Source organism: Haematobia irritans, chromosome 5 (assembly GCF_050003625.1).
Source record: "Haematobia irritans isolate KBUSLIRL chromosome 5, ASM5000362v1, whole genome shotgun sequence".
NCBI lineage: Eukaryota > Metazoa > Arthropoda > Insecta > Diptera > Muscidae > Haematobia > Haematobia irritans.
Window position 1 is genome coordinate 134,787,740 of NC_134401.1, and position 120,447 is coordinate 134,908,186.

Below are 120,447 nucleotides of genomic sequence, written 5' to 3' on the forward strand. Positions count from 1 at the left end.
ATTTAAGGAGATATGGACAATTTAAGTTTTTCATATGAAAACTTTGATTTTTCGAGGATTTTCATCAAAATTTTGATTTTTGGTGGTGGTCACGAATTAACCTTCTTTTCGCTCTAGGAAGCATATTTAGGGAGATATGGCCAATTTAAGTTTTTCATATAAAAAATTTGATTTTTTGAGGATTTTCATCAAAATTTTGATTTTTTGGGGGTGGTCACGAATTAACCTTCTTTTCACTCTAGGACGCATATTTAAGGAGATATGGCCAATTTAAGTTTTTCATATGAAAAATTTGATTTTTTTGAGGATTTTCATCAAAATTTTGATTTTTTTGGGGGTGTTCACGAATTAAAGTCCTTTTCACTCTAGGATGTATATTTAAGGAGATATGTCCAATTTAAGTTTTTCATATGAAAAATTTGATTTTTTGAGGATTTTTATCAAAAGTTTGATTTGTGGGGGGTGGTCACGAAGTAACCTTCTTTTCGCTCTAGGACGCATATTTAAGGAGATATGGCCAATTTAGGTTTTTCATATATTTTGTTTTTTGAGGATTTTCTTTGAAATTTTGATTTTTTGGGTTTGGTGACTAATTAAGATTTTTTGGCTGCTCTTCTATATTAATTGAAAACAACGTTTCTTCTTATGAGTATTTATTTAATTTGAGTAGTTTTTGTAACAATTATTTTTTTTTTTTTATATATACAAAACAAATGTATTAACAATTTTCAAAAAAGGTACTTTTTAAGATTAGATTGGCAGTGTTTAGGATTACGAATGTAAGGCAGTGTTCAATTTTCAAATTTGAATAATTTTAGTAGAATTTTCAGCAATAATAAATGACCAAAAACCATCCATGCATTGCTATGCCAAACCATTGAGCCGGACCTTGTCCTTGAGGGCTTGGCTGGGAAGAAAAAGAAACGTCTTTCTTCTTTCAAAGGTGGCAACTCATCACACTGAGCATGGAACCAATTTCCAGTTTCCCCCATGCTATCCTTGGAAATTATACAAATTTCCCTATACAAGTTAAAATTATCCTTAAATAAAGAGACAGGGATATCGGCGGTACGGATATTGTAAGGATAATCCTCTCGATAGAGAATATTATTTTCACGATCACGTATGAACAAAATGAACTCGGCAACATCTCGGGTGGTAACGACAAACCAAATAACGCTAATGTTGCCTTTTTGTCTGCAAGAAAGAGAAGAATTTTATATAAATTCAAATTAATAATTTCCCATTTCCCATCACTTACACAACGATATCACGAAATCGTACATCAGACAATTTTCCATATTCCACAGCTTTATACATTTCCAGTTCATCTTCGGCCGTGCATTGTAAGGCCTCATCCTCCACTTGACTAAGATATTTATCACGATTTAGCATAGGACTTTCACATAGGACATTTTTCAAATCTTCCGATAAATCCGTCTGTTGCAATATATAATGTTTCAAAGGTCTTGCTGCACAATTGCAATGCAATGGATTACCTTGGAAACGAACATCGGTACCATTACGCATATTCCATACCAAGGATAGGGGAAATTCTGTTAGGCTATTATTGCTCAAATCGATGGAGGAGAATTTCTCCTCCTTTAGGAATTTCACAAAAGGCAATTTGTAAATTTGATTATTTTGTAAATAAATCTCTGTCAAATTCTTGGGCAAATCAAACAGATGTGGCTCCGATTGAAGATTACTCAATTCGTTGTACGATAAATCCAAATATCTTAAACGTGTAAAATTTCCCAAAACTCCACGTCGTAGCTCATTGATACTGTTATGGGATAAATTTATTTTTAATAGTTTTTTGGTTCCAAATGTTATGTCATAGGTAAGTACAGGCATTTGATTGTACGATAAATCCAAATATTTGAGATTGTATGGTATATAGGGATTTTCGGGGAAAGTTTTCTTGGTAACAAAACTGATTTTATTGTGACTCAAATTCAACTACAAAAAAGACAAATAATTATATTAAATAAGACTAGTTAATATAAAAGGACATATTCGTCTTCTTCTTACCTCTTCCAAGCTGAGTAAATCATCTAGAACCCCATTAGTTTTATTATCCAGTTTACTAATTTTGTTGTACGATAAATCCAATTTTCTTAATGAAGGCAATCCAAAAAATACCTCATTGGGTATAGTTTTTAAGGCATTTGATGATAAATTTAAATTCAACAATTGCAGTAGACCATCGAAGGAACGTTTTCTAAATTATGAGAATCAAAAAATTTAATAAAGTAAATTTTTCACTAAATTTAATTTAGATACACTCAAAATATCAAACCAATCAATTCCACAGAAAAATTCCTGATCAGAGAATGAAGCTGCCGAGTCGCGCCGCCGATTTTAGCCGTCGCCGACCCGTTTTTAGCAGTCGACGCCGCCGCCGAATATGTCGACTCATCTCGACTCAAATTTAGCAGCCAATTAATCTAAAATATTGATTTATATCAGAAAAATTTAATAATATTTGTTATAGTTTTTGCCAAAATTTTGAACTTTCCACTTTCAATCTATTAGTATCAAGTTGCTATAATAGTTTTACAAAAATTTAGCTCAAAAAATTTGAATGAAATGTAAATTTGATTGTAAGATTGGTTGTACAACTAATCTCATTACAATTCGGAAAACTTCAAATTGATTTTATAATAGATAATTTTGCTCCGCCGAACAGACAATTTTTTATCGGCTTAGCCGTCAATCCGCCGCCGCCGGAGGCAAAAATTTATGTTATAAACAAATGTTTGCCTCCGGCGAAGACGGCTTGACGGCTAAGCCGGTATACATTTGTCCATTCAGCGGCGGACAATTATCCATTATAAAATCAGTTTGAAGTAATTCGAATGGTAATGAGATTAGTTGTACAACCAACATTACAATCAAATTTACATTTCGTTAAAATTTTCTGAGTTAATTTTTTTGCAAAACTATTATAGTAGCTTGATATTCATTGATTGTGGGTGAAAGGTTCGAAATTTTGGCAAGAACTATGATAATTATTATACATTTTCCGATTTAAATAGATTTTTTTTTTTGATTAATTGGGGGCTGAATTTGAGTTGAGATGAGTCGACATATTCGGCGGCGCACATTGGGGTTTTTTATACCAAAAATGGGAATTAATTGAAAAATGAAATTTAGGAGAACCGAAAAAATTTTTATAGTCGGTAAAAGTACACAAAATTCCACATCACTAGCGCAAACATTGTGTGTTTGAAAAGTACCGTTGTGTCACTATATATGTTTGAAGTTGGAGTTATTTTACGTTTTCCTTGCGTGCGATATAAATGTAAATTATTGGTGTCTTAAAAATTAGTTTTGAGTGTTTTCTAAAGCGATAATTAAAAAAATAATAATGGAACCTTCATCCTCAGGTTAATAAGATTATTTTTGTGTTTTTTATTTTTATATTTGACTTGTGTTATTATATGAAATTTAGTTTCGCTCGTAAGTCTTTAAATTAGAGGATTTCGAGAAATATGTCGACAAATAGTTGTGAATAAAGCCTAATTAAGTAAAAAAGTTTATTTTTTCTAAAACAATAAACTCTTTTGAAAGCATAGATGAAAAAGTTGTCTGCACTTTTTTGCACATTTTGAAATTAAATGGAAATACATTTTTCAACCCCTGGTACTATATGTCCCCAACTATGCACAAATATTTATTACTTGGAGCAGAAATAATTAACCACGCTTTACTTCCAATTGGACAGTTGTCGGAAGAAGCGCAAGAAGCTAGAAACATAGATTTTAAAAATTTTAGAGAGCATTTGTTGGGAAAATGTTCTATGGAAAAGTCAAATGAAGAGATATTTAAAAGACTGTTAATTAACATACTTCGGATCCAGTTATATCAGAAATGAGAAATTAAAGCAATTCAAATGTTGATATTTAAGTCAAATCTTGATGGTGATCAAAATGCCAGTGTTGATGATAATGATACATATAGTAATTTTACTGACGATGATGATAATATTTGTTAAGAATCAGATCAAAAAGTAGATATTCATTCTCTTTTTTTTGTTGCAAATTAACTAATGGAAAACAAATAAAATGTGGACTAAAAAATATTTAAAATTTGATTGGTTTTATGTCTTTTAGTGAATTTGGCCGAAAAAAGTTAAAACTATAAACAGGGAAAGCTACTTCGAATTAATTCCCACTTTTGACATCAAAAACCCCACTGTGCGGCGGCGGCGGCGTCGACTGGCAAGATCTTGTCGCCGGCGACTGAAATCAGCGGTGCGACTCGGCGACTTCATTCTCTGCCGCCGAGTAGAGCTCAAAGAATGAAGCGCCGGGTGATTCGAGTTTTTCAGCGGCATATGTATGTACACCGCCGACGCAAATGTATGTACTCGGCGCCGATAAATCAGAGAATGAAGCCGCCTACGTCTTTTGGCAAGGCGATGACGCCATCGATTAAGTCACGACTAATTCAGTACTACAATTTTATATTAATTTAACCAAAAATTATGCATAACAGACAAAATTGTTATTTGATTTTAAGATAAATTGTACGATTTATCTCATAGCGGTTTGAATACTTTATGTTTGATAAAATTTATTGGATAATTAACCACACCGGCGACAAAAATGGGTCGACTGCATTCTCTGCGCTAACTATCTATTAAAAATCGAAACCCCATGGGTTTAATTGTACAATTAAGCTAAAATTAAATTTAAAATAATTTCAGCGGAAATTCCATGTTGTTTGCTAAAAATGGAAAATTTTGATTTTTTTCAGATTTAGGGCCAGTTTCTCAAAGTCTTGTTATTATTTATCGTGTTGATAAAGCAGCTGATCCCATACAAAAATTTTACTAACCGGAGGTCTATCGACCGGTTAAAATTAATCGGAGGATGAGAAACTGGCCATTAACATAATAAAAAAATTGATTACTTAGCGGCTACATTTCAGTCGATATGAGCCGCCATAAACGGTGGCGGGGTCGACTAGCCAAAATAGCTGGAGCCACCGTGGTGCAATGGTTAGCATGCCCGCCTTGCATACACAAGGTCGTAGGTTCGATTCCTGCTTCGACCGAACACCAAAAAGTTTTTCAGCGGTGGATTATACCACCTCAGTAATGCTGGTGACATTTCTGAGGGTTTCAAAGCTTCTCTAAGTGGTTTCACTGCAAGGTGGAACGCCGTTCGGACTCGGCTATAAAAAGGAGGTCCCTTGTCATTGAGCTTAACATGGAATCGGGCAGCCCTCAGTGATAAGAGAGAAGTTCACCAAGGTGGTATCACAATGGACTGAATAGTCTAAGTGAGCCTGAGCTGGTAATGCTGCCAAACTAATTAGTTGTACAATTAATCTTACAATCAAATTTACAGTTTTATTTATTTATATCTTCTGAGCAGAGAATGAAGCCTATCCATTTTTTCGGCGGAGGCTAATACAAAATTTTTGACTCCAGTGGCAGCCAGAGAATGAAGCTGACCAGTTTTTGTCGCCGGCGGCTGACACGAAATTTTTGCCTTCGGCGGATTAACGGCTAAGCCGATATAAATTTGCCTATTCGGCAACGGAAAATTATCCATTATAAAATCAATCTGAAATTATCCGAATGGTAATGAGATTAGTTGTGTAACCAATCTTACAATCAAATCTCCATTTCATTAAAATTGTCTGAGCTAAAATTTTTGCAAAATTATTATCTCAACTTTATATTGCGTCGTCGGCTGGCAAAACATGGTTGGCGGCGCGACTCGGGGGCTTCATTCTCCGATGGTAGCTTTAAGGTTGAGTTACATATCATGCGTTGATGGTAGGGTTGATATTTTTCAGTTTGAAGCACTTTAACAAACTACTATTGCTTTCAAAGAGAAAATCAACTCTTCAATCAACGGACGCATTAGCGCATGGTATGTAACTCAACCTTTAAGGTTGAATTACACACCATGCGTCAATCCGTGCGTAGATGGAAGGGTTGATTTTTTTCTGTTTGCGGCAGACTATTCGAGCTTTTGATTTCAATCATAGGACGCATTGTACGCATTGAAAGCATGGTATGTAATTCTACCTTTATACTACGTTCGCACTAGGCACGAAATCTCTCTATTTAGAACTCAAATCTCTTTACAAATCTCAAGTGTTCGGACTGGCCAAATAACGAGATTTCGTAGATTTAGGGCTTTAACAGCTGTTTGTAAATATATCAATACAAACACAAACCCGTATGTGTACACGCACACACACATTCATCTACAAGGAAAATTGGGGCAGGGTTGCAAAAAGCGCGTTTTTAGTACTAAAACCACAGTTGTACAAGGCAGTATAGGGTATTTTGAAAGAGATTTTGTTGAAATCCTCTATGAGCCAGCTGATATTTGCCTATTGCAAATCTACTGAGATTTAGGAGGATTTCGGCCAAAATCCTCGTTTACGAGGATTTCGTGTCTAGTGCGAACGTAGTATTACGGTTAATGCGCTTTACAAACTATCAGTTATTCCGGACGACAGTGCTCGTGTCGAACATATCCCATATATTGTGCACATTATAAGTTAAGTCCGAAGGCATAATCGATACTGCTGCATGTTTATGGGATCGATAACACATTTACCGATTATTTAGTCATCGTCGACAAGTCGTATCGATCCGACACACTGTAACATTCTTTACAAACACCGACATTCCGTCCGGAATAACTGATAGTCTGTAAAGCGCATAAGCCAATATAAATTTGTCTATTCGGCGACGAACAATTATTCATAATAAAAACAATTTGAAATTGTGATGAGAATAGTTGTACAACCAATCTTACAATCAAATTTTCTGATCTAAATTTTTGCAAAATTTTATAGCAACTTGATACTGATTGAGTGTGTGTAGAAGGTTGTAATAATCAGTGTGAACTAAAAACATGTTACACAGTTTACTTTTTCTGTTTGTGAACAAAAATCAGTTTCTAAATCCACAAAATTTGAGACGAAATCTCTCTAGTCTGAACGTAGTATGAAGTGCATGTTTAATGTGTTCAAGTCTTAAGATTTGTCGCCGATAAGATAAAACTCGATAAATGCGTCATTGATCACATAAATTAAGTGATGTAATGCCGTTGAACATAAATTATGGGGTGTTCAATATGTGGGATTTTCCTCGAAATGTTGGATTGCAAGAATAAAATTATGTTATAGTGTGAACGACAATTATGATACATATGCATATCCTCTTAATTTCATTTTGCAGCTATTGACTTTAGAAGAAGTAAAATAATAGAACTTACGTTAAATTCGTTACACCATTTCCATGTAAATTCAATTCAAACAATACAGGTAACTTGCCAAATGCACTCTTCTCCAAAACAGTAATATTGTTATTCTAGAAAAATAGAAATAAAGCAAATTATAAAAAATAAAACAAAAAATTCATGGAAACTCTACTACGACTACTACGACTTACCTGCAAATATAAATACTGCAGTGTTGACATACCAGCCAAACATTCTGCCGGTGGCCTAGTTATACCATTCTCTTCAAGATGTAATTTCTGCAATACCAATAATCCCCGAAAACTATTCTCATCCAATGAATCACCCAATTGATTACGACTCAAATCCAAATACAATAGAGAATTCATAACGGGCCATGTACCAGCTGGTATAGAACTCAAACGATTATCATTTAAATATAATTCATTCAATGATATTGGAATTTGAAATAATTTCTCCAATAGATTATGTGATAAATTCAAAAATCTACAACTGGATAATTTTGCCAAAGCACCACGAACTATATTAACCAATTGATTGTGACTTAGATTTAATTCCAGCAGTGTGGGTAGTGTACCAAACATAGATGATTTTATTTCACCTAAACTGTTGTATGACAAATCCACAAAGCGTAATGAAAATAGAACTTGAAAAACACCATTGAATATTGTCGATATGTTGTTGTGCGATAAATCTATGGTATGTAATTCATACAGTTTGGGAAAGGTATTTTTCGGTATTATATTGATGTTATTGTGTGAAACATTGAGAATTTTCAAGGCTGACATATTTTGCAGGGGAACCTGGAAATAATGAGATTATTACAATTTCAAAAACTAAAGGTTTTCACTAATGTACAACAAAAAATATTACCAAATCACAAAAATTCATTACATCAATTAATTTTTTTTTTATTGACTTTGGTGATTGATACTATAATTTTGTGATTGAAGACATTTCAATTAAAAATTAATTGGATCTATTAATATCGTGATTGAAGACAAAAAAAAAAAACTTTTAAAAACAAGAATAGAGAATCAAGTCGCCGCCCGGCGCCTGACGTACGATGAACTTATATTTCTTCTAAAATGTTGCACGAGCAGAGAATGAAGACGACCCATTATTGGCGGCGGAGACTTATACGCCGTGCAGACTTTAAGTTTATCCGGACGACAGTGGCCGTGTCGAACATATCCCATATATTGGCCACATTATAACTTAAGTCCGAAGGCATAATCGATACTGCTGCCTATTTCTGGGGTCGACAACACATTTACCGATTATTTAGTCATCGTCAACAATTCGTATCGATTGGACACACTGTAAGATTCTTTACAAACACAGACATTCCGTCCGGAAAAACTTGTAGGATGCATGAAGACTAAGCTGATATAAACTGGCCTATGCGACGGCAGACATAATCGATACCGCTGCCTATTTCTGGGGTCGACAACACATTTACCGATTATTTAGTCATCGTCGACAATTCGTATCGATTGGACACACTGTAAGATTCTTTACAAACACAGACATTCCGTCCGGAAAAACTTGTAGGATGCATTACATTAATTGTTTGCCTCTGGCGGCGCGGCATGAAGACTAAGCTGATATAAACTGGCCTATGCGACGGCAGTCAATTATAAAATCAAAGTGAAGTTATAAAATCAAAGTGAAGTTATAAAATCAAATTGAGGTTGTCCGAATATTAATGAAATTAGTTGTACAACTAATTTTTCAACTAACTTTACATTTCATTCATATCTTCTGAACAGAGAATGAAGCCGACCCATTTTTGTCGGCGGCGGCTAACACTAAATTTTTGCCTCCGGCGGCGGCGGCTTGACGGCTTAGCCGATAAAAAATTGTCTGTTCGGCGGCGCAAAATTATCTATTATAAAATCAATTTGAAGTTTTCCCAATTGTAATGTGATTAGTTGTACAACCAATCTTACAATCAAATTTACATTTCATTCAAATTTTTTGAGCTAAATTTTTGTAAAACTATTATAGCAACTTGATACTAATTGATTAAAAGTGGAAAGTTCAAAATTTTGGCAAAAACTATAACAAATATTATTAAATTTTTCTGATATAAATCAATATTTTAGATTAATTGGCGGCTAAATTTGAGTCGAGATGAGTCGACATATTCGGCGGCGGCGTCGACTGCTAAAATCGGCGGCGCGACTCGGCGGCTTCATTCTCTGCTTCTGAATTAGATTTGATTGATGGCGTGTAGAAGATTAAAATATTTTGACAGAAAATACAAGAATTATAAATAAAATTTTTCTGATTTAAATAAATATTTTTGATTAATTAGCGGCTAAATTTGAGTCAAGATGAGTCGACATAAATGCAGTTTCATTCTCTGGTATAAATCAGAGAATGAAGCCGCGGTGGCTTGAAATTAAAATTTTCCCATCGGCGGCGGTGACTTGAAGGCTAAACCGATATAAATTTGTATATTCGGCAGCGGTCAATTATCCATTAATTAATCAGTTTGAAGCAGAGAATGAAGACGGCGGCAGCTAAAATTAGCGGTGCGAGTCGGCGGCTTCATTCTCTGGTTTGAAGTTATCCGAATGGTAACAAGATTAGTTGTACAACCAATCTTACAATCAAATTGAAGTTCCATTAAATTTTTTTGAGCTAAATTTTTGCAAAATTATTATAGCAGCTTGATATTGATTCAAGCTGCAAAAAGGTGGTCGGCGACGGGGCTCGGCGGCTCCATTCTCTTATATGGATCGCTCAAAGTAATTCAGATGACAAGATATGCTGTACAACTAATCTTACAACTGTTCGTAATTGTTCGTCATGGAGTAGCCATACCAGAGACTGAAGCCGCCGAGTCGCGCCGCCGATTTCAGTCGCCGCCGACCATTTTGTGCCCGTCGACGTCGCCGCTGTATATGTCGACACCTCTCGACTCGAATTTAGCCGCCAATTAATCAAAAATATCCGTTTAAATCATATAAATAATAATTCACATTGTCGTAGTTTTTGCAAAAATTTTGAACCTTTCACCCACAATCAATCAATTTCATGTTGCTATAATAATTTTGCAAAATAATAATTTTGTAAGATTGATTGTACAACTAATCTCCTTACCATTCCGACAACTTTAAATTAATTTTATAATGTCCGCCGCCGAAGAGACATGTTTATATCGGCTTTGCAGTTAAGCAGCCGCCGCCAGAGACAAAAGACAAAAATGAGCCATACTTATGACGACTCGAGCCTCACAAAAATGAGTCGACTTGATTTAGTTGCATAAATAATTTAAGGTTTTTTTTCCAGTGTGACGAAAACCACCAAACCAGTCATATTCTATAAATATGTAAAAAATTGTCTTTAAAATTAAAACTAATGGTAAACTTACATCCGCCAAATTGCTTAGGAAATTATAGCTCAATTGAAATTCGGTTGCAAATGTATTCTCATCGAAAACACCTTTTGAGAAATTCTTCAGCTTATTATGGCTCAAATCCAACACGGTGATATTAACACAATTTTCAAAAGATTTCGGTTGTATTGTCTCCAAAGCATTGTGAGAGATATTTATGACAGATTGGTAAATATCTTTAAAAGAGTTTTTCTCTATCAAAGTTATATTATTTTCAGCCAAATTTAAAATCTGAAAAACAAATACATTCGATTATTAAAAATATCAAACATTTATGCATCTTAGATTACTTACTTCAATATAATTGAGTTGGGTAAACATTTGAAATTCGACTTTCTTTAAAGCATTGCGGGCCAAATCTATCGTACCAATACGAGCCACAGAGCCAAATGTTCCTCTACCTATATCCGATATGCGATTGTCGCTCAAATAAAGACGTCTATATGAGAAAAATAAGAGAAAATTAAATTAATGTTTTTTTTTACAATTAAAACGAATTTCGGAATTTTAATATTTCCTCTGTAATAGTTTTCTCTTGGGGAAAGTAGAAATCTGTTGCACAATTGTTAAGAGAGTTTTACTCGTATTTCAATTCTCTTAGATATCAATATCTTAATCGAAGATGATTTGAGTTTTGTAATAGTTTTCTCTTTGGAGAGAACAGAAATCTCCAAAGAGGAAAACTGTTAAAAATTTATTAAGAGAATTTTATCACAATTCTCTTAAATGTCAAAATCGTAATCAATATAGAATCGGGTTTGGAAACTCTCCAAAGAGAAAACTAAACAGAGAAAATTAGTTAAATTTTAAAAAAAGTACGGATTTGCAATATTTTTCTATTACAATTTTCTCTTTGGAAAGAGCAAAACTCTCCAAAGAGAAAAACTAACAGCCTGTTTCTGTATAGAAACAGCTGATTTCTGGTTATAAATTCAGCTGTTTGTTTCGATTTCAGACGATCGATTGAGCTCGTTCGACATACAGAAACAGGCTGTAATACAAATCATCATAAAAGAGTCCCCTTATAAAGGGTGGTTAAATTGTAAGGGCCGATGTTGAATGTAAACCACACCTAAACGCCAAGTTTTTTTTTCCGAATTTTATTTGACATTTCTCTATTTCAGACTTACTCAATTTGAACCATGGAGAGATACACAATCCAACAACGTGTTAAATGGTTCCAAGAAATGGCAACAATGGATGATCAATTTTCGAAGAAAATCATCTTCAGTGATGAGCACATTTTCACCTCAGTGGATTCGTCAATAAACAGAATTGCCGCATTTGGGCGAATGAGAATCCAAGAGTGATTGTCGAAAAACCAATGCACCTACAAAGAGTGACTGTTTGGTGCGGTTTATGGGCTGGCGGCATCATCGGGCCGTATTTTTTCCAAAATGAGGCCGGTCAGGCAGTTACTGTGAATGGTGTTCGCTATCGTGAGATGATAACGAACTTTTTATGGCCCGAATTGGAAGATATGGATGTGGACGATATGTGGTTTCAGCAGGACGGTGCCACTTTGCCACTCAGCTAACGAAACAATGGCTCTTTTGCGCAACAAATTCAATGGCCGTGTTATCTCACGTAATGGCGATGTCAATTGGCCGCCAAGATCATGTGATTTGACACCGTTGGACTTTTTTCTTTGGGGTTATCTGAAAGAAAAGGTGTACGTCGATAAGCCAGAAACAACTCAAGAACTAAAGGATGAGATAATTCGGCACGTTAACGGCATAGAACCTCCATTATGCCTCAGCGTCATCGAAAATTTGGACCATCGGATGAAGGTGTGCCACCGAGGTCGCGGCGCCCATTTGGCCGATATTTTGTTCCATACATAATTGAGTAATACCAATATATCATAATAAAATAAAATTACAATAATTTCCTAAATAGTTTGTGTTTTATTCAAAATCAACATCGGCCCTTGAAATTTTAACCACCCTTTATTTACACTCTCATTCGATGTAAATCTGATTTACTTACCTCAAAAATCGCATTCCTCTAAAACTATTACCATCCAATTTTTGAATTTTATTATGTGACAAATGCAATACTTTCAACACTGCATTACGGGCAAAGGTTCCTCGGGCTAATTCAGTTAGAGCATTGTGCGAGACATTACACCAACCCAATTTTGTGAGATCTGCAATGTGTTGACCTTCCAATTTCTTGATCTTATTAAAACTTATATCCAATACCTCCAATTCTCGTAGATTTTTAAACTGATTGCGTTTCAAGTTTTCCAATTGATTACCATGTAAATCTAAGGTTTTTAGTTTTCGCAAAGGCTGAAGTAAAATGTAAAAGATTAATTTATAATAGAGGGCGAAGAGGGAATGGAAATTGTCGGTTTTCAAAAAATATGAAGAGTCGAGAGAGTTTTCTATAGAAAATTTTTTCAAAATTTAATTTCTATCGAAAATTTTATCAAAATTTTATTTCCATAAAAATTCTGTCAAAATTTTATTTCTATAGAAAATTTTGTCAAAACTTTATTTTTATTTAATTTAATATGAAGAGTCGAGAGAGTTTTCTATAGAAAATTTTGTCAAAATTTTATTTCTATAGAAAATTTTGTCAAAACTTTATATCTATAGAAAATATTGTCAAAATTTTATTTCTTTAAACAATTTTTTCAAAATTTTATTTCCATAAAAATTCTGTCAAAATTTTATCTCTGTAGAAAATTTTGTCAAAACATTATTTCTATAGAAATTTTTGTGAAAAGTTTTATTTCTATAGCTCTTAAAAACCCACCCTTTATAAACTTTATTGATATTTACCTGAAATGTTTCAATGGGTACATCATTTAAAGGTCCATTTATAATTCGTATAACATTAACACTGTTCGATATGAGTTGATCGGCGAATAAATTTTTAGACAAACTGGTGAAATTGTGACCGTCGATCTCCAGATGGGTGAGTTTTCCTAGGACCTGCGGAACAAAAAAAAAAAACAAAGAAATTAGAATACCATATAAAAAGGGGAACTAAAGCCGATTTAACTTTGTTTTAGTTCATGGACATTCTTTTATTTCAGTAAAAATTTCCCCAATATGAAAAAAATTCCTTCACTTTAATATTTTTTTATACTTCAAATATATGAAATAAAACACGAGAAAAACGTTATACACAAATGAAGCATTTAATTTTATATAATTGAATTTTGCACAAGGTAAAATTTAGAATGTTTAAATTTTACAAAAAATTCATATATCTTGAATTTCGTTTTTTTAGTGGTACAAATTATTTTAATTATAATTTTCGATGGTACTAGGAATATCTGTCATTAAAAATATGGCGAATTAAAATATGAAAACATTTTTGAATTTCGAAGCGGGAAATGAAAGCTCTAGGCCCGATACCAATTTTATATAAAAGCATTCCTAAAACTTCATCCAAATTGATTCTCGTTACTACGATATGTCGTAAGTCATCACCACTTTTGATAGTCACCAAATCAAATTTCTATAGAAAATTTCGTAAAAATTTTATTTCTATAGAACATTTTTTCAATATCTTATTTCTATAGAAAATTTTATCACAATTTTATTACTAAAGAAAATTTTGTCAAAATTTTAGTTCTATAAAAAATTTTGTCAAAATTGTATTTCTATAGAAAATTTCGTTTTGTTTGTTATTGTTGGCTTCTCTTCAATCGTTATTGTTGTTTTTGATCTCAGCTTAAAGCCATGCATTGACTAAACTACAAGTGTAGCTTAACCAACAGAGGAAAAGTATGCTTGTCAAATTTATTTGGGCAAAGCCCTATAGACTGCAAGATGGTTGGATGTACAGCTGTTTCGGAATTACCACATTCCTTATCAGCATCCTCTACTTGCAGCAAAACTATCAACCAATTATCAGAATAAATTCGGGTAATTCACTCAACCCAAAGTGAACTACACTTGAACCTCCCGAAAAATTTCGTCAAAATTTTATTTCTGTGATATAGAAAATTTTGTTAAAATTTTATTTCTATAGAAATTTTTTTGTAAAATTTTATTTCTATAGAAATTTTTTTGTAAAATTTTGTCAAAATTTTATTTCTATAGAAAATTTTGTCAGAATTTTATTTCTAAAGAAAATTTTGTCAAAATTTTATTTCTATAGAAAATCTTGTCAAAATATTATTTCTATAGAAAATGTTGTCAAAATTTTATTTCTGTGGTATAGACAATTTTGTTAAAATTTTATTTCTATAGAAAATTTTGCCAAAATTTTATTTCTATAGAAAATTTTTGGAAAATTTTATTTCTATAGAAAATTTTGTCATTATTTTATTCCTATAGAAAATAAAAAAATCAAAAACTAAAGCAAATCAATTAATACGTTGGCTTGGTATGTCGTGTTTTCTTTGGCAATACACCTAGAAAAAAGTGGACCCACCATGACCAAACAAAATTTTAGTTTGTATTAGAAAATTTTAACTAAATTATTTTAGTCATTGCAACAAATAAGTTAATAATTTTTGTCAAATTGAAAAAAATATTAAAAATAATATATTTTCTGTTACATAATATTTTCATATTTTGAAAGAAAAACTTGGAATTAAAAATTTTTCAAATGTCTTTAGCGCTATATGAAGTTCTAACCAGATACAATTTAAGTAAAATTTAGTATTCATTTGAGAAACTTATGAACTCAATTTCAGCAGATTTCATCCATTTTAGGAAAATATGAACTATTTTCATATTTAGTATAAAATTTTTGTATAAAATTTTTATACCCTCCACCATAGGATGGGGGTATATAAACTTTGTCATTCCGTTTGTAACACATCGAAATATTGCTCTAAGACCCCATAAAGTATATATATTCTGGGTCGTGGTGAAATTCTGAGTCGATCTAAGCATGTCCGTCTGTCCGGCTGTCCGTCCGTCTGTGGAAATCACGCTAACTTCTGAACGAAACAAGCTATCGACTTGAAACTTGGCACAAGTAGTTGTTATTGATGTAGGTCGGATGGCATTTAAAATGGGCCATATCGGCCCACGTTTACGTATAGCCCCCATATAAACCGATCCCCAAATTTGGCTTGCGGAGCCTTCCGGAGCAGCAAAATTCATCAAATCCGGTTGAAATTTGGTACGTGGTCTAAGTATACGGTCTCTAACAACCATGCAAAAATTGGTCCATATCGGTCCATAATTATATATAGCCCCCATATAAACCGATCCCCAGATTTGACCTCCGGAGCCTCTTGGAGGGACAAAATTCATCCGATCCGGTTGAAATTTGGTACCTGATGTTAGTATACGGTCTCTAACAACCATGCAAAAATTGGTCCATATCGGTCCATAAATATATATAGCTCCCATATAAACCGATCCCCAGATTTGACCTCCGGAGCCTCTTGGAGGAGCAAACTTCATCCTACCCGATTGAAATTTGGTACGTGGTGTTAGTATATGGTCTCTAACAACCATGCAAAAATTGGTCCATATCGGTCCATAATTATATATAGCTCCCATATAAATCGATCCCCAGATTTGACCTCCGGAGCCTCTTGGAGGAGCAAAAGTCATCCGATGCGGTTGAAATTTGGTACATTTCGTTAGTATATGGCCTCTAACAGCCATGTAAAAATTGTCAAATTTTATGTAAAAGTTTTGTAAAAAGTTTATTTTTATAGCAATATTTGTCAACATTTTATTTCCATAGAAAATTTTGTCAAAATTTTATTTCTATAGAAAATTTTGTAAAAAATTTATTTCTGTAGAAAATTTTGTCAACACTTTATTTCTATAGACAATTTTGTCAACATTTTATTTCTATAGAACATTTTGTCAACATTTTATTTCTATAGAAAATTTTGTCAACATTTTATTTCTATAGAAAATTTTGTCAAAATTTTATTGCTATTGCTATTTTGTCAACATTTTACTTCCATAGAAAATTTTGTCAACATTTTATTTCTATAGAAAATTTTGTCAAGTTTTTATTTCTATAGAAAATTTTGTCAAAATTTTATTTCTATAGAAAATTTTGTCAAACTGAATTATATACGTATTTAATCGGCCTTTTTTTTTTTGTTTAATATATACCCCTTATGGACTAACTTACAATTTAGAAGACAGTGTTAAAAAGTTTTACGATACCTTGCCATCGGCAATTGTTATCGCAACCCAAGTAATTCGATTGTGGATGACAGCCTTTAGTAGAAGTTCCTACGCAATCCATGGTGGAGGGTACATAAGATTCGGCCTGGCCGAACTTACGGCCATATATACTTGTTTCTCATTATACCCACCACCATAGAATGGTGACAGGGGTATAATAAGTTTGCCATTCCGTTTGTAACACATCGAAATATCGCTTTCCGACTATATAAAGTATATATATTCTTGATCAGGGAGAAATTCTAAGACGATGTAACCATGTCCGTCTGACTGTCTGTCTGTCTATTGTAATCACGCTACAGTCTTCCATAATAAAGCAATCGTGCTGAAATTTCGCACAAACTCGCCTTTTGTCTGCAGGCAGGTCAAGTTCGATAGTCCCCATATAAACCGACCTACCGATTTGGGGTCTTAGGCTTATAAAAACCTTAGTTTCTATCCAATTTGCCTGAAATTGGAAATCTAGAGGTATTTTATGACCACAAAGAGGTGTGCCAAAAATGGTGAGTATCGGTCCATGTTTTGGTATAGCCCCCATATAGACCGATCTCCCGATTATATTTCTAGGGCTTCTAGAATCGATAGTTTCTATCCAATTCGCCTGAAATTGGAAATCTAGAGGTATTTTAGCACCATAAAGAGGTGTGCTAAAATGGTGAGCATCGGTTCAGGTTTTGGTATATCATCCATATAGACCGATCTCCCGATTTGGGGTCTTGGGTTTATAGAATCCGTAGTTTTTATCCAATTTGCCTGAAATTGGAAATCTAGAGGTGTTTTAGAACAATAAAGAGATGTGCCGAAAATGGTGAGTATCGGTCCATGTTTTGGTATAGCCCCCATATAGACCGATCTACAGTTTTTACTTCTTGGGCGTCTAAAATTTTATCCAATTTGCCTGAAATTAGAAATCTAGAGGTATTTTAAAACCCTAAAGAGGTGTGCTGAAAATGATGAGTATCGGAACATGTTTTTATATAGCCCCCATATAGACCGATCTCCAGATTTTATTCTTGGGCTTATAGAAACTGTAGTTTTTATCCAACTTGCCTCAAATTGGAAATCTGGAGGTATTTTAGGACCATAGAAAGGTATGCCGAAAATGGTGAGTATAGGTCCATGTTTTGATATAGCCATCAGATAGACCGATCTCCCGATATTACTTTTTGGGCTTCTAGAAACCGTAATTGTTGTCCACTTTGCCTGAAATCGAAAGTCTGGAGGTTTTTGGGAATACAAATAGGTGTGCAAGAAATGATTTTATTTTTTAGGCTTCTAGAATCCATAGTTTTTATCCAATTTGCCTGAAATGAGAAATCTACAGGTATTTTAGGACCTTAAATATGAGAGCCGAAAATGGCGTGTATTGGTCCATGTTTTGGTTTATCTCCCAAATAGACCGATCTCCCGATTTTACTTCTTGGGCTTTTAGAAACCATAGTTTTGGTTTATCTCCCAAATAGACCGATCTCCCGATTTTACTTCTTGGGCTTTTAGAAACCATAGTTTTTATCAAATTTGCATGAAATTTTAAATCTAGAAGTATTTTAGGAACATAAAGAGGTGTGCCGAAAATGGCGAATATCGGTCCATGTGCACCGATAATGAAAATTGCTTGAAACTGAATTATAGTTTCCAGATTTTACTTCTGGTAATCATTTAAATAATGGGGGTAAAAATCTACAGATGTTAGATTTTAAATCAAGGCGTTTTTTCATTTTCATTTCATTTTTTGCACACTTGCACACGATGTTTATGATTCCTCTAAAACTCAAACAAATATGGTTCTTATAAATCCAGAATCTGATCTAGTCTTTATTGGTAAAATCTTTGAATTTATCTTCGGGAAGTGTACTGGTTGAACTGATCTGCTTGTCACCAAATCCCCCTGAAATTTTCACAGGGAACTATAATATTTGATTCATGGTGGTGGGTATTTAAGATTCGGCCCGTCCGAACTTACTGCTTTATACACTTGTTTTTAGTTCATTTGATTAAAGTAAACAAAAAATAATTAAAATAAGACAAATTTTCTCACATGAACTCTATTCATGAATTCATAATTTTAGTAGTAATAAGTTCTTTTTTATGTCAGTTTTTTTTTCTATCCATTATTTATTAGTAATTGTTCTCACTTTTTTCTAAATCACTATTTTAGTGATTTTTCATTTTTTCATTTTTCATTTCTCATTTTTTTCTAATTTTTGAAAAGCATGTATCTTTCCTTATTCTTTGTTTTTCTTTATATAATAATTTATTATTGCTAGTTTTTTTTTTCTAATTTGTATTTTGGTCAAATATTTATATATTTAAATATATTTTTGTAGTTTTTTTTTTGTAACCATTTTATATTGATCTAAAGGCTTGTTTATTTTTACAATAAATATATAAAATCAAAAAAATAAAAAAATCTCTTACCCCAAATGATAAAGGTGATATATTCGATAAACTTGTATTGTATATATACAATTCTTCCATGGTCTTATTAATGCCAAAAAATACATAATCATCTAAAGACGACAGTGGTGTATCCATTATGGTTAATTTTCGGACTTGAGTTTTGGAGAAAAGGGGTCCATATAAACGTTCTATTAAATAAACAAAAAAAAAATAGAATTACAATTATATTAAATTTCTTTAAAACGAAAAATAAAAACAACTTACGAAAATGTCCTTTATTTATAGTCAATTCCTCTATTGGCAATTCTAGTGCGGCCAAATTTTGCATGGCCACAGATAATGTGGCCAAATTTGTATTATCACAGCGAACATAGATACCTATATCGGTATTGTTGTAACACTCACAAGGGTATATAAGTTTAGGCCTAAAATAAAAAAAATTAAAAAAAAAACAATATGATATAATATTTTTTTTTTATAATTCGGTTTTTTTAGTTTTTATTTTCGTTAAAATTTTCTTATTTCCTTGTTTCATAGTACTTTAATTTAATCATGTTTTTAAGTTTTACTTATTTATTTATTTGTATTCATTTTTTATATTTCCTCTATATTTATGGATTGAAAAAATATCTGTCGAAATTCTATTTTTTATAACATTTAAGTGTATACATTTGTAATCTGATTAGTAAACAATGTGTTCACTTTTATATATTCCTTCCTTTTTCATTTATTGTTTTTTTTTTACTTTTTTAATATAATCAACATTTCCAACATTATTTTTAATTAAAATTAAAACACATAATTTTCTTTTATAAACATTCCCCACACACTCACACAGGCACGATTCACTTCAACACTTACCTGCTTGGACATTTGTATTTTGGTTCACCATAAACATATTCGGAATTCCCTCTATGCGTAATTGATAACAAGATCAACGCAAGTGGTATAACCAGCAGCAAGACCTTCGTAAAAATGTCTACTGCCATGACACTGCAGATGGTGGCTACGAAGTTTAATTTTATTACAATATGTAGTAAGAAACGTTTGATATCTGCACAAAATGCAGATTACTTACATAGCAAAATCCGTATTCGATATCAAATGGCAAAGACAAAGAAAGGGTGTTAAAGTGGTATTGATCTGTTCTTTATTGACTCATTGTAAGAATTAGCAACAGGTTTGTTGCTTAAGTCTTTTGTTTTGCAAACGGTTTATAACGGCTTAGATGACAATTCTAATAGGAAACAACGTTTTGATCGCACTGTGCTATGACACGACAACAATAACAAAAATGCTTTCACTTTTAAAATAGTCTTACTGGCTACTGAAATAAACGAAATTCAATATAATTCTTTAACTAAATTATTTGTTACTATTTGAAATAAATTTTTATTATAAAAAACAACACAACTTATTAACCACTACACAATAATATTTGGATGTTTTTAATACAATCGTTTTAACATGATGAAGTGTCAAAGAAACTAAACTGCTAAGAGATGTCCGTCAGCGAACCACAATCCATAGAGATGATAAACCGTATCCATTAGTACAAAATTTAGTACATAAGAGGAGAGGGAAAATATATAATAATAGGCATGTTTTCTTTCAGCAATGGATATATTTTATTTTTTTATATGAGCATAGGAAGAAGCAGATAATGAGGCCTCCGAGTCGCGCCGCCGGTTTTAGCCGCCGACCAGTTCATGCCAGTCGAAGCCGCCGCCGAATATGTCGACTCATCTCGACTCAAGTTGCTATATTAATTTTCCAAAAAAATAGCTCAGAAAATTTGAATGCATTGTAAATGTTATTGTAAGATTAGTTGTACAACTAATCTCATTACCATTCGGATAACTACAAATTGATTTTATAATGGATAATTTTCCGCCGCCGAATAGACAAATTTATATCGGCTTAGCCGTCAAGCCGCCGCCGCCGCCGCCGGACGCAAAATATTAGTGTCAGCCGCCGCCGACAAAAATGGGTCGGCTTCATTCTCTGGGAAGAAGATCTCATGAGAATAAAAATCGTCGACATTGCCAAGTTGAATTTTTAATACACGGTATTAGTTGACTATGAAGAATTTGTAGAATGAAATAAAAAATATAATTGGAATTATTTTAAAATAAATTGACATGGCATTGTCAATCGAGGCATTTTAACACAGAAAAAATAATTTTTTGTCTTCAATCACAAAATTAATTGATCCAATTAAGTTTTAATTGAAATTTCTTCAATCACAGAAATGATAGTATCAATCACCAACTTGAATTAGAAAATTAATTGATCCAATTAAAAATTCAATTGACACTATTAGTGATTGATATTTGTTTCAATTAAAAATACATTTTTAAATTTTTTTTAGAAATCAATGAAAATTTTAATTGGAAACATTTTGGTGATATTTTTTGAGGGAAAGATTTCACTTGTTTAATAATTGTCTCAAAAAAACCTAATGTCGGTGTTGAACATTGTTGTATTACTCTTCCAGCATTTCAAAGTTGGATTTTATCGCCCTTAACTGACGCCATAGCACCATCCGATGAGATATGGATGTTGTATACTATTTCTAAGAAATACACCCAAATTAATAAAATGTTGTCAGTGTCGGCGTCGGCCACTTATCAGAGAATGAAGCCGACCCATTTTTGTCGGCCGCTTAATGGCCGATATAAATTTGTCTATTCGGCGGAGGATTATCCACTATAAAATCAAACTGTGGTTCAGATAATGAAGTCGCCAATTTTAGTCGCCGCCGTCCAGTTTTTGCGAGTCGACGCCACCGCTGAATATTTCGACTCATCTCGATTGCAATTTAGCCGCCAATTAATCAAAAATATCGGTTTAAATCAGAAAAATATATTAATAATTGTCGTATTTTTGCCAAAATTTTTAACCTTTCACCCACAATCAATCAAATTCACGCTGCTATAATAATTGTGCAAAAATTTGAATGAAATATAAATTCGATTGTAAGTTTGGTTGTACAATTAATCTCATTACTATTGGATACAAATTGTATGAAATGCTAAAATAGTAATAAATATTTACTGCTCTGATTGTTTATGACACTGTTCCACTTTGAATTTCATGTTAAGGCCGGTACTCTGTTCGGTATTCGCGTTGAAACTCCATACAAAACCAAAAAATGCGAAAAATTTGCGAAATTTTTTCCATTTGTGATACTTTGTTTTTTCGTGTTGAAAAACTGACGTTTATAGCACGGCGCCATTTGCAATGTGAATTAAGAAATAATTTATTTATTAAAAACTATTTGTGCGGGTTTATAAATCAAACACGGACCATATTTTTGTTCCGAAACTATACCAAGGATCAAAGGAATAGCAGATCAATTGCCCAAGGAAAAATAAAATGTTATTTTGTAAAAACAAGCAACACCACCAACTTAATCCAATATCGCTCCCTGTAAAATAGCGCTCCAAGCTACCTAAAAAAACGCCGCTTTCTATGTGCGAAATAATGGTTTCCATAAAAATTTTTCGCAAGAATGAACATAGTACCGGCCTTTATTCGACGAATTAAGTTGCTATTGTGGATAGAAAAAAGTCACTTTATCAAATTGCAATCTGGCAACACCGATGCGCAGAGAATGAAGCCGACCCATTTTCGTCGGCGACGGCTAACACTGAATTTTTGCCTCCGGCGGCGGCGGCTTATCGTCTAAAGGCCGGTACTCTGTTCGGTTTTCGCGTTGAAACTCCATACAAAACCAAAAAATGCGAAAAATTTGCGAAATTTTTTCCATTTGTGATACTTTGTTTTTTCGTGTTGAAAAACTGACGTTTATAGCACGGCGCCATTTGCAATGTGAATTAAGAAATAATTTATTTATTAAAAACTATTTGTGCGGGTTTATAAATCAAACACGGACCATATTTTTGTTCCGAAACTATACAAAGGATCAAAGGAATAGCAGATCAATTGCCCAAGGAAAAATAAAATGTTATTTTGTAAAAACAAGCAACAACCACCAACTTAATCCAATATCGCTCCCTGTAAAATAGCGCTCCAAGCTACCTAAAAAAACGCCGCTTTCTATGTGCGAAATAATGGTTTCCATAAAAATTTTTCGCACGAATGAACATAGATAGTACCGGCCTTAAGCCAATACAAATGTGTCTATTGAATTGTCTAAATTTTTGCAGAATTGTTCCAGCAACTTAATATGATTGATTGTGTGTGGAATTTCCAACATTTTGGCAAAAAATACAAAAAATATTAATACATTTTTATGATATAAATCAATATTTTGGATTAAATGGCGGCTAAATTTGAGTCGACATATTCGGCGGCGGCTAAAATCAGCGGAGCAACTTTGCGGCTTCATTCTCTGCCGATGCAACTTGCACTGATGAGATGTTCAGGATAGTTCATAGAAATGTTGCATCTAGTACTAAAACAGACGGAAACAAATTAGTGTCAGTCCCCGTTGACAAAAATGGGACGGCTACAATCTCTGTTTCCAAGGATAATTGCCTATCTTTAGCTAAACTAAATTCTAACGACTTAAGGTGGGTATTAAGTTCGAATTAAGCCGGTAAAATAGCTAAAGTGAAAACTAAATCATTAAAAAAAGGCATAAAATTATACATATTTGTTGCAAATTTTATTATAACTTGATGGGGAATAGCCCAAAGCAAATTTTCACAAAGTTTGTATTCCTTAAAGTGGATTAATTAAGAAAAGTAATGTGGAAAAAATGGTGACTTTAGTGGCTAACCTCGAACTTAGTTAATACCCACCTTTAAGATGGGTATTAAGTACGAGTTTAGCAGCTAAAATCGCCATATTTTCACGATTACATTTCATTTTCATGAACATAAACTTTATGAAATGTTGCTTTGGGCAATTCCCCATCAAGTTATAATAAAATTTTCATCAAAGAGGTCTAATTTTACATCTTTTTACTGATTTATTTTGGTTGTAGCGGCTAACTCGAACTTATGCGCCGTCCAATTTATAAGTTTATCTGGACGGAATGTCTGTGTTTGAAAAGAATCTTGAAGTGTGGCCAATCGATACTAATTGTAGGCGGTGACTAAATATTCAAAATAAGTTAAAATCCCTTGGTTTGAGACCCTGAACTTAGTACTAAGCATCAGACAAAAATCGACCAGCTTCATTCCCTTTTCATGTGAACAAAGATAGTTGCCATATTACTAAACTTGCTCATTGCAAAATTTGTGAAAAAGATCTCGTTCGTTTAAATACTTTTTTAATGCAAACATGAAAATGTTCTATTACCATTCTGTATAAATAATATAAATTTGAAACAATTCCTAATTCATTTCTTTTTTAAAATACATTTACACTTCGAGATTTGCACATTGCGTTTCGTACTAGATGTTGTTATGTCGAATACCAAAAACGTCGTCCAAATAAAAATATAAAATGAACGGCACATTATTGATATAACCAGCGTCGCCATGTGTTTTATATAAATCCCCCAAAATTCGTCCAAATAAATCTACATTGTGAATGCCGCAATCTACCTTGGAATATAAATCTTGATTTTTGTAGATATGGCACTACCTGATTATTTAACATGCCTGTAAATACAAAAACTCATCATAAGAACTTCACATAATAAAACAACAATTATTTACCACTCTTGCTGTTACTAGTAGAAAATTTACTAGCTATTCATACAGAAATTTTCCATTGCAACTGCAAACAATATGTGTACACATACATATGCATTGGGGTTATGCCGCGTACACAATTGATGATTGTTATACAATGCGATGCCACATGCTTTTATTGTCAATACACACACGGTAATGCACTTAGGTTCCACTGAAAACACCACCAAATACCTCATGTAAAATCAACTCTGTCATACGAATGCTTGTTCTTCCTTTTCTTCTGGAAACAACAGCAAAGCGGGAGAAATATTCTCTGCTCCCGATTCATTCCGCCATTGCTTAATCGACCAATCACAAACAATTTTTCGCACACAACCATACATCTACGTGTACATATAGGCCAGATTGTGTTGTAGTGTTGGTTGACGGGGAGAATAAGAATTCAATATTCGCCCAATACAAGAAAAAATTATATTCATTCCTAGTTGCGCCGCCATTCGACAAATTTCAAGCAGTGAAGGTTTCCAAACGCCCGCCAGTTACTGGTACAAAAAATCAAATTAAATTTGACCAAGTCAACAACAAAAACTTGTGAAAACAAATAGAAAAAGTGAAAATTCATTAAATACAACAACAAAACCATGAGTTATCAAGCTGATGTCTTAAATGCTGCTCATTTGGAACTGCAGGGAGGCAATGGAGCTGAGCTACGACGTCCATTTGACCCCACTGCCCATGATTTGGAGTCCACATTCCGTTTGACACGTTTTGCTGATCTAAAGGGTCGAGGCTGCAAGGTACCCCAAGAGGTTTTGGGTAAATTAGTCTCGGCCTTGCAGCAGGATTACTCATTGCAAGATCAAGATGCTCAATTCATGAATATGGCCATACCACGTATTGGTATTGGTCTAGATTGTTCGGTAATACCATTGCGTCATGGTGGTCTGTGTCTGGTTCAAACCACTGACTTTTTCTATCCTATTGTGGATGATCCCTATATGATGGGTAAGATAGCATGTGCCAATGTCTTAAGTGACTTGTATGCCATGGGTGTAACCGATTGTGACAACATGCTAATGTTATTGGCTGTCAGTACAAAGATGACCGAAAAAGAGCGCGATGTTGTTATCCCCTTGATAATGCGAGGCTTTAAAGATTCTGCCTTGGAGGCTGGGACTACAGTGACGGGTGGACAAAGTGTTGTCAATCCCTGGTGCACCATTGGCGGAGTGGCCTCTACCATTTGCCAACCCAATGAATACATTGTTCCCGATAATGCTGTGGTGGGAGATGTTTTGGTTTTGACCAAACCTTTGGGTACACAGGTGGCCGTAAATGCCCATCAATGGCTGGACCAACCAGAACGGTGGAATCGCATTAAACTGGTCGTTTCTGAAGAAGATGTACGTAAAGCCTATCATCGTGCAATGAATTCCATGGCCCGTCTCAATCGCACAGCTGCCCGTTTAATGCACAAATACAATGCCCATGGTGCTACCGACATAACTGGATTTGGTCTTTTGGGTCATGCTCAAACACTCGCCTCCCACCAGAAGAAGGATGTCTCATTTGTCATTCACAATCTCCCGGTTATATCGAAGATGGCTGCTGTAGCCAAAGCCTGTGGTAATATGTTCCAATTGCTCCAAGGCCATTCAGCTGAAACCTCTGGAGGGCTACTCATCTGTTTGCCTCGTGAACAAGCCGCCGCCTACTGTAAGGATATTGAGAAACAAGAAGGCTATCAAGCCTGGATCATTGGCATTGTTGAGAAGGGCAACAAGACCGCTCGTATCATTGACAAACCCCGTGTCATTGAAGTGCCTGCCAAGGACTAAATTACAATTAAGAGCCTACAAAACACAGACCCGCCAAGAGTGAGTTGAAATAGATGTGCAAGGGACATGGTGTGGCCGCTGTTGCCAATGTTTGTAATTTTAAATGTATATCTCTATAATGTGTAAGCATACTTTTGCTCTATAACATAGATTCGATTCGATAAAACTAACAACGATTTCCTTCGCTTTCAGAATAATACACTACGATTAAGTTTCCTTTGTGTCTAAATAATCTCTAGTTTATTTTAAATTCTATTTTTCCCCCACTTGTACAACTAGAATTTCGTTTTTAAAAATAGTTTTTTTTTTACACTTAATTTAATGTTAATAACACATTTAGTATATAGTATTTCTTGAAGAATATGATACTTTGAAAGATATATTCTCTATTATAGGAACATCGATAGTCTGTAATGTTAAAAAGGTGTCTGTACATTCATGTACATATGGCACTAATTTATCCTTTACAACAACCAGTTAAAACTGAGGCACAAAAATATCGTAATATTACAGTAGTTTTTCTCCTCCGCATTTCATTTTACCCCCCGGAAAAAATAAGAAAACTTACAAAAATATTCTACTCTAACCATTATTAAAATTTTATTTTTCGAAAGACAATTACCATAGCACTTAATAATTTTACTTTTGCAATTTATATAGACGTACGTATCGTATGCATTTTAGTCTTTATCATAATAAACTCATGGAAAGATACTATTTTTTAAGAAAATGAATGATGAAATGGTGGTAAAGAAAAACATACAAATAAAAAATGGTCTTTATAACACTGAAAGAATGTGTTGAGTCCACTATAAGAAAAATATAAATATAACGACTTTTTATTAATAAACGGGGGAATTATCTACGATTTTAACTGATGGTAAAAGCGAAGGAAATTCAATTTCGGTTGGAATTTTATAAAGGTCAGAACAGTTTGGTAGAGGTTCCATGGAAGTTCTTGACCTTGCCCTCTCAAACCATATTAAAAAGCGCCGAATTATAGAGTTTTGACTATATGAAGTAACAACCCATATCTCATGTCAGAAACGAACACTTTCGTTCGACACTCCCATAGAATGGGAGTTTAAAACTTTGCCATTTAGTTGATAACGCATCGAAATATTGAAGAAGATATATTCATGGTCGTAGATCCTCCAGGAGTAACAATTTTTTTATTCGATCCGAATGAAATTTGGTACGTGGTGTCGGTATATCCTCTCTAATTACATTGCAAAATTGGCCAATAATTAAATATGTCGCCTCCTCCATATAAAAATCGATTAAAAACTAAACTACCATAGACTCCATATGGACTAACTTTAGTGGAAAATATTAAGAAGTTTTTAGATGCCTTTCCATTTGCAACCTGCTACCTCAATGCATGTAATTAGATTTTGGATGGCGGTCTTTATTAGAACTTTGTACACAATCCATGGTGAAGGTTATACAATATTCGGTCGTATATTATTGTTTGTTTGTATTAAATTCCGTTGTTTTGAAATTGTAGTCGAGCGAAAGCAATCGGTTCAGTTTTTAGAAATTTCCCGGTAATCTAAATCGGACCAGAAATTCGTGCCGTTGTCCGTCTGTCCAAGGCCGTATTCAGGGGGGGGGGGGGGATGAGGGGGATCAAACCCCCCCCGAAATGAATGAATATTTTTATATAAATAAATATATATTTTTAGCTGCATAGAAAAATCTTATCGAAGATGTTGAAGAAAAGCTGAGGTTTTATTTTGAAAAACGCTTACCTGTAAAAATAGCACAAATCATAGAATACTAGTTGAAAAGCCCGTCAAACGACGGTCGAAAAAAACAAATTGTTTTTGTTCTAGCACCACAAATTTCATTTAAAGAAAATAAAATTTTGACAAAATTTTCTATATAAATAAAATTTTGCAAAAATTTTCTATAGAAATAAAATTTAGCAAAAAGATTCTATAGAAAAAAAATTTTGCAAAATTTTTTCTATAGAAATAAAATTTTGCAAAAATTTCCTATAAAAATAACATTTTTACAAAATTTTCAATTGAAATAAAATTTTGACAAAATTTTCTATAAAAATAAAATTTTGCAAAAATTCTATATAGATTATCAAGAGACTGAATTTTAAAGAAAAAAATAATATTGACAAAATTTTCTATATAAATAAAATTTTGCAAAAATTTTCTATAGAAATAAAATTTAGCAAAAAGATTCTATAGAAAAAAAATTTTGCAAAATTTTTTCTATAGAAATAAAATTTTGCAAAAATTTCCTATAGAAATAAAATTTTTACAAAATTTTCAATTGAAATAAAATTTTGACAAAATTTTCTATAAAAATAAAATTTTGCAAAAATTCTATATAGATTGTCAAGAGACTGAATTTTAAAGAAAATATAATTTTGACAAAATTTTCTATATAAATAAAATTTTGCAAAAATTTCCTATAAAAATAACATTTTTACAAAATTTTCAATTGAAATAAAATTTTGACAAAATTTTCTATAAAAATAAAATTTTGCAAAAATTCTATATAGATTATCAAGAGACTGAATTTTAAAGAAAAAAATAATATTGACAAAATTTTCTATATAAATAAAATTTTGCAAAAATTTTCTATAGAAATAAAATTTAGCAAAAAGATTCTATAGAAAAAAAATTTTGCAAAATTTTTTCTATAGAAATAAAATTTTGCAAAAATTTCCTATAGAAATAAAATTTGTACAAAATTTTCAATTGAAATAAAATTTTGACAAAATTTTCTATAAAAATAAAATTTTGCAAAAATTCTATATAGATTGTCAAGAGACTGAATTTTAAAGAAAATATAATTTTGACAAAATTTTCTATATAAATAAAATTTTGCAAAAATTGTCTATAGAAATAAAATTTTGCAAAAAAATTCTATAGAAAAAAAATTTTGCAAAATTTTATCTATAGAAATAAAATTTTGCAAAAATTTCCTATAGAAATAAAATTTTTACAAAATTTTCAATTGAAATAAAATTTTGACAAAATGTTCTATAAAAATAAAATTTTGCAAAAATTCTATATAGAAATAAAATTTTGACAAAATTTTCTACCGAAATAAAAAATCGATAATATAGAATCGCATTCTTTTTATACCCTCCACCATAGGATGGGGGTATATTAACTTTGTCATTCCGTTTGTAACACATCGAAATATTGCTCTAAGACCCCGTAAAGTATGTATATTCTGGGTCGTGGTGAAATTCTGAGTCGATCTGAGCATGTCCGTCCGTCCGTCTGTTGAAATCACGCTAACTTCAGAAAGAAACAAACTATCGACTTGAAACTTGGCACAAGTAGTTGTTATTCATGTAGGTCGGACGGTATTGCAAAAGGGCCATATCGGTCCACTTTTACGTATAGCCCCCATATAAACGGACCCCCAAATTTGGCTTGCGATTGCTCTAAAAGAAGCTGATCCGGCTGAAATTTGGTACATGGTATTGGTATATGTTCTCTAATGACCATGCACAAATTGGTCCACATCGGTCCTTAATTATATATAGCCCCCATATAAACCAATCCCCCGATTTGGCTTGCGGAGCCTCTAAGAAACGAAAATTTCATCCGATCCGGCTGAAATTTGGTACATGGTGTTGGTATATGTTCTCTTATGACCATGCAAAAATTGGTCCATATCGGTCCATAATTATATATAGCCTCATATAAATCGATTCCCAGATTTGTCCTACGGAGCCTCTTGGAGGAGAAAAATTCATCCGATTCGGTTGAAATTTGGAACATGGTGTTAGAATGTCGTCTCTAACAAACACGCAAGAATTGGTCCATATCGGTCCATATTGGTCCATACCGCTAATATCCATGCAAAAATTGGTCCATATCGGTCTATAGTTATATATAGCCGATCCCCAATCACACAAAAATTGGTCCATATCGGTTCATATTCATGGTTTGCCACTCGATACAAAAATAATTTACCAAAATTTTATTTTTATGGAAAACATTGTCAAAATGTTATTTCTATAGAAAATTTTGTAAAAATTTTATTTCTATAGAAAATTTTGTCAAAATTTTATTTCTATAGAAAATTTTGTCAAAATTTTATTTTTGTAGAAAATTTTGTAAAAATTTTTTTCTATAGAAAATTTTGTCAAAATTTTATTCCTATAGAAAATTTTTTCCAAATTTTATTTCTATCGAAATTTTTTTCCAATTTTACTTCTATAGAAAATGTCAAAATTTTATTTTGTCAAAATTTTATTTCTATAGAAACTTTAAACTTAATTATATACGTATTTAATCGGCCTTTTTTAGTTTAATATATACTACGTATGGACTACCTTGGAATTTAGAAGACGGTGTTAGGAAGTTTTAAGATACTTTGCCATCGGCAAGTGTTACCGCAACCCAAGTAATTCGATTGTGGATGACAGTCTTCAGTAAAAGTTTCTACGCAATCCATGGTGGAGGGTACATAAGCTTCGGCCTGGCCGAACTTACGGCCGTATATACTTGTTTCGACTAAAACTTTCTTGAAGTTCAATAAAATCCTGTTTTTGACTATCGTGTCTGTTCTGGTACACACATGTACAATTTTCGTGTGGTGTCACACTTAAAAGGTGTTCTGGCCAACACTATACACCGTCATAGACCTGAAAAATGTACACGAACATTTCTTTTGTGTAGGCTTAGTGTACAGCCATCGTATGCAAAGTTAGAAGTTTTAATAACAAATAAATAACAGATTCTGAAACTTTAATATGTTTTTTATAAATATTTTCAAATATTATTGGGAAAGTCACTTATATATGGCAGAAACCACGATTTTAAAAATCCACCTAAAATTTGAACCGAAATTTCGTCTGATTGGTGTATAAATTTTGGGGTTGTTTTAATCAGCTGATTTTCAGTGTGTTCGAAAGTATAATGTTGCCACAATTCTTAAAAGTTAACACAAAAAAGTTTTAAGCAAAATTATCTTTGATTTTTGTGAATACTATCCGCTTTCCTAAACAAATGAAAGGTCTTTTTGAAAATATAAGGTAATTAAATTATAACTTTTACAAAATCAATGGGCTAAGAAAAGTGAATTTTACCAAATTTATTGCATGAAAAATATGGCATCTTCAATTCTGCAAAGTGTTCTTGGTGCACAATTCACTGAGCAAATTAAAAAAAAACTAACGCCGCCAATATCTTTCTGCACATGGAGGCCGCCACGATAGAGCATTTGTTTGCAACATTATTGTAAATATTTAAGCAATACAAATGAGAAAAACCTTAACAGAATAGTTAATTATGCCCACTATAATTAAATTTCCTTTAATGTATGGATGTTAAAAACTGTTTGACCAAAACCAAAATAAAAACTTCTCCGCCGTCAAAAACAAAAACGAGAACGACACGGCGATCGTTTGTTCATGAGTAACATAGAGGAGGGATAGAAAAAAACAAATCAAAACAGATTTGAAGCATCACGCAATTGTCTCCTTTTTCTTGATAAATTGCTCTTGTCCTTACATTATTCACTGCTAACAAAAATCCGGCAGGCATTTTATGGCTTTGAGTTACGCACTTACTTTTAATTTTTTATGTTTATACCGGCAAAATATGTTTTGTTTATAATTTCTGTCTGCAAATAATATGGCTTGCAGAAAAAATCAGCTGTCACATTTTTCGATTAAAAGTCCGAAAAAATCGTTCACACGTGTGACTCAGAACAACTAACTTTGTGTGTGGTGTGTAGAAAGTGTATAGTGTGGTGCACAATGCGGTGTGACCCAGAACAGACATGTATGTCTTTTACAAAATCGAGATTTTCTTCCCACATGAACATGTCTGTTTTGCCATAGTTGTAAAAGACTATTAGCAAATAAGGTTGATAAAGACTTTCTCAAAATATTAAAATATTTTGTTAAAACTATTGTACCATAAATCTGATATCGACTCAAAAATGTCTACACAAAAGGTACTAAATCATTCGCGGGGGTACTACGGTACTGAACGGGGTGAAAAAGGTTTGAAAAAAGTACTATAGTACTGCATTTTCCATCCCTGCATTTACTACGTGCTCATCCGAACGTTAATTTTCAACAAAGAAGAGATTAAAGACGTATCTTAGAAATTCGACTAGCGAGAGCAGACTCAAAGGATTGGCATTAATGTCGGTTCATCGCCGAATAAATGTGCCGACTGAAGAAGTCATTGATTTATTTGCTGCCCTAAAAGCCCGTCGGCTCAATTTAATATTATAAAAATATTGTATATATACCTATGCATAAATAAAATTTTCTACACATGAGATTATATGAATATTTTTTTTTTAAGTTGAACCCCCCCCGAATTAAAATCCTGGCTACGGCCTTGCGTCTGTCTATTGATTCCCCTTTTGTCGGCAAACACTTCAAACATTGAATATTGGTCTCAGACTAGAAGTGTTCAATAACGCTCACGATTTTAATCAGGCTCATGTTTTCAGATACGTCTCTAAGGTAAATTACTTATAAAATTATTCGTGAGTCACGGTAGTTTTCTTGAGTCCAAGACATTTTTGTGCGTGAGTACAAATTTTCTTTTCGTGAGTGTGCGTGAGCATGACTCCTACCAAACAATATCGTGCATGAGTAAGATTTTTCAGTCTTGAGTATGCGAGAGCGTGAGTAAAATATTGCTCCCGTGCACACCTCTATCTCAGACCCCATGAAATCAAATCAACTTTTGATCGTATAAATATGCTGTAGGGGGCATATCGGACTACCTCATAACCGATCGCCGGGTTTGACCCTGAATGCCATGGGTCAAACCATATAATCGTGCCCACGACTGCCCTGAGACAAACGCAATGGAACGCTGGAATCCCAAATTTGACTTCTTGATCGTTTTCATTGGTTTCTAATAAGCCCACCATGGATGTAGCTAAAAAGGGGGAGGGACACACTGCCCTAATAAATTCTCTGTTTATATAGTTAGAGGGACTACATATAAAACTTCGCCCTCTAGACACTCAAGCAGTCAATGCGGTTGACGCGAACATCTCAATTGCATTTCGACATGTTTTAATGTAATTAGTGGAAACACACCCTTACAGAATTAAATCAAGTGATCGATATATATCAAATTATTTAACTTACCGAACCATTTTTGGTAATATTTCCAATTTAACCAAAAAAATTTATTTTGTTCTCTTCAAGAGTAAAACCGGGAAGTGCGAAAGTACATAAAAACAAGTATATACAGCAGTAAGTTCGGCCGGGCCGAATCTTAAATACCCACCACCATGAACCAAATATTAGGGTTTCCTTTGAAATTTCAGGAGGGCTTGAGGACTTGAGGACACAACCCGAAGATAAATTTAAAGATTTCACCTATGAGGACTATATCAGATTCTGGATTTATAAGAACCATTTTTGTTTGAGGTTTAGAGGAATCATTAACATCTCTTGTAAGTGTGCAAGAAAATTATAAAATAACGTCTTGATTTGAAATCTTAAATCTGTAGAAGTAAAATCTGGAAATTTTACATTGAGTTTCAAGCAATTTTCATGATCAGTGCGCCTTCTACACCCTCAAGAAATGAAGTCGGTCTATATGGAGGCATTACCAAATGGACCGATAAAAACTTAATCCGATACACGTTTTTGTGAGCCTAAAATACCAGAATATTTACAATTTCAGGCATATCAGATAAAAACTACGGTTTCTAGAAACCCAAGGAGTTAAATCAAGGGATCGTTCTTATGGGGGCTATACTAAAATATGGACCGATACTCACCATTTTCGGCACACCTCTTTGTGACCCGAAAATACCTCTAGATTTCCAATTTCAGGCAAATAGGATAAAAACTTCGGATTCTAGAAGCCCAAGACCCCAAATCGGGAGATCGGTCTATATGGGGGCTATACCAAAATATGGATCGATACTCACAATTTTTGGCGCACGTATTTGTGGTCCTACAATACCTCTAGATTTCCAATTTCAGGTAAATTGAATAAAAACTGCGGTTTCTATAAGCCCAAGAAGTAAAATCGGGAGATCGGTCTATATGGGAGCTATACCAAAATATGGATGGATACTCACCATTTTCGGCACACCTCTTTATGGTCCTAAAATACCTCTAGATTTCCAATTTCAGACAAATTGGATAAAAACTACGGTTTCTATAAGCCCAAGACCCCAAATCGGGAGATCGGTCTATATGGGGGCTATACCAAAATATGGACCGATACTCACAATTTTTGGCGCACGTATTTGTGGTCCTACAATACCTCTAGATTTCCAATTTCAGGTAAATTGAATAAAAACTGCGGTTTCTATAAGCCCAAGAAGTAAAATCGGGAGATCGGTCTATATGGGGGCTATACCAAAATATGGACCGATACTCACAATTTTTGGCACACATATTTGTGGTCCTACAATACCTCTAGATTTCCAATTTCAGGTAAATTGAATAAAAACTGCGTTTTCTATAAGCCCAAGAAGTAAAATCGGGAGATCGGTCTATATGGGGGCTATACCAAAATATGGACCGATACTCACAATTTTTGGCACACGTATTTGTGGTCCTACAATACCTCTAGATTTCAAATTTCAGGTAAATTGAATAAAAACTGAGGTTTCTATAAGCCCAAGAAGTAAAATCGGGAGATCGGTCTATATGGGGGCTATACCAAAACGTGGACCGATACTCACCATTTTTGGGACATCTCTTTATGGTCATAAAATACCTCCAGATTTTAAATTTCAGGCAAATTGGATAAAAACTACGATTTCTATAAGCCCAAGTCCCCAAATCGGGAGGTCGGTTTATATGGGGACTATATCAAAACCTGGACCGATATAGCCCATCTTCGAACTTGACCTGCCTGCAGACCAAAGACGAGCTTGTGCAAAATTTCAGCACGATTGCTTCATTATTGAAGTCTGTAGCGTGATTACAACAGACAGACAGACAGACAGACAGACAGACAGACAGACGGACAGACGGACATCGTTATATCGTCTTAGAATTTCTCCCTGATCAAGAATATATATACTTTATATAGTCGGAAATCGATATTTCGATGCGTTACAAACGGAATGACAAACTTATTATACCCCCGTCACCATTCTATGGTGGTGGGTATAATTAAGGTTTAGAGCTCATTCTCTTCAGTAATTCATTTTAATTATTCCATTTTTGAAGGCTGGTATTGAAAGCTGACGGTCAAACTGATGACTTACAGACAGGAAATCTGATTTGTTTTAAGTTGGGGATTTAAAATTGCTTACCAAAATAAAACATTTGTGGAAATTATGCATAATTATGCACTCAGAAGGAAATAATAGAAAATTAATGGTGTGTGAATTATTCAGTCGTTATTTGTAAAAAAAAAAACAGCATTTTCATTTATTCGTTTAATCCAATCCACCTCAGTAATGCTGGTGTCATTTCTGAGGGTTTCAAAGCTTCTCTAAGTGGTTTCACTGCAATGTGGCTCGGCTATAAAAAGGAGCTTAACATCGAATCGGGCAGCACTCACTGATAAGAGAGAAGTTCACCAATGTGGTATCACAATGGACTGAATAGTCTAAGTGAGCCTGATACATCGGGCTGCCACCTAACCTAACCTAACCTAATCCAATAAAGCGAATGGATTCTCTAGCAGAGATGCAGAGAATCCATTGCCGTAAATTGGACCATAAGACTCCATTAACTTATTACCTACGGTATTACATTTTGGTAGAAGGTAATTTTTTATGATATCCCTTCAGCCTATAATATTGTACACACAAAAAAAGTTTACATGGATCCAAAGATTTTAAATTTCACTTAAGTATTTTGTTATTTATTACAGGTCAAAGACGCGGTTTCAATATACGGCCGATAGTTCGGCCAGACCGAATCTTATGTACCCTCCACCATGGATTGTGTCCAATGCTCTACTATAGAGTGTCATCAACAATCGAATTACTCGGGTTGTGGTGACTGTTGCCGATGACAAGGTATGTTAAAATTTCGTTACATTGTTTCTAAATTGTATATATTCGTCCGTAGTCTAGGTTATGAGTCTATGTGGGATAAAAAGCAAATTAAATACCTATTAAGCCCCTTTAGTTCTTGATTGGTTTATATGGTGGAGTCGGTATGTATATAATTTTGAAAAAAAATTTATTTCTATAAAAAATTTTGTCAAAATTCTATTTCTATAGAAAATTTTGTCAAAATACTATTTCTATAGAAAATGTTGACAAGATTTTTTTATAGAAATGAAATTTTGACAAAATTTTCTATAGTATAGACTATTTTGTTAAAATTTTATTTTTATAGAAAATTTTGTCAAAATTTTATTTCTATAGAAAGTTTCGTCAACATTTCATTTCTATAGAAAGTTTTGTCAACATTTTATTTCTATAAAAAATTTGTTAAAATTTTATTTCTATAGGAAATTTTATTTCTATAGAAAGTTTTGTCAAAATTTTATTTCTATAGAAAATTGTGTCAAAATTGTATTTTTATAGAAAATTTGGTCAAAATTTTATTTCTATAGAAAATTTTGTCCAAATTTTATTTCTATAGAAAATTTTGTCCAAATTTTATTTCTGTAGAAAATTTTGTCAAAATTTTATTTCTATAGAAAGTTTTGTCAAACTTTTATTTCTATAGAAAATTTTGTGGTTCATTGTTGGGTTTAATGAACTGCCTGAATTTATTCTGATAATTGGTTGATAGTTTTGCTGCAAGTAGAGGATGCTGATGAGGAATGTGGTAATTCCGAAACGTGCGTCCATCCAACCATCTTGCAGTCTATAGGGCTTTGCACAAATAAATTTGACAAACATTATTTTCCTCTGTTGGTTAAGCTACACTTGTAGTTTAGTCATTGCATGGTTTTAAGCTGAAATCAAGAAACAACAACAATTTTATTTCTATAGAAAATATTGTAAAAATTTTATTTCTATAGGAAATTTTGTCAAAATTTTATTTCTATAGAAAATTTTGTCAAAATTTTATTTCTATAGAAAATTTTGTCAAAATCTTATTTCTATAGAAATTGTTTTCAAAATTTTATTCTATAGACCATTTTGTCGAAATTCTATTACTATAGAAAATTTTGTCCATATTTTATTTCTATAGAAAATTTTGTCAACATTTTATTTCTATAGAAAATTTTGTCAAAATTTTATTTCTATAGAAAATTTGTTAAATTTTATTTCTATAAAAAAATTGTGAAGTACATCTTAGTTGGAGAGGAATATTTTACCAAATCTACCAAAACAGAAACAATTCTACCAATCTACCAAACAGAAAAGAATCTACCATTTTTAGTAGAATTCTACCAACTGTGGCAACTGTGTCCATAAGTCAAATCTGGGGAACGATTTATTTGGGAACAATAGGGAGCCACCGTGGCATAATAATGGTAACCATTACCCGCCCACCTTGCATACAATGGGTAGTAGTTTCAAACTCAGTTACGATCAAACAAAAAAAGTTTTTCAGCGATGGTGTCACCCGTCAAAAATGCTGCTGACATTACTGAGTGTTTTAAGGCTTCTTTAAGTGGTTTCACCGTAATGTGCAATGACATTCAGACTCTGCTAGAAAAAGTGTTTACCTCAATGACAAGGGGCCTCTGTAATTGAGGTAAACATAGAATCGGGCAGCACTTCATTGATAAAGGAGAAGTTCACCACTTGTGGCATCACAATGGAGGGAATAGTCTAAATGAGCCTGATATAACAGGTTGCCACTACATCTAACCTAACCTATGGAGACAATTCCTAAAAAGTGGTCCGATATGGACCATTTGTCATAACATCCGACCTACTTCATTAGAACTAGTTGTGGTAAGTTTCAAGTCGATAGCTTGTTTCGTTCGGAAGTGATTTCAACAGACGGACATCGCCGTATATGCGTATCAATTGATTAATTAAAAGTTATTTTAAACAAATTTGTCTTTAATAACTGTATTTAGTGGACAACAAGAAAAGTCGATTTTGACCAACACACAAATGCACTTATCCAACGTTTTTCAATAAACATAAATAAAGGGTGATTCTTTTGAGGTTAGGATTTTCATGCATTAGTATTTGACAGATCACGTGGGATTTCAGACATGGTGTCAAAGAGAAAGATTCTCAGTATGCTTTGACATTTCATCATGAATAGACTTACTAACGAGCCACAACGTCGAATTTTCAGTGAATGGGCCCTAGAAAAGTTGGCAGAAAATCCGCTTTTTTATCGACAAATTTTGTTCAGCGATGAGGCTCATTTCTGGTTGAATGGCTACGTAAATAAGCAAAATTGCCGCATTTGGAGTGAAGAGCAACCAGAAGCCGTTCAAGAACTGCCCATGCATCCCGAAAAATGCACTGTTTGGTGTGGTTTGTACGCTGGTGGAATCATTGGACCGTATTTTTTCAAAGATGCTGTTGGACGCAACGTTACGGTGAATGGCGATCGCTATCGTTCGATGCTAACAAACTTTTTGTTGCCAAAAATGGAAGAACTGAACTTGGTTGACATGTGGTTTCAACAAGATGGCGCTACATGCCACACAGCTCGCGATTCTATGGCCATTTTGAGGGAAAACTTCGGAGAACAATTCATCTCAAGAAATGGACCGGTAAGTTGGCCACCAAGATCATGCGATTTGACGCCTTTAGACTATTTTTTGTGGGGCTACGTCAAGTCTAAAGTCTACAGAAATAAGCCAGCAACTATTCCAGCTTTGGAAGACAACATTTCCGAAGAAATTCGGGCTATTCCGGCCGAAATGCTCGAAAAAGTTGCCCAAAATTGGACTTTCCGAATGGACCACCTAAGACGCAGCCGCGGTCAACATTTAAATGAAATTATCTTCAAAAAGTAAATGTCATGGACCAATCTAACGTTTCAAATAAAGAACCGATGAGATTTTGCAAATTTTATGCGTTTTTTTTTAAAAAAAGTTATCAAGCTCTTAACAAATCACCCTTTAGATAGTCAATCAAATTTTTAGATTACAAAAGGGGTACTTCAGCTCTTTTCGTTTTCTATTGACAAAAAGTAGATTGTCGAAAAGTTTTTACAAAAGAAAAATGTCCCAAAGATGGTCCCTATGCTCCCAATAAGGATCATTGGTAATGGACTTCAAAGTCATCAATATTAAATTCCATAATCATCAACATAAAATGATCGACTAAGCCACTAATCGCATTCTGCCAAACAAATGTTAAATAAATCCTCAATGACTCCTATTCGAATTTCCTTAATCCCAAAATGCGCACTATCGACATTAAATGCTTTTCAAAATTGACAGATCAACTTTATCCTTTGACAAAGAACCCTAATCGATTACAATAAACCCTATTTCAATCCAATGTTTTATTCTATTTGTTTTCTGTTGTTTTATGTTTCCGACAAAGATGTCACCAACTATTGACCAAGATAAGTTAAAATGTACCTACTTGAAGATTATTTACATATGAAATCATTTGAGGAACTATTTTGTACTCGAAACTGGTATGCATGCCTGCTTGCATGCATGAGTCGTTTGTATTCCATGAAATGAATATGTCATCACACTACAAGTGGTAAAATTAGACGACGCCACCTTTCAATTTCCTCCAGCTTGAATGGAGTGGGGAAACCTGCTCAACGTTTGACGGTTATTCAACCAAATAAAAATTACAAATATGTTCAATGAGTAGGAGGTGGGTATTCACTCTGTCAGCCAGCCTAAAATGACAGTGATTATTAGTTCTAAGCAATTCAAGTTATTACAAAAAGCACTCGGCCATAGTAAACTAAAACAAACAAACAAATAAATATTACTTCATCAATAACAAACACCCACGTTGATTTTCGTTTTCTTGAATAAAATAAAATTTTGACAAAAGCACACATAAATAAAAAATGAGATTTTAGTAAATCAAATACTATACGGTAGTGCAGATGTTAACAACAAACAAATGTATGGTAACAGCTTAAAGGCCGGAAAGCCATACAAACAGTGTTGCCAATTTGGTGCTTTTAGCACCAAATTTAGTGCTTTTTGATTTCTAAAAAGCACCAAATTGCCTTTTTGGTGCCTTTTCAAAAAAAGCACCAACTTGGTGCTTTCTGGCATTTTCATTTAGTGCTTTTGGTGCTTTTTATACCCTCCACCATAGGATGGGGGTATATTAACTTTGTCATTCCGTTTGTAACACATCGAAATATTGCTCTAAGACCCCATAAAGTATATATATTCTGCGTCGTGGTGAAATTCTGAGTCGATCGGAGCATGTCCGTCCGTCCGTCCGTCCGTCCGTCTGTTGAAATCACGCTAACTTCCGAACGAAACAAGCTATCGACTTGAAACTTGGCACAAGTAGTTGTTATTGACGTAGATCGGATGGTATTGCAAATGGGGCATATCGGTCTACTTTTACGTATAGACCCCATATAAACGGACCCCCAAATTTGGCTTGCGATTGCTCTAAGAGAAGCAAATTTCATCCGATCCGGCTGAAATTTGGTACATGGTGTTAGTATATGGTCTCTAACAACCATGCAGAAATTGGTCCATATCGGTCCATAATTACATATAGCCCCCATATAAACCGATCCCCCGATTTGGCTTGCGGAGCCTCTAAGAGAACCAAATCCGATCTGGCTGAAATTTGGTACATGGTATTAGTATATGGTCTCTAACAATCATGCAAAAATTGGTCCACATCGGTCCATAATCATATATAGCCCCCATATAAACCGATCCCCAGATTTGGCTTGCGGAGCCTCTAAGAGAATCAAATTTCATCCGATCCGGCTGAAATTTGGTACATTGTGTTAGTATATTGTCTCTAACAACCATGCTAAAATTGGTCCATATTATATATAGCCCCCATATAAGCCGATCCCCAGATTTGACCTCCGGAGCCTCTTAGAGGAGCAAAATTCATCCGATCCGGTTGAAATTGGGTACGTGGTGTTAATATATGACCTCAAACACCCATGCAAAAATTGGTCGACATCGGTCCATAATTATATATAGCCCCCATATAAACCGATCCCTAGATTTGACCTCCGGAGTCCCTTAGAAGAGCAAAATTCATCCGATTCGGTTGAAATTTGCAACGTGGTATTAGTATAAGGCCGCTAATAATCATGCCAAAATTGGTCCATATCGGTCTAGAGTTATATATAGGCGATTCCCAATCACACAAAAATTGGTCCTTATCGGTTCATAATCATGGTTGCCGCGTGAGCCAAAAATAATCTACCAAATTTTAGTTTCTACGCAATTCATGGTGGAGGGTACATAAGCTTCGGAACATTCGGCCGTATATGCTTGTTTTATTTTGAACAGTATTAAGTTTAATTGATACAAAAATTTTGATTAGACTTTCAAGAGCCGAAAAAACTCAAAATTTATTGCCAAATATAGAATTTGATTGTTATGAAGTTGGTATTGATTATTTGTTAATTAATATTGTTATTTAGGGTATTCTGTAGGAAAGTCGAGCGATGAGTGTCGAATTTTTGAATTTGGTAAAGATGTCATTAAAAACGTTTGTATTAGATTCAGAAAAGCACGCACAACTGAAATAAGCAATGGACTCCTTCCATATATTAATATTTTGAAAGTTGAAAAACATCACTGATCAAAATGAATTGGACGAAAGCATCAAAACTGATCAAAGTGTATACTTGAATAGCGGTTCATAATGGTGAGTACTAAGTTCGATTTTTGCCGCTAATGTGAAAACTATATCAGTAAACAAGGCATAAAATTATGCATATTTGCTGCAAATTTTATTAGAACTTGATGGGGAATAGCCAAAAGCAAATTTTCACAAAGTTTGTATTCCTTAAAATGAATTACTTAAGAAAAGTAATTATGAAAAATGGTAATTTTAGCAGCTAAACTCGATCTTAATACCCACGTTAACTTCTTAAAATTCAATTCACAAAAGTTGTATAGCGTTTAATTTTCGATTTTGTGGTGGAAGGTGGTTTGTTAGAATTTATAATATATTTTTGGTGCTTTTTGGCCTTGAGGAGTTGGCAACACTGCATACAAAACCAATTTAAATGATTGTAGAAAACATAAGAGAACGCAAGAGAGTTTTTGTTTATGTTAAACATATAAAAGAGAATTTAACAAGTGCTCTGGTGGGAGCAATGCTCTTTGAAGATTTCAAGCCAATCTCTTGATAAGGAATAGTGATCAGGATCAAAATGATGTCTTTTTTTTAATCGTTTTTAAAATGTGGAAAAATCGATGTTTAATTTTTTTTAATTTTAAAATATTGATTTTCTCAGAAAAAGTCAACTTATTCAAAATTTGGAGAAGTCAACTTTTTAACTTTTCAAAATATGGAAAAATCAATGTGATGTTTTTAATTTTTTAAACATAGATAAATTTGACGTGGAATTTGGAAAAATCAATATTTAATTTTTTTAAAAATATATATTTTCTCAGAAAAGTGAACTTTTTCAAAATTTGGGAAAGTAAAATTTTGAACTTTTTAAAATATGACAAAATCAATGTAATTTTTAATTTTATAATGTTACCCTTCATTCGACTTTAAACTTTTAAAAATGTGGAAAAATCAATGTTAATTTTTTTTTAATTCTAAAAATATTGACTTTCAAAGAAAAAATCAAAATTTTTACAATTAGGAAAAAACAACTTTTGAAATTTTTAAACTTAGATAAAATCAATGTTTGATCTTTTTAATTTGTTCATCAAAGATAACACTAAAAGGGTCTAATAAATAATAATAATTGTGATTTCCGTATGTCTAAATAATTAAAGGGGAGGAGGTGGATCATATGGAAAATAAAGAAACTCTCTATGACTCTAAAAAATTCAGTATTCCAAATTTTTCCAAAATCGCTTAAAAATTGCGACTTCACGGCACTCTAAAATAAAATCTGGATCAATATGGACTCTCTTTTCTTATATCGGTTTCGAAAACATAACAAGGAATTGGAAATAATTCCAGAAAATGAATCTGCCTGTAAACAAAAACCTCTCTGAAAAATTTAAAAATCCACCCAAAACCTAAAAAAAATTAAATTTTTATATGAAAAACTTCTTTTGCTCATATCTCCTAAACTAAGCGCCCTAGAGCAAAAAGGGCTTTAATTCGTGACCACCTCCAAAAAATTGAAAAATCCACCCAAAACCTAAAAAAATGAAATTTTTGTATGAAAAACTTCTTTTGCCCATATCTCCTTAAATATGCGTCCTAGAGCGAAAAGGACTTTAATTCGTGACCACCCCAAAAAATTGAAAAATCCACCCAAAACCTAAAAAAAATTAAATTTTTATTTGGAAAACTTCTTTTGCCCATATCTCCTAAGCTAAGCGTCCTAGAGCGAAAAGGCCTTTAATTCGTGACCACCCCAAAAAAATTGAAAAATCCACCCAAAACCTAAAAAAATGAAATTTTTATATGAAAAACTTCTTTTGCCCATATCTCCTTAAATATGCGTCCTAGGGCGAAAAAGACTTTAATTCGTGACCACCCCCAAAAAATTGAAAAATCCACCCAAAACCTAAAAAAATTTAAATTTTTATATGAAAAACTTCTTTTGCCCATATCTCCTTAAATATGCGTCCTAGAGCGAAAAGGACTTTACTTTGTGACCAACCCCAAAAAATTGAAAAATCCACCCAAAACCTAAAAAATTTAAATTTATATATGAAAAACTTCTTTTGCCCATATCTCCTTAAATATGCGTCCTAGAGTGAAAAGGGCTTTAATTCGTGACCACCCCCAAAAAATTGACAAATCTACCCAAAACCTAAAAAAAATTAAATTTTTATATGAAAAACTTCTTTTGCCCATATCTCCTAAACTATGCGTCCTAGAGCGAAAAGGACTTTAATTCGTGACCACCCCCAAAAACTTGAAAAATCCACCCAAAACCTAAAAAAATTTAAATTTTATTCAAGATTGTTAAGTGATTACAACAGAAACACTTTCAGAAATAGGGACAGAGATCCTTAGATATTTTTTTTTGTTCTGGGGAACAAACAATAAGGAAAACTACTACTTTTGTGCTTCGAGAATTGATTTTGGTCTTATCTTAGTAGAATTCTAGCAAAAATGGTATTTCTTTTACTGTTTGGTATATTTTACAAAATATTCCTCATCAACTAAGTGGTACTTCATTTTGTTATAGAAATAAAATTTTGACAAAATTTTCTATAGAAATAAAATTTTGAGAAAATTTCCTATAGAAATAAAATTTTGAGAAAATTTTCTATAGATATAAAATTTTGAGAAATTTTTCTATAGATATAAAATTTTGAGAAAATCTTCTATAGAAATAAAGTTTTGTAAACATTTTATGTAGAAGTAAAAAAAACTGTGACAAAATTTTCAAGCTAATTTTGCCAAAAAGAAATAAAATTTTTGTCAAAATTTTCTATAAATTCCATATCTTTAAAAAATTAAAATTTTTGTGTTAGATCTATCGAAGAAAAAAAAAATGTTCATACTAATCACAAAAATTTGGCCAAAAACTTGAAAATAAAATGTGTGAGAAAAATTTCTATTGAAATAAAATTTTGAAAAAATTTTCTACGGAAATAAAATTTTGACATAAATAAACTAAATATCTTTAAAATTTTTTTTTCGTGTTAGATCTTTAGAAGAAAAAAAAATTGTTAAACACAAAAATTTGATCAAAAAATTGAAAATAAAATGTGTGAGAAAATTTTGTATAGAAATAAAATTTTCAGAAAATTTTCTACAGAAATAAAACGTTGACATAATTTTCTATAGAAATACAAATTTGAAAAAATTATCTGTAGAAGTAAAAAATGTTGACAACATTTTCAATTTTCCATAAATAAATTAAATATCTTTAAAAAGATTAATTTTCGTGTTAGATCTTTCGAAGATATAAATTTGTTTATACTAACCACAAAAATTTGATAAAAAACTTGAAAATAAAATGTTTTAAAAGTTGGTAGATTTTTCTTCAAATTTTGGTAGATTATTTTTGGCACGAGTGACAACTGGCTTATAAGGCCAACTACTATACAACATAGAATGACAAATCACTAATTTATATAAATAATTAAGAGATTTGTAAACAAGAGAATTTAAAAGAGATCTCTCCATTTAATTTCTCTTTGACATGAAGCTTTTACTGTTAAGTTTGTAAGTTGTGTGCGTTGTTGTTTATTGCGGACCATTTGTAGTTAGAAGAGATGATGGTGATAATGATGATGCTATGCTTTGGATACCACGCATACCAACACATACATTCGCACAATTGGCCCCCCAAATTATACGGATGTGTGTATCTATGGAATTTAAATGTTACCTAGGCTATGTTAGTCTCTCTCTTGCATTTGTTTCTGAGAAAAGAGCACTCACATCATCAACATCTCAAACCATTAACAGATAGCCTTATGTTGTTGTTCTTGTGTTTTTTTTTTTTTTTTTTTTTTTTTTTTGCTTTGCCAATATTTGACTTGCCGCAAAGCAAAAGTTGGCAAAGGGGGCTACAGAGACGTTGGTGAGAGGTGGCAAAAAGCCATTTAACTAGTAGACAGACGGACAAACGTTGGCGGCCTGTTTTCTGCCTTAACATTTTGAAGAGTGCGAAATAAATGTTAGTATTGATTTGACTTTTGGAGTGAAGTGCTCGCGAGGATCGCCTAAAATTTTATTTTTGAAACCTCAAGAAAGTAAACAATAAACGAATTTTATTAAAACAAAAAGCGACAGTGTATATACTATTATTATATTTTGGTGTACACTGAGAGAACGAGTGCAAGAGAGAGCAGCTGCCTTTGAAACAAATATCAGTGTTTTATTTTTGTTTTTGTTGGGCAAAAACAAAAAAAGATCTTTTCCATCTCAATAACACCACATTTGGTTGAAAACATAAAAAGTATGTAAAAAAATATCAAGAGAAAAAAGAAAATAATAGAAAAACAACAAAAGCTATGGAATTTAATTGAAATTCTTAAGAAATGAAATCAATTTTGTGATTTTTGATAAGTGTTAAGAGTGTCATACAGTTTTTGTGGTGTCAATCTGGTCTTATGGCACACATACAAAAATGTGATTTGAAAAAAAATGATTCGTGTCTTAAAACCAAAATAATAGGAAAAAATTGGCACATACATCTATAAGCAAAAGAAAAGAGAAAGACTTTGTCTAACAAAACGGGACCTTAGTATTTGGAGAATCTTAACGGTGAAGTTTGATATTGCCATCTGTCGTTGTTATAGATAGTCGTCGTTGTTGTCATCGTCATCGTCGCCGCCGCCACCGTCTTCTACTTCTTCGTTATGGTAGCCGTTGTCATTACAATGGCCAATATTACGAAGACGAAACGTGTTTGCCATGCGAAAGTATTTGCACCCACCCCTCGCTGATTGATGGTGAGATGATGATGATCACACACACACACACACGCTCCCATACTCACTCTCCCCATCAACACCATCATGAAGATGGTTGGCTAGACATTTGCTTTGAGGTGTAAAGTATTCACTTTTTATTTAAAAATTTCTTTTTTACTGTAAAATGTCTGTAAAACCAACTTGTGCGTAATTGGAGTGAAAATTTTATTTCGAAAAAAAAAACAAAATCTAAAAAAGACATTCAAATCTATGTATGGTCATAAAAATTTACATAAGATCCAAATAAATTTAAAGAAAAGTGTAATTTACTATGCCAAAATGGTTTTATGTAAATTTCAATTTATGCCCAACAATCTCCCTCAAAACTAAACACCACGTTTCTTCGAGTGTATCCAAATGAAATGAGACCAATGTACGCAAAAAAAAAAAAAACAAAAACGAAAAGAAAACAAAAAAGCACATACAATCTTTTTTAGCATTACGTCACGTAAAAGTTTGTCGCCTTAACTAAGGCATTGAGCATCATCATCATCGTGATCGACATACATCATAGAGAAATTGAACTGAAATCATCAACCACCTTAACGACTAGCATTTGATTTGAGTGTAAATTTAAAAGAAACCAAAAAAAACGAAGACATAAAACGAAATAAACAAATGAGAATCTAAATAAAAATCTTATTTGCGTATACGAAATGAATCATTTGTCTATTCTAATGTACAAAAAAAAAATAGAAAACCAAATGTTTCAAATATAAGGGAAAAATTAAATTAAAATTAAAATAAACAAAAACCTGGTAAAGAAAATTTAATACAGATGTATTGAAAACTGACAAAATAATCCAGCTAATCACCAAAATCCGAACATCTATTGAAAATATACAAGCATTGTATATTCAATTTGCAAAATTTCATATTTAATTAGGATATTTACCAAGGAATACTGAAAACCTACATGCACAGAAAAAAAAAACAAGTATATACGGCCGTAAGTTCGGCCAGGCCGAATCTTATGTACCCTCCACCATGGATTGCGTAGAAACTTCTACGAAAGACTGTCATCCACAAATTTCAACTCACTCGGATGAAATTTGCTCCTCCAAGAGGCTCCAAAACCAAATCTCGGGATCGGTTTATATGGGGGCTATAAATGATTATGGACTGATATGGACCACTTTTGGCATGGTTGTTAAATATCATATACTACCACCACGTACCAAATTTCAACCAAATCGGATGAATTCTGCTTCTCCAAAAGGCACCGGAGGTCAAATCTGGCGATCGGTTTATATGGGAGCTATATATAATTATGGACTGATAGGAACCAATTCCTGCATGGTTTTTGGATACCATATACTAACATCACGTACCAAATTTCAACCGAATGGGAAGAATTTTGCTCTTCCAAGATGCTCCGGAGGTCAAATCTGGGGATCGGTTTATATGGGGCCTATATATAATTATGGACCGATGTCGACCAAGTTTTGCATGGGTGTTTGGGGCCATATATTAACATCACGTACCAAATTTCAACTGAATCAGATGAATTTTGCTCTTCCAAGAGGCTCCGGAGGTCAAATCTGGTGATCGGTTTATATGGGGGCTATATATAATTATGGACCTATATGGACCAATTTTTGCATGGTCATTAGAGACCATATACTAACATCACGTACCAAATTTCAGCCGGATCGGATGAATTTTGCTTTTCTTAGAGGCTCCGCACCGGGGGATCGGTTTATATGGAGGCTATATATAATTATGGACCGATGTGGACCAATTTTTGCATGGTTGTTAGAGACCATATACTAACACCATGTACCAAATTTCAGCCGGATCGGTTGAAATTTACTTCTCTTAGAGGCCTCGCAAGCCAAATCGGGGGATCGGTTTATATGGGGGCTATATATAATTATGGACCGATGTGGACCAATTTTTTCACGGTTGTTAGAGACCATATACTAATACCATGTACCAAATTTCAGCCGGATCGGATGAAATTTGCTTCTCTTAGAGGAATCACAAGCCAAATTTGGGGGTCTGTTTATATGGGGGCTATACGTAAAAGTGGACCGATATGGCCCATTTGCAATACCATCTGACCTACATCAATAACAACTACTTATGCCAAGTTTCAATTCGATAGCTTGTTTCGTTCGGAAGTTAGCATGATTTCAACAGACGGACGGACATGCTCAGTTCGACTCAGAATTTCACCACGATCCAAAATATATATACTTTATGGGGTCTTAGAGCACTATTTCGATGTGTTACAAACGGGATGACAAAGTTAATATACCCCCATCCTATGGTGAGGGGTATAAAAAAACTAAAAATTAATTCTTACAATTAACTTTTTAATTAAACTCGGAAGACCAAGTCACTTCAAAAAAATATGGATTTCTTTTTAATTTTTAATTAAAAATTTATTTCAAAAAGTCAACAAAAAAAAACGATAAGTCAATTAAGAAAGTAATTAAAAATATTTACGACATCAATTAACTGTTTAATTGAATCAATTAAAAAATTAATTGAACATTCCTAATGAAATCAATTCATTTTTTTAATCAAGAATTTTTTAATATCCAATTAAAACTGAGATTGATACTATTATTTTTGTGATTGAACACATTTCAATTAAAAAATTAATTGGATCAATTCATTTCGTGATTGAATCAGAAAAATTATGTTTGTGTGTACTTGTTTATTGTTAATCCAAATTCCATCTAAGAGGCTCCAAAACCAAATCTCGGGATCGGTTTATATGGGGGCTATATATAATTAAGTCAATTAAGAAAATAATTAAAAATATTTACGACATCAATTACATTTTTAATTGAAGCAATTAAAAAATTAATTGAACATTCCTAATGAAATCAATTCATTTTTTAATCAAGTATTTTTTAATATCCAATTAAAACTGTGATAGATACTATTATTTTTGTGATTGAACAAATTTCAATTAAAAAATGAATTGGATCAATTAATTTCGTGATTGAATCAGAAAAATTATTTTGGTGTGTACTTGTTTATTGTTAATCCAAATTTTCAATATCTCAGTTATATTTTGATATAAAGATTATTGTCCAAATTCATAATAACTTACTGACAGTTTATCGAAGGAATTTGTATGGTAATAATAGGTTTAAAGTTCACGTTAACTTTTATGAATATGAGGGCATTTCTTCAAAAATGTTTTTCTTAACTTTTAGGAATATTTGCCTTACTTTAAAAATGTACGACTTTAATGGAGGGACCCAATTTTCAATGATTCGTTTCCAAAATTTAATGAAATAATGTAAAGCAAAGATTATGAAGATTCTTTTACTTTAAATTTCTTTATTTTACATGATCGTTAATAGAGTGTAAATAGCTTGTTCTAAAATTTAAGTTGCATAAACTTTCATACTAGGTTAACAATTTTTTCGTTGCAACTATTGGAAATTGTTTTTCAATGCTCTACATAAGCCGCTGGGGCTAAAAAATTATCTAACCACCCTCATAATTAGGGAATGAAACCCCCCCCCCCCCCACCCCCCTTTCTTTCAGTGTAATCAAGTGGCAGTGAACTAATTTCAGAATTTGCCAACAAACAGCAAAAACAAAAAAAAAAAATCGGGTATACAACAAAAATTTTCTAATATTAAAAACTACAAATTAGTTTCAGACACATACGAGTTCATAGAAAAATATTAAAATATTTGCCTATTCATACATACATACGTATGTTTATTAAAATAAACACATGTTTGTAAGTCGGTAGATACCTGGCCAGTGTATGTTGGTATGTAAAACTAAAGCACATAATTAAAAATGAATTTTTATATATTCAGAAAAAATAAAATGCTTAACCAAATGAAGAATGTGTTTTCTGGTTTAATGTGAGTGAGTGTCTCTTTTTGCGATTTTAGCCACCAAATTTAAAAACAAAACAAAAAACACGATCGCCTAAAGCGTACACACGAAATTAGCCAATAAACTTAAAAAAAAAAAACAACAGCAACAATAATTGCTTAAATATTCTAACTTGAACTGTGACTAGCCGCCAAAGCGAAACTATTATTACTATTATTATAATTATTATACAATTAAAATACTATTCTCGTAGTTATAGAATAAAATAAAAACAGCTGGAACTTTGATTTTTAGTACTACAGCTACTACTACAGGTTATATGACATCATAATTCGAAGAAAATTATTTTTTTTTGAATTCAATTCATATTGGATCGGGTGTGGATGACATCTGTATTGGATATTCTCTTTATATGGAATAACGATAACGATGAGTAGAGTGGGTGGCTAATAGCTCTTATATCTTGTATCTGTATGATGAATGATTTATGATGGTCTATTCATTCTAACACAAATTTCTAGTTCTATTTTGATGTTCATTTTGAGATAAATTCGTGCATACTCAAGGTCATTTTCTTTTTCTGACTTTTTTTTTTGCTCAATTAGGTGCAAAAAACTTTTTATTGAATACACTTGGAAAACAATTTTCTTTGAAATTTATATGATATGCTCATTCTGTGGTACAAGGTATGACAAGTTAGTACATGCACAAAAAATAAAAATAACAAGAATTATGAATTTTTAACTACCATTTACGAAATTTTTGCTTAGCCTGAAATCCAAAATGAACTAAAAGTAAAGAAAAATCAAGTATATACGGCCGTAAGTTCGGCCAGGCCGAAGCTTATGTACCCTCCACCATGGATTGCGTAGAAACTTCTACTGAAGACTGTTATCCACAATCGAATAACTTGGGTTGCGGTAACACTTGCCGATGGCAAGGTATCTTAAAACTTCCTAACACCGAAATATATACCACATAGTCCATACGTGGTAAATATTAAACTAAAAATGGCCGATTAAATACGTATATAATTCAGTTTGACAAAATTTTGTATAGAAATAAAATTTTGACAAAAGTTTCTATAGAAATAAAATGTTGACAAAATAAAATTTTGACAACATTTTCTATAGAAGTAAAATTTGGACAAAATTTTCTATAGAAATAAAATTTTGACAAATAGAAATAACATTTTGAAAAAAATTTCTATAGAAATAAAATTTTGACAAAATTTTCAATAGAATTAAAATTTTGACAACATTCTCTATAGAATTAAAATTTTGACAACATTTTCTATAGAAATAAAATTTTGCCAAAATTTTCTATAGAAATAAAATTTGACAAAATTTTCTATAGGGATAACATTTTGACAAAATTTTCTATAGAAATAAAATTTTGACAAAATTTTCTATAGACATGAAATTTTGACAACATTTTCCATAAAAGTAAAATTTTGACAAAATTTTCTATAGAAATAAAATGTTGACAACATTTTCAATAGAATTAAAATTTGTGACAACATTCTCTATAGAATTAAAAATTTGACAACATTTTCTATAGAAATAAAATTTTGTCAAAATTTTCTATAGAAATAAAATTTGACAAAATTTTGTATAGGGATAAAATTTTGACAAAATTTTCTATAGAAATAAAATTTTGACAAAATTTTCAATAGAATTAAAATTTTGACAACATTTTCTATAGAATTAAATTTTTGACAAAATTTTCAATAGAAATAAAATTTGTGACAACATTCTCTATAGAATTAAAATTTTGACAACATTTTCTATAGAAATAAAATTATGACAAAATTTTCTATAGAAATAAAATTTTGGTAGATAATTTTCCGCTCGAGTGTCAACCATGATTATGAACCGATATGGACCAATTTTTGTGTGATTGGGGATCGGCAATATATAACTATATACCAATATGGACCAATTTGGGCATGGTTATTAGCGGCCATATAATAACACCACGTTGCAAATTTCAACCGGATCGGATGAATTTTGCTCCTCCAAGAGGCTTCAGAGATCAAATTTGGGCAACGGTTTATTTGGGGGCTATATATAATTATGGACCGATATGGACCAATTTTTGCATAGTAGTTAGAGACCATATAAGACCACGTATCAAATTTCAACCGAATCGAAAGAATTTTGCTCCTCTAAGAGTTTCCGGAGTTCAAATCTGGGGATCGATTAATATGAGGGCTATATATAATTATGGACAGATATGGATCAATTCTTGCGTGTTTGTTAGAGACCATATTCTGACACCACATTCCAAATTTCAACCGGATCGGATGAATTTTGCTCCTCCAAGAGGCTCCGGAGGACAAATCTGGGGATCGGTTTATATGTTATGGGGGCTATATATAAATATGGACTGATGTGGACCAATTCTTGCATGGTTTAGAGACCATATACTAACATCACGTATCAAATTTCAAACTGATCGGATGAATTTTGCTCCTCCAAGAGGCCCCGGAGGTCAAATCTGTGGATCGGTTTATATGGCGGCTATATATATATTTATGGACCGATATGGACCAATTTTGGCATGGTTGTTAAAGACCATATACTAACATCACGTATCAAATTTCAAACTGATCGGATGAATTTTGCTCCTCCAAGAGGCCCCGGAGGTCCGGTTTATATGGCGGCTATATATAATTATGGACCGATATGGACCAATTTTGGCATGGTTGTTAGAGACCATATAGTAACACCACATTCCAAATTTCAACCGGATCGGATGAATTTTGCTCCTCTAAGAGTCTCCGGAGGTCAAATCTGGGGATCGGTTTATATGGGGGCTATATATATTTATGGACCGATATGGACCAATTTTGGCATGGTTGTTAGAGACCATACGCTACTCTTATAGGTTCCGCAAGCCAAATCTGGGGGTCCGTTTATATGGGGGCTATACGTAAATGTGGAAAATACTTTATTAAAAAAGGGAATTTTGTTTGTCTAAAATTTCGTTTCTGAGGAAAGTATTTTTTCTTTGGGTGTACAATTTTTAGAAGGGTAGGAAAACTTTCGTTTGCTTTAGCAAGCATTGAAATTATTGGTAATTGAAATTTATACCCCCGTTTAGTTCTTAAAATGTTTAAGACATACTTGAAATGAAGAATATTTCATTTGGCTGGTGAAAATTTTTTAAGATTAACTAAAACAAAATAAACATTTTGCCATAAACGTAGGTTAATTTTAGAAATTCCAATATCCAATTGTTATTTAATTCTCCGGGAATAAAGTCAATATCATATACACTAATAGAAAATATTACGTTCCAAAATCGTGAACGGACGGTAACAAATTGAAACGGAAACTTTCACGAAAAATCAAAAGGGAATGTTCACAGTTTCGTCCACGAGCATTCACGGGCGTTCACGGTTTCATTAACGGCTTTCATTTTTCTTTGGCCATGAAAAGTCTAAAAATATTCGTTAGACGTTCTTGTGGCAACTCTGTCGATGGTGCAATGAACTAAAGCGACTTTTAACGCGTATGGAGCAAACAATCCAGGTTCGAGTCATGGTAGCGGATTTTTTTTTTATAAATTCGTAACCACTTTTTTAGATCATGAACGCTGGTTGTTGTCAAATTGACAACATCTCCTCTCCTTTTGACACCTCATGCGTCAACACACTTTCGTGAATGGATCGGTTTGAAACGTGCACGCCGTTCATGAGTTTTTCTATGAGTGTAGTCATAGAAAATCCAGTCAAAAGGATTTTCGGTATATAGTACAGCTTTAAGTTATTTTATACCCACCACCGTAGTATGGTGATGGGAGTATAATAAATTTGCCATTCCGTTTGTGAAATATAGATTTCCGACTATGTAAAGTAAAAACGATATAACCATGTCCATCCGCCTGTCTGTCTGTTACACGATATCACGCTACAGCCTTCAATAATGACGCAATTTGGCACATATTCGTTTTTTGTCTGCAAACATTTAAAATCTAGAGATAAATATGTGTGTCGAATATGGCGTAAATCGGTCTATGTTTTGGTATAGCCCCCATATAGACCGATCTCCCGACTTGAATTATTGGGCGTCTAGACGTCCCAATTCTTACTCAATTTGCTGAAATTGGAAAACTAGAGGTATTCTAGATCCATAAATAGGCATTCCGAATATGGTTTGCATCGTTCCATGTTCTTGTATAGCCCCCATATAGACCGATCTGCCGATTTGACTTTTTGAGCATATAGGACGCCGCAATTTTTATCCGACTTGCCTGATATTGGAATCCTAGGTCCGCTAATATTTGCGAATATAGTGTGAATCGGTCCATGTTTTGGTGTAGCCACCATACGGACCGATCTCCTGCAATTTTTATCCAATTGGCTTGAAATAGGAAATCTTGAGGTGTTCTAAGTCCACAAACAAGTGTGCTGTTCACGTTTGGCTATATCCCCAATATAGAGACCGATTGGGGTGAGCGTCTATATATCCCAATTTCTATCCGATTTGCCTGAAATTTTAAATCTAGAGGTCTTTTAGGTCCATAAATAGGCGTGTCGAAAATGGTGTGAATCGGTCAAGGTTTTGGATAAGCCACCATATAGACCAATATCCCGATTTTATTTAGAAAACGTAGTTTTTATCCAATTTGCTTGAAATTTTAAATCTAGAAGTATTTTAGCACCACAAAGAGGTGTGCCGAAAACGGTGAGTATAGGTCCATATTTTATGTATAGGATATAGGATTTAGTTTTAATCGGTCCATTTGGTAAAGCCTCCATATAGGCCGATTTCACTTCTTGATATAAGGCGCACTGATCATGAAAATTGCTTGAAACTGAATGTAAAATTTCCAGATTTAAATAATTTGGATAAAAATCTACAGATTTTAGAATTCAAATCCAGGCGTTATTTCATCATTTTCTTACACACTTACAAGAGATGTTTATGATTCCTCTAAAACCAAAACAAAAATGGTTCTTATAAATCCAAATATAGTCATCATAGGTAAAAATCTTTACATTTATCTTCGGGAAGTGTACTGGGTGAACTACTTTGCTTGGGAGAATATCTGTCATCAAACCCCCTGAAATTTCAAAGGAAACTTAATATTTGATTCATGGTAGTGGGTATTTAAGATTCCGCCCGGCCGAACTTATTACTGCATATACTTGTTATAACTCGCATTTTTCATATTTTTAATGGGTTTTTTTGTTTCAAATGGGTTAAAAACAGAATAGAAATTACTACCCTCTGAAAAATCAAACCTTCCTGAAATTTCAAAGGAAACTTAATATTTGATTCATGGTGGTGGGTATTTAAGATTCCGCCCGACCGAACTTACTACTGTATATACTTGTTATAACTCGCATTTTTTCATATTTTTAATGGGTTTTTTGTTTCAAATGGGTTAAAAACAGAGTAAAAATTAATACAAGTGTACAAATTATTAATATTTTGTCGAAAAAAAAATGCTAAATCCAATCTAGAAAAATTACGAATTTTTGAAAATATTTCAGGCCAAATATTTCAGACAAGCGTTAGAATGCATTAAAAATCATAAAAAATATAAAAGTTATTTTTTTTTTGTCAAAAAAAAAAATACAAAATTTTTAATTCTCATGATTAAACAAATACTTTGATTAGACAAATAAAGGGTGATACGGTCAAAATTTGGTCAAGGGAAAACGCGTGTAAATCGGTGAAATCGTTTATTTAAAAAATCAAATTAAATTTCTTTTTCAAGTTCAATTAGTATAAAATTCAGGAAAAATATTCAGTTAGGCTTTCGCTTTTCCAAATCCGAATTGCCGGGCCTCACGCTTGACACCTGCCATCAGATTTTGTACAGCCACCTTGTCCACCTTCTTCGCCGCAGAAAGCCAGTTTGCCTTGAACTGCTGCTCGTCCTTAGCAGTTTTTTTGGTCTTCTTTAGGTTCCGCTTGACAATAGCCCAGTATTTCTCAATTGGGCGGAGCTCTGTTTTTTGGGATGCGCATGGAATAATTTTTATCGATTATCTTGAGAAGGGAAAACCATCAATAGTGACTATTATATTGCGTTATTGGAGCGTTTGAAGTCGAAATCGCGGCAAAACGGCCCCATATGAAGAAGAAAAAAGTTCCACCAAGACAATGCACCGTGCCACAAGTCATATGGCGTGTTGGGAGGGTTCTTGTCCTTGGGAACCACCTGCACGTTGTTGGCGGCGTTCCACTCCATGGCCTTTTTTCCGTAATGGCAAGATGCCAAATCCGGCCAAAACAGTACGGAACAACCGTGTTTCTTCAGGAAAGGCAGCAGACGTTTATTCAAACACTCTTTCACGTAAATTTCTCGGTTGACAGTCCCGGAAGCTATGAAAATGCTGCTTTTCCAGCCACAGGTACAGATGGTTTGCCAAACCAGATATTTCTTTGCGAACTTTGACAGTTTTATGTGCTTGAAAATATCTGCTACCTTTCCCCTTCCTTTTGACGTATAAAACTCCTGTCCCGGAAGCTGCTTGTAGTCGGCTTTGACGTAGGTTTCGTCGTCCATTACCACGCAGTCAAACTTCGTCAGCATCGTCGTGTACAGCCTCCGGGATCGCGCTTTGGCTGTCGTATTTTGTTTATCATCGCGATTTGGAGTCACTACCTTCTTGTAAGTCGATAGTCCGGCTCGTTTTTTGGCTCGATGCACGGTTGTAGACGATACACCCAGCTTATTTGCGGCATCTCGGAGAGAGAGGTTAGAGTTTCGCTTGAAACTACCGGCCACTCTCTTTGTCGTCTCAGCGGCTTCCGGTTTTCGATTTCCCCCGATCCAGACTTCCTGGCTGTCGACAAACGTTCCCCAAACACTTTAATTACATTTGTAACGGTTGATTTGGCAACTTTTAGCGATTTTGCCAGCTTTGCGTGCGAGTAGCTCGGATTTTCGCAATGCGCGAGCAAAATTTTGATACGCTGCTCTTCTTGCTTGGACGGCATTTTGACAACTGAAGAGTGAATTCCAAAATCAAAATAGGAGCAACATTCTACACACACACCTTCAAAATGAGGGGTGTTCAGGTTTTTTAAATGCAAAATTGAAAGAAATACGTCAAGTTTATATTGACCAAATTTTGACCGTATCACCCTTTAATTCGAATCACACCTTAAGAAGTGATACAAATTCAGTGCAACGACTATTGAAGCCTTCCTATGACAAGCCCATGTTAAATTCATCGCCTGTGCACCAATTTTTCACCACTTCCGGATCCACAAAGAACTTTGTCATTACTTTTTTGGCGACGCTTTTTTTGCTGGGTAACTACATGAATTAAATTATGGCTTTTCGTCATCTATCAAATAGGCAATGTTCATCTAAGATTGAAAATTCTAAATAAATCGATTAGCCAACTTGGCAAAAACAATCTTAAGAAATTAGCTTGTCCCAAGTCTCATACTCCCATCTCTGCCCCTACGAAATGAAACAAGTATCAATTTAATTCCATTATCTCTTCCACTTTCATTATGTTAACGTCGATCATGGGTATGTAATCTAAGTAAAGTAAACAAACAAGAATTAATTTGTGGCTACGGCACTATAGATATCTTGTGGCACCATTATTATTATTATTTGTCCTCAACCGGAATGCTAGTAGTTTAGTCAGTCAGTCAGTCCGGGGACCTTCTTATAATCTCATCTACAAATTGATATATTGGTGTCTTTTCTTTATTCATACATTCTGCACTGCAAATTGTTTGCAACATTAACACAATATTTTATTTATTTTTTACGTTTTTTGTTGCTTCCTTTTTTTTTGCATTGCAAAAAGGTTTTATTGTCCCCATTCAAGTTGTTCCTATTGTTGGCTTTAGATAAAAAAAATTGATAAAACCAAGACTGGTTTTCAAGTATTCATGCATCGTAGTTTTTTTTCATAAATCTTGTAGAGATTTTTTTTTGCAAATCTAAAATGGTTTCATTGTGGAAGGTAAATAATAGATGTGGTGATGAAGGAAATGACGTTATACCATTGAATTTAAGTTTATTAACACTTGTTTGGTCTGTGCTTTTTTTAAGATAATAATAAAATGTATTAAGACGTTAGGCTATTATAAAAATTTATTAACAGAAAATTTTTTTTCTGTCAATAAATTTAACTGGTTTTGGTATCAGGTCATTAATTCAAAGTTATTATAAATAAACTAAATCATAATTAATATAAAATTAAAAATAAATTGACTTAAAATAAATTAAAATTAGTGAACAATTCAATGAAAGCATTCTGTCCTAGGAGTTGGAAAATAAATATATTCTGGGTCGTGGTGAAATTCTGACTCGATCTGAGCATGTCCGTCCGTCCGTCTGTTGAAATCACGCTAACTTCCGAACGAAACAAGCTATCGACTTGAAACTTGTCACAAGTATTGAACTTATGGTTTAGTTGAATAACTAACAGCCTGTTTCTGTATGTCGAACGAGTTCAATCGATCGACTGAAATGCATAGAAACAGCTGTTATTTGGTTATAAATTCAGCTGTTTGTTTCTATTTTAGTCGATCCACAGAGCTCATTCGACATACAGAAACAGGCTGTAAAGCTCCTTTATTACATTGTTTAGTCTGGTTTAGTCAAAAATAGCAATTGGTATTAAAACTATTCTTTCATAAATTAATATCTTAATAATGCTGCAAAAAAGAGTCGCCAAAAAAGAAGTGAAAATGTTCTTTTTGGGTCCGGAAGTGGTGCAAAATTGGGGGAGAAGCGATGAATGTAATAGGAACTCGTCATAGAACGAATGTCCACCGTTTCAACAGCCGCTGTAATAAATTTGCATCACTTCTTACGGTGTGATCCGAATTCAGAGTTTTGAATGTGAATTAAAAAATTGTGTGATATTTTTCCAAACAAATAATTTTTATTTATTCGTTTTTTATTTGATTTTTGGTCGACCTTTTGTTAGAATTCTATAAATATTTATAAAGACCTCGAGCTTCAAGAAACATTATTTTATAATAATTTTTATATTTTTTATGATTTTTAATGCATTCTAACGCTTGTTTGAATATTTTCAAAAATTATCGATTTTTCTATAATGGATTTAGCATTTTTGTGGAAAAATTTGAATAATTTTTACCATTTTATTAATTCTTACTCTTTTTTTAAACTATTTGAAAAAAGAAAACAAAAATTACGCATTAAAATATGAAAAAACTGAAGTAAAAAACTTCCTGTGCAGTTAATATAATTAACTTCTTTGTGAGGACATTTTTGGAAGTGCTTTTAAAGTTGTGCATTTAAAACAATTCCCAAGTTTTTTGCTGGGAAAAGTGTGGAACTACTTTTAATTGCTTTATTATATATTATTTTGATGTCTATTTTTTATTCTTTTTATGAAATATAACAATAATTGAACCCATAAGTTCAGTCTATAAATTTTTAGCTAGGGGGGCTATATATAGGAAAATTGTCTAGCTACGCTAATGGCCCCCATATAAACGGACCCCCAAATTTGGCTTGCAGAGCCTATAAGAGAAGCATATTTCATCCGATCCGGCTGAAATATGGTACATGGTGTTAGCATATGGTCTCTGACAATCATGCAAAAATTGGTCGATATCGGTCCATAATTACATATAGCCCCCATATAAACCGATCCCCCGATTTGGTTTGCGGAGCCTCTAAGAGAAGCAAATTTCATCCGATCCGGCTGAAATTTGGTACATGGTGTTAGTATATGGTCTCTAACAACCATGCAAAAATTGGTCCATATCGGTCCATAATTATATATAGCCCCCATATAAACCGATCCCCCGATTTGGCTTGCGGAGCCTCTAAGAGAAGCAAATTTCATCCGATCCGGCTGAAATTTGATACATGCTGTTGGTATATGTTCTCTAACAAACACGGAAGAATTGGTCCATATCGGTCCATAATTATATATAGCCCCCATATAAGCCGTTCCCCAGATTTGATCTCCGGAGCCTCTTGGTGGAGCAAAATTCATCCGATCCGGTTGAAATTTGGAACGTGGTGTTAGTATATGGCCGCTAATATACATGCCAAAATTGGTCCATATCGGTCTATAGTTATATAAAGCCGATCCCCAATCAAACAAAAATTGGTCCATATCGGTTCATATTCATGGTTGCCACTCGAGCCAAAAATAATCTACCAAAATTTTATTTCTATAGAAAATTTTGTCAAAATTTTATTTCTATAGAAAATTTTTTCCAAATTTTATTTCTATAGAAAATTTTTTCCAAATTTTACTTTTATAGAAAATGTTGTCAAAATTTTATTTTGTCAAAACTTTATTTCTATAGAAACTTTAAACTTAATTATATACGTATTTAATCGGCCTTTTTTAGTTTAATATATACCACGTATAGACTATGTGGTATATATTACGGTGTTAGGAAGTTTTAAGATACCTTGCCATCGGCAAGTGTTACCGCACCCCAAGTAATTCGATTGTGAATGGCAGTCTTCAGTAGAAGTTTCTACGCAATCCATGGTGGAGGGTACATAAGCTTCGGCCTGGCCGAACTTACGGCCGTATATACTTTTTTTTAATGTGTTTTTACTCACCCTTCTTTTATAGTTTGACTAATAAGATCAAAAATATATTTTATTTATTATTCTGGTTTGAAAATATGTTCTAAATACAAAACAAAAATGTTTTTTTTTTGGTAAATTTTTGTTTATCATAAACACCTTTTCATGAGTTTTTTTTGTTCGATTTAAATAAACCGTAGGTGATTTGAATATTCAAATAATGGATTAGTCAGGGTTCTTTATTCAAATCTTTTTTTTTGCGAACACATTAGCTTGTTTAGTTTTTCCTTCTGATTCATTCGTCGTATAATGTTTGCATCACTCTGTATTTCCGGTCTTACATCTTTTGAATCATGGATGATTTCCATGTAATAAACATAAGCCATGCGTCTTATAGCATTTACTGCTTGTACGATATGTGGGTAGTTCAGAATCTAAGTTGTTGCAAAACTGATTAAAATTTCATTTTTGTCCCATAGTTTGGAAACGGTTAGATTTAAAATCCTCGAAATAAATGTTAGCCTACACAGGAGAAAATATTTTCTATCTTCAATCACAAAATTAATTGATCACATTAATTTTTAATTGAAATGTCTTCAATCACAGAAACGATAGTATCAATCACCAAAGTCAACCAAAAAATTAATTCATACAATTAACTTTGGTGATTGATCTTTGTTTTCATTATTAAATTTACATTTTCAAATCAAAGTAAATGAGTCCATTTACTTGCAGATTTACTTATAAATCCTATGTCCTTAAAAATTTTATTAAATTTCACACCCAAAGTATTCCCCTATAAAACCGCCACTAATTCACCCAAATTTGGAGTTGATGTTTTCATATATTTCGTACCACTGTACAATGTATTTCTCGTTTGTCCTTTTTTTTGTAATGAATTTTTATTGAAATTTTTGCATTAAAGCAAACATTCTTATATAGAAATATTTTTGAAATATTTATTATACTTGTGCATTTAAAGTGCATAATAAATAACATCACTCACACATGGTTAATAACCTCGCATATTAAGAAAACTTGTTTAGATAACTAACATAATTTATGGAATAAATGTTGGTAACTCAATAGCCTTATTTCCCCCCTCGCTAGACTTTTGAAATATTTTTTTTTTTTTTTTGATACATTTTGATTTGACTCCCACTGAAATACATTAATTTTGTATTAACTTGGCTATTTTTCGCTGTTTTTTTTTTTTTATTTCGCGCCATAAAATCACAGAATAAAAATACAAAAATAAAATAAACTTGTTTGCACTGGCAATCCAATCTGTGGACAGCCTGACAACCATTTTAAATTGGTATGAATTTAAATATTTTTCGCCTACAATCCAATTTAAGCGAAAATGATCAAAAAGATGCTGTGTTCTATGAGGGGAATACGCATACACTCATTCAGATCAGTGTTTTGGAACCTTTTCTAAAAAAAAATCCGCAAAACTAAAATAATAAAGGTTAACAAACAAACCACAATATTTGCCTGCTCTTTGAGGCGTCAAAAAATACCATCGACTATGCTGAGGTCTACAAGATGAATGGAGACTAGTGTCAATGGAATGAAGGATAAACAGTTTTCTTCAAACATTTTGAAACATATCTCAAATAATTTGAAAATCAATAATTAGACCCTAGAAATGTCTTGTTTAGCAATTAAGGTTCTAACACTAAGTCAAATTATCGTAGTGATAATTGTGTTATTAAGAGATTAAATTCCATGATAGATAAAATTTTTTAGTATCTAGATAAAATTCTTAAGCAGATAAAAAAAGTTTTAAATATAAATAAATATAAAAGTAAAATAATAATTATAAATTCTAACATTCTTCAAGCCCTTAATCATAGCTATATCTTTGTCTCTCTCACTCTCTCTTATTAAGCAAATACACTCAAAAAAAAAAAAAACAGTGAACCCACTAGGAAGGCAAATTTTGGTTAATTTTAGAAAATGTAGGTTAATTTTAGGACATTTTAACTAAACCGTATTATAAATAAATATTAATATAAATAAATAATAAATAAATATATATATTTTCCCATAAGTTCAAGAAAATTTATTAGACATAATTTTTTTTCATTTGTTAAATAAAATTTCGCCATGCGAAGTTCAGGACAGGCGACTTTTTCGTAAAATTACAAATATTAGGAAATCTGAACTATTTTGTGGGAAATACGAGTTTAGTAAATTTTTATACTTTATTTGTGTTTAATTTTTCCACTTTATTTTTAAAGGATTTTTTTTCTCAAATAATGATAAACCCATGAACAAAAATAGAATTAAAATGGCTTTAATGCCCTAGACGGTTCATTTTTTTGTGTAGAGAATTTTGTTTTTGCTTAAGTCTTTAAGATATTTAATAGTAATAGAATTAATAGTATTATTTTTTTTAATAGAAATTTATTTATTGAATTTTTTACTTGGTTTTTTATTTAAATTTTTTATGATTTTTAATTTTAATCTCTTTTATTGATTAAAATTAAAATTGCATACAATTTGATTTGAAGCATTTAGCGAACATGGAATTTTCCAGATTAAATAAAGTCCCAGTGTTTTAGATTCTTTTGGGATATTTGAATATTGTGCGGATGAAAAAACAAAGATATTGAAAATTTGCTTTCTGGCCTGGGATTTTGTGGAGTTTTTGTGGGAATCATAACCACATCTTCTGATTACAAACAAAAGTTTCTATAGAAATAAAATTTTGACAAAATTTTCTATAGAAATAAAATTTTGATACAATTGAATTTTTTACTTGATTGATTTAATTTTTGTTTTGATTTTTAATTTTAATCTTTTTTTTGATTAAAATTAAAATTGCATAAAATTTGATTTGAAGCATTTAGCGAACATGAAATTTTCCAGATGAAATAAAGTCCCAGTGTTTTAGATTTTTTTGGGATATTTGAATATTGTGCGGATGTAAAAACAAAGACATTGAAAATTTGCTTTCCGGCCTGGGATTTTGTGGAGTTTTTGTGGGAATCATAACCACATCTTCTGATTACAAACAAAAGTTTCTATAGAAATAAAATTTTGACAAAATTTTCTATAGAATTAAAATTTTGACAAATATTTCTATAGAAATAACATTTTTCAAAAATTTTCTATAGAAATAAAATTTTCTACAGAAATAAAATTTTGACAAAATTTTTTATAGAAATAAAATTTTGACAAAATTTTCTAAAGAAAAAAATGTTGACCAAATTTTCTAAAGAAATAAAATTTTGACAAAATTTTCTATAGAAATAAAATGTTGACAAAGCTTTTTATAGAAATAAAATTTGAAAAAATTTTCTATAGAAATAAAATTTTGACAACATTTCCTATAAAAATAAAATTTTGACAAAGCTTTCTATAGAAAAAAATTGACAAAATTTTTTATAGAAGTACAATTTTGTTGTTGTTTTTTATTGTAGCTTAAAACCATACATTGACTAAACTACAAGTGTAGCTTAACTAACAAAGGAAAAGAATGTTTGTGAAATTTATTTGGGCAAAGCCCTATAGACTGCAAGATGGTTGGATGGACGCACGTTTCGGAATTACCACATTCCTCATCAGCATCCTCTACTTGCAGCAAAACTATCAACCAATTATCAGAATAAATTCAGGCAGTTCATTAAACCCAACAATGAACCACACTTGAACCTTCCGAAAACAGGTTTTGCATGAGAGCCGGCTTATGCCGACAAAATTTTCTTTAGAAATAAAATTTTGACTAAATCTTCTATAGAAATAAAACTTTGACAAAATCTTCTATAGAAATAAAATTTTGACAAAATTTTCTATAGAAATAAAATTTTGACAAAATTTTCTATAGAAATAAAAATTTGAAAAAATTTTCTATAAAAATAAAATTTTGACAAAATCTTTCTTTATTCTTTTGGGATATTTGAATATTGTGCGGATGTAAAAACAAAGACATTGAAAATTTGCTTTCCGGGCTGGGATTCTGTGGAGTTTTTGTGGGAATCATAACCACATCTTCTGATTACAAACAAAAGTTTCTATAGAAATAACATTTTGAAAAAAATTTCTATAGAAATAAAATTTTGACAAATATTTCTACAGAAATAAAATTTTTAAAAAATTTTCTATAGAAATAAAATTTTCTGCAGAAATAAAATTTTGACAAAATTTTCTAAAGAAAAAAATGTTGACCAAATTTTCTAAAGAAATAAAATTTTGACAAAATTTTCTATAGAAATAAAATTTTGACAAAATTTTCTATAGAAATAAAATTTTGACAAAATTTTCTATAGAAATAAAATTTTGACAAAATTTTCTATAGAATTAAAAATTTGACAAAATTTTCCATAGAAATACAATTTTGACAAAATTTTCTACAGAAATAAAATTTTGACAAAATTTTCTACAGAAATAAAATTTTGACAAAATTTTCTACAAAAATACAATTTTAACAAAATTTTCTATAGAAATAATATTTTGACAAAGATTTTTTTATTTTATAGTTTTTTGGTAAATTGTCTCCAAATTTTGGTAAATAATTTTTGGCTCGGTTGGCAACCGTGTGTGGAACTCCAAGTTTAGGATCATTAAAATAAATCCATTAAAATAAAGACTTTTTTAGGTTAAAGCTAGATAAGCTTTAAATCTAATCTATAAAATTAAAATTGGGATACAGATCTCAATAAGCGAATTTGCATTCCTTTTTAAAATAAATAAATCTCAGTTAAACTTTAGAACAAAGATGCAAAAGCCTTAGCCTATATTTGAAGCATTTTATTTTTAATCCAAAGATTCAATATCTCAGCTAATTTCAAAATTATTATTTTAATTGAAAATGATTTTCTGTACTTTAAGGAAAATATGCCTAACTTCAAACGCATACGACTTTAACGGTGGGACGCAAATTTCAAAGATTAGCGTTCTAAATTGCAATGCAATAGCAGTAATAATGAACCTTCCTTTAATTATTTGATTAAAAAGAATAATTCCAATATTTTTTAAATTGCGAGCACTCAAATGTATATTACATATCCCTTCATGTTAGGTCAATATTTTTTTAAGTGTACGGTAAATTGGTGATAAGAAAGCAATACCAAGAGATTTGTATAGAGAGCGATAATATGGTCTCATATAATCCTTTGTTCATCCGAGAATTGAAACCTTATGGCGTATGATAAATATTTCCTTCATTTAAATTTCTCATTATTCATACGCATGTTGGTCCATGGTCCATCTGTGTATCTATGGCGTATGATAAATATGTTGTTCTATCAAATATATGAAATGTTACCATTATTCAATACAATTCCTTTCAATTTTATTCCATCTAATTCAATTCTATCATATTGGATTATATTTACATTTATGAATGCGGCATTTATATCACTCCCAAAATCCACTTTAACAAGATTTCAAGTGTCATTTGCCTTAGAAGAGAGAGAAAGAGAGCATATAACCTCCTTTTAAACAGAAAAAATAAATTTTGGTTTTAATAAACAACATTAGCTGAACTTTGTAAATCCAATTATTCAAGGTGTAAATACAATTACAATGTTTATTGAATATTTGTAATAAGCATTTAATAACATATTTTATTGAAAATAAAAGCTGGTATATTTTTTTCTGTGCGCTCTGTCTTCTAGACATTCAAACACAGGGCTCTTTTATACTTTATATATATTGTTGATATTTTATTCATTAAATCATTCTAAAATTTAATAAGAATTTTAACCATATTTTATAGCTATATCGAATTTAACTTCTTAATAAAGCATTCAAAGAGTTAAATCGGTTGTTAATAATTTACAAATCAGTATCAAAACTTAATATAGAGTAATAAAAATCTCTCTATATCTGCCTCTCTCTCTCTTTCTATGTTTGTTTACTATAATCTACCCTGTCTCTTATGTCCAGTTTAGGAATCTCAATGAAAGCTAAAAAGTTATTTTATTGAGAATGATCAGTATTGTTGTATTGATTTTTTAGCCCATATGAATGTGAGTGCAATAAGTTCATTGTTCTGCGTCTATCGCTTATATTCCGTGTGATTTTGCCACAGGCACTGACTACCTATCCACAGAAATGTTTTTTTTTTTATTATTTTAATGCTAGCCTATTGGAATTGTAAGTTGGGGCTTGTGATGTTATGGCCTTTTTCCATCGCATTGTTTTCAATTTTTGCGAACATCAATAAGGCAGAGGGGCTGTGTCGACCACAGCATCATCATCAATATCGTTGGCGGTGTTTTATTTGGTTTTGAGAGAATCAAGCAACAAAAATAATATTTGTTGTTATTTCAGCAGCGGCAAAAATCTCAATCAGATATTCAATGTGTTTTGTTTGGGGGGGCTTTATACTACTCACATACATACACATACATATGGATGTACCTATATCGCATGTGTGAAAGAGTTCTAGTATATTTGATGGCTGGTGGCTACTGGCGTTTATTGTGATGACGATGAGATCACTTCTCGTTTGACTTTGGGTATGCAAAAAAAGGCTAAGACACATACACACACAACCCTCAAATGATACATTCAAATGAAAAAAGAAAATTAAAACGAAATATCGAAAAAATATAAACAACGATCGGACATAAATACCTACCTATGTGGAACATATATCTATATATATGAACGTGTCTACATGTTTGAACCATATATTATAAACAACAATGTTAGGCTTTTGTTGTGTGTTTATTGAATGTTAGTCTCCTCTCCCACAACAACAACAACAACAACAACGAAGCAATGACATAAAAAAATGATCAAAACCAGGCAACTACGCAAAAACGAAACGAAAAACAGCAACAATGAAGTACAACAAATCGAAATTAGTTTAGTATTGAACGTGTTTGGTTCTAAGTGTTTAGTTTGTGTTGGAGTCTTTCTTTTTGTACACACGTATTTAGTACTGAGTTACCATATAGTCTTAAAGTAAAATACAACAAATAAAAATAGGGAAGCCACCGGGAAAGAAAATGTCGGTTAATTTTAGAAAGTTTTAACTAAACTATATTACAAAAGCCGATATGACGAAAATAAGTAAATATTTTTCGACAAATTCAAGATTTTTTATTACATAATCCTAGAAATAATATTTGAAAAAAAAACGGTGAATATGACAATTATATGACAACTACATCAGGAATGGACCAAAATGGAATTTGAAAAATCGTATGTTTACTACCATGAATCCGTCGGGACATCCATTTGCAAAACTTTACATCGTCATAGCTGCCATAAATATTCACTATGTTGCTTCACATGATACGACACAGAAAAAATAAACTACATTATGGGAAAAATTAACTATCTCGTGCGAAAATTCAACTAAATTGTATTCCAAATTTTGAGATTCATTAAATTAACGAAAATTTTCCGACATTTTTGGTTTTTTAATTACCATTTACGAAATCCATCTTTCTCGAAAAGAAAAAATTAACTAAAAATAAAGAAAAAAAATCTTAGGCGCCCTTTTAACCACGCTGTAGTTCATTCTTGCTATTTTTGACAAGTGTACGAAAAACTTCTTCTGTTTTAGTTAGAATTGAACTAATTTGTATGTCATTGAAAAAATCGTTGGGCTAGGGAAAATTTCTTGCAATCAAAAAAGTTTACTTGGATCTAAACTTTTTATCTTCCTATAAGGAATTTGGCTTTGAGTTCGAGACAACGGAGCTATCCAGCTGTAAATCTAGGCTCATTAGAGTTAAAATTAGATATCATCTATCGAATATTCGTTCTCTTTTGCGATATTAACAAAACTATTCAAATACACATAAATGTCCAATCTAAATTTAAAATATATTTCAGAGTAAAAAACGTTTTGTTAATTAAAAAAATAAGTCTTTTCTTATATTTGAACCTTTTTTTCCTATACTCAAAGGATTGAGTATTTCAGTTAATTTTTTACGTCAAAAATATATTTCTTTAAGTTAAATGTAATTTGCCTTATATCAAAGATATATGACTTTAACGAGGGATGTAAATTTCAAACATTTTTGGGACACAAATGTTTGAAATTTAATGAAAATATTTTTGAAGCTAATTTTACGAACTTCCTTTGAAGTAAATTTTCTTTATTTGAAACTAATATTACTATCTTCTACCAGTATTTTTTTAATTTGAATTCACATGAACGGTTTCCTGTGAAATAAAACTAAAATAACATGAGCAAAAAATTTGATTTCATATATCCCAAGTCGTATTCTTTTAAAGTTAATGGGAAGAGAAATTTGCAAATTCATTTGAAACTAACAATATGGCATCTCTAACACTATTCCCCTTAATATCCACACACGCACATCTAAATATGTTTGTTTATAGAAACTCATCCCCATATATTGGATCTTTGCTCTCTCTCAAAACTATACTCTTGGCAATTGGATTTTACAGAAAACAGACACAGTTGTCTGTTGTTGTTTAACCGGGTAACGTCGTTGTCGCGGTGCTTATACGGGATTTATATCCATCGAGTGTTGCCAATCTCAAATTCACATAAATTCGATACAGTTTGATTTTGTATCAATTACATGTCGCGACGTTTCGCGTAACAAAACGATCAACACATTATCTGCCACCTACACCCCCCGTTAATCATTCAACATTCCAACGTAGATTTTTGCACGTGAGTGTTTGAGTGTGTGTGGTTGAGTGTTTAAATTAATAGGGTGCAGAGGATGTTCATTCAATGATGATTTATTTTTTATTTGTGATGATCAAATTTATACCATAAAGATTATATCTCTTAATTAATGCCAAATGATTTAATTAATTTATTACAAAAGAAAGAAAAAAATCGTATGAAAATGGTGACAAAAGCTACAAATACATAAATTTCCCTCAATTTCAATCAAAAACAAAAGAATACACTGATGATGTGATGTCTACCACTGTGATGTGTCTTTTCTCTATGGTTTCGTGCAAAGAATTACGATCACGTCATATGTGAATAATTCAAGATTTTATTTTTATTTTCCGTTGTTTGTTGCCTTTTTTAATTATCAATAAAAAAGCTAACTTGAACTTAAGCATTAACATTCGATTTTTCTAATAGATAATAACAACAATGTCACTGCTTATAATTAACATTTTACACAAAAAATCCCATATTTCAGGTATGAGGGGGAAAGTTAAATTAGAATAATTGAAAGTTCACTGCGATCAAACAAATTTGCAAATAACGAGTAAGTTAATGATTGAATTCCCAGGCTGGTAGGCATTAGAAATTTGTACGGTGAGCTTTCATTTAGCTGCCAATTTAGGAAATAAATTTTACTAGAATTTGAATACCAAATTATTTTAGATAAGAACAACAAAATAGAACACAACACCTTCATTAGTAATTTTGTTATCATATTTTCATGGTGTTCTTAAGGTTGGATTTAAAAACTAAATAAATTACATTTCCAATAATGCAAAATTGTAATATTGTCACACAGAACAAAAGTTCTTTGTGCTAACTTCTAAGATAGTGATTTTATTCTAATATGTTTTATTATTCAATATAATATAAAATATTTTCGAAATTTTTAGAAAATTTTTTATAAAACTATATTCTATATAGTTTTTTTCTTGAAAAAATATTCTACACATATTCTACAAAATATCACTAAAAGATTTCCAATTAAAAAGTTGGCTCAATCTGAAAACAAAATTAAAAATTAATAATAAATTTTGTTATATAATATATATATATATATATATATATATATATATATATATATATATATATATATATATATATATATATATATATATATATATATATATATATATATATATATATATATATATATATATATATATATATATATATATATATAAATAAAATTGTATCAAATTTTCTAATTCTGTGCATTTTTATATGTAATAAAATATAAAAGGATCTGCATCTTTCATACCATTTAATAAATTCATTACATCAATTAATTTCGTAATTGAATCACAATATTTTTTTTTATGAAGAGATATATTAGCCAAATTCCTATAGATAAAAAAATTTCTACATAAATAAAATTTGAGAAAATGTCACATACACAGAAAAAAATATCACCAAAATATTTCCAATTAAAAAGTTAATTGAAGTTGAAATTTTTTTCAATTAATAAATTAATTGATACAATTAACTTTTTAATCATGATAGAAACATTAAGTTAATTAAGTCAATGATTGAAAATTTTAAAATTTTTAATTAAAAAATTAATTGATACAATTAACTTTTTAATCAAATTCGGAAGACTAATTCAGTTAGAAAAGTGCTGATTTTTTTTAATTTTTAATTAAAAATGTATTTCAAACAATCATTTGTTAATCCATATAAAAACTCTAAGCCAATTCAGAAAGTAATTAAAAATAGTTACCTTTTTTAATTAATAAATTAATTGAGTTTTGCAATCAACATCAATTAAAATTTTGATTGAATCAATTAAAAAATTAATTGAAATTTGCTGAAAAAAATCAATTAATTTTTTAATCAAGAATTTTTTCTATGCCCAATTAAAACTGTGATTGATACTATCATTTTCGTGATTGAAGACATTTCCATTAAAAATTTAATTGGATCAATTAATTTGGTGATTTCATCAGAAAAAAAATTTTTGTGTGTAGAGGCTTGTATTTGCAAATTTACTTAGGATAAGATTTTTTTTTAAATTTATACAGAAGTGAACTTTTATCAAAATGTTTTATATAAATGAAATACGGGAAAAGTTGCTAAATCCCATAGAAATAAAACTTCAACAACATTTCTAATAAAAATAAAATTTTAATAATATTTCCGCTAGAAATGAAAATTGTTTTTTCCATAGAGATGAGCATCTTGGGAAATTTTCCTATAGACATAAAATTTGAACAATATTTCCAATTGAAATGCATTTTTGACTCAATTTCATATAAAAATGAAATTTCGAGGAAGTTTCCCATGAAAATCAGATTTCGAAAAATTTCCTATAATTTTTAAAAAATTTCTTATTGAAATGAAATTTTGAGAAAATTTCTTATTGAAATGAAATTTTGAGAAAATTTCTTTTAGAAATGAAATTTTGAGCAAATATCCCATAAAAATGAAATTTTGACAAAATTTTTTATAGAAATTAAATTTCGAGAAAATTTGCTATAGAAATGAAATTTTGAGAAAAAATTTTTACAGAAATGAAATTTTGAGAACAATTTTTACCGAAATGAAATTTTGAGAAATTTTTCTATAGAAATGAAATTTTGAGTAATTTTCCTATAGCAATGAAATTTTGACAAAATGTCTTATAGAAATGAAAATTTGTTATAGAAATGAAAATTTGAGAAAAATTTTTTATAGAAATGAAATTTTGATACAATTTCCTATAGAAATGAAATTTTGACAAAATTTCCTATAGAAATGCAATTTTGACAAAATTTCCTATAGAAATAAAATATTGACAAAATTTTCTATAGACATAAAATGTTGACAAAATTTTCTATAGAAATGGAATTTGGAGAAAATTTCTTATAGAAATGAAAATTTGGCAAAATTTCCTATAGAAATGAAAATTTTAACAAACTGTCTTATAGAAATGAAATTTCGAGAAAATTTGTTATAGAAATGAAATTTTGCCAAAACTTCCTATGGAAATGAAATTTGACAAAATTTCCGATAGAACTGAAATTTTAACAAAATTTACTATGGAAAATATGTTTTGAGAAAAAATTTAATATCAAAATGAAATTTTGACAAAATTTCCTATAGAAATAAAATGTTGACAACATTTTCCATAGAAATTGACATTTTGGTAAAATTTCCTAAAGAAATGATATTTTCAAAAAATTTCCTATGCGAAAACGTAGCTAAAATCTCACAGAAATAAAAAATTCATAAACTTTAAAAATTAAAATTTGAAAAAAAATCTAATAAAAATAAAATTAGACAAAATTTCTAATAAAAATAAAATTGTGATAATATTTCATATAGAAATGAAAATTTTACGAAATTTCTAAAAAAAATTACATTTTCAAAAAATATGCTATATGAAATATAATTTTAGCACATTTTCTAATATTCAGCAAACTGTTACATTGCAATGGAATTGTCTCTTTCATACTAAATGAGATTCACACAATTATTTTATTTATTTATAAATTCCTTTAGTAAATGCGCAGAAAACTTGCAACACCAAAGATGTAAATATTGGATATAGATATAAACAATTAAATTCATTTTGACATTTCCGTTAAGGAGAACGCTCTTTGTTTTGGTGCATAAAGCCAAATAATTTATGTTCTTTATAAATTTAATTGTTATTTGGAGACATACTGCAGCATTATTATCATTTAAAATTTAATGTAAGAGCAGGGCATTAAACAACTGGTCGAAGCGAAATTACATTTATATGAACATTTATACCGATTATGTACTATTATAATTTTTATTTTGGACGATTCATATAGAAATGACCCTTAAGCGATATAGTCACAAACCAAATTAATTAAAAACCACAACTTATGTAAACTAACGATCAATCAATCAAATTTTGATGTCTCATGAAATTTCACTTTTTGTGGAACCTAAACATATATCAAAGTAAATCTTCTCACAAGCGTTTTTTTATTTTTCCGCAAAGTTATTGGCCTCTATCAACCTTCGAAATAATTTATACTCAATGAATATGATGATGTAGATATATTCGGTTTGTTTTTTATGCGTCCTTGTGATTTCTCCCCTCAGAGGAATAATGCTCAACCACTTACAAGTTGATGTCTGATTTTACAAACAGCACTGACCTTCATCATGTATTACTCCCACCCATTTACTAGAATTGTGTCATAATTTATTTCCTAAAATACAAACTAAAATATTACATAGTAACTACAGGTGAACTCATTGGAAAAACGTTTCCTCAATTCAAACACAATGGTCCATAGTCAGAGAACGAAAAATGCAATAAATACAAACATTGTTACTTGGATGTTCTTTCCGTTCCTTCTTTGCTATTTCCTTTAGTAATTAAAATTTTTCTTTTTTTTAAATTTTTTTGTTATTGAATTTAAGTAGCTTTGTTGGTATTGCTTTTGTAGACGGCGACGGTATTATGTTCGTAGAATGTTGAATTTTTATATTTTTAGAATCATTTCAATACAATTTTTTGGTTGAAATGAAATGACGCAGCACAGCATCTGAAATAAATTCGCAGGGGGTTCAAACAGTGATGATCAGCGAAAAAATGTAGTTATATATTTTTTTATATTAAATAATTTAAAACTACAACTGTAAAACAAGTGCATATTTTTCTCATTAAAAATCTATAAAACATATTGACAAAAATCCTATAAATTTTTATAGAAATGATATTTTGATACAATTTTTGAAATTTTGGCACAATTTTTTATAGAAATTAAATTTGGACAAAATTTTCTATAGAAATGAAATTTTGACAAAATTTCCTATAGAAATGAAATTTTGTCAAAATTTCATTTCCATATTTCCTATAGAACAGAAATTTTGACAAAATTTTCTATAGAAATGGAATTTTGACAAAATTTCCTATAGAAATGAACTTTTTACAAAATTTCCTATAGAAATGAAATTTTGACAAAATTTTCTATGGAAATGAAATTTTGACAAAATTTTCTATAGAACTGAAATTTTGACAAAATTATCTAGAGAAATGGAATTTTGACAAAATTTTCTATAGAAATGAAATTTTGAAAAAAATTTTTATAGACATGAAATTTCTGCAAAATTTTCTTTAGAAATGAAATTTTGACGAAAATTTCCTATATAAATGAAATTTTCAGAAAATTTCCTATAGAAATGAAATATTGACAAAATTTCCTATAGAAATGAAATTTTGACTAAATTTCCTATAGAAATGAAATTTTGATAAAATTTTTGAAATTTTGGCAAAATTTTTTATAAAAAAAAAATTTGACAAAATTTTCTATAGAAAATTTCCTATGGAAATGGAATTTTGACAAAATTTCCTATAGAAATGAAATTTTGACAAAATTTCCTATGGAAATGAAATTTTGACAAAATTTCCTATAGAAATTAAATTTTGACCAAATTTTCTATAGAAATGGAATTTTGACAAAATTTCCTATAGAAATGAAATTTTGATAAAATTTCCTATAGAAATGAAATTTTGAGAAAATTTCCTATAGAAATGAAATTTTGAAAAAATTTCATATAGAAATAAAATATTGACAAAATTTTCTATAGAAATGGAATTTTGACAAAATTTCCTATAGAAAAGAAATGTTGACAAAATTTTTTATAGACATGAAATTTTGGCAAAATTTCCTTTAGAAATGAAATTTCGGCAAAATTTTCTTTAGAAATGAAATTTTGACAAAATTTCCTATGGAAATGAAATTTTGACAAAATTTCCTATAGATATGAAATTTTGACAAAATTTCCTATAGAAATAAAATTTTGACAAAATGTCCTATAGAAATGAAATTTTGACAAAATTTCTTATAGAAATGAAATGTTGACAAAATTTCTTATAGAAATGAAATTTTGACAAAATTTCTTATAGAAATGGAATTTTGACAAAATTTCCTATTGAAATTAAATTTTGACAAAATTTTCTATTGAAATTAAATTTTAACAAAATTTCCTATAGAAATGAATTTTTGACAAATTTTTTTATAGATATGCAATTTCGGCAAAATTTTCATTTAGAAATGAAATTTTGAGAAAATTTCCTATAGAAATGAAAAGACAGAAAATAAAAAAGACATTTTGAAAAGGTTTCTTATAGAAATTAAATTTTGACAAAATTTCCTATAGCAATGAAATTTTGACAAGATTTCCTATTAAGTAGTTCCAATGTAAACTTTATAACATATAAGTAATTGATAAAAACAAGAATGAATGTAGAAAACATATATATAATGTACTAGAGAGTTCGATGTCGGACCTGTGTATTTGAAGTACTATATTTACCTACTTTTTTTATTGGTAGTTTATACTTATGAGAAATAATTAAATAAATAAACAAATTGAAAAAAAAGACAAGATTTCCTATATCAATGAAAATTTGACAAAATTTCCTATAGAAATGTAATATTGACAAAATTTTTTATAGACATAAAATTTTGGCAAAATTTCCTTTAGAAATGAAATTTTGACGAAAATTTCCTTTAGGAATGAAATTTTCAGACAATTTCCTATATAAATGAAAATTTGAGAAAAATTTCTATGGAAATGAAAGATCTATTTCCTGCCTATAGCAAAATTTCTTTCTTACATCACATCTATGGCGCGCTTATACTACAATAAATAATGCCATCTATTGCAAAAATAATTAATAAGATTTGGACATTTTTTATTGAAAGTGTTGGAAAAATTAAATTTTGTTCATTTTTGTCAGTATTTTCTATTTACAGCAAAATTTCTTTCCTACTTCAAAAGTTTTGTATATTTGTAATATTAAATCATTGTTTGTCTCATCAATCATATTATTTTTCAGAAATCATGACAAACTGTCAGATTTCATCAACCACAAATCTGTTGTAACCACTGTACTTGTCTCAAATCTATGTACACACACGCGCCAAATGACCTAGAATGGCACCTTCCTTGCAAAATACCACATCCATATGTTTTGTATGGCTGCTGATGAGTCGATCGAACGTAATTTTTGTTGCTACTGTCTAGTTGTTGTTGTTTGTTTGTTTTTTGTTTAATTTAAAATTAACACATGGATAAATGGACGCAGGCACGTAAGGCCTATAAAAGTAGCTACAAAATTATTATATCTGACAAGTACGATTAAGCTTTTTAATTCATATTGTAGATCACAAACATAAACATACATACATAGATGACTATATAGTAGATATATATTTTTGCTTTAATGGATACCAACAAAAGAACTCAAAGATTTCAGGGGCACATGCGGTCACGGACGGAGGGACGGACAGACAAAAAAATGGCACAATATGCATTGCATTTCATAGAAGCATATGCTTATATATGTAACATTTATACACACACACGCACAAAACTAAATAAATGTCCTCATCATACACATGAATCAATTGTTCAATGAATGAATCAATTGTAAGGCTTTTACTGATGATATGAGTACGAGTGCAGCTATGCCATACACACATTGAGAAAGAAACCAACCGATCACTGATCGCCCAATTAACGAAGAGAGGCAGTCGAATAATAAATCAACTAAAAAGGCAAAAAGAGAGCAACCTGTACTGTTATTGTTTATGGTGCTGGTGATGCCCTCGTTCAGCATTTTAATTTTGATTTATTTAATGTAGCGTAGACGTATAAACTGAGTAGCACCAATGGTGTAATGATGAAGGAGTAATAATAAGTATATACAAAATCTTACACTGTATTGTGTTATTTACATTTTTGTTTGTTTTTTAGAGTAGTTTTCTAGAGTATTGTGATCTATTTTGAACAATTTTTTAACCGAAAAGTTTGCCAATATTATATTTTTACCAAAACTCTTACATTTTGTAAAAATTGTATTCCTATTTTATTTGTGAAGATTACATTACAATAGGAAATTTAGTCAAAATTTCATTTCCATAGGAAATTTAGTCAAAATTTCATTTTTATAGAGAATTTATTCAAAACTTAATTTTTATAGGAAATTTTGTCAAAATGACGTTTCTATACAAAATTTTGTCAAAATTTCATTTCTATAGGAAATTCAGTCAAATTTTCATTTATATTGGAAATTTAGTCAAAACTTAATTTTTATAGAAAATTTTGTCAAAATGACATTTCTATAGGAAATTTTGTCAAACTTTCATTTGTATAGAAAATTTTGGCAAAAATTCATTTTGTTTCAGACATTTTGCCAAAATGTCATTGCTATAGGAAATTTAGTCAAAATTTCATTTCTATAGAAAATTATGTCAAAATTTCATTTCTATAGTAAATTTTGTCAAAATTTCATTTTATAGAGAATTTTGACAAAATTTCATTTCTATATTAAGTTAATTTTTATAGAAAATTTGTCAAAATGACATTTCTATACAAAATGTTGTCACAATTTCATTTCTATAGGAAATTTTGTCAAAATTTCATTTCTATAGGAAATTTTGTCAAAATTTCATTTATATTGGTAATTTAATCAAAACTTAATTTTTATAGAAAATTTTGACAAAATTTCATTTCTATATAAAAATTTTTGTCAAATTTAATTTCGATAGAAATGTTTGTCAAGTTTTCATTTCTATAGAAAATTTAGTCAAAACTTCATTTTTTAGTAAATTTTGGCAAAATTTCAATTCTATAGGACATTTTGTCAAAATGTCATTTCTATAGGAAATGTTGTCAAAATTTCATTTCTATAGTAAATTTTGTCAAAATTTCATTTCTTTAGGAAATTCAGCCAAAATTTCATTTGTATAGAAAATGTGTCAAAATTTCATTTCTATAGAAAATTTTGTCAAAATTTCATTTCTAAGGAAATTTAGTCAATATTTCATTTTTATAGGAAATTTTGGCGAAATTTCATTTCTATAGGAAATTTTTTCAATATGTCATTTCCATACAAAATTTTGTCAAAATTTCATTTCTATAGGAAATTTTGTCAAAATTTCATTTGTATAGAAAATGTTGTCAAAATTTCATTTCTACAGAAAATTATGTCAAAATTTCATTACTATAGGAAATTTTGTCAAAATTTTATTTCTATAGGAAATTCAGTAAAAATTTCATTTATATTGCAAATTTAGTCAAAATTTCATTTCTATAGGAAATTTTGGCAAACTTTCATTTGCATAGAAAATTTTGTCAAAACTTCATTTGTATAGAAAATGTTGTCAAAATTTCATTTCTATATAAAATTATGTCAAAATATCATTTCTACAGAATATTTTGTCAAAATTTCATTTCTATAGGAAATTCAGTCAAAATGTCATTTCTATAAGATATTTTGTCAAAATTTCATTTCTTTAGGAAATTTTGTTAAAATTTCATTTGTATAGAAAATCTTGTCAAAATTTCATTTGTATAGAAAATCTTGTCAAAATTTCATTACTATAGAAAATTTTGTCAAAATTTCATTTGTATAGAAAATTTTGTCAAAATTTCATTTGTATAGAAAATCTTGTCAAAATTTCATTTGTATAGAAAATCTTGTCAAAATTTCGTTACTATAGAAAATTTTGTCAAAATTTCATTTCTATAGAATATTTTGTCAAAATTTCATTTCTATAGGAAATCCAGTCAAAATGTCATTTCTATAAGATATTTTGTCAAAATTTCATTTCTTTAGGAAATTTTGTTAAAATTTTATTTCTATAAACAATTTTGCAAAATTTCATTTCTACAGGAAATTTTGTCAAAACAAAATTATTTCTTATCACAATTTCATTAATATGGAAAATTTTGTCAATATTTCATTTCTATAGGATTTTTTCTGAAATTTTCATTTCTATTGGAAATGTTGTCAAAATTTCTTTTCCAAAGGAAATTTTATCAAAATTTCATTTCTATAGGAAATTTTCTCAAAATTTTATTTCTATAAGATATGTTCTCAAAATTTCATTTCTATAGGAAATTTTGTCAAAATTTCATTTGTGTAGGAAATTTACTCAAGATTGCATTTCTATAGGAAATTTTTATATGAAATTTTATCAAAATTTCATTTCTATATGAAATTTTATCAAAATTTCATTTCTATATGAAATTTTATCAAAATTTCATTTCTATATGAAATTTTATCAAAATTACATTTCTATAAGACATTTTCTCAAAAATTCCTTTTTATAGGAAATTTTTTCAAAATTTTATTTTTATAGAAAATTTTGTCCAAATTTCATTACATTGGAAATTTTCTTAAAATTTCATTTCTATAGGAAATTTTCTATAAATTTCATTTCTATAGGAAATTTTGTTTAAATTTAATTTTTTTAAATTCTAATATCATAGTTTTTAGCCGCTTAACCCACTGTATAATATATAAAGACAATAGGAGTGGCATTGTATTTTATGTTTTAGTTTTCAAGTGGATCTTTAAACAATTTCTTTGATATTTTTGCGATCTGATTGTTCAAGTGGCGAGTTTTTTTTTTTGCAAATAATTCAAAACATTCATAAAGACGCCACTTAAACATTTTAGAGATTTTTATTATCTCTGAAAAACATAAAAGATCTTATCATGCTTCTGGTTTTCTTTGATTGCTCTATTCTCCCCAAAAATAAACATGCTCTTCTCTTTTATGGGTACATCTAGGATTTGTAAGAATTGACCTTGCATTGAGAAAACTGTATTGTCATAATACAGTGATCTGAGAGGAATATTAGTCATTTCCAATTTATATTCACATCGTTTTTTAATTTAAAGGCAATTTTTCATTATAATCTGACAAATGTAATGAATTGAAAAATAAAGAATATAAATTATAAAAAAGTATATATGCAGTGAAGTTATACTATAAATTGAAAATACCGTCATCTGTTTTGAGGCAATCAATTTGTGGTTCTTGAGTGCACACATATTGAATCGTTTGATAAGGTCCATGTTGTAATATTTTTAAATTTTTTCTTTCCACACTTGCCATAAATAATTTCTTTTCAATTATTCCAGTCACTGTGTTTGTATAATAACCGTAAATAATCGATTGGTATATTTTATTGTAAAAATTATGATTTTTTCTTTATTAATAAATGGTGGGCTTTTAAAGGCTTGGCAAGGAGAAGCAATTAATTAAAAAAGTCAGCAATTGTTATGTGCTAAGGAAAGTTGAAAGCATAAATATTGTTTTTTCCAAGTATAAGCATTTTCTGCCAATGTGGTCGTTGTCTAAATTACGTGTTTTTTTTTGCATGTAATTTCAAACCTACACAGAATATTTAACACCTAATTAAGGAAATGATTATTAGATTTTTGTATAGCTTTTAAAAACAATAGACTACAATCTCTACTTAAAAGAAGAAATTTTTGTTTTCTTAATTAAACCCATGTTTGGAAGTTGATGGATTTGAGCGATAATTAAGCCACACATTGTGATCTTCACTGAACATTGATCACAACTTCAAATTTATGAATGAATTTTATAATAGGGGCTTATATTTAATGTTGCCAGTATATTTTCTGGATCTTATCCCTAAATTGCGACGTTTTAGTCCGCAAAAATTCCCAAATTCCCAAATTAAATTATAATTCCTCATAGAACTCCCCTATAAATTTTTGGCAAATTTTTATGAACAAAATAAATAAAGAGATTTAGAAAATCAGTAATAATTTTAATTGATGAAAATGTAAAATTTTTGTAATACCAAATTGTGAGCTGCAGATTTCGATACACAAACAGGAGATCGGTGATCGTCTTCTAACTGCTCGAGAAATTAATGGGGAAAATGGGTGTTGGGCACCATGTATTTATGAATGCAAAATTTACTTCTAAATACTCAAATAATAAAATTTGGTGGTCGTTCAATATGAAGGTGAGCCATCATGATCATTCATGGGATATACTCGTATTGTCCAAATCAGTGATGAGCCGTGTCTTAGTCAAGCTGAGGTAATTTTCTCAAAATTTCATTTCTATAGGAAATTTCGTTAACATTTCATTTCTATACGAAATTTTGTCAAAATCTCATTTTTATAGGAAATTTTCTGAAAATGTCATTTCTATAGGTTTTTTTTCTGAAAATTTCATTTCTATGTGAATTTTTTCAAAATTTTAATTAAATAGAATTTTTTTTTAAATTTCATTTCTATAGGAAATTTTAACAAAATTTCATTTCTATAGGAAATTTTAACAAAATTTCATTTCTATGGCAAATTTTCTAAACATTTCATTTTTATAGGAAATTGTCTCAAAATTTCACTTCAATAGGAAATTTTCTCAAAATTTCATTTCTATAGATATTTTTATCAAAATTTCATATCTATTGGAAATTTTGTCATCCCTAAAAATACCCAATTTAAATTAAAATTCCTCACAGAAATCCCCAATATTATCAAAATTTGTCAATGAATCCGATACAACCAAAAAAAGTGAATCCACTTTGAATTAAAATGTAGATTTGTTTTAGAAAATTTTAACTAAAATAGTTTTACAAATAAGTTAATACTTTTTGTCAAATTGAAGAGAATTTTGTAAAATTAAAAAAATTGTTTCCGTTGTTTAAGAAAATTTCACATGTTGAAGGAAAAAATCGGATTTAAACATTTTGTAAATGTCTTTAAACTAAAACGAAATTCAAGACAGGTAAAATTTTACTAAAATTTATTCATTTGAGAGACTTATGAACTCAATTTAAGCAAACTTAACCCTATTTTAGGAAAATATGAATTATTTTTTATGCTCTACGCCACACTATGGAACAGGGTATTATAAGTTAGTGCATACGTTTGCAACACCCAGAAAGAGACGAGATGGACACATGGTGTTTTTGGCAATAATGCTCAGGGTGGGTCCCTGAGTCGATCTAGCTATGTCCGTCTGTCTGTGAAAACTTTTTTGTGATCAAAATCTACGTCGAAGTTTTAGTCAAATCGACTTCAAATTTGGCGCAAGCTGCTGTGAAACCACTTAGAGAAGCTTTGAAGCACTCAGAAATGTCACCAGAATTACTGAGGTGGGATAATCCACCGCTGAAAAATTTTTGGTGTTCGGTCGAAGCAGGAATCGAACCCACGACCTTGTGTATGCAAGGTGGGCATGCTAACCATTACACCACGGTGGACAGATGTGATATTCTATCGAAAATGTGGATCTACAAAGTGGTGCAGGGTATAATATAGTTGGCCCCGCCCGACTTTAGACTTTCCTTACTTGTTTTTTTAGTAAAATTGTGACTATATTTGCTTACTGCTTCTTTTAACAAAATTATTGGAATCATTTTTTTTTCTAATTGTTTTCCAAGCAAAAAAATATTCAAATAAGGAACATTTACTCACATTGGGCAAAATTTAACTAAAATAACAAATTTTCATGAACTGAAATAAAGTTAAATTGGCATTAGCGCCCCCTTTTTTGAGTGCACAAATTGGGTTTTTTTGAACTGAATATGGACTGTTCGAAAATCCTATCGAACGGAAACAAACGACATTTGTATCCTAATTTTAAGTATAAAAAATCCTTGATTTAAAATCGAGTTCCTTACACTGAAAAAACAGTGAACCCACCAGGAAGAAATCTTTCGGTTAATTTTAGAAAATTTTGAACATTTTTAGAAATTTTTAACTAAACAGTATTACAAACGATGGCCTCACGCCGATGTCATAAAAATAAGTAAATATTTTTCGACAAATTCAAGAAAATTGATTAAACATAATTAAGTTTTTTCACTTGTTAAAGAAAAAATTGTAGTTTCAAAGAAAAACTTGGAGTTCAAAATTGCAAGAATGTCTTTAGTGACATACGAAGTTCATGATGGACGCATTTTTGGTAAAATTTACAAATTTAAAGAAATTATGAACTATTTTGTTGAAGACACGAATTTAGTTATTCTTTATGCTTCATTTGAGTATATTTTTTTCCTCGGTCTTAGTTAATTTAACTAACGTACACAAAAAATTATTAGAGTAAAGTAAACTTTCTCCAAACATAATAATTCCATGAACTAAAATAAAGTTAAATTGGCTTTAGTGAAAAAGAGAGTTCATTTTTTTTTTGAGTGTAGTTAAAATATTCTCAAAGTCTCTCATCTCCTCACTCTTAAAATGTCTCTCTATATCTGAAATCATTTCGTTGCAATAATCTTCCCCTTCTTTAAAGTTTTTTTTAAGTTTATTCTCCTAACCGAAAATTCTCTTTAAAATCTGCATATCCAAATTAACTTAAAAAAAATCCTTAAACACTTGTTTGCATACAAAAATTACAAACATGTCACATAAGCCAAGATGATCTCATGTTTTCGTAAACAAAACAAAACAGAATAAAAAAAATGGAAAGTGAACTTGTCCCGCTTCTGTCCGTCTCTTCACTGCCATACATTTGTGGCAAGTCCATGTATAAACAAGTTTTTGGACAAAATATGCTACCATTGAGGTTGAAGTTTTTATATGTATTGAGTGGATCCTTTTGAAATTCCAAGCAAATTAACGAACTTTGTTTAATATTTTCGAGGTCAACAAAGCAAAAGAAAACACACAAAACACAATATCTGACCAAAAAAAAAAAACAAAATTTCAAAATATAAACAATGACTAATGTTGGCAATGAAAATGTTGTATTTAAAATGTGTGTCTGTGTGTGTGTTTCACACAATTCGCATTTTGCGAAACAAGTTGGATTCCTTGAAAAGCCGACACAAAGATCATCACATTTTAAAAACTTCTATAGGCAAGTGTTATCCATATAAATAGGTGTATTGGGATGAGTCGGCTTGTAAGTGAATTTGTAAAAATATGCAATTAACCAACGATTTTTTAAATAAATTTGAATAGGTTCCCTTGATACCATACACGAAATTTGGAGCTCCAACGTTGTGCAGCGATTTCAAAAATTCGCTTTGCACACAAATAGGAAGAATTTTAATGGATATGATACCCATTTCTGAAATTTGTTCCCTTTCGTACTCTTACGTTGTTGCAATAAAAATTATAAAATGTCCAGTAAAAATCATTAATCTTAAAAAGGAAACAATATGTGAATTAGCAACGATTATGAATCTTTGGAGTAAACTTCTATTACTCTGAAGTGCCTTTTTTATTTCGAGATTTGAGAATAAAACAAGTAAGGAAAGTCCAAAGTCGGGCGGGGCCGACTATATTATACCCTGCACCACTTTGTAGATCTAAATTTTCGATACCATATCACATCCGTCAAATGTTTTGGGGGCTATATATAAAGGTTTGTCCCAAATACATACATTTAAATATCACTCGATCTGGACAGAATTTGATAGACTTCTACAAAATCTATAGACTCAAAATTTAAGTTGGCTAATGCACTAGGGTGGAACACAATGTTAGTAAAAAACAAGTAAGGAAAGTCTAAAGTCGGGCGGGTCCGACTATATTATACCCTGCACCACTTTGTAGATCTAAATTTTCGATACCATATCACATCCGTCAAATGTGTTGGGTGCTATATATAAAGGTTTGTCCCAAATACATACATTTAAATATCACTCGATTTGGACAGAATTTGATAAACTTTTACAAAATCTATAGACTCAAAATTTAAGTTGGCTAATGCACTAGGGTGGAACACAATTTTAGTAAAACATATGGGAAACATTTAAATCTGAAGCAATTTTAAGGTAACTTCGCAAAAGTTTATTTATGATTTATCTCTCGATATATATGTATTAGAAGTTTAGGAAAATTAGAGTCATTTTTACAACTTTTGTTGGTATTTTGACCATCTTTGTCGAAATCAGAAAATTAGAGTCGTTTTTACAACTTTTCGACTAAGTGACGATTTTACAAGGAAAATGTTGGTATTTTGACCATTTTTGTCGAAATCAGAGAAACATATATATGGGAGCTATATCTAAATCTAAACCGATTTCAACCAAATTTGGCACGAATAGCTACAACGCTAATTCTACTCCCTGTGCAAAATTTCAACTAAATTGGAGTTAAAAATTGGCCTCTGTGGTCATATGAGTGTAAATCGGGCGAAAGCTATATATGGGAGCTATATCTAAATCTGAACCGATTTCAACCAAATTTTGGCACGAATAGCTACAACGCTAATTCTACTCCCTGTGCAAAATGTCAACTAAATCGGAGCAAAAAATTGGCCTCTGTGGTCATATGAGTGTAAATCGGGCGAACGATATATATGGGAGCTATATCTAAATCTGAACCGATTTCAATAAAATTTGGCACACTAGACTACACTACTAATTGAACTCCTAGTGGAAAATTTCAACCAAATTGGGGTAATACTCTGGCTTCTGGGACCGTATTAGTCCATATCGGGCGAAAGATATATATGGGAGCTATATCTAAATCTGAACCGATTTCTTCCAAAATCAATAGGTATCTATTCTGAGCCAAAACACATACTTGTGCCAAATTTGAAGTCAATTGGACTAAAACTGCGACCTAGACTTTGATTACAAAAATGTGTTCACGGACAGACGGACATGGCTATATCGACTCAGGAGCCCACCCTGAGCATTTTTACCAAAGACACCATGTGTCTATCTCGTCTCCTTCTGGGTGTTGCAAACATATGCACTAACTTATAATACCCTGTTCCACAGTGTGGAGAAGGGTATAAACAAATATAATTAATCGAAAATGGCTTTATTATTTTTCACAATATTCCCCATTAAGATCTATTAAACTTTTCATACATTTGAACTAAATCGCCGATCTAAACAAACAAACCCACAAGTAAAAAAACGATTAGGAGGAAGGTCAAAGAAGTAAGTGTTCTTACCAAATGTCATGGTCAGGGTAATGACCAATACTAGAGCCAATGCTCAATTCGGGTGCATCAGAGTCCGTCTTTAAAGTCGTTTGTAAGGGACAACAAATTTCAGACCATAAAGAAGGATGGGAAGCAGTTTTGTACAGTAAATCGACAATCGTTTCATGACCATGCAGTGAAGGTACAAATCTACGGGCTTGTACAAGATAAAATTCATTCTACTGTACCAGAAAAAGTACCCCATAAAATTCTTGAAGGCACCAATTGTGGCACTTGGCCGATCCACATTTCTATTATCCAGTTAACATCGGGATTATGATCGCCAATGTCGAGTTGTCGAACTCTGAAATCCGGTTTGATGATGTACAATCGATTCATTGATTTGTGAAAAAGTTCAGTGTAGCTCATACATATTTTGTACGATAGTTATAGATTCCCTTAATGCCTTGGTTTCTATTGCTTTCAGTTATAGTACATTTGCCGAACAACCAGAATGGCCGAATTATACGCTACAGAGAAACATGTTCGTAAAGAAATTTTAAACATTGGCTGTCAATAGTGAAGTGTAGTGTACACAAAAAATTAAAGAATAAAGGTTTCTTATATTTCTATATCGTTGATTCTCATATTCCACATTTCCCCTAAATATACATACCTGCGGTCACATTAAAAAAAAATATTTACATTTTTATCTCATAATTTCTTTTTTTTAATGACAAATATTAAATTTAAGATTATACATAAAATATATTTTTTTATTTATTCTTTTTATGTATGCAAAATTATATTTATTTTGTTTCTTGTCTTAATTTTTCTTTTCAGGAACCACACATTTTTTATTGTCTTTTTAAATAATGCAGTACAATAGTCGTTCAGAAAATTATTCCTCTTCTCTACGAGATTCTCCACCAAAATGGACAAGTGGCAAGGTAAGAATAAAATAAATAAATTTGTTATTTAATGTCTTCTTTTAAATATTTATCGAATCTTTTTCTAAAAATTGTCTTCATTACAGGATCAGAAGGCAGGTTATGCTTACAAATCATCCGCATCATATCAGTATTCTACAGCAGGCTCTGGCAATAGTTCATATCACGATAAACCGGTCGATAAGAACATTGATCAATTGGATGCTCTATTGGAGGATTTGAAAAATGAACGTGAAGTTACCAGAGATAGAGGTAAGTCTAGAGTCATTGGAAAATTAGAGATGTCAACAGATGACCCTCCAGATGTCTGAAAAATAAACGAGGGAGAAAAATTTAGGAGTAAATTCTGAACTAGCAGTACATACTGCACACCCAAAAAAGGAATATGATCACCTCCTAGAGCAAAATTTTATTTTTGGATGGTGAACATGTATTAGTCGCAACCATGTTATTTTCTCGGACATTATGTATCTGATTTTGACAAGCATTTTATGTTTGGAGAGAAAAAAATATTTTTTCGGCGGAAATGTTATTTTCTCCCCATCCACAAATAAAATTTGGTCTGGGAGGTGATCATATTACTTTTCTGTGTGCAGGGGACATAAGGGAGCCACCGTGGTGCAATGATTACCACGCCCGCTTCGCATACAAAAGGCCTTGATTCAATCCCAAAGAATTTTGCAGCGGGTGTTTTTACGCTCTAACAGTCTTGGTGAGCCTCAAATAAAGGACTGTCATTTTACTGGTAGTTAGAAGAGTACCAACAAATTTTAGTTTCCCAAGGATATGGCCTTGCTAACTCATCCGTTGTTTCGTTCCCAGTTATCTTCCTGTGTCTAGACGGCTATATTGGGTAAATATTCAACGGTTCATCCATCTCGTTAAGAGATTTGTTGCAGTCTGAGGCCCCTTTTAGGAATATAGTCTTGACAACTTATCGGTAAAGAGAGAAGTTCTTCATCTTTGGTATCACAGTAGACCGAAAAGTCTAAGTAAGTCTCAGATAACGGACTTCCACTTTACTGGTAGTAAGAGGTGTACCAACAAAATTTATTTTCCCAGGAATAAAGCCTTGCTAACTCATCCGTTTTTCTGTTCCCTGATATGATCCTTGGTCCAGACACCTATAATGGGTAAATATTCAACTTTTCAGGCATCTCATTGAGAGATTTCCTGTAGTCTGTGGCCCTTTTAAGTTTAAGGGAAGCAGAGCCGAAAACTTTTTTGACAGGTTGACTATTTAAATATTTATATATTGAACATTAGATCTCAGTCAATTCGAGCGGATACTAAAAACTTGTTTGGCCAGAACGTTTCCATGAGGAGTGTGCACCACTCTTAACGATTGGAGATCAGTGTTTTAAATTTCTGCTCGAGAAAGAGCTCTGTTATTATTTTGTTCTTTTTATTATGGCATATTCTAATATACATACTAATTTTCTTACTGTCATTGTTGTAGTTGAAGGCCAAGGATGCAACATGGCATTACGGAAATCTGTATATATTTGAATGAATATGCCTGGAATACACAAAAACTCTATTCACTGAAATTTTTAAAATTCGATTGAAATCCACCAATCTTGATGTTAGTTCCCACTTTTTTTTTTGCAAAAAAGGGTACTTAAAAAATGTTCAATACAAATAACATTTTTTAAAATTGACAAAATTTTCTATTGGAATAAAATTTGAAAAATTTTTTTAGAAATCAAAATTTGGAGAACATTTTCTATAGAAATAAAATTTCGACAAAATTTTCTACAGAAACAAATTTTTGAGAAAATTTTCTATAGAAATAAAAATTTGATCAAATTTCCTATAGAAATAAAATTTTGGCCAAATTTCTATAGAAATTAAATTTGAACAAAATTTTCTATAGAAATAAAAATTTTATCACATTTTCTATAGAAATAAAAATTTGATCAAATTTTCTATAGAAATAAAATTTTTACAAAATTTTCTATAGAAATAAAATTTTGACAAAATTTTCTATAGAAATAAAATTTTGACAAAATTTTCTATAGAAATAAAATTTTATAAATAAAATCTTTAGTAATCAAAATTTTGTATAGAAATGAAATTTTGAGAAAATTTTCTATAGAAATACATTTTTGAGAAAATTTTCTTTAGAAATAAAATTTTAAGAAAATTTTCTATAGAAATAAAATTTTGAGAAAATTTTATTTAAAAATCAAAATTTTGTATGGAAATGAAATTTTGAAAAAATTTTCTATAGAAATAAAATTTTGAGAAAATTTTCCATGGAAATAATAATTTGACAAAATTTTCTAGAAATAACAGTTTGAGAAAATTTTCTATAAAAATGAAATTTTGAAAAAATTGTCTATAGAAATAAAATTTTAAGAAAATTTTCTACAGAAACAACATTTTTGAAAAATTTTGAATAGAAATAAAATTTTGACAAAATTTTCTACAGAAATAAAATTTTGACAATAATTTCTTTAGAAATAAAATTTTACGAAAATTTTCTATAGAAATAAAATTTTGACAAAATTTTCTATAGGTATAACAGTTTGAGAAAATGTTCTATAAAATAAAATTTTTGAGAATATTTTCTATAGAAATAAAATTTTGAGAAAATTTTCGAGAAATAAGATTTTGATAAACATTTCTATAGAAATAAAATTTTTATTGTTGTTTTTGATCTCAGCTTAATGCCATGCATTGACTAAACTACAATTGTAGCTTAACCAACAGAGGAAAATTATGCTTGTCAGCCAACTACATACAAATCGATGATTTGAGTTTGGCAAAGGAAAAGAGATATGCTTGCAAATTTGTTTAGGTAGTAGCCGACTATCAAACCTTTTTTCGGAAGGTTCAGGTGCAGTTCACTTTGGGTTGAGTGAATTACCCGAATTTATTCTGATAATTGGTTGATAGTTTCGCTGCAAGTAGAGGATGCTGATGAGGAATGTGGTAATTCCGAAACAGCTGTACATCCAACCATCTTGCAGTCTATAGGGCTTTGCCCAAATAAATTTGACAAGCATACTTTTCCTCTGTTGGTTAAGCTACACTTGTAGTTTAGTCAATGCATGGCTTTAAGCTGAGATCAAAAACAACAATAACGATTGAAGAGAAGCCAACAATATCAAACAAAACGAAATAAAATTTTGACAAAATTTTCTATAGAAATAAAAATTTGATAAAATTTCCTATAGAAATAAAATTTTCTATTAGGAATAACAGTTTGAGAAAATTTTCTATAAAAATAAAATTTTGAGAAAATTTTCTATAGAAATAAAATTTTGAGAAAATTTTCCACAGAAATAAAATTTTGAGAAATTTTTCAATAGAAATAAAAATTTTGAGAAATATTAAAAAGAAATAAAAATTTGATAAAATTTTCTACATAAATACAATTTTGAAAAAAATTTCTATAGAAATACAATTTTGAAAAAATTTTCTATAGAAATAAAATTTTAAGAAAATTTTCAATAGAAATAAAATTTTGAAAATAACATTTTGAGAAAATTTTTTTATAGAAATAACATTTTGAGAAAATTTTCTATAGAAATAAAATTTTGAGAAAATTTTCTATAGAAATAAATTTTTGAGAAAATTGTCTTTAGAAATCAAAATTTTGTATAGAAATAAAATTTTGCATAAAAATAACATTTTGACAAAATTTTCTATAAAAATAACATTCTGACATAATTTTCTATGGAAATAAAGATTTGATAAAATTTTCTATAGAAATAACATTGTGAGAAAAATTTTTTTAGAAATCAAAATTTTGTATAGAAATAAAATATTGACAAATTTTTCTGTAGAAATAACATTTTGAAAAAAAGTTCTATAGAATCAAAATTTTGACAAATTTTTATATAGAAATAAAATTTTGAGAAAAATAAAAAAAATCTATAAAAATAAAATTTTGCAAAATAATATTTGTTCTTGTTGGTAGTTTTTTGGTAAAATTTTCTCCAAATTTTGGTAGATGATTTATGGCTCGAGTGGCAACCATGTTTCGTAATCCTTTTTCAACATAGATCATCATCTTCTCATATAATTCCGATATTTCAATGATAGTGAAGATTGAACCAAAGATAATAAAAGAGGAAGATGGGAGATTGGCTACTGAGCACATCAAACCATTTACCACATTAGTTTAATACTCGAACCAAACGCGTATACGACAAGTATTGACATAGCATTAAAATGCAAATAAAAAGAAATTAAGAGCACGAAAAAAATGTCCATAAAGGGGAAAATGTATTTTTTTTTTTTTGTTGTTGCTTAAAATTTAACATTGTTTCATTAAGAAAATTACATTTTTCATTTAAAAAATAAAAACGAAAAACCACTAAAAAATTACAAACATGTATTGAACTAACATGGTAAATGCAACAATTGGTATGACGCAAGCCAATCTCCCATTTTCCTCTTTTATTATCTTTGGATGGAACTTTCCCGCTTTTGTTACATATTCTAATATACTAATTTTCTATATCGTTTAAGATCACTCTATGAACTATAGGACCATGTAAGTATATCAAAAATATGGTATAACACTAGCCCCCCACAAGCCTATTACTATTAATATATATTATATTCCAGTGAACGTTCTACCAATGAAGATCCTTTAAGTGGTACCGTAACAAAAACAACACGAGTTATAAAGACTAGTAAAAATGTTTTGGATGATACCGAATTATATCCCACATCGGATTACAGTACCCTCAGGTCAAATGGAACATTGGTGCGCAATGATTATCAAACATTGGAGAAGCCTTATGTATCCAGTAAGTATCTCTTTTGCGGTGCTTATATTACGGTGGAATCTATAACTAACTCCTCATGTTTCATCTGCAGGCAGCCTATCTCCCGGTGGTGGTTTCTATGAGACCAAACATCAAACCAAAGTTTACGAAAGTAATCGCTCATTGAATAAACCCGAATTTGTGCCAGCTGCCAACTCGACCACAGTGGCAACGACTAACACCACTCACTTGGAGGAAGATTTGAAAAACATCACTTTGAATGATGATATTCTACCAGTGCCAGGAACAAAAGTCACAACTACCGTACGCACCTATACCTATGAGATACCAGCCAATGCACCGCTACCTACCTCGAATACATTGAGCCGTAAAATTCATTACAATACGATTCAGACGAATGAAACTAACAATGTGGTACAACCACATCCTGTGCATACGATACCCCAAACTGTGGTCTACAATACCGAAAGTTATTCGACCTTGAATAAGGGTCACGACAAGCCCTCACCAGCAGTGACCAATTTGAATTATGAGGTTAGGGAGCACTATGAAACCAATACGGTGAGAAATAATACTTTGCCATTGCATCCAAGAAATCAACATCCAGTATCGCCTGGGGAACCCAGCAATACCATAGTCTATAATGTCCACAATACGACTACAACTACAAACACCGAACGTCCAGGATATTCTCCTCATAGTCCCAACAATCAAAGTCCTATTTATGGCCCGGGTCCTCATAGTCCTTCACCACATGGACCCCATCATGGTCCAACTACACATCACTATATCTTCAAGGAAACAACTAATACTGTGAATAACGTCCATGGTGGACCTGGTGGACCACCCAACGAACCCATGCTAACACCCAAGCATAATACACCTAATACTTTAAATAGACCTTCAGGTGGTTATCCACCAAATGGCAGCCCCGGATATCCACCAAATGGTGGAACACCAGTTTATCCAGCCAATGGCCACCCTCCAAATACAACCATAACCTATAATTATTCATCGACCACTACCAATAATCGACGTGGTCCAGATTATGGTTCACCTTCAACGCCATTACCACCAGCACCATTCCCAGTGGATGGTGTTAATGCCAATCCACCACAACGTGTTGATGAATTAATGCAGTCATTTGGACATGTAAGTTGAAATGAGTGTGAAATGTTTTATGAAAAAAGGTTAAGTACGAACGTAGTTCATTCGTGATGTATTCTAGGTACTCTCCCCCATAGACTATAAATGTATACAGATAGTCCGTCTATAGATTTAATTTAATTTAATAATGTCTTCAGACACAAAAGCATCATCCGGAATGGTGCCCTCACCAATATTCGAAACAGCCATGTCTATCTTTGCGAGCATATCTAGAATATGACTTCCTCTTGGGTCTGAAGTTTTCAATCCCCACTCAAGCGCACTTGAGTTAAAGTCCCCCGTTATAACCAGATCCACGAGTCTAAGTCGTGAAAAATCATCGATGTCATTTAATTTTGCCTGGAAGTGAGCAATGCTATCACTGGGATAGCAGCTTAAAATCGTGCAATTCGTAATATACACCCAAAAGAACTTAATGAAGCGTCCGCTGTCTTTTATGGATGCCTTGCAAGTTTGCATATTGAAGCCGTTCCAGTCTCGTCTTCTAGGAAAAACTCGTTTGTCATATTGAACCTTTGCAGCCCTTTTGCATAGAATGTGTCTTGGTTCAAATCAATGGAAGCAGCGTTTTACGACTTATTTGTACTTCATACGGCAGTTGGTCCATCCTATTAAAATCCTCGTCTCCTTAAGAAGTATATTTGCATCGGCTGCCGGGAGTGACACAATGGCCTTCTTTTGTTCTCTGAAGTTTGTCGCCGTAATTCGTACAGTCATGTCTTCATTAGATGTCTTTGTCACTCTCCTAATAGACTCTCTTATTTCTTCTTCTGTCTTGAGTGCATTCAGGTATTGGAACTCTAATTTGGCGTTCGTCTTTATGGTCTGTACAATGGCCTTATCCTTCAGTGTGCTCGTGATAGTCTCACCCAAGGTTTCTTTGTCTCCCCCTTTTCCTATGACTAAGAGAATTGAACCAGCCTTAGTCTTCCGGGCGGTTTGAATTGCCACCTCCGCATAAATGTGCCCTTCGCAGGGTTTTATAACTGCGACATCAGCTTTTGGTCGTGGTTTCTTCTACGGTTTCTCCCCTTTCGCGCCCGATCATTTTATGTTCGAAGCTTTATTTACCATCCTAGACGCCATCACTTCGTTCGATCTCTTTTTGAGCTTCTTTCCGGGGTTTGTCTCTGCTGGGCTGGATGATGTTTTTCGGCGCCTGTAGTGTTAGGGTATCTTCCGCAAGGTCCTCATGTATCCTTCTCGGTATACGGGCTTCCCTCTCTGTCTCTGCCATTTCCAGCTTTTGCTGTAGTTGCCGATAACATCAAATAGTTTGTCTATCTCGGAGACTTCTTGCGGAAGGCTTCCTCTTCTAAGTTTCTAATTATACCCTGCTCCACACTGTGGAACAGGGTATTATTTTCATAATGAATTCTTATTTTGGCGAACTGTATTTTGAAAAAATTCCATCCGATTGGGGGTATTCTCCGTTTTTCCTTGGATACTTAGCTAGAACTTCCTCTTCTAATTCTCTCATTTTCATGGCGAACTGTAATTTGAAAAAGTTCCCCCGATTAGGGTGTTATCCGTCTTGCTTTGCTTAGTTACGAGTTTCGCATTCCTTGAGATTGGGATCTACTATAAATAACAGGTACCGTGCCGGTGGGACGCGTCGTTCTTACCGGCGACCGCTTTATCCTAGAGTTGCTTCTAATAATTGGTGATAGCTCCTTATCTCTTACTCTATCATAAGTTTAAAAGTTTGTCGGAGTATTCATTCGGTATGGCTCCCAAATTGGAGCCGTTATCTGTTTGCGATAATGTACTTGCCCTTTGAAGTGACCCCGAGAGTCCCTATGCAAGCAGTGAGATCCTCGCGAGGGTTGACACATGACCTTATATATATTTGTGTTTAGAGCCAGGAATCTACCTAGAATCTACCAGAATCTACATTGCTAACTTAATGTTATGTGACATAGAGCATTCTCCAAGCCCTGCCAGGGGTTTAATTGGAAGGGGACAGTTGTGACATTATCCTGAAAGATATTTCCCTGGGATATATCCTCAAGTTACTCAAGTAAAAGAATGCCACAACTGTCGGCTCGTTGCTTTTATTCCGATCCAATTTATATGGCACCCTTGTGAGAAAATACATACTTAACTGGCGGAATCCAATCGCCATGCTCCAAAGACGTCTTCGGATATACTGCCTGCCTTTTTATAACACGTCCTCAATCCTCGCCGCTCTTGGTTGGATTATTTTTCACAGCTGACCAGAGATCCACCACCTGCTGTCCCCGAATTTAATTTTATTAATTAATATTATTAATTTAATGTAATTTTTATATTTTCAAGGCCGATGCTGTGGATAGACCCGATTTGAATACACCACGTAAACGTGAAATTGAAACAGCTGTAGCCTCACCGAATCAACAACAAATACCATCAGTAAATAGAGCCGGCCGTGATATTTATTATCCTCCCGGACATGAAATGATGCTGACCAAGCGCCAAGAAATGCATGCTTCAGGTTCACAAGCTGGGGTAAGATCTAAAATAAAAACTAAATAAAAAAACAATTGTATATTATTTTTTTTTCCTATACACTAATAGGGACGTTGGGCCAAGGGTTCCGGAATGTATGAATATGAATCTGGTTCTAGATCGAAAACCACCACCAAATCTGGAGGAGCCATGGTACCCGTTTGCTTGCCACTATGCTGTGCTATGCCTTGCTCAATAATGTAATAAAGGATGGATGCTCTTTCAACGAATGGTTGATGATATTTTTTTCGTTTGCTTCGTTTTATTATTAAAATTTCATTAATTGAACGTTTTTAGTTTTACAAAATTGCTTTGACCTTAATATATTTTGGCAACTGAGGTTTTAAACCGGCAAGAACACACACAAAACCATTTATGGCAACATATAAAGAAAGTTGCAAACTTTGTTTTATATTCCTAGGTCAAAAAGGATTTCAGCCAATAATCTACATATATGTGTAAATATGATTGTTAAACTTGCTCTATTTACTTTAACTATTTAATAATAATTATGATAATACATTTTTTTTAGTTTATTAATATTTTTTGTTGTTTTGTAAGCTCAGAAGTCATTTAAATATCTTACATTTTTATTTCGATATTTTGCTCAAACAACAAATAATTGGAGTTTTAGAACTACTAACTACTATACCCAATGTAGAATTTTTTGTTCTCAATTTTGATATTACAGTTTGAAGAAAAAGTAATCCCTTAGTTATTTATATATATGAATACATAACCAAGTAAAGGTTTTTGAAAAATTATCAAAAAAAAAAAAAAATCTATAACTTCAAAACAAATGTTTTTATTAAAAGCAATTTTCGCCAATCTATCGAATATTAAATATAAGTTTATAACAATACAACTATTATGCGATTTAATTCAGTATATTGAAAATATTTAATAATAATAAATGTAACACAACATTAAAAACAAGTAAAATAAAAATACAATAAAAAAATACGCTTAAAGCGTTTCTAACAAACCGAGGTCTAATTACGATTTTGAATTTAATGAAGTATGTCAAATTGTAGGGGGAATGATTGGTTGTGTTCCTTTACTTTACTCTTAGTAAAAGAGAGAAATTTGCAAATGATTTTTTTTTGCAAGCCTGTTTTATTGAATATCAAACCCAAACAAAGCATCTACTACTATTACTAGCAAAACTTTGTCAAGTAAAACCTGATAGGCTGATAGAATAAAGTCTGCCGAAAACAGCAGCCGATGCCCGCTGTTACATTTTTGTACTTCATAGTTGTAACAATCCCCCTTCTTGGTCTCACATTCATTTAATACAATGAAGATAAAAATCTTATATTAAACTATAATTTCGTAGAGTTTGCACACGCAAAAAGTACTTTCCTCCCAAACGAATTTTCCCACCAACGAACATCGTTTCTTTTCGCCAAGCGGTAAAAAGGAAGATTACTATCTATCTTGGTGTCTTTTACAATAAATATATCTATATCTCTCTCACTTCCACATGATTTATTCGCTCACCACATTCTCTTCTCTTCTCTCTATAGGCAATAAAATTACAATAACAAATCTCTCAATAGGAATAACGGCAATCCTATTGTTGTAGTTGTTGTTGTTATTGACATTGACTTCATCTTCGCTGCACTTTGCCAAACCAAAGATCAGCAAGAAGAAAACAGTAGTCGTTAAACCATTGCGTCGGTCGCGTACATCAATCGTTAATAGATCACACAAAAGGAAAAGAAATATACATTAACGTACAACAAAATGTAAATAAATTTGCAAACTAGAAGAATTTTATATTGTGAATTAAATGTGTTAAACTAAATTAAAGTGAAATTAAATTACAATTCAAACAATTGTGAAAATATAAATAAAACGTACTAAATAAAAACCAAACAAGCAACACAAAAGTGTTATACATTAGAAAGACATTGGAAAATGTGGTAAAATCGGACGGATATAAATGAAATTTTTGGAGGTTAAAATCGACCTTAAATTTACAGTGAAAAATTGAAAGGTCTATAACGAGCTAAAATACACCCCCATCAAAACAGTGTTGCCAGGTAAAATTTTCGGTTTACTCTACAAGCCCAAAAAAGGTTCCCTACTTTCACCTAGATTCCCAAAAAATTTCCCACAATTTTCCATACACTATTTTTCGTTAAATTTAAACAAAATTTACAAAACAAAAATGCTTCTTGGTGGAATTCTACCAAAAATAGTATTTTTTTCTGTTTGGTGATTGGTCGAGTTCTTGATGTTTTGGAAGATTAAATCTCGACAGAAATAAAATTTCTATAAAAAATTTGTTTTTGAGAAATTTTTCTCTAGAAATAAATTTTTCAGAAAAAAATTAAAGCTTAAAAATAAAATTTTGAAAGAAATTAAATTTGACAAAATTTTCTATAGAAATAAAATATTAAAAAAAAAATCTTTAGAAATAAAATTTTGACAAAAAATTCTATAGAAACAAAATTTGGCAAAATTTGGCAAAATTTTCTATAGGAATAAAATTTGGCAAAATTTTCTATAGGAATAAAATTTTTGCCAAATTTTCTATAGAAATAAAATTTTGGCCAAATTTTCTATAGAAATAAAATTTTGACAAAATTTTCTATAGAAATAAAATTTTGACAAAATTTTCTATAGAAATAAAATTTTGACCACATTTTGTATAGAAATAAAATTTTTACAAAATTTTCTATGGAAATAAAATTTTCTATAGAAATAAAATTTTGACAACATTTTCTATAGGAATAAAGTTTTGAGACTTTCTTCAAATATTGGTAGATTTTTTTTTGGTAGAGATGAAAATCCTTAAAATGCGATCAGCAAACATTTTGTGATGGCAGTATAATAAGTTTGTCATTGAATTTGTAACATATCGAAATATCAATTTCTGACTATATAAAGGATATATATTCTTGATCAGGGAGAAATTCTAAGACGATATAACCAAGTCCGTCTTACCGTCTGTTGTAATCACGATACGGCCTCCAATAATAGGGCTGTCGTCCTGAAATTTGGCACCGATCTCCCGATTTGACTTCTTGGACTCATGCACACCGCAATTTTTATCCGATTTGCCTGAAATTGGAAATCTAGCGGTATGTTCAGTCCACAAATAGGTATGCTGAATATAGTGTCTATAGGTCCATGCCTTGGTATAGCCCCCATATTGACCGTTCTATCGATTTGACCATTTTTACCGCCCTGCTTCAGCCATAAAATCCCCCATGGAATTCTATATATTTCCAAGGAACTCAACGACAAAGAGTTTTCAAAGGAGACTATTATATTTCATCCATCATTATTTAAGATTCGGCCTGGCCATATATAATTTTTTTCTGTTAAGCCTTATTTATAAATACAAGACATACTCTTACTACATTACTTTTAATGTGTTACGATACAGGGGATATAGTAACTTTTTTACAGTCCGTCATTTCAGGCTCACTTAGACTATTCAGTCCGTTGTGATACCCCAGTGTTGAACTTCTCTCTTATCACTAAGTGCTGCCCGATTCCACGTTTAGGTCAATGATAAGGGACCTCCTTTTTATAACCGAAAGTCGTTTCATGTCACGGAGAAACTACTTAGAGAGCTACGAAACACTACACAAAAAAAAAATTTTCTGATTCAATCACGAAATTAATTGATCCAATTAATGTTTAATTGAAATGTCTTCAATCACAGAAATGATAGTATCAATTAAAAAATTAATTGAAGGTCAATTAAAAAGTTAATTGATCCAATTAAAAAATTAATTGATACTATTATTTTTGTGATTGATTTTTGTTTCAATTAAAAAAATTATTGAATCAATTAAATTTTTAATTGAATATTTTTTAAAACTAAATTAAAATTTTAATTGGAAAAATTTTTTTGTGTGTAAGGAACGTCACCATAATTACTGAGAGGCGATAAACAAATGAAAAACTTTTTGGTGTTCGGTCCGCGGTTACTACAGTTGGCAGAATTCTACCAAAAATGGTAGATTGGTAGAATTCTTAATATTTTGGTAGATTTTGCAAAATATTCCTCCCCAACTAAATTTGGAAAAATTTTCTATAGAAATAAAATTTTGACAAAATTTTCTACAGATTTAAAATTGTTAACAAAGTTTTCTATAGAAATAAAATCTTGACAAAGTTTTCTACACAAATAAAATCTTGACAAATTTTCTATAGAAATAAAATTTTCTGCAGAAATAAAATTTTATATAGAAATAAAATTTTGCTAAAATTTTCTATAGACTTTGATAATCTTTGATAAAATCTTCTATAGAAATAAAATTTTGTCAAAATTTTCTGCAGAAATAAAATTTTATATAGAAATAAAATTGTGCCAAAATTTTCTATAGAAATAAAATTTTAACAAAATTTTCTAATGAAATAAAATTTTGACAAAATTTTCTATGGAAATAAAATAAAATTTTGAGAAAATTTTCTATAGAAAAAGATTTTTGAGAAAATTTTCTATAGAAATAAAATTTTGAGAAAATTTTCTATAGATATACAATTTTGAGAAAATTTTCTATAGATATAAAATTTTGAGAAAATTTTCAAGAGAAAAATTTTTGAGAAAATTTTCTATAAAAATACAATTTTTAGAAAATTCTATATTCCTCCCCAACTAAATTTGGAAAAATTTTCTATAGAAATAAAATTTTGACAAAATTTTCTGCAGAAATAAATTTTCTATTGAAATAAAACTTTTATAAAATCTTCTTCTTCTTCAAAATTTTCTGCAGAAATAAAATTTTATATAGAAATAAAATGTTGCCAAAATTTTCTATAGAAATAAAATTTTAACAAAATTTTCTAATGAAATAAAATTGTGACAAAATTTTCTATGGAAATAAAATAAAATTTTGAGAAAATTTTCTATAGAAAAAGATTTTTGACAAAATTTTCTATAGAAATAAAATTTTGAGAAAATTTTCTATAGATATAAAATTTTGAGAAAATTTTCAAGAGAAAATTTTGTATAAAAATAAAATTTTGAGAAAATTCTCTATAGAAATAAAATTTTGACAAAATTTTCTGTAGAAATAAAATTTTCTATTGAAATAAAACTTTTATAAAATCTTCTATAGATATAAAATTTTTGTCAAAATTTTCAGCAGAAATAAAATTTTATATAGAAATAAAATTTTAGCAAAATTTTCTAAAGAAATAAAATTTTGACAAAATTTTCTATAGAAATAAATTTTGAGAAAATTTTCTATAAAAAATTTTTTTGAAAAAATTTTCTATAAAAAAATTTTTGAGAATTTTGAGAAAATTTTCTATAGAAATAAAAATTTGACAAAACTTTCTATAGAAATAAAAATTTTACAAAACTTTTAACCACAAAAATTTGATAAAACACTGCGAAATAAGATTTTTCTATTTGGTAGATTATTTTTGGCTCGAATGGCAACCGTGGTTCAGTCGCCAAACTATGACTCCTTACCATTTTTCAACACACTTGTTGATATTTTAGCAAATTTTTCTGTACAGTAATTGCATCTTGGTCTATAAAAAACCACGAAAAGAAAAACACTCAAATTTTCGGTTCTGTAGATTTATTGAAAAAAGAAAAGAGCTTTAATCATATATACAATTTTGACGTTTTTGTTTTTAAATTTTTTGTTTAATTGATTGATGAAATTTCCTAATAAAGTTTAGTTAATACCAAGATTTTTTTTCAAATAATTTACAAATATTTCGTATGGTATGTCTTTTTTTAGTTGTCTGTTTTAATATTTTTTGTTATAACAATAATAATGTATCACAAACAATTTAATTATGTTTCCAATTGATTTATTTACTTTAGTCATCCTATATGTGTAAAGTATATACGAGATTTAATTATTTTAGTTAAAGCAATATTTGTTGTCTTGATTTTTTTTGTAATGTATATAAAATTGATTTTTAATTTTTTCCCTCATCATCTCTTTTATTCAATTTAGATTTTTTTTATTTGTTACATATAATACAAATATAGTATATAATAATTATTATTAATTATAATATATTTTTGAATATGTTAAAGTACTGTTATAAGAGACGAATTAAAATACACTTTGTAATTTAAAATCAAACTACCATCCAGAGGCCCTCCAGTTGATTAAAAGACAGAGCAATAGAGAGCCTAGGAAAGGAACAAAGTTTGCATTTAAAATGCCTTGGAATGAAATAAAAAAATAAGTAAAACATTAACAATACGATAACAATGGAAGAATATGGTTTTTGAAGAATTGTATTTGTGTGGTTCTTCGTGGATGGAAACATAAATTGTATCATCTATCCTAAAAGCACTGAAGCGAAGGCGAAAACAATGAATTTCTAATGGACACTATGTGTGGACAGTATATGGTTACGGGAGTAATGAAAAAATAATAATCTTAAAATACGCTAAGTGAACACAAAGAACTACTTAAACATATTATGTTTTTTACTTTAGAAGCTTTGCACTACATCTATTGAACTGAACGTGAACATCGTTCACGAATGAGAAAGCTCTCTGCAAAGCGAATGCCGTGCAAGCTCGCTTTTCATTAAGAACAAAGACGAGTTCATGACTCGAAGCATTGTTTAGCGATGATCAAGTGTAAAAATTCAGCAAAAAAGAAGTACTTCGTAAGTCATTACTTTTAATATACATTCAAAGATCCACTTCTACGCTACATTATTTTGTATACATTTCGTTTTTGTTTTTTGCTTTTTTTCTTCATGTGCTATCAAAGTCCTTTAAAAACGTTTAAGGCCAACTTAAATTCATCAGGCTTTGTTTCCAGTAAAAAAACGCCTTTAAATTAAAGCGTTGAAAAATATCTCATATTTTAATACTTTTTAGCTTTGTAGTCAAGATGCAAAAAGTCAACAAATTTAAAGAAGCATTAAAGCTAAGTTGATCTTAGTAAAACAAAATTTTCTTTCATATAAAGATGCCTATTTTTAAGTCTAATCACTTAACTATAAGGACAACATGACTTCATTGAAAAGTTTATCGACTTTTGGACAAGGAAACAAACTTTATATCTGAGAAATGAGTCTTCTATGCTAAGCAAATATCGCATTCCCATTTTAAGGATGAGAAATCTTTGGCCCCATGACAATTTTTTTCTGTGTAGAGGTGAACTTAATTCCAAAATGAACGTTTGCATTGCTTTTTTGACCCTACTTTTTTGCTGAGAAACAAAGTTTTTGTATCGATATATGACAATTAATGAAACATGGCTTACAAATTCCACTCCAAAAACCAATCGATAGTCGTCACAGTGATTTGACATCAGATTGAACGCGCTCCCAAGCGTAGCGAAGTGGAAACACAAATAATGTAATGGCGTTAGTTTCTTGGGAATGCGGATTGTAATAAGAATCAAAAAGTCGACTTTTCGATTTTTTTTTTCATTTAGAAAAATTAGATTTTCGATTTATCGAAAATTAAAAAATAGTTTTTTTTTGCTTCTTCAAAATTTAGAAAATTTTATTGTTACAATATAGAAAAAGTATCCAAAAAAACTTTAGAAAACTTGACTTTCAATATTGAAAAAATCCAGTTTTCACGTACAATTTTTATACCCACCACCATAGAATGTTGATGGAGGTATAATAAGTTTGTCATTCCGAGTGTAACACATCGAAATATCGATTTCCGACTATATAAAGTATATATATTTATGATCAGGGAGAAATTCTAAGACGATATAAGCATGTCCATCTGTCTGTTGTAATCACGCTACAGCCTTCACGCCGCTACCGTCCTGAAATTTGGCAAAGATTCGTTTTTTTGTTTGCAGGCAGGTCAAGTTCGAAGATGGGCTATATCGGTCCAAGTTTTGATATAGTCCCCATATAAACCGACTTTCCGATTTGGGGTCTTGGGCTTATAAAAACCGTAGTTGTTATCCAATTTGCCTGAAATTGAAAATCTAAAGGTACTTGAGGACCATAAAAAGGTGTGCCGAAAATGGTGCCCATCGGTCCATTTTTTGGTATAGCCCCCATATAGACCGATCTTCCGATTTTCTTGGGCTTCAAGAAACTGTATTTACTATCCGATTTGCCTGAAATTGAAAATCTAGAGGTATTTTAGGACCGCAAAGTGGTGTGTCGAAAATGGTCCGTATCGGTCCATGGTTTGGTATAGCGCCATATAGACCGATCTCCCGATGTTTATTCTTGGGCTTCTATAAACTGTATTTATTACCCGATTTGCCTGAGATTGGAAATCTAGAGGTATTTTGGGACCACAAACAGGTGTGCGGAAATTTAGGTGTATCGGTCCATTTTTTGGTAGAACCCCCATATAGACCGATCTCCCGATTTTACTTCTTGGGCTTATAACTCTATTTTCTAGCCGATTTGCTTGAAAGTGAAAATCTAGAGGTATTTTAAGATCACAAATGGTGAGTATCGGTCCATGTTTTGGTATTGCCCCCCCCCCATATAGACCTATCTACCGACCTTTTTTCTGGGGCTTCTAGAATCCGTACTTTTTATAAAATTTGCCGGAAATTAGAAATCTAGAGGTATGTTAGGACCATAAAGAGCTGTGTCGAAAATGGTCCGTATCGTATTTCGTATTTTCGTTTAGAGCAAACTAATCCGAATTTTTGAGGAGCGATTCAACGATTGTCTCTAAAATGTGTGTCAAAAGAAAACTTTGCTTATCTAAAATTTCGTTCCTCAGAAAAGAAAACACTTCTTTCAGGGTATAACAGGCACACTGATCATGAAAATTGCTTGAAACTGAAAGTAAAATTTGTCCTCAAACCCCCTAAAATTCTATATATTATCAAGAAACCCGCTACGACGAGGAGTTTCCAGAGTAAACTATTATATTTGATTCATGGTGGTGGGTATTTAAGATTCGGCCCGGCCGAACTTACTGCAGTATATACTTGTTTCAATTTAAGGTGGGTATTAAATTCGAGTTTAGCCACTACAATCGTAATTTTTTCACGATTATTTACTTTCCTTTAATAATCCATCAAACTTTGTGAAAATTTCCATTGGGCTATTCCCCATCAAGTTATAATCAAATTTACAACAAATATGTATAATTTTATGCCTTTTTTGCTGATTTAGTTTTCACTTTAGCGGCTAAACTCGAACTTAGTACTCAGCTTTAACAAACATTCGGCTCTTGCAAATAGTTTTCGAATTTTTCCAAAAATGGATATGTAGATATTTCGACATTTTAAATTTTTGAAAAAGTAATTTCCGGCTTTTGATGCTATTTAAAAAAACGATTTTTTAATATGTGTGTGAAGATAAATTCGAATTTGAAATTTGCAGCAAAAACTTAGCCGAGACTCAAACCACGACCAAAAATGCTTTTCAAATTAGAATTTGGATTTTTAGTATTTTTCTTATTATTCAAAAACTAAACCGCGTGCGGTATAGATACTAGGTTCATGGGAAAGGGCTTGAGCTCAGCTTTCATACCCACGAAAGTCTTCATTAGAAACGTATTTGTGAAAAGCGCAAATTTGAAAATGCTTTTTCAACAAATTTTTACAACGCAGCCCACTGTGCTAAAACTAAGCCGCGTACGGTATAGAGACTAGGTTCATTGGAAAGGGCTTGAGCTTAGCTTTCATACCCACGAAAGTCTTCATTAGAAAAGTTTTTGTGAAAAACGCAAATTTGAAAATGCTTTTTCAACAAATTTTTACAACGGAGCCCACTGTGCTAAAACTAAGCCTCGTGCGGTATAGAGACTAGGTTCATTGGAGAGTGCTTGAACTCAGCTTTCATACTCACGAATGTCTTCATTAGAAAAGTATTTGTGAAAAGCGCAAATTGGAAAATGAAAATTTTAACAAATTTTTACAACGGGCCCACTGTGCCAAAACTAAGACGCGTGCGGTATAGAGACTAGGCTCATTGGAAAGGGCTTGAGCTCGATGACCTACGATCTAAACAGGAACCAAAATAAATTTTCTTTCGTTACGAAAGAAAATTTTCCCTATCGTACATGAAGTGCGATAGGGGAATAGGGCATATTTTGGAATGTACATGAAATAAAGGGCAATGTTGATGTCCTAGCATTGTTGGACCGATCAAAGAACGTTCATTATCTAATGAATTAATCAATTGTATCAATTGATTAAAAAAATGATCAACTTAAAAATTATTATTATTCGATCTTGCCCAAAATTACAATTTTGAAAAATAAAAAAAAAATCCAAATAAAATTTTCGCCCCAAGCTAGCCATTTGGAGTGAGCTTAAAAAATCAACACCAAAATTTCTTATTTAAATAGGAAAATTCTAAATGTGTCAAAGTCGACTTTTCGATAGACTAGACTAGATTTTTCTCCAAAAAAGTCAATTTTGAAAATTATTAAAAATCGATTAGTCGAATTTGAAGTTTTCAAAGGGCCGACTTCGATTTTTTCCATATACACAGTCTCAAACAAGTTTACATACGGTTAAATAATTTATATTTTCATTAAATAATCAAATTTTAAAAAAATATGCATATATATCCTTTCGCTTTAGTAAATTAATTTGAAAATCAAAGTAATTGTTAATTTTCAGAAGATTTTTTGGTATGGGTTATAAACAACAACAAAAAAACATGTTTAGTTAAGAGGTAAAAAAACTCAGGGGTATGTAAACTTGTGTGAGACTGTGTACATATATATTTTTATACAAAGTGTCGATTTTCAACATTTGTGTCACTAATATGGAGGGACAATTTTAAATGTCAAAGATTAACAAAATTAAAAAAAAAACTGTAATAGTTATCTAATAAAGCTTCTAAACTAAAATGAACACTTGTTGAACACAAAAAAAAACAAGTTAACCATTAAAATAATAGGTATATACAAAATCTAACAATAACAATAAATATTGTATATATAAATAAATAAATTACCTGATCTCCATTATTTTCGCTTCAGTGTTTTTAGATATTTGTTGTTTGGTTTTTCAAAGAAAAATATATATCTACTAAATTTCTATCATTAAAAATGTATGTATGTATATACCTAATATCAAATCCATAAAAAGGAAGCAATGAGTTTCTCCATACTGGCAGGATATAAAATAAGTCTAATTAGATTATAAATAATTCACTAAATTTTTTTTTTTCATAAACAATAACAAAAAAATACTATACATATGTAAATGCAAACCAAAAGAAACAAAAAAAAATGGAATTAAAATCTAAGAATTTCCATTCTAAACAACTACTTTCTAAACTTGTGTCTTTTATAATGTCCCAAGTATTAGATATATCTATATCGCTATATCACTATATATATTAGTTTTCTTTTTTCTTGATTTTCTTATTTTTCTTTCTCTTTTTGTTCGATTCTAAGTGTTTTAGTTTTTTTTCGAAAAAAATAGTAGGAAAAATTCGTATGGGGAAAGAGTGAAAAAGAGAAGAATAAGAAGAATTATTTCAAAAATGTTTTGTTTTTGAAAAAAAAAATAAAGAATGTTTTTGTTAGATGTTTTAAAATGGTATGAATGTAGATAGATAAATCGATATATGTATCTGTATGATTAAGAGTATATGTGAAAGAACGTTTGTTTTGTTTTGTAAAATTTAACTTTTTTGTTCGGAGATTTTTAGTTCTGCATAAAACCAAGTAAATGTTGGATACGATTTATAACTGTAGATTTCGTATTTTATGGAATTTAAGCCATCCATTGATGATTTATTTATGCCATTTACCAAATTTTCATAACGTTTGGGATTGGCTTTCTCTTTTTGATGTTTCAACATGGTATAGCGTGCAATATTGATGGGATAACGTGCAATAAAGAGATTCGCATTTCTTAATCTGAAAAAAAACAAAAAAACAATAGAAATTATCTAAATGTTAACAATATTAAAAGTATATCGAAGAGTTTACATGAGACAAACAAATATTATAATGACCTCATAACAAGTTTGTGTAAATTGACAAAAATGCAAGGATAAAAAAATCGGAAATCGATTTTAGGAAAAATTGTCCAATAGCCGAAGTCTTTAATTTCGACTAATAAATTTTTTATATCGATCAAAATCACCTCAATTTGACGAATCCAATATTTGTGTGGAACAAAATAGCTTTATCAACTAGTTGAATTTTTGATGTTGATCAAAATTGCAATTTTCAGGCCTAAAGGTAGAATTACATACCATGCGTTCAATGCGTACAATGCGTCCGATGATTGAAGAGTTGAAATTTCTCTTTGAAATCAAAAGCTCGAATAGTCTGCCGCAAACAGAAAAAAATCAACCCTTCCATATCTGGCGAACATATTGTTGTGCTACTTTAGTGGCCAATTTGCAACAATTTTTTAGAAATGAAATGTTTGTGCCACTTGTTTGTTATGATGCAGCATGTCATACTTGTTTACATTTTTTTGTGTCACCTTTTTGTCATGATATGCTACTTTTTAAAAATATTCTAATATCCGTGATACACTTTTACTCCTAAAATATTGTAAAATTTTGCATCTTATATAGTTAAATGAAACTAATCCTATTAGGCCAAAAACCTTTGTTGTTAGTTAGCACCTCATTTTTTTTATATGTATTTTCATAATTTATTATTGTGAATCTTGTAATAAATAAATAAATAAAAATATTTTATTTATGATGTAATATTTATTGTACAATTATGGACTCTTTTCCTCCCTCATTTCATAGTGCTTGGAAGCAGACTTGTGTACCGCCTCAAAATATACAGAAAAATCTATAGAACATAAGCCGGCTTATTACGATTGTCTGTCAATTTCGAGGAGTGATTCTCAAAGATATGAAGATAAAATATGTTTAGATTTAGATCAAATTAAAAAAGGGATTATACAATTCTGAGGAAAAAAGTTATATAATTAAATTTAATTCGTATGTTTTAAAATTGTGTGCCACATTTTATTGTGAATAACACTTTTTGTGTCACTTTTTTGAAATTCTAGACGGTATCACTGCTGGTGAGCTGCTGGTCCTCCGTCATTAAGGAACATGTTATACATAATGGTGCAATATGGGCAGTGTTGCCAGTATTGGGGATTTCCCCACAAATTGGGTATCTTTTTTCGTGAATGGACGAAATTTCTGAGTTTGGGACGTGGGGATTTGGTGGGGAATTTCCATAAATTTGGGGTTTTGTGGGGATTTTTTTTTTTTTTTGAGAGAAATCGCTTTAATCTTTTTTAACAAAATTTTATTTCTACAGGAAATTTGGTCACAATTCTATTTCTATAGACAATTTTGCCAAAATTTTATTTCTATAGAATGTTTCGTCAAAATTTTATTTGTATAGAAAATTTGGTCAAAATTTTATTTCTATAGAATATTTGGTCAAAAATTTATTTCTATAGAAAATTTTGTCAAATTATTATTTCTATAGACAATTTTGTCAAAAATGTATTTCTATAGAAAATTTTGTCAAAATTTTATTTCTATAGAAAATGTTGTCAAAATTTTATTTCTATAGAAAATTTTGTCAAAATTTTATTTCTATAGACAATTTTGCCAAAATTTTATTTCTATATATATATACATATATATATATATATATATATATATATATATATATATATATATATATATATATATATATATATATATATATATATATATATATATATATATATATATATATATATATATATATATATATATATATATATATATATATATATATATATATATATATATATATATATATATATATATATATATTTATTTATTTATTATATTTATCGAATTGAGGCATAACAGCAAACAAAATGTTTGCTGATCGTATTTAGGAGCTTGTAAGTATATTACAGTGCAAAAATATACCAAAAACTACTTTTGGTTCTTAAATATACTTTGGGGAAAAATTTATAATCTAAAAATTTTATAAATTGTTGTTCATTTGGCCCTGAAGTACAAAAATATAACAGCAGACATCGACTGCTGTTTTTAGCAGACTTTTTTCTATGAGTGTATAGAAAATTTTGTCAACATTTTATTTCTATAGAAAATTTTGTTAAAATTTTATTTCTCTATCGAAAAATCTACAATTTCTGGTAGAATTCTACCAACTTTGGCAACGTGTCTACCACCCAATTTTACTACTTTGACATTTAAAAGTAAATTTTCGTTCCTAAACATGTATAGAACATTTTCTCGAAATTTTATTTCGATATAGAAAATTTTGGCAGAAGTTTATGTCTGTAGAAAATTATGTATCTCTTTGCAAAATCTACCAAAACGTCAAAACTTCTACCAATCTACAAAACAATAAAAAAATACAATTTTTAGTAGAATTCTATCAACTTTGGCCGCACAATTTTACTACTTGAATATTTAAAATATTTAAAAAAAGTATATACGGCCGTAAGTTCGGCCAGGCCGAATCTTATGTACTCTCCGCCATGGATTGCGATGTACCAAATTGCAGCCGGATCGGATGAAATTTGCTTCTCTTAGAGGCTCCGCAAGCCAAATCTGGAAATCGGTTTATATGGGGGCTATATATAATTATGGACCGATGTGGACCAATTATTGCTTGGCTGTTAGATACCATATACTAACACCATGTACCAAATTTCAGCCGGATCGGATGAAATTTTCTTCTCTTAGAGGCTCCGCAAGCCAAATCTGGGGATCGGTTTATACGGGGGCTATATATAATTATAGACCGATGTGGACCAATTTTTGCATTATTGTTAGAGATCATGACTAAAACCACATACCAAATTTCAGCCGGATCGGATGAAATTTGCTTCTCTTAGAGGCTCCGTAAGCCAAATCGAGGGATCGGTTTATATGGGGGCTATATATAATTATGGACCGATGTCGACCAATTTTTGCATGGTTGTTAGAGACCATATACTAACACCATGTACCAAATTTCAGCCGTATCGCATGAAATTTGCTTCTCTTAGAGGATCCGCAAGCCTAATTTGGAGGTCCGTTTATATGGGGGCTATACGTAAAAGTGAACCGATATGGCCGATTTGCAATACCATCCGACCTACATCAATAACAACTACTTGTGCCAAGTTTCAAGTCGATAGCTTGTTTCGTTCGGAAGTTAGCGTGATTTCAATGGACGGACGGACACAAAGATAAAAATTATGATGATATCTTAATCCGTTCAGAATTATTTCCAAAAAAAGCGATTTGGAACCACTTTGCGCTGGTCAATAAGTTGGACTCAAAAGATCAAACTGTAGCGAAGAACCCGCAGTCAGCAATTCTATTAGGCTGATCAAAACCGGTGGACCGATGTTGGATTGGTTAAAAATCCCGTTTTCGGTGGACTCTCAAGTTTGGTATTTTCAAGGCCTGAAAACCGGGATTCGGGTTTTGATTCCAATGTAAAATTTTCACTTTTGGGTTGTTTTTACATTGGATTTTAGGACAATAAATTAGATTTTCTTTTTTAAATTACGCGTTTTTGTGATATTTGGGTAAAACCTGTTGAATCGGCCATACCGGTAATTTGTTTTAAAAAAATAATCCAAAAAATAACCAAACAAAACTTGAACTTGAACTATGCTATATCACTAGCGTTTCAGATAGAAAATATACTACATGAAATCATCAGAGTATATAACCATGATTCACCTTATCTATTAAAATTCAGGATATTAATTAATTTAAATCTGAATGGCTCTGATGAATACAATTCAATAGGAATATTTTTGCATTCTTATACCACATAATTTAGATACAAAATCAAATTATTTCCAAGTTAAATTATTCTCCCATTCAAAATGTGTTTCACAAACATACAATGTATCATAACGAATGAAATTATGTACTAATTAAAAAAATACACTGCTATGTGAACAAACCTGTTTGACATATCATCATCTTCGCCACCCCAGCCAAAATATGAATTTGAAAATCCATTAACAGCTAAAAAATGTTGACGTGTCATTGCTGAAACACCACCAAATATTGTACGATAAGGCAACCTAATACAAAAAGATAAATTATTTCATTGCTACCTTGTACTTCGTATAAGAAGAGAATCTCATCTTATCTTCTATTTACTTACTTATAATTAAATTTATCTATGGCCACTGACATATGACGCGGTTGACGTGGGCAATTATATAAATTTCGATTATCCAATGGCAATAGATCCACATCATGGAATATAAAACAATCCCATTTGTATAGTTTCATTGCTTCCAAGAATCCAATATTCATAAGAGCAGCTCTATTAAATGGTTTGCCATTCGTTTGTTCAATAATGAATATACGATAAGCTATACGCTGTTTCATTAAAAATTTATGTATATTGCGCAGGAAGATCGACAGATGGGCATATCTATCACGAAAAGGCACCACTATAGCAACATGATGCCGGGCCTGGAAGTGGGGGAAAATAAAAGAAAAAAATTTTTTGAAAAAAATTATATTATGGTAATTTTTAAATTTGATTGCAAATGATCATAATATTTTTATATATATATTTTTTGTGCATTAAAAAGTTTCAACGAGAATCAACTAGAATTTTATAAATTTATATACCTTGGAAATATTTTGAAATATTGAATCCAAATTGAGATACTTTTATTATTTTTTTGCACGTGGCAATTTCGAGTACGCACCTTTTATGGTGATATGCAATTGTCTCTTTATTTATTTAACGACCCTCATAGTGATTCCAATGGAGATTACCAAAAAATCTATTATGTGTCGGATTTTGTAGGATTTCTTGTATTTTATGTCATACATTTTGTCCGAAATTTGAATTTAGTTGCTAGGTCATAACTTATACTTGATAAGTAAAGAGAAATTCACATCGTACATAGGTGTGTATGTGTAGCTATTCCAATTTTCTAAGCCTTTTTCTTGAACATATTTCGTTCAGTTTGATCTACAGTTGTTATCTTAATTTAAATCAAAAATACAAGCGAAAAATATTTATACCTACATCAGATGAATCTTACTTCCATTCCAACTTTCTATTCCCTTTCTTCACCATAAACAAGATGGGATTCTATCCTAATTTTGTCCAATCTGAGCTAGAGATATTTGTTTCATTTAAATCAAAAATACAAGCGAAGAATATTTATAGCCACATCGGATGAATCTTATTTAAATATTTTATTTTATATTCGACCTTTCTAATTGCTTTAAAACATTTATTGTTATTTTTGGGCTTTTAAGGTCATGTATTTATGATGCGAATAAAAGATTAATTTATTCCATTTTTGTCATCATTATCCTTATTCAGGTATATTTGATCCGACTTAGTGAATAATTGTATTGCAATTTTAGTTTTACCCAACAGACGACAGAGGTATACTTCTCTTTTTATATAGGTACTGTCCTATTTTATATTCATTTCCCATTTAGGCCCTAATCCAGTGGGTAACTCTTTTCAATTTAATTTCTATTGTCCCGCACTTATTTCTTTTTTATGTATTAATGATACATACTATGCAGTCTTTTGGTTTAAAAGCGCCACCGGGTTCCAATAACAAACGCAATTGGTCATTGATGACATCAAGAGATTCTAAAGTTATGTTAGGTACAAAAGGACTACCTATAAATACAAAATGCAAAATAAAAAAATTAACAATTGCTAGTTGTTCATATCATAACATGTCTCTTACTCTCTTCAATTACTGGGTCCTCACAAATAGGCAAAGGGAGTTCGGTTGTATTTCTGCTGTTATTAGACTGACTACTATCGCTGATGTTACTGTTGTCCAGTTGATGCTGTTTGGAAGAATTATCATATGGAAAGACATTTGATGGTGGCAAAGTGGAGACGGTGGCTATGGTGGCGGCGGCTGCGGCAGATGGTGTTAAGGAATTGTTGCTATTGCTATTATTGCCTGTACTAAGTATGGTGCCATTATATCGGTAAACTTTACGTAAACTTCAAGAAGAAAACAAAAAGAATATAATTCCCATAACCGGTTTGTTATACAATATTATGTATTTGCATTTACCTTAGACGACTAAACGAAGATGAGATATTTGTTTTATCAGCAAAATAATCAATTAACAAATTCAAAGCTAACAACATGCATACACCACAAAATAAATAACGTAACAGGGTAATCTTTTTACTTGTCATATCCCTGTTGTTCTTCTTTTACAGTGTGATTTGTATGAGATTCACAATAAATACTTGTTCAAGTATTGCATGAAGAGTTTATTTTGTCCTTTTAGTGGAACTACATATGTGAAAAGCCATTGAAAAGGCTCCATTTATATGAGTTTTATTACTTTTTTCTCTCCCAACAACCTATTTTGCCTAGATTTTTAATCAATATACAAATGTCACATTTGGCAGATGGCAAGTGTTGTTGGCAAAATAGTGGCAACGTATCGTATAAATAACGGTAACAAAGACTGTATTTTTACTTCCCTTAGGGATGCCATTTAAGATTTTGTGATGACATTGCCAGATACAAAATTTAGAAAAAAAAACAATAACAATTTTATGCATAATAATAGGGGAGTTTTCGTTTTGTACTGAACACATTATGGTTTTGTGTTAATTTGAAAAAAGCGTTCAGTGGGGTGTCGATGTTTACAGGTACAGATGTGGGCTTAAATCTATATTAGTACAAGTGGTGCGATTGGTTAAATTTTTGGCCAGCGTGTAGACTTGTCGATTCTAAACACAAAATGTTATATACTACTTTTTGTCGGAAAGACCTATTTTCGGAGTTACGGGCCCCTAAAGTTTTCATTATCATGTATATTGGATTTCTTATCTATCGCACATAATCATCTTAACGGCCATTTTCATGTAGCTCCGTTAGGCTTTAACTGCCAGTTAACAGAAAGAAAAATGTAAATATACTTTCTCCGGTTAACTTTAACTGAAAAATTTTCAGCAGTTAAGTTTCTAACTGGCATATGGAATATATACGCAAGATGACAGATATGTAGATATCACGGTTTAAAAGTTCGTTAGCTAACGTAGCACTAACGGAGCTTCATGAAAATGGGGGTAAGAGTAATATATTTAGAAGGGTTAGCATGCCCGCCTTGCATACACAAGGTCGTGGGTTCGATTCCTGCTTCGACCGAACACCAAAAAGTTTTTCAGCGGTGGATTATCCCACCTCAGTAATGCTGGTGACATTTCTGAGGGTTTCAAAGCTTCTCTAAGTGGTTTCACTGCAATGTGGAACGCCGTTCGGACTCGGCTATAAAAAGGAGGTCCCTTGTCATTGAGCTTAACATGGAATCGGGCAGCACTCAGTGATAAGAGAGAAGTTCACCAATGTGGTATCACAATGGACTGAATAGTCTAAGTGAGCCTAATACATCGGGCTGCCACCTAACCTAACCTAATATATTTAGAATAACATGGACCCGGATAGGTCCTGGGTTCGCGTTAGCCCACTTTGGACTATGTCCATAGAAAAATTTGCAATACCCGGCCGAAGGCCGTTCATCTGTCCACTTTGGGTACGCGTTAGCCCACTTTGGACTCTGTCCATAGGAGAAAACCCCGATCCCCGGACCAAGGCCAGGGACCTATACGCCAATTTTCAAGGGTCAGTATCTCGAAAACTTCATTTTATGAAAAATTGCTGTCAGAATTAACAAAAATATAAATGAAAATACCGATTTTCAGATGTCGATATCTCGAAAACTGGGCTTTTCCGACAAATATTTTACTTAACATTTTCGCTTTTAAATCCCCTCTTTGTTTGTTTTTAACAGCTTTTGCTAAAGTAGATTTGTTCCACGAAAGCCACAAACGGTTCGATGTTGGAATTACCAAAATTCGAAATCGTCGTCGGTTCTTGATGTGATTCTTGGTGTAGCAAAAAGGGCTACCACGGAGGTTAAAGTATATAAAACCCACAATCTTACGTTGGTAAGCAGCCGAATTAGAGTTCTCGAAATAGCTCAGGCAGTAGGTATTTCAAAATGTGACGACGTCACACGAAAATTGTAGTATCATATAGATGTAGAGATAAAGATAGTTATAGAGTTTTGTTCATTTCGCGAAACAAGCGCGAATGTACCATTACAGAGCAGTTTTACAGATGGGTCGATTTGTGACAGTCGACGAACCATTGTTCCAAGGAACAGCCAAAACTATGAACTAAACCCAGCAAAAAAGAACGGATATAAACAGATGAGGTCGATTCTTGAACATGAACGGACATTATTAATTTTTTACGCTGTTAAGGTGAGTACTATGTTCGGTTTTTTCACCAAAACATTAAATTACAAGTAAAATATAATTATGAAGACGATTATATTTTGATCGAGTCTTGCCAAATAATGGATGGAAAAGATCCAAGGAATTGATTGCAAATAATTTTATATTTCTAAATTAGTTCATTAAAAAAAGTAACCGTGAAAACAAGGTGGTTTTCAGCTTGAAAACTGAACATAGTACTCAGCTTTAAAGAACAATCAGATGGGGTCTATTCACGACTGTCGACAAGCCTTTATTCCAAGGAACAGCCGAAACAATGAAATGCACCCGGTCAACATAAACTGATATGGCCTTATTTTTTGGGACTTACGCATCGACCACCTGGAGAAGGGCAAAATGAACACAGTGCTGTACTATCCCTAATTAATCGGTCGTTTGGAGCTGAATTGAAAATTGCCCCACTTGGCGAATTCACGATTACAACGCTTACACCAAACGGTTAAATTCGTGGAATTGGGCTACGAATTCAATTTACAAACTTTTTTGTTTAAAACTTCTAGTTGGCCAAACATATTAATCGTCGCCTCCTCGGAGGAGGCTAAAAAATATAAGGGCCAAAAGGTAGGACCACCTTTGAAAAAAAGTTCAAGTTAATTTTGAAGCCTCGAACACCTGGCTCCATTTAATTTAATTCGGTGTAATTTATTGCCATTGTGTTTAAATATTTTTTCAACAACGATAGACCCTTTTTATTCTAAAAATCTAATTTTAAGAATACAACCGCTAAAATCCAACGCATGTTCTTCCATTGTTAAATTTTAGATTTAAACTGAACAAGTTTTAGTTTATACTCTTTAAAAAAAGAATATTTGGTTGTTTTTATTAAGCGTCAATCTTGAATCCTTTTAAAAATGTTCAACACAATAACATCGACAAACCACTTGCCTAGACAATTGATTTCTCGATCATACATTTTACCTTTGTTTTATGTTTTTTCTACAGAATCCTAAAAAATATTATAAACAAAAAATATCAATAAAAAGGGGACGAACTAATAGCCAACAATGGTTATAAGGAAACTTTTCGGTTATCGTGGCAGTCTCACGGTTTCCGTATCTTTAACTATAATAGTTTTGTTTACATTATTGTGCATGTAATCGATGCGTAACACCTTTGATTCTCCTATACAAGGATCATAGAATCCGGGTAAGTCACTCTGAAAAAAGATAATAAATTATGTGATTAGCAATTTCGACCCCCAAAAAAGTTTCCTGAATATTACCTTCGATGTGTTGAACATTTCTAAGGTGCTATCTTTGACCAGACATTGTACCGGTATTGTTACATCGATCGAGGCTTCAGGTATGAATTCATTTTGATTATCCTCCTTAGTTTGGCCATATGTGGCCTTAACTATAACCAATCCCCGATTCTCTCGTTCTTCTTCGACTATACGTTCGTACGTATGTTGCATTAAATCCACGGCTGCTTTAGCCTCTTGTCGCTTCGCTTGCATGCGCTGTTCATTGGTACGTTTTGTTTTCTCAATTTCAATATTTTTACGTTCTGCTAGCATTGGATCAATTATGGATTTCTTAACAAAAAACCAAACAATAACTGGTGTAACAGTGGCATAAAATACTGCTGCCGGAACAATTTCTTCACTTAAATGTATCGGAAATACATAGGACTGTTGCGATCGTACTACTCTAAAATAATGGATGAAAAGACAATTTTTGCGATTTTTTGATCATTTTTAGATTTTACTAACTTGAATTTTAGAATTACCCCAGTGGGTACCCCTATGGAAACTGCTGCAAAAACTGAACTATATTTGGAAATTTTCTTCTCTGCCCCATATTCCGCCATGAAGCCAAATGTACCCACTTTGGCCACCGCCTTTAATTTTAGCTCATTTTCTATCATTTTGTGTGTATAGGCAATGCTGAAATATATGTGAGGTGACCCAATAACAAACGACGTTGACCACGCATGACGTTCGGTATTGCGATCTATCTGCGTACTCATGGAAGCCTGGCCACCAACATTTAATGTTAATGAGCCCAAAGTATGCTTATCCAGCTGCACTGCCAGTGTGGAAAACAGACCAGGAATGACACCATTTTCTCGGAAATTTACTGAGGTACCAGCATTCATTGTCACCAACGACGACAGGGTACGACCACCTTTCACTCCAACCAATAGTCCATTACCAGCACCCACATCCAACTCCAACCATCCCTTGTTCAAAAGACGTCGGCCACATATTACAAATCCTCCAGAACCATTACCATTCGATGACATTAAATTTCCACTTAATGTCATTGTATCAGTCCTTGTAATTGGTGCTTCAATCGATTGAGATATGGACATAGAAGATACTTCGATTCGGGGAAAATCACTTTCATCGTAAGGAGAAAATATCTCCGTTGCATTCACATTGATAGTAACATTTCCTCGAGGATTGGTGCTTTGCAATAATTTCCTCTCTTCGGCCGCCTCCGCTAATCTTTGATATTCCTCGCGAATTTCTGCTGGAGTCTTTTGCCTCTGCACCAATTCCCAGCCATCAGTTCTTAGGCCTTTTTCGCCTACCGAATCATATATAGCCCTCTTGTGAGGATCCGAGAGCACTTCATAGGCTTTTTTGGTCCTATTAAACATTAGCTCTGCTTTTTGCTTATTCTCCGCTTCCATGTGTTTGTCCGGGTGATACATTCGCGATAGTTTACGGTAGGCATTGTTAATCTGTTCCGCGGAAGCCTATAGGATTAATGTACCATGAAAATAAGAACAATGATGATGATGAAACAACTTCATACGTGTGGAAATATTTACGTACATCTTTCGGCACGTTCAAGTAGCTATAATAATTTTCCTCGATTTCATTGTCGGAATCCATTTCATCACCTGTAAAAATTTTGCACTTTTGATGTTGTTTTTTGTTACAAAATTGATTTTTTTAATATTTATGTGTGTTCGATGTGTTGCACGTCGTAATCGCAATGACTTTTTCGGTGGTATTTGTCAAAGAAAATGTCAAAGTAATGTACTCTCAGGCGACAACCCAGCTGTGTGAACACATAGTACAGACGTAATATTGTAGATGGCGCACTTGCATATCTGTAATGAAAGTTTTGTAAATAAAATACCCTAAAAAAAAACACAGTATGCATACGCGCCCATGGGCGCGTTTAAAGTGCAGTAACTTTTAAGTTTGAGGTTAAACATAATTTTCAACATAAATTTAACTTGACTTGGAATGGCTCGCTTTCGATACATTTCCAAATTGTTTGCAAATTACTCCCAAATCACAAAAAAATTGGCAAAATCGTTGAAAAGGCGAAGTCCGTGGTCAGTTGGAAGAAATTAAGTATAAAAAATTTTTGACAATAACTTAAATTACTCCAAATAATTTATAATAATTGGTAAGTCAGAATAAAAAATGAAATGAAAACTTTAAGGAAGTCACAAAACTCAATTTTTTTCCATAAAACTAAAATATATCGGTGCTATATACTTGGCAACATTAAGAAGCTGACCGATGACAAGGGAACAAAGGAAAGATTCCAGAAAACAAATTTAAATTGGTAGAAACTTGATATGTTTCCATATCAACAACTTCTGGATGAAAATGTCCCTTATCCCATCATTATCATTATCGCGCTACAGCAGCCAGTTTTCTGGGTTACTTTTCTTTAATAATTCATTTTAGAGAAACTAAACTTTTTCAACAGTTGCTTTGGACATTTCCACACCAAGTTATAATAAAATTTACCAAAAAAAGTTATAAAGTTACTCTGCTTTAATAGATTTATTTTTGATTTTATCGGCTAAACTCGAACTTAGTACCCACCTCAACATACAAGTCAGCACATTCCTTGATAGTAATTAGTTCAAATTACAGCATATCAATTAATTTTAATAAAGTTTTGTGATGCCAACATTTCAATATAAAATGTTTAATATATTTTAAGTTTTATTGATGTGTTTAATAAGATAATTATTTTTTGATTGGTATTGCAGTGAATGACAGCTTTTGCTTATTTTTTATATTATTACCTTTTTTGAAACTAAATAAATTATACAAAATCCCTAGAATTTCAGTATTGACATTCAGATTGAAGTGGGGTTAACTTTTATACAAATTTAGGTTAAAAATTTTCGCAACAACGTTTATATTTAATTTTCCTCAAATCAAAAACTGTTTGTGAATTATTGAGAATTTGAGTACTAATGCTAATACGTTGAAATCTTGAATTTCTTTTTATTGTTTGGGAACACGATTTTCTCAAATAAAGCTGAGTACTATGTTGAGTTTTCAAGCTGAAAACCAGCTTGTTTTTACGGTTACTTTTTTCAATTAAATTCCTTGGATCTATTCCATCCATTAGTTGGCAAGACGTGATCAAAATATAATCGTCTTCACAAATATATTTGTA

The 120,447-nt window shown here is 31.3% G+C and overlaps 5 protein-coding genes and 1 long non-coding RNA gene across 9 annotated transcripts; 2 read left to right on the forward strand and 4 right to left on the reverse strand.

Annotated features, from left to right (window-relative positions):
• Positions 1 to 636: 636 nt before the first annotated feature.
• conv (insulin like growth factor binding protein acid labile subunit convoluted) lies at positions 637 to 20,703 on the reverse strand. Of its 3 annotated transcripts, none has more exons than XM_075310644.1 (14): positions 20,628 to 20,703; positions 20,251 to 20,496; positions 20,034 to 20,178; positions 19,437 to 19,597; positions 19,191 to 19,360; positions 13,434 to 13,586; positions 12,634 to 12,938; positions 10,939 to 11,083; positions 10,621 to 10,875; positions 7,430 to 8,041; positions 7,254 to 7,348; positions 2,035 to 2,224; positions 1,262 to 1,962; positions 637 to 1,197 (listed from the first exon to the last, which is right to left on the reverse strand). In XM_075310644.1, the coding sequence occupies exons 3-14, from the start codon at positions 20,159 to 20,161 to the stop codon at positions 792 to 794; spliced, it is 3,321 nt and encodes a 1,106-aa protein (XP_075166759.1). In that variant the 5' UTR covers positions 20,162 to 20,178; positions 20,251 to 20,496; positions 20,628 to 20,703; the 3' UTR covers positions 637 to 791. The 3 variants fall into 3 exon arrangements, with proteins under 3 accessions (XP_075166759.1, XP_075166760.1, XP_075166758.1); XM_075310645.1 differs by lacking the exon at positions 20,628 to 20,703 and adding an exon at positions 20,595 to 20,615; XM_075310643.1 differs by lacking the exon at positions 20,628 to 20,703 and adding an exon at positions 20,587 to 20,605.
• A 3,694-nt stretch (positions 20,704 to 24,397) lies between these two features.
• Positions 24,398 to 25,007, reverse strand: LOC142238124 (uncharacterized). Its single transcript, XR_012722656.1, has 2 exons — positions 24,806 to 25,007; positions 24,398 to 24,748 (listed from the first exon to the last, which is right to left on the reverse strand). It is a non-coding gene; the product is annotated as an uncharacterized LOC142238124 (long non-coding RNA).
• A 136-nt stretch (positions 25,008 to 25,143) lies between these two features.
• Positions 25,144 to 27,443, forward strand: Sps1 (inactive selenide, water dikinase). Its single transcript, XM_075309672.1, has one exon. The coding sequence runs from the start codon at positions 25,426 to 25,428 to the stop codon at positions 26,620 to 26,622; it is 1,197 nt and encodes a 398-aa protein (XP_075165787.1). The 5' UTR covers positions 25,144 to 25,425; the 3' UTR covers positions 26,623 to 27,443.
• An 18,748-nt stretch (positions 27,444 to 46,191) lies between these two features.
• Positions 46,192 to 96,920, forward strand: LOC142237592 (uncharacterized). Of its 2 annotated transcripts, none has more exons than XM_075308947.1 (8): positions 46,192 to 46,465; positions 87,426 to 87,532; positions 87,619 to 87,784; positions 92,015 to 92,039; positions 92,114 to 92,298; positions 92,369 to 93,429; positions 95,743 to 95,931; positions 96,001 to 96,920. In XM_075308947.1, the coding sequence occupies exons 2-8, from the start codon at positions 87,458 to 87,460 to the stop codon at positions 96,133 to 96,135; spliced, it is 1,836 nt and encodes a 611-aa protein (XP_075165062.1). In that variant the 5' UTR covers positions 46,192 to 46,465; positions 87,426 to 87,457; the 3' UTR covers positions 96,136 to 96,920. The 2 variants fall into 2 exon arrangements, with proteins under 2 accessions (XP_075165062.1, XP_075165061.1); XM_075308946.1 differs by lacking the exon at positions 46,192 to 46,465 and adding an exon at positions 69,710 to 69,930.
• A 4,546-nt stretch (positions 96,921 to 101,466) lies between these two features.
• Positions 101,467 to 114,147, reverse strand: beta4GalNAcTA (beta1,4-N-acetylgalactosaminyltransferase A). The gene is made up of 6 exons (XM_075310403.1): positions 113,823 to 114,147; positions 113,481 to 113,749; positions 113,304 to 113,410; positions 111,911 to 112,227; positions 111,705 to 111,827; positions 101,467 to 107,704 (listed from the first exon to the last, which is right to left on the reverse strand). Exons 1-6 carry the CDS (start codon positions 113,948 to 113,950, stop codon positions 107,467 to 107,469), a joined length of 1,182 nt encoding a protein of 393 aa, XP_075166518.1. The 5' UTR covers positions 113,951 to 114,147; the 3' UTR covers positions 101,467 to 107,466.
• Positions 114,148 to 116,843: 2,696 nt separating this feature from the next.
• LOC142238786 (dnaJ homolog subfamily C member 11) lies at positions 116,844 to 119,029 on the reverse strand. Its single transcript, XM_075310510.1, has 4 exons — positions 118,848 to 119,029; positions 117,777 to 118,768; positions 117,288 to 117,714; positions 116,844 to 117,221 (listed from the first exon to the last, which is right to left on the reverse strand). The coding sequence occupies exons 1-4, from the start codon at positions 118,905 to 118,907 to the stop codon at positions 117,093 to 117,095; spliced, it is 1,608 nt and encodes a 535-aa protein (XP_075166625.1). The 5' UTR covers positions 118,908 to 119,029; the 3' UTR covers positions 116,844 to 117,092.
• Positions 119,030 to 120,447: the final 1,418 nt, after the last annotated feature.

What these genes read in the sequence shown, in the direction of transcription:
- Sps1 (XM_075309672.1), top strand. Translation starts at nt 25,426, where the DNA reads ATGAGTTATCAAGCTGATGTCTTAAATGCTGCTCATTTGGAACTGCAG.
- conv (XM_075310644.1), bottom strand. Translation starts at nt 20,161, where the DNA reads ATGGCAGTAGACATTTTTACGAAGGTCTTGCTGCTGGTTATACCACTT. An exon ending in TATAAATAAAGGACATTTTC is followed by an intron (nt 19,361 to 19,436) that starts GTAAGTTGTTTT and finishes TTTATTTAATAG; the next exon opens with AACGTTTATATGGACCCCTT. An exon ending in TACCCATTGAAACATTTCAG is followed by an intron (nt 12,939 to 13,433) that starts GTAAATATCAAT and finishes ATTTTACTTCAG; the next exon opens with CCTTTGCGAAAACTAAAAAC.
- beta4GalNAcTA (XM_075310403.1), bottom strand. Translation starts at nt 113,950, where the DNA reads ATGACAAGTAAAAAGATTACCCTGTTACGTTATTTATTTTGTGGTGTA. An exon ending in TTAAACCAAAAGACTGCATA is followed by an intron (nt 112,228 to 113,303) that starts GTATGTATCATT and finishes CCCCACTTCCAG; the next exon opens with GCCCGGCATCATGTTGCTAT. An exon ending in ATAGATAAATTTAATTATAA is followed by an intron (nt 111,828 to 111,910) that starts GTAAGTAAATAG and finishes TTTTTGTATTAG; the next exon opens with GTTGCCTTATCGTACAATAT.
- LOC142238786 (XM_075310510.1), bottom strand. Translation starts at nt 118,907, where the DNA reads ATGGATTCCGACAATGAAATCGAGGAAAATTATTATAGCTACTTGAAC. An exon ending in GGGGTAATTCTAAAATTCAA is followed by an intron (nt 117,715 to 117,776) that starts GTTAGTAAAATC and finishes CCATTATTTTAG; the next exon opens with AGTAGTACGATCGCAACAGT. An exon ending in AAATGTTCAACACATCGAAG is followed by an intron (nt 117,222 to 117,287) that starts GTAATATTCAGG and finishes ATCTTTTTTCAG; the next exon opens with AGTGACTTACCCGGATTCTA.
- LOC142237592 (XM_075308947.1), top strand. Translation starts at nt 87,458, where the DNA reads ATGCAGTACAATAGTCGTTCAGAAAATTATTCCTCTTCTCTACGAGAT. An exon ending in CAAAATGGACAAGTGGCAAG is followed by an intron (nt 87,533 to 87,618) that starts GTAAGAATAAAA and finishes TCTTCATTACAG; the next exon opens with GATCAGAAGGCAGGTTATGC. An exon ending in TCTATGAACTATAGGACCAT is followed by an intron (nt 92,040 to 92,113) that starts GTAAGTATATCA and finishes ATTATATTCCAG; the next exon opens with TGAACGTTCTACCAATGAAG.